Source organism: Phascolarctos cinereus, unplaced genomic scaffold, assembly GCF_003287225.1.
Source record: "Phascolarctos cinereus isolate Bilbo 61053 unplaced genomic scaffold, phaCin_HiC Scaffold_2;HRSCAF=192, whole genome shotgun sequence".
Classification (NCBI taxonomy): domain Eukaryota; kingdom Metazoa; phylum Chordata; class Mammalia; order Diprotodontia; family Phascolarctidae; genus Phascolarctos; species Phascolarctos cinereus.
The window spans coordinates 298,773,420-298,917,598 of NW_027555625.1; the positions used below are offsets into that span (position 1 = coordinate 298,773,420).

Here is a 144,179-nt window from a genome sequence, read left to right on the forward strand (position 1 = left end):
CACTTAAAATGCCAGAAGAGTTTGTATTTGATCCTTAACATAATAGGTAGCTCTGGCTTTCCCTGGTGTCTTTTACCCACCACCCTTCTCCACAATCAATACTTAATTCCAGCCCCTGTTAGCACATACAAGCAAGTTATTCAGCCGGTGTAAGTTCACACCTCCCAAAAGAGACATTTCATTCTCTTTCTAAACCTTTAAGTGCTCTGGCAATGTGAGCTGGTGCTAGTCTATCTCAAAGGAAATAGAGCAGTTGCCCCCAAAGAGTTTGAAGTTGGAATTAGAAGACTGGGTTTACAATTCTGGCTCTGACATTTATCACATTGGAAATTGAGCACATCATTTGCCTCCTCCAGACCTTCCTTGGGCAATAAACTTGTGCCACCTACCACACAGAGTGGTCATGGGGCTCAAATGAGGGAAGGAGGATTGTGGATGCCAGTGATGAACTTGGAGTCAGGAAGCTTTGGTTTGGAATCCTGACTCAGATACTACTGTGTGACTCTGGGCTAGTCATTGAACCTCTCTCAGTCTCAATTTACTCTCTGTAAATTGGGGATAACAATACCACTTATGTCACCAGATTGCTGTGTAAGAAATAAACTTTATGATGTATGTAAAATGACTTACAAAGATGAGTCATAACATATTTATATTTTATAATTTATAATCCATATAAATATGGATTATTGTTATTATTGTTTATTATTAACCCATAGAACGTAAGCTCCTTAAGGGCATCCTTAAAATAGTGCCTTGAACATAATAGTTGCTGAAGAATGTTTGTTGAAATATGTCCAACCAACATAAATTGGAAAGCTCTTTTAAAATGCCAGATATTGTTAAAGTCCTTGCCAGCTCTAAGATTCTATAATCCTAACAATTCTTGGTTATTTCAGTATAATGTATGATCTTTGAGGAAAAAGATGGTCTCAATTTTATTTCTGTATCCCCAGCACTTAGCTCAATACCTGAGATACAGTAGGTACTTTAAAAATGTTTGTTGATTGATTAGAATTACAGAATTTTTGAATTGCAAATGACCTCAGACAGCAATTATTCTGTTGGTAACATGGTGTCATGAAAAGAGCACTGGGCTTGGGAGTCAGGAGACTTGGGTTCAAATCTAGCTCTATGACCCTGGACAAGTAATTTCATCCCTCTGAGTTTCAGTTTCCTCATCTATTAACAGAAGGGATAATAATATTTGCATTCCCTGCATCACTGAAAGCAATTTGAAGCTTTAAACAGAAGTAAATAGAACTAGAGACATAGAGATATCAAGCTAATCAACAGGAAGTGGTTGTCAGGCTGGGTTGTCACAGAAGTCACCCCAAAGAGGGTTTACTGATATAGTTAATATATAAGCTTGCATCCTGGTTCCAGAATTTACTATCTGTATGACCTTTTTAAAAGTCACTTAATCCAGAAAAGGAAAATGATAAATGTTGGAGGGCATGTGGGAAAACTGGGACACAAATGCACTTTTGGTGGGGTTGTGAACTGATCCAAGCATTATGTAGAGTAATTTGGAACTTAGCCCAAAGGGCTATAAAATCATGCATACTCTTTGACCCAGCAATAGCACTAGTAGGTCTATATCCTAAAAAGATTTTTTTGAAACGGGGAGGCGGGGACAAGGGAAAAGACCTATTTGGACAAAAACATTTATAGCAACCCTTTTCCTGGTGGCAAAGAATTGGAAATTGAAGGGATAACCATCAATTGGGGAATGGCTGAACAAGTTGTGGTATAGTACCGTGATGGAATACTATTATGCTATAAGAAATGACAAGCAGGATGCTTTCAGAAAAATCTGGAAAGACTTACACAAACTGATACAAAGTGAAGTGAGCAGAACCAGAACACTGTATACAGTAACAGCAATATTGTACAGTGATGAACTGTGAATGACAGCTATTCTTAGTAATACAACAACCCAAGACAATTCCAAAGAACTCCAAAGAAAGAATTCGTGGAGTCTGAATGCAGGTTGAAGCATATTATTTTTCACTTTCTTTATTTTTTCTCATGGTTTTTTGGGGGAAAGTCTGTGGTATCTATTACAAGATGACTAATATGGAAATATGTTTTACATGATTTCACATGTATAACCTATATCAAATTGCTTACCATCTCAGGGAGAGGGGCAGGAATGGGGGAGTGAGAGAATTTGGAGCTCAGATTTTTTTAAAGAACAAATTAAAACTTGTTTTTACATGCAATCAGGAAAAAAATAAAACATTGTTAAAAAGTAAAAGTCACAACCTCTTTAGTCCTCAGTTTCTTTATTTGTAAAATGCAGATAATTTACACTTTACTACTTATCTCATGGGACTATTGTAAGAAAAGTACCTTGTAAACCTTAAAGTGCTGTGGACTCTACAGAGGCTATTACTCTTCTTTTTAGCAAAGAAACATCTAAGAAGGCGCTTGCAATTTAGCCTTTCTTTTCTGTAGAGATAGACAAGGGTTGTAGGGGTGTAGGGGTGTGTGTGTGTGTATCTGGGGTTCAGATCACAGCAAATGATTCATCTGGTCAAAGGGTCTCACTCAGTTCAGTGTACAATGGGATCTTCAGGTGAGCAAGGGTGTGGGGAAGTCAGTAGGGAGAACCACTAGGTGGTAAGGTGAATAGAACACTGGGCCTGGAGTCAGGAAGACCTGAGTTCTAACTGGGCCTCAGACACTTCTCAGATGTGAAACCCTGAGCTTGTCATCCTAAAGCAGGTCCTGCAAGCTTTTCCTCCCTCCCTCTCAGAGGCCATGGAGACCCCTCTCTGACACTCCCTCGGTGGCCTTGGGCAGGCCCTGGGCCTCAGTTAACCCACCGGTAAAATGAGGGGATTGAACTAAGAGGCTTCTGTGGTCTCTTCCAGGTCTAAATCTCATCATATCCTGGATGGTAGAACTGAAGGGGAAATGAAGAGTGAATGTCAGGGGTGATTCAAACCCTAGTTCCGGGGGAAACTGGAATAGTATAGATGGTATCATGGAATTTCAGACTTGAAAGAGACCTCTAATACAATCATACATGAGTAAAACACCCTTCTACATCTCCAAGTAATCATTCAATCTTTGAAAGACCTCTAACAAAGGGAAAACCCAGTGCCTCCAGAAGCATCCCTTTCCCAGTTTAGGTAGCTTCAATTGTTTGGAAATTTTGCTTTACAATTATCCTAAATCTGCCTCTCTACATACATGCACCCAGGAGAACTAGCATGCTCATTTCCCTCATGAGAAGCTAATAGGCACAATGAAACAGGAGCACCTTTGTGGTACAGTGGCTAGAGCCCTCCTCTGGGAGCGAGAAAGACCTGATTTCTAATCTGTCCTTACTTGCTTACTTACTAGCGCTTACTTGCTATGTAGCCCTAGGCAAGTCACTTAACCTCTTGTCTGCCTTAGTTTCCTCATCCACAAAATGGGTATAATAATACCACCTACCAACTAGGGTTGTTGTGAAGATCAAATTAGATAATATTTGTAAAGCACTTTACATAGTAAGCAAGCACTTAATACTTACTTAAAAAAAAATCCAACAACCAGCAAGTTTAAGGCTTAATCTCCCAGGCCACAGGAATTTGCTATCAACTCATTTATACATGGCACTTGGTACTGCTAACAGAAATAAAAAGATACTAAAAGATGGAGTTTCTTTTTGGATTGAGGATACAGCTTGGCCATTCAGCTTGGCAGCTTCTTACTAGTCACTTGCCAGTCCTTAGCAGTCCAGTCCATGGCTCCTGTTTGCAAAGCATCAGAACCCTGGATTCACAACACCCAGGAGACAAAGGCAAGGCAAGTATTATGCCTTTTTACAGGTGATGATTAAGGCTAGGTAAGAAATGAGGCAGACAATGCCCTCTTTTACCTAGTCAAAAAAAAAATCAGTCAGGGAGGAGAAGACCCTCAGGGTTTCTGGTCAAAACAGAAACAATTGCTATTTACATTCACTTGTTGCCTCAATCAAACTGAGACCTGTTAAAGAAGTTAGCTTAAAAAAGGCCAAGGTCTCCCACCACATCCAGGGCCGTTTCCAGTGTCATGCTCAGTATCTTCCCACAGCCCTCCCTCCTTTAAATCCAATTCACTCGAATGTCATGGTATCACCTCAATGGTGTCATGGTTCTCTTCAAGGTGGAAGGACAAAATGGGGCAGCTAGGTGGCGAAATGGATAGAGCACCAGCCCTGGATTCAGGAGGACCTGAATTCAAATTCAGTCTCAGACACATAACACTTACTAGCTGTGCGACCCTGGGCAAGTCACTTAATCTCAATTGCCTCACCAAAAAAACCCCAAAACTATGATCCCCAGAATGGACCTTAAAGCAGAATTTTAGGAAGGGCCTTAGGAATCCTCCAGGGGCAGCTGGGTGGTGCAGTGAATAGGGCACCGGCCCTGAAGTCAGGAGGACCTGAGTCCAAATCTGGCCTCAGACCAAACACTTGACACTTACTAGCTGTGTGACCCTGCCCAAGTCACTTAACCCCAATTACCTAAAAAAGCAAAAAAAAAAAAAAGGAATCCTCCAGTCCAACCCTCCTCCTTAGTTGGGGAAACTAAGGAGATACAGAAAGCTAGGGACCAAGCTAGGATTTGAATCCAGGCCTCCTGACTCGCTGTCCAGTGTTGTTCACCCTATACTACCACAGCCTCTCTGTTGCCTGATCCTTTAGCAGGCTGAGATCCCAAAATGGGGCTCTCAGACAAGTCTGTGGCTCCTTCAGTCTGACCACAGGAGTGTGGCAATAGCAGACAGTGCATCTGTGCATTTTTTTTTCCTGTCAGTTTGAAAAGTTTTCTCTGTGCACCTGGAGACATTATTAGTGTCTGCTCTGGTTCAGTCTGTGGTCAGGGAAAGTTTCCATCTCAGCCTGCTACAATACTAAGGGTTGGTGCTTTCTCACTATGATGAAAGTGAGAAGAGAAAAAAAAGTCTGGAGAGTGGTTAAGCTAACAAGAGACTACATTGACAGCATTATAGAGCAATAATCAGAAGAGGTGGTACCAGGAGGCATAGGAGACTATAAACACAGTACTGTTCTAGGTCTGAGGGGGAAAGGTGTTACTCAAAGGTGGGCTCAGGGAAGGCTACCCAGAAAGTCCTCTGAGTTCAGCTTTAAAGAATGAATAGAAATTCAACAAGTAGGGCTAGACCTCCTTTCTAAGGCTCATCCTACATTCAACAACATTCACTCATTTGTTAAGCATCTACTATGCGCAAAGCAAGGCCCTGGAAATCTAGGATATCTGGTTAAACAAAACAATTAGCTACTGCCTTTACAGATGAGAATAGAAGAGAAAAAGATAAGACTAGTTAAGACAAAAATCAATTGACTGGGAGGAAGAGGCTGCGGGTCCAGATCCTTTGTCATTCGGTGTGACTGACCATGGACAAATCACTTGACTTCTCTGGGCCTCAGTTTATTCTCCTGTAAAATGAAGGTGTTAAACTAAATGATCTCTTCCAGCTTCTGTGAATAGCCCCTACAGAATGCTGAGTATGAGCATGAAGTGCTGAGATAAGACAAGCTATCTGAGCCTTACTTTTCTGCTATTTCCCATGAAAAACATAAACAGATTAGAAGAAAGTTAAGCACTGTAACCAATTAATATATGCAGCTCTTCCTATAATCTCAGGTCCGTAGGGACCTAAGCACCCATTTATTTCAAATATATCCTTAACAAGGATCATCGACTCCTCTGTGACTCCCACAAATAAATGGTTATTCAACCTCTGCTGGGAGCCAGTGACAGCAAACACCCTACTTATTCCACTTTTAATCAGCTCTTGCTAGGGAGTAGAAATTTTTTCCCCTCCTTTTTGTTGTTGAATCGTTTTTCAGTAGTGTCTGATTTTTCATGACTCCATTTGGGGTTTTCTTGGCAAAGATACTGGACTAGTTTGCCATTTCCTTCTGCAGCTCATTTTACAGATGAAGAAACTGAGGCAAACAGGGCTAAAAGATTTGCCCAGGGTCACAAAGTAAGTGTATGAGGCCAGAATTGAACTTAGGAAGACGAGTCCTTTTTTTTTTTTAAATAATTTATTTTTAGTTTTCAACATTCACTTCACTTCACTTTTAAGTTTTAAATTTTCTCCCCCTCCCTCTCTCCTCCCCCCACCAAGACTGCGTGCAATCAGATACAGGTTCTACTTATACATTCATATTAAGCATATTTTCCCATTAGTCATGACGTAAAGAACAATTAGAACTAATGGGAGGAACCATGAGAATGAAGCAATAAAACAAAACAAAAAAAGAAAAGGAAAGCAAAACAGTCTGCTTCCATCTGCATTCAACTCCATAGTTCTTTCTCTGGATGTGGGCAGCATTTTCCATCATGAGTCTTTTGGAGTTGTCTTAGATCCTTGCATTGCTGAGAAGAGCCAAGTCTATCAAAGTCAGTCATCACAGTGTACAAGAAGTTGAGTCTTTTTGACACTTCATCCATTGTACCACCTAGCTGTCCTAGTTTTGCTCTTGTTTTTCCTCCTAACCTCGACTAAATTGAACTGATGTCCCCTCCTTTCGAGTGGGCGTCAGAGCGTCTCCCTCCTTTCCCTCATCCTGTTACTGATTCGGAGACTTTACACTCGTTTTGCAACACTCGCCACCCTCAGGTTGCCAACACCAAAAGTCCCAGGTCCCAGGACAGACTGTGCGACCCAGTGACTGAGACCTAGTCACGGTCCGAGGAAAATGGCCTCTTAAAGGGTTCCATCCAACAGGCGCTTCCGCCGTGACCTCTCTCCCAGCTGTGCGGGCAGCTTAACGTGCATAAACGATTCCCTTTTCCTCTTCCTCCGCACCCCGCCCCCCGCGAGGCCCCAGAAGTGCAGGCAGGACCCCGGTGTCTCTGCTACCATGCCCATAGCCTAGCCCCAGTCGCCGCTGTGTTCCTGCTCCCGCAGAAGACCCCAGGCTACAGTCCTAGAAGTGAAGCAACCCGCCCCGCAAGGTCTGACTGACGGCTACCCGGGGCTGGGGCTAGGACCGCGGGAGCTCTTAGAAGCTGGATTCATGTCCCAAAGCCTGGGGCTGCACCCGCCAAAGGAAGGTGGTTTCTTCCATCTTTGCCAGCTTTTTAAGTGACTGTGAAGGAAAGTCAGCCTCCCCCTAAGCCTCCCTCTCCCTCCACTTGCGCCCAGGCAGCCTTAACAGAACCCCTTTTATCCCTCCCTTCCTCTGTCCCCAGGCTCAGCGTAGTCAGGCTTTGCAGAAGGTCGCTGGCCGCAGCTCGGGTCATGAAGGGAGGCGCGAAGTGGACAGGCTGATCCGATGGGTACTGGTGAGAGGGCCGGGCAACTGGCTTCGAGGCGTGGGGACAGCCGATAAGGTAATAAATTTTAGAGCTGGAATACACTTCAGTGCCCAACTCCACGTTTTACAGATGAGGAAATTATAGCCTAGAGGGGTTAACGGGTTGACTCAGTCATCTGGGTAGCAGAGAAAAGATTTGAACTGGGGCCCGTTACTCCAAATCCACTGCTCTTTCCACTGCGCGGAGAACTCACTACCCTTGCGGTAGTGAGGGAAGCAAGCGGGCCGCAAGAACAGGAAGGCGCAGGGAGCACTTGGAACTTGCAAGAGGGTCGAAGCACCAGGACCCTCTTGGACAGTGGGCCACAGGCTTGGGGGTTCAAAGAAGCCGGTATCCGACCTACCGGTACCTGCGGGAGCTGAAGAGCCTAGTGTAGGAGTCCCTTCCCATAGGATTACAAAAGACTACCCGGACTCCGCCCACAGACAGGTAATCTTAAAATTGAGGGTAGGGGAGAAGCCTCCCCTGCTGCTTCCTTATAGATTAATGTATTGTTAATACTGGGAAGGCTTCAGTTCAATTCAGCAAGCATTAAGTGTATAACTCTGTGCATGAGCTGTTGGGTGAACTGAGGGCAATAGAAAATTCAAAGATATGGCTCCTGATTTCATGGCTGGTGACGGCACACACACAGTCACAAAACTAAAGAAACACTCTCGTAAAGTGGAAAGAGTGACGGATTTGGTGTCAGAGGTCCTGGGCTCAAATCCCAGCTCTGGTGCTTACATCTACGACCAAGGAAATCCATAACTTCCTTCAACCAAGTGTAAAGTAAGGGAGATAGCTAGATTAATTTATCCAACAATCATAAATTAAGCAGTTATATTTCAAGCACTGTGCTAGAAACTGAGACAAAATGAAAGCCCCTGCCCTCAAGAAGCTGACATTCTATGGGCCAAAACAACATGAACCCATGAGCATATATAAAATAATGGGGGAGGGAGGAAAGATGTTTTCCAAGCATGGGAGATGGTCTGTGCCTGATGCACTGAGGCTTGGAGATGGAATGTTGTGTAAGGAGAACAGAAAGGACGCCAGATTAGCTATAACTCGGTGTGCAGGGAAAAAAAACCAGGAACAAGATTGTAAAGGGTTTTAAAAGCCTAACAAAAGAGATTATGTTTGAGTCTAAAGACGAGGGAGCCGCTGCAGTTTCTTGAGCAGTGGAGTGACTCAGTCAGACCTGATTATCAATTCAGACTGACCGGAGAAAGCAAAAGACAGGAAGCAGGGAGGTAACTTGGTATTCAGTTGTGCCTGACTCTTCCTGACCCTATCTGGGGTTTTCTTGGCAGAGACATTGCAGTGGTTTGCCATTTACTTCTCCAGCTCATTTCGCCAGAGGAACTGAGGCAAAGGGGGTTAAGTGACTAGCCGAACTTCACACAGCTTGTAAGTGTCCAAGGCCAGACTTGAACTCCGGAAGATGAATCTTCCTGACTCCAGGGCCAGCGCTCTCTCTGCTGTGCCACTTGGCTGGTGAAGTAACCTTGGTGACAAGGTGATAAGGGCCTGAACTAGGGCAGGTGTATGTGGCTTCGGCCGTAGAAAGAAGAGGATGGAAATGAGAAATGTTCTAGAGGGAAAGCCAAGACTTGATGACTGGATGTCCTCCAACGTCCCTTCCAGCTCTAAATCTATGATCCTAGGATACACAGCATTACCTAATAAACGCATTTGAAAGGAGTAGATAAAGTGAGATACGGTGAGGGGCTGGGTGGGAGGAGGTGGTGATAGACCTAGGGAATTAAGGAAGCTTACTGGAGAACGGGACTTTGGGCTTGTGCACTAAAGGATGGCTGGGAATTCAGGTCTGATGCCTGACCTGAGTTCTTGAAGGCTATACCAGCAAAGCAAACACTGGCAGGTCCTACCAAGATGGAAAGGCCATTCTGCAGATCAAGAACACCTACAACAGTGTGTGAAGATTGTGATCTATAGATAGATTCCCATGTACAGACCAAATAAAGTCACAGGTCTTTTTAAATCTAGCCCAAGCTTCTTTGCATTGCACTCTCTGGGCCTTTGCAGAGACCCTACTTGAAAGTATAACTCAAATGACATCTCATTAATGAAGTCTTAGCCTGAAGGTAATGACCTGCACCCTTAGACCTCCCATAACCCTTAGTTTTGCACTCTCATACACTTACTCCAATATTCCAGAATTGGATTTGGAGCCAAAGGACCTGGGTTCAAATCCCATCCCTTCCACTCAACCTCTCTGGTCTGTCTTCTCATCTATAAAATGAGGAGGCTGGACTCCCATGACCTCCAAAGTCTCTGCTAACAATAGATGTGTTCTCACTAACATGAATATTCTCTCCCACAGCAACAGAAAACCCAGTCATCTGTGCTTACCCATACTGTGTGATTCCTGTCTTTTCCCTAAGCTTGCCAAAAGGGGGTCCACCCAACAAGATGGTAACAAATTCTCCGGTCAGTGCAAGCCATGAAACAACTGATCCACTTACTCTACAATGTTGAGTATCGTATTCCTGTCCCATCCCTCTGACTTCAGATCCCATGTGGGCAGGTAGTATTTTCGTCTTTGTATACCAAGCCAAGTGCAGCGCCATGCACATAGTAAGTTCTCAATGAATGTTCATTGTTGACTTTGAAACTAAGCTTAAATATCTCTCCCAGTCATTTGCACAGTGCCTTCCTCCTACGTGGTAAGGGTATACCAAATGCTTAATGAATGAATGGTAGGACCCGACAACTTGGCAACCTAGATTTCTAATTTAAAATGAGCATATGGGCTGAAAGGTCATAGTGATTGGAGAGGGGTTCATCTAGGGGTCAGGAAGACCTGGTTCAACTTCTGTCTCCAAGACATAGCAGCTCTGTGACTTCCAACAAGTTATTTAACCATTTGCTACCCCTAGGCAACTCTCTAAGACTTTGGGTACATTAGAGTTGCTGGACTGCATCAGTGGGAAAGTTAATACCCGTCAAGTGTGAAATCTACTCCTGGCATGCCAAGATGATCTGGACAGTAGGTTGCTGGAAAAAGGTGCTAACTGAACTATATTATTCTTCTTAAAGGCCTGCCCTTTCTATTTTAGTGTGGGTTGAATTGTTCAAACTGTTGTCATGTGCATTCATGCAAACACAGAATTTGGATGTTACAAACTGAATGATTCATATTGAAAATAAGTTTGATATGAACAAGTTAAGATTTCCCTCTGGGCAGGTCTGTACCACTTCTGTCACTTACCTCAAAGTTTTCCACAAAGTGCAATGTGGTGTAATAATAAAAATTCACATGTGCATAGCACTTTAAGGTTGGCAAAGCACTTTCCTCACAACCACCTTGTGAGACAGACAGTATAATTGTTATTTCCATTTTATAGAGGATGGAACTGAGGCTTAGACAGGTCCCTCCACCTGCACGTGATCTCATTCCATCTAGAAAAGTATCCCCTCTGTCATCCCCATTCTTCTCTTCAATCTCTTCTTGTTACTAGCTGTTTCCCTACTGCCTACAAACAAGCCTGTTTCCTCCATGTTCAAAAAACCCTCAACTGATCCATCCATTTCTACTAGCTATCATCCCATTTCTCCTCCCTTTTTATGGCTAAATTCCTGGAGGCCATCTTAAATAGATGTTTCCACTTCCATACAGCCTAGCTTCTGACATCATCATTCAAATGAAACTACTCTCTGCAAAGTTACCAGGGATCTCTCAATTGCAAGATCTAAAGGACACTTCTGCATCCATTAACATCCTCTTCTTGATACTCTCTCCTCTCTAGAATTTTATGACATTTCTCTTTTCTAATTCTCCTCCTGCCTACCTCACTTGTCCCCTGACTCCTCTGGTGGATCTTCACCCAGGTTGTGCCCATTAATAGTGAGGGTCTTACAGGGCTCTGCCGTGAGCCCTCTTCTCCCTCTATACTATTTCACTCGCTGATCTCATCAGTTGCCATGGATTCAAATAACATCTCTGTAGGTAATTCTCAAATCTACTTATCCAGCCCTAACCACTCTGCTGTCCTCCAGTCTCACATCTCCAAATGCCTACTGGACATCTCAAACTGGATGTCCTGAAGACATCTTAGCATAGCCAAAACTAAACTCATCTTTCTTCCCCAAACCTTCCCCTCTTCTTCTCTATTGCCATTGAAGGTACCATCATCCTCCAAGTCACTTAGCTGAGTAAGCAAGTTGTTATCCTTGACTCTTCACTCTTCCCCCCAACCCATATCAATTCTACTTGTGTAACATGTTGTATGTACCCTTTTTCATGTTGCTTCTCACATTAGAATATAGGCTCCTTTAAAACAGGAACCGTCTTTTGCCCTTCTTTGTATGACCAGGACTTAGGGTAGTTCCTGGTCCACAGAATACATTTAATAAATGCTTGATGACTGACAAGTGATACACCACAGTCATACCCTTCCTGACTCCCAAGTTAAGAGCAGTGGTCTGGGATCAGAGAACTTGGGCTCCCAGCTATACTACAAGCAGGGTCATTTAACTACCCTGGGCCAGAGCTTCCTCAGCTATAAAACAAGGGGGTTAGACTAGAAACTCTTTAAAGTCCCTTTTATTTCTAAATCCTTTGAACCTCCTCCATCTCTTACCTTTTTAGAGATAGAATGCTGAACTTCTGTCCTGAGTACCCCTTTGCCCATCACTGTACAACTGAAGTCCTTCTCTATTTCTCCTCTATCAAAAAAGTGATCTTGGGTTCTTTCAAGTGTTTCCTTACAAAGATGGCATTGCTTTGAGATCACATATTCTCCTAGTGTCAGTCTCCCTGCTAACATTACTGGGATTGTAGGAGGATTCAATGCCCTTAGAGACTCCATGGAATAGGATTAAACCCATTTGGGGGATTTTTCTTAAAGATGGATTTTTATTCTGAACTTTATTTGGTTCTCAAGAGTTGCTTTGTCATCTACCTCCCTTCCTTTGCTATCTGAAGCAACTAAGGGCTCGGATGAAGTAAAACAAGTTCCGGACAGCATGTTTTACTGCAGGTACATATAAATGTGCTTCATTAAAGTCCTCATTTTGGTACACAAGTGAACGCTTCTTGAAGGCCTTGTCACAGACTTGATCTTTTTATTGATTGCTGAATGAATGGTTCATGCCCAGCAGTTGTGGACATCAGATAAACCAGAGACAAAGGGGGAATGAGGGTTTTTAAAGAGCCTAAGTAAAAGTACAAGGGAAAGACACTAGTAACATCTCTACTAATACCTGCTTCAAACTGAATAATAATCATAGCGGCTAGCATTTTTATAGCGTCTACTATTGCCAGGCACCAGGCTAAGTGCTTTACAAATATTATTTGTCTCCTCACAACAACTCTGGGAGGTAGGTGCTATTATTACTGCAATCTGACAGTGGAGGAAACTAAGGCAAACAGATTTTAAGTGACTTGCCCAAGGCTATACAGCCACTTAAGTGTCTGAGGGCAAATTTTACTTAGGTCTTCCTGACTCTGTGCCCAACACTATCCACTTGCACCACCAAGAAGTGGCCCCAGAAGTTAAATTTACCTTCCCTCAGTGCCTTTTATTAGCAAGTCTCAAACGAAATGAATCTTATAGTCACTATAACTTTTAGACTATTCTTTGGCACACTGGTAGGTTGAACACTGGAGTCCCAGCTTAACTATTTAGGCCATTGCCTATGGACAAGAGTCCTAGCCCCATCAATTAAATTATGTGCCCATGGGCAAGTTATTTCACCCCTCCAAGCCTGTTTCTTCATCTATAAAATGAATTCTTACTTACACTACTTAATTCACACGGCTTCTATGAGGGCAGCGCCTTGCATATTCTAAAATATTAAGTAAACAACTGCTACTACAATACACTTTCCCCTGCAGTGTGGTATAATAAAAAGAGCACTGTCAGAAGACTCAGGTTCAGGCCCCAGACTCTCAGACTTCAGCAAACGCTATAAATCAGGGATTGATTTCTTCTTTTGTTGACTGTCTAGACTTAAACAGAGAACATGTTAGTAACGAAGAATAAACTTTAAAGTTCTGCTGCATATCCTGGCACACCCCCCCCGCCCCCAGAGCTGGTTGTTAAACATTTAAAAAGCACACCTCTGTTTAGAATCACAGGGTCTTGTACATAGTAAGTGCTCAATATGTGTTAAATTGAACAACTATACTCCTCTTTTAGAGCTCAAGCAGAATGAATCCACCTAATTCTCAGCTTAACTGTAACGAAGTCAAATGCAACTCCCTTCCTTCCAGGAATGTTTCCATGTTTCATAATTTCCTAAATGCACTCTTCCTTAGCCTTGGAAACGACAGCTATTTTCACTTCCATCAGGGCACAGAATAGAAAGGATACCTTTGGGGCCCCATATCTTAAGGTTTTTCTACCTCTGTAGCCAATTTTAAAAACAATTCTGAGTTAAATGAATACATTACATGAATACTTATAACTCTCGGAAAGAAGAACTTTTATCATTCAAGTCACTCCACTATCTGGCTCTGGCCCACCTGTCAAAGCTTAGCTCAAACTATTCCTCTTAAAGTGTATGCCTATCTCTGTGCCTCTGACCACGTCATCTTCCATGTGACGAAGGCCTCTCTGACCACCCCGACCAAGTCTAAGTCACCCCACTTCTTCCAAGGCCCAGCACAAGTGTCATATCACCTCTCCCATGAAATCTTACCTCAGCCCCACCACCATCCCTCTAAACTATAAGTGAGCTCTCCTCCCTCAAATTTCTGACAACACTTGGCAAAGCCCAAACATTTCTCTCTCCTTTCTATCATCATAAACTTGTCATTTCCCATTGGATATAAAGCATACTGAATGCAAGCCCTGTTTTAGAACCCCGAGTCTGAACACTGGGCTCCGCACAATTGACCTTTTAACAAATGTTCAAATGAATTTGTAAACTGGGATTCTGAGCCTTTTATGTGGATCTAAAAAGAGCTGTGACATATTTCCTTAATAGCATCGACATTTTTACCTGTACAAATACTGATAAGTCTGGCTAAATGTCATAAAAGTAGCAGTGAGCAGACAATTAACTGTGTGACCTTAGGCAAGCTGTTTAACCTCTCTGAGCCTTTTTGTTTCCTCAGCTGTAAAATGGGGATAAAAATAACACCTAATTTTAAGGACTATTTTGATGATCAAATGAGCACTTGGAAAACTTTAAAGTGCTATATAAATGCTAATATTATTATTATAAGATCAACCAACTAAATTCATTCAGTAGTCAAACTGCAAAATGCCCCAGACAAAAAAAGCTAATGAATAATTATAGATAATAAATTGACCCCAAAAAAGAGTCCAATATAAACATAATTACTAAGTTTTTGATGTGAAGTATTGCCACATGTAAGGAGGACACAGCATTAATTTTAAAATTTAGCTCTGCTGGGGTCCAAAGAGAGTAAGGAACTCTTATCAAGCCAAAGTTCCTTCCTATGTTCCTGTTGTGGATAACAATATGCTATTTGTATCACGCCCAACAATGCTAGAGGACCTTCTCAATGAGATGTTTGGCCTTTAAAAGAAAGTCTAGCAATACACACCAGAAAAATCACATGAGTAAGAATGCACATTGTCCAAGTTCCTTTGAATGGGGTAGCTCATTGACTTGGTCCACTGGTATACATATCCTGAATAATCACTGCAGACAGACAATGAGCTGGTGAAGAAGTGAAGAGTTAAGCAGGCTAGATCACATTTGGGAAATTAAACATTGCTTTCACAACGATCTCAAACTTCTTACTTCCATCTCTAAATAATATTCCCCCAATCAGGTACCACTACAATATCAGATAGAATCAAAATTACAAGACCCAAAAGACAAGTGGAAAGCTGCACTGTGGGTCTCAATCAAGCTGTAATATGTTACTACTACCTGTATGCAAAAGGGGGCATAAAAGATACTATCTACTACATACACACCCAGAAAAGAAGGTGGCAAAGCCATATAGTATGAGTAAGGGATAAGCTACGGAGAACCCTAGTGTTGCAGTTCTACTCACCAAATACTAAAAAAATTAGAGGAAGTCTTTCAGTGTCTTGAGATGTTTTTTTTTCTGTAGAGGATTAATGGAAAGATAAAATCACAAAGGATGGGAAGATATAGATGGACTGCAATATGCCTTGCAGGGAAGTGTTCACACCAATGAGTTCCCAGATCTATTAAAGTATTGAAACTTGAATTTAATTTAATTTTTAACAGTTACCTTCTATAACTATGTGGATTCCATCGAAAGGAAAATTTGTAAAGGAACAGTTTAAAATTTTCCCCATTTCCTGCTTTCCTCCATCCCTTTATGTCTTATCTGAAAGGTAGGCTTATGTATGAAGAGAAGGGCTCCTCATCTGTAGTTTTCCTCAGATGAAAAGACCAGCTGTGGCTTCAGAAAATGTGGTTATGACAATAGCTCACATTTATAAGACACTCTACATACTTTCATTGTTTTGAGCATCAAAACCCTATACAACAAATAGTAGGAACATTATTCTCTCTCTTTCACAGATAAGGAAACTGAAGCTTAAGGAGAAGTAATTTGTTTAGGGTTATAGAACTATAAAGTGACATGACTTAAAACTAGGTTTTCTGATGCTAAAAACCAATGCTCTTTTCATTAAACAAAGCTGTCTCTAATGGTGTCTCTTTTTTTTATCAGCACTAAGCCATGCAATTTTCAACAAATTAGATTGTTTCAGGTCTTCCATAATTAGGGACAGATAGAAACTGTGCTAAAAGTGAAACATTCATCTTCATGGATTTTAAAAGCTTGTAGGAACTTAAAATCATAAACACCTCTCCTCCCTCATTTTACAGAGGGGGAAACTGAGGTCCAAAGAGGAAACTAGACCAAAGGAGGAAGAACTGGAATTTGAACCCAAGTTTCTGAGTCAAGTCTCAGGCTTGTGTCTTTCTCCATGGCAGCTCCCTGATCTAGAATCCTAGATCATTAAAGGTAGAAGGGAGCTTGCTTAGGCATTAATCATCTAGGCCATCTTCCCCACAGGTAAGGGAAGCGAAAATGTAGAGGAGCAACATGGTGTAGTGGAAAGGACACTGGATTTAGAGTCAGAAGACACCTGAATCTGATCTACTTACCAGCCGTGTGATACAAGACAAATCTTAAACCTTCTTGAGCCTTGTTCAATTTCCTCATTTATAAAATGAAGATCATGGGACCATTAACACTTGTTTTAACTTGTGCTCTGTAAGCTTTAAACTGCTACAAAAATATCACCTCTGGAAAATTAGAGGTAAAGCCAGGACTAGAAGTTGGGTCTCTTTTACTCCCAGGTCAGTATTCTTTTTTCCCCATGATACTCATGTAGTAGCCTCTCTCTCTAATCCCTTCTTCCAAAACATTTGACATACATTTTCAAGTGTTCTTACGGAAAAGGTAAGTATGAATTCATGAAGAAGAGCAGTAATATTTACAAGTCAAAAAGAATTTTCAACAATGCTTATAAGACAAACTACATGATGATGGAAACAAAATCCAGGGAGTTAAACTGCTCTCCTTTTTTAATCAGTTTTACAGAATGATATAATACATTAATAATCACATTAGAGACAAGACAAGATTCCTGTAGGTATACAAGATTGTGCAAGCTCATTAATTTAGACTTATAGAAAGGCTTTACCAGTTTCAAAGAGGAGAGGCAGTACAAAGCTTTTCAATACAGGAGAAGCACACGATAGATACACAACACAGAAATAGTTCAGCAGAGATGAAGTCTGAAGCCACAGAGGCTCAGCCATACTGACTGTTGTTGGCTAGATACAAAACACCCTCTTTCTGAAGTCCAAATTCCTATTTGGCTGCTACCAGGAATGGCCTGCCACATCATTGGCCACACCACTGGTTTCCCACTTGGCCACACAACTTCTCTTTGATTTTATTTACATGCAGCTTTCTAAAGAGGAGCAAAGCTTTTCTTGACTGAGGACCCATTTCTGGTATTGTCTACATTCTATAATATATTCAGTTATCATTAGTCTGGTAAAGAGATCCCAAGCATTTTGGCATTCAATATTTTTCCCAAACAACACCTACTATTAATGACGGAGGGACGGAGGGAGGGAAGGAAGGAAGGAAGGAAGGAAGGAAGGAAGGAAGGAAGGAAGGAAGGAAGGAAGGAAGGAAGGAAGGAAGGAAGGAAGGAAGGAAGGAAAGGAGGGAGAAAAGAAAAAATATTCAGCTAAAAATTTTATGATGTTTTTGAAACTCTATTCTCTTAAAATTATGGCAGATAACATTCAGAATTCTTCAGAATAATCTTGCTTGAATAAAGAAACTAAAAATAAGGCAGACACAGACTTTCCCTCAAAAAAAGAAGGTGGGAGTAGAGAATAAACATTTAAACAACATTTTAAGAAAGTATACAGCATATCAAGAGGAACAGCTCTAACAATGGAACTCCTGGGCTCTGATAACCCTACAGCTCTCTGGCAGTTCTGAAAAGAGCATCAATACTGGAAAGTCATCCACTCAAGCTCAGGACAGGAGAACACAGAAAATACCAACAAAGACATCTCCCTGAGTCAACTCTTCAGGCTGACTGGTCAGTTCTCTGGGTCAATTCCCATAGGTTGACTGGCCAATACAAATATCCACAACTAAGAAGACATGTCAACCTTTAGCAAACGCAAGTAACCCAAGACCTCTTGGGGCACCCAGGGTGATTTATGAAGGACTCTAATCCCAAACCCAGCTTTCACATCATATTGGTTAGTTCTTCTGGTAAATTTGGTCTGCAACCAGAAACCACAATTCCTATGTATTTTTTTAAAAGAACACCTCAGGATCTACCTAGCCATCCTATTACACAGAAAGCTTATTTCTAATGAGAGCCACTACCATAATTGGTCAAGTAATCAGGTAAACAAATTTCCTACTCTTTCTCCTTCCACCTTTACCCATCTGGGGGAGAAACAACCATTTTTATACATTTAATTGACCTTTATTTAGCCAAAAAAAAAACCTAATGGCATTCTAAACAGGTTTATAGCTCCCAAAGTTCTGCTTCTGTAGCTAAAGACTCTCGTAGTAAAACAGTCTTTGCTGTTGTTATTGTTGTTGTTTAGGGGGAGGAGGGGCATTCTTCTAGCTTCTTGTTTGGGTTATTTTTTTTCTTTTTGGTTTAGACAGTTTTTGTTTGCGTTCCTGTTGTTCAACTACAGGAGGAAAAACAAAATGAAATCTTCCTATAGATATATACATGAAGAATATTTAAAAGTCACATCAGGAAATGACATCTATGAGTCTGATGATTCCTTAGAAAGCCTAATTTTTTTTATTATAACTATGAAACAATGTTTATATAAAGGGCTGTCAATAATCAGGGTATTTTTTTTTAAAGGAAAAAAATCAGATAACAGATTAACAGCTCTTGTTGAAATTCTGATGTAAACCAGAGGCATTTTACAGAGGGGCTGGGGGAAACTCAAAATCTTTAATCTTCTTCTACTCAATTCTCAGAATCAGCAAATAAACAGAAAATCAGTTTTCTTCTCTTTTCAACTGGGAAAAAATTAGGCCTATAAAAGGGGCCTAGAAATCATACTGACCAAACCCCTCATTTTACAGATGAAGAAACTAAAACCTAGAAAGAAATGACTTGCCTAAAGTCCCACAGCTGCTAAACAGATGCATCAGGATTCAAACACCAGTCTTCTAATTCAAATCCAATGCTCTCTCTATGTACATTTGCAAAACTCCAATGTGAACCAGTGTCCCAACTTAACATCCACTGTGAACTCATTCAGCATGAAAAACAAGAGGTTCTGTGCTCTTTCACACTAATGCTCCATTTTAAGTTATTGGGAGAAAGCTCAGTACAAATCTATTCCATTACTTTGAAAAAACAGAGCCAAACCCATACTACTTCTTTTCCCCTCTACTCAACACACACACAGACACACAAAGACACAGACACACACAGACACACACACACCCCCAAATAGTGTACTGACTCCCATGCTTAAATATCAATAAAACAACAAATCCTGACACTGAACACAACTGGTGCCATTGTTGATCCTGAAATAATTCTTGCCTTTAAAGTTTCTCAGAATGAATAAGCTAACTGTCTCTTGAATAAGCTCTACTATGTCAATTTGCCAAAAAGCCTCCACTGTCAGGACTAAGAGTACAGTCATCATCTCTATCACAAATGAAAAAAGAACATATAGCCACAGAAACCAAACTTCTATGGTGTTCCTTCTATGGGCTCAAGCATTTGCATGACTACAGGTAGGCAGCACTAAATAAGGCAAATTCTATTGCTACCAGCACTTTAACACTATACCTCCAGTCAAGGTTATAAAGAGATGAAACCCTTACCCCACCCTCCATCCCTTCTCCAAAACATTAACTCTATGTAAGTTCATTTCTGAATCTTATAATTTTCACATTGATGACACAAAATAGATTTTAAGAATGCCTGGGGGGAGGGAGCAGTTAGTGCATAAGGAAACAAATATCTCTTGTTAAATTATCAAAATCAAATCACATTACAATTGACTCCAAATTTTTAAATACCAATGGAAATAAGTTGACCAGTTGAATCTTAGAAATCTTATCATACAAATGTTTGGATTTTTGTTTGTTTTTTGGTAATGGAATACATAACAGACTTTGACCTATAATAACAAAGGCAACTGTGATAGGCACAGTCTAGGAAACAGTATACTGTACACAAGTTTGTATTTTGTTATTTTTTTAAAAACTTAAAGGAAGGATGAAAGTTTAGCAGTATTAGTTTAATGTGTTCACTCATTAAAAACAAACACCTAACTCTACGTCTACTTCTATATAACTTGATATCTTCAAGTTAATGAATGGAAAAGTGAGAATGGTGGAATAAAGAAATTGATCTTCCCACAGTATTTTATAAATGCTAAGCAGCACGTCCTACAGAAAGAGAACAGACTGTGTCTTTCTTTCCCTACGAGAGGCTGGCTGTTACATCCTTACCCAACTGACCAGCAATAAAAATACTTTGGGGAGCGCGGTGGTACTATTAGCATTAAGAAGCTGGTTCAGCTCTCCACTTTGTAAAAGAACTGATTATTATCGATATCGAGAAAGAACAGAGGTACAAAATAAAACCAGCCACTGATCACTTATGTACAAGACATGTGCTTAATGCTGTCAAGCACCTGCTCAGTCAACTTCTCAGGCACCAAGGATAATCTGCCAGTTTAGATATCTAAATGAAAAGAAAGCCATATTTTGTTAGAAGAGAGGAGAAAATAACAAAAATCTGCCCAAATACCCTGACATGGTGCCTATTTATGAATATATATGTATGTATGTGTGTATATATATATATATTATATATACATATATATAAAATATATATATATTTTTATAAGAACAGTGTGATTTGTTAAAATATTTTATGACTAGTAAAACCTGCACCACTAGAGCAGACAATACAAAGAACACTTAGTAAAAAAAACGCCATTCACTGAATCCCCTGGCGTATGCATTCAATGTGAATAATCAATCAAAACATATATTACAATTTAAGGTTCATAAGGAGCTCTGTCTGGGGTTTGTACAGTATACACAATATTTCAGAAGAAAAATATTACAATAAGGTATCTGATATTTACTATTCCTTTCTACAGTCAGTGCTTATCTCTAGACATAGTCCATCTCTTTTATGTGCAGCTCCCAAACCTCCATGGTAAAAGATCCAAAAATTTACACTTGCCATCAACTGTAGCACTGCACGCATCAAACTCTTGGAAAGTTCAATAAACTGCATTGTATTTTAATAAATATTTATGGTTTTTTGTTTTAAGCTCAGCTTAAGTTCTTTTGAGGAAACCATATCACAACAGGGTTATGGCACAACCTACTGTCAAGACACAGAAGTTCCTTGTTTACGAAAGAGTCTGAAGATGTCCATAGTACAACAAATATAAATATATATACTATATTTACATTTCCTTCTCAGCTTCTCAATTTAGGTATATAGATTTAGAGATAATGCCACTAATGTTTCAACTATTATAAACCTTCAGGTCCAGTGGGTGTTTTCTTACCAATATTAGATATCTTAAAAGAGGTGACCTGGTCCTTTTTTTTTTTTTAGAAAAAGAAAGAATGGCTATCCATGAATGATTACCTAGGAATTCTTCCAAGAGGTTTTTATATTCCAAAATACCTGAAAAATGTGGTCCCTTGTTGCAGCTCTAGCCTCTACTGAGAGTGGGAAGAATAAAATATGGAACCCAGAAACAGGAACAGGGGGGGGAAAAAAGAAAAGAAAACCTGCTAGTTAACTCATTAATCTGTTTAGTAAAGATCTGGTTGAAAATGCCTGAACTCTGTACAATATACAAGGACAATCTTCAGCCTGCTAAGCAGCTGGTGAATATTATTTAAGAGATTCTGCTCCCCTAAACAGTCTGCCTGTCCTAGCAGGCTTCAGAGTAGGTCACTTCCGGTCATCAATGGTTTTAATGAACTCAACTGCTGCTGTGAATTGCATCCACCAATACGATTCTTCTCCAGACAGACAGCTAGCATAAAAGCTACTGATGTACTGAACGGTAGACAGTAAACAGGGTGGGTTTGCCTGGAGGAAAAACAACAAATACAAATTAATCTAAAGATAACTCATATTTCTTCAGTACTTTAAGGATTACAACACGCTTTTTCCCAGAACCACTTTGTGAGGGAGGCTAAGTATCATTCCCAGCCAAGAACCCCTCCAGATGGTTGTTTTTCTTTCTACTCAGGCAGCCAGGTGGTAGAGTAGATAGAGTGCCAGGCCTGGAGCCAGGAAAACCCAAGTTCAAATCTGACCTCAGACATTTACTAGCTGTGTGACCTTGGGCAAGTCACTTAACTTCTGACTGACTCAGTTTCCTCATCTATAAAATGGAGATAAGAATAGCACCTACCTCCCAGGCTTGTTGTGAGGACCAAATGAGATAATACTTGTATAGTACATAGCACAACACTGGGCACATAGTAAGCACTACATAAAGTTAGCTATTATTTCAATTATTATATTATTTTTATTGTTGTTGTTAAACAGAATCCAAATGGATTTTTTTCTCTCGTCTTCCACATAGTTTAAAAAATCAACTTCAGAAGTACAAGACGAGGCTGCAGATGTGCCTGGAGGAAAGTTCATCTGGACAAGACAAGGAGGATGTAATACCCTGTCAGATGAGATCACTTTACTAAGTATTGCTGCTTGACTTTTTCAGCTGTTACACAGGAAGGTTAAAACTGAAGGGGTTCTGCTTCCTGTCCTCCTCAGAAACTGCCATGTTGTAAAGACAAAAGGTATGAAAACTTATTTTTTAAGACAATCTGGGGGTTTACTGGATTACAAGCTCCATGAGCTATATCAAACTGGTATGCCTGGCCAAAACTCCAAGAAAGCTAATGGGGCCTTAACCTCTATTAAAAAGAGTTACAGTGACTAGCACAGAACTAGGGAGGTGACATCTTGTTCTACTCTGCCCCAGTCAGGTCACACAGACCCTATTAAGGTCAGGGTTATTTTAGGAAGGACACTGGTAAATTACAGTTTCAGGAGGAAGGTAATCACAATAGTGAATGGTCTCATGATCACAACTTATGAGAATTGAAGGAAATTGTAATGTTGAATCTGGAGAAAAGAAAACTTAGAGAGAATATAACAGATGTTTTTAAGTAAATGAAAGGCTCTAATGTGAAAGAAGGAAAAGATTTTGTCTTTCAGACAATAAGTGGAAGCTGCAAAAAGGAAAATTTGCGTTTGATGATGTTTCTTAACTATTAATGCTAAGTGGAATGGGTCACCTCGAGAATACTTCCCCTCACTCAAAGCCCTCAAGCAAAAGCTGGATGATCACTTGGGACATCGTATAATGGGAAAATTTTTCAAGTATGCTTTGGAATGGATAACCTCTGAGGTCCCTTTTATCTAGGAAATTGGGGACTCTTCCTCTCCTCTCCAAAATTAGGTGGCTCCATCTTAGCTCACTGGCAGTTATGTACCCTGGGTACAATAAAAAAAGGACTCCTTCCCTAGGCCCAGCAGCAGCAAACTATACTCACTTCTCTGTGTTCAGACCAATGAATGAGTTATCCTCTAATTCTTCCCACTCATGTAGTTCAGATTCATAAAAGAAAAAAAGGGCCCTTTATCTCCCCTAATAAAATATGGATAGGATCAAGGTACCACAGCTGCGAAGCACTAAAACTAAGCTAAGCAAAAATCTGATAATAAACTATTGGGAAAGGAAGCTTTTCACTCTAGTCTAAACACATTTAGGTTGTTACTCATTTTTAAAAAGGAGTTAGTGAGAAAGTTCCTAAGCTGTACCTTAGACATTTATTTAAAAGCTGTTCTAAAATATCACTGAAACATTTGTTTACTACTATTAAATTCTACTGGTTTAATAGCACTTTTAACAAATAAGGTATAAAAAGCTCAGAGTTGTAAATTTAGAGGAAATTAACACTAAAAGGTCCAGGTGCAAAAAATGATGCAAAAATATAATTTTATTTCAAGATAAAATTTTCATCTTATCTACTTGCCTTAAAGATTAAAAAAAAAAAACCGCAGGGGCAGCTAGGTGATGCAGTTGATAGAGCACTGGCTCTAGAGTCAGGAGGACCTGAGTTCATATCCAGCCTCAGATACTTGATACTTACTAGCTGTGTGATCTGGGCAAGTCACTTAACCCTGACTGCCTCACCCAAAAAAAAAAATGCAGCACAGCAATTGATACAGCTTGGTCCTTTAAAGTATTCTTAAATTTTGGTCCATCTAGTATTAAGCAGGCAGAACAAAGTCTAAATCATGCAGTTCATACAACATTGCCGCAGCATGCATCAATGCCACCGCTGGCATACTTAAAAACCAAATGATTCTTTCTAAAAAGAAAAAAAGTACATAAACATTCTGAAATGTGAAAATGTAAACATCAAAGTGACAACAAATATTATGATTATCTATGCCCTAAAGTTTAAAGTAACAAATAATTACATTCCTAAAATTAACAGGTGAGAGATCTAATAAATTCAATAAAATGTGTGACAAGTAGCACAAAATAATATTTATGCATGTGAATTAACAAAGGCAACAATAAGAGAAATATATATTATCTGTTTACCTATAGGTCATGGATTCTGACACTGTTTTAGAAAGAATGTTTAGTCAGGAGTTGAGACTTCCCGTTCTTTTTTTCTGAAAGCTCTTACTTGTCATCTAACTTCTTTTAATAACAGACCTCAAGGACATAGTCCCAGTGAACAAAAGGCAAAATATCTTTGGAGTAAATTAGACCTTGAAACCTGTGAATGTGGGCTATTTTTTACTACCATCATATGGATCAAATGATAGTCCAATGAGATAACGCACATAGTGCTTTGTAAATATCAGATTTTATCTTCATTTGCATCCTTCATTTTACCTAGCTTCTGTTGCTTAATATACCCACTAGGCTATCACTGTATTTAACAGTGGTAATTGAGTGGCCTTTACAATAGAGAGATCACCAATGACACAAAAACTCAGGCTAATCACATAGTGAGAGTGCAAGAAAACAGACAGCTTAATGCTGCTGCACAGGTATTCTCAAGATACGTCTGTAGGGCATTAGGGGGCTCCTCAAAAGAGGCCTTACTGAAAGATGTGGACAAAAATCACACCACAAAGGAAGGCAAGGAGGGGCTCTGATTTGCATCAGTAAAGTAATCTCACCAATGATACCACAAATCTTTGGAAGTATGTAAGTAGTTGGCTCACCTTTATCAAAACAAACACCAGAACAGGAACAAAATCATCCGCTCCAGGGACTGAATCTTCATTGGCCAGACTCAGCAGGTTCATAATTGTGGAGCACATTCTCAGGATGCACTGCACTTTGTCCCTAGGGGTCTTATAAGCACTTATTGTGCGGATTTCAGATTGTGCAGATGGCCATGGTGCCTCCCGAAGATACACCTAAAGGGGAGAAGAGAGTCATATTCTGATATATCAGCCTAAATAGGACCCACCACCAGCAATAGACAACGGAAGACTATAGTGTACAAATATGCTACTTTCACATCAGTAACTTTTAATAAGTACAAGAACAGAAGAATAAAATTTTCATTGCCAGAATAAAACAGATCTACTTTGTCTATAAAGGAGCTTCTATGGAAATCAGCTTTTCGGTCACACCAGATGACAGAATCTCAGATTTGAAAGAAACCTCAAAGATGAGCTACAGCAGGGGTGGAGAACCTGTGGCCTCAGGACCACATGTGGCCTTCTAGGTCATCGGGTGGGGCCTTTTGACTGATCCAAGTTTTTATAAAACAAATCCTTTCTATTAAGGGGATTTGTTCTATGAAGTTTGGATTCAGTCAAAAGCTGCACTTGAGGACCTAGAGGGCCACATGCAGCCACAGGTTCCCCACCCCTGCCCTAGAGTTAAGTGCATCTAGTCCTTTTCTGAAGTAAGAATCATTTCTACAACATCCCCCATGGTAGTTAGCTAGCCTCTGCATGAAGATTTCTAATAACATGTAAATTCATTCTCTCCCATAACAGTCCATTCCATTCTAGGTAAGCTCTAATTTGGGGAAAGATTTCATTACCTTGAATTAAAATCTGCCTCTATGAAACTCCTCACAATTGTTCCTATTTATGCCCCATGGGATTGAGCAAAACAAATTAAATCCCCTTCCACATAATAAACCATAAATACAGCTACCATGTTCAGAAGTTTATCCTTTTCCAAGCTAATTTGTTGTTGTTACTGTTGAGTTGTTTTAGTCACGTCCAACTTTTTATGACCAATTTGGGATTTTCTTGGTGAAGATATTGGAGTAGTTTGCCATTTCCTTCTGCAATTCATTTTACAGATGAGGAAACACAGGCAAATAGGGTTAAGTGACTTGCCCAGGGTCATACAGCTAGCAGGTATCTGACTCCAGGCCCAGTGCTCTATGCACTATGGCACCACCTGGCTGCCCTCCAAGCTAAACAAATCTTTAAATACTTGCTGAGTCCTCTCCCTTCTCCAAGCTGAACTTGCGCAATTCCTATAACCAGTCCCCAGATAGCATGGTTTTCAGTCCCTTCATCATATTTGCTACACTCCTTCTCATATGTTTCAGTTTTCTCTTCCCTTCCAAAAATGCAGAGCCTAAAATAATACTCCAGTTTTGGTCTGACCAGGTGAGAGGACAAAAGTACAATTGCTTCCCTTTTTTTTAGCCAATTAATAAGTTCCTATTGTGTGCTAGGCACGTCATATGTGGTTTGGTTTTTTTTTTTTTGCTAGGCAATGGGGTTAAGTGACTTGCCCAGGGTCACACAGCTAGTGAGTACTGTGTGTCTGAGGCCACATTTAAACTCAGGTCCTCCTGACTCCAGAGCTGGTGCTCTACCCACTGCGCCACCTAGCTGCCCCTAGGCACTGTCATATGTACTGGGACTACAAACATAAATCAAAATATTCTTCACCTAAAGGAGCTAATATTTCGTTAAAAAATAAAAGAGGCATTCATTTGTATATGTATGTGTGTGTATGACATAATACAATTTTAGAGTAGAAACACTATCAACTGAGTGGGTCAGGAAAGGCCTCATGAAGGAGATGGTACCCAAGTAGAGTTTTGAAGGAAGCTGGATATTTCAACAAGTAGTGGTGAGAAGAGGGTGAATTCCAGGCCTGGAGGACAGCCTATACTACGGCACAAACAGGCAAAATGGACTAGGATGTGTAAGAAACAGGGAGAGGGCCAGAGTGTGAGGACTGTAGAGTGAGAGCACAAAAGAGAGTAATCTACGAGAAGCCTAGAAAGGTAAGTTGGCAGTCGGTTGTAAAGGATTTTAAATGCCAAGGAGAAGAAGAGCTTGCATTTGTTACTGTAGGTGAGAAGGAAGCTCTAGAGCTTACTGAGCAAGGGTCTTCCCTTGAAGACGTTCCCCAGAACACGTCTGTTTCCAAACACCAGACTCCTAAGAGCACAATCTAAGATCCCACTGCCTATTGTGGGTGCCACATCACACCTCTGTCTGATACTGAGCTAGAAGCCTATTTAAAACCATAGTTCTCCTTCACATGAACTGCTGACAGCTACTATCTTGCTCATTCTGTACATGTACAATTGATGTTTTTTAACTTCAAGTAGACTTTACAATCTGTCACATTTAATTTGATCTGATAAGATCTGGTCCATTTTTCCAGTCTTTCAAGATCTTGCTAATAAGTTCCCATTTTGTCATGCAATGAACTGTAGAATGCACTACACTTTTTAAAATGTTCACAGGGATACAATTCATTACTTCAAGATTCATGATTTTGTCAGTGAGAATAGTACCTCCAACAACACGGCTTATATCTCCTCCATGTCTTAGAAGATGGTTATAAGAGTTGCTATGGACAAAAAAAGAAGAAGAAATCCCCTGGTGGCCACATTCCGGTAGCTCTCCATACTTAATTAGATTGGTCTAAACCCTCATACAGCCAGTCCTTAAAGCCTTTCCAGCCAGTAAAGCCTGCTAATAGCTAACAATAAATGTGAGAGCCCAAGGTTACTCACAAGCCACAGAGAGGTATCTAAGGAAGATTTCAGTGGAGATGTATCCATAAATAATAAAAGAAAAATGGCTCTGAGCCTGGGGAACCGAGAGCTCCAAGAAACTAGCTTCCTTATGCCATCAGACTGGAACTTATCCCATTTTGAGGAAAGGATTCAAAATGTATTTAAACAAGTTACTGGCATAATTACTAAATCACAGATACGTAAGTGCTATCTCTCAAATAGGGGAGATCTAAGTTCTCAATCCAAGTTTTCCACTCAAATATCCTTATCATCTCTTTAACACTGTGTTATTCCAAGAGCCCTTCCAACTCTGAAATTCTATGTTCTAAGGTTCCTTCTAGCGCTAATATTCAATCTTTTATGTTCCAGGCAGGACATTTTATATTTATTATTCTAATATCCCATTTGGTTCTAATATTCTATGATTCTATAAAACTAGGACACATAAATATCTTGAATTATTTTCTATGTCTTCTTTTTATGATAAAGATAAATGACAATTTGTCAGGGAATTCACAAAAAAAAGAAAACAGCTTTTAGATTATGTCACTAATTTAATCTGCTCTCCTATAATAATAGCAACCCCAGAACTACCTTAGATATTTAAACACTTATAAGGTATCTTATCCCCATTTTGCAGATGAAGAAATGGACTAAAAGGTTAAGTGATGCACTTAAGTTAACTGGTCCCAAAGTCATTATGAAGAACTGTGTTTTTTGACTGCAACTTTTTCCACCAGACCACACTGTTTTTCTGTATCCAGATTTCTGTATTTGATGGTATCTGGTGCTCAGAACAACCACTCTTAGGTACAACAGAGTCTTGAAACCTAATGAGCAATTTAAAAAATTAAATAATAATAGTGCTACAGATCTTGGAATATTAATTATTTGAAAACTGGTAATCTAAAATTGCTAAATAACCTTTACTGACACCCAACTATTCTAGATAAGCTGAAGTTTGTTGTATTATATTACCTCAGGTATTTGAAGTGCTTTATGATTTGCTGTCACTACTTTGGACAATCTCTGGATATGCTCATGAAGAACCCTAAAAACAACAACAACAAAAAATTTCAATAGTTGTAATTCATTTCTTCAGGTTTATACACATCTTGTTTGTAGATATGGATTAGAATGATAATACGAATTGTTTTTAAATTTTATCTTTCAAAATATATTTAAAACTCAATATATAAGTCAAGTATACAAACTGCTTGGAGTATATTGAGACTCATTTACAGATGGACCAACATTATCATTATCATGACTATAACAATATCACTGTCAATAATATGATACAGAGTTAATGATAGTGACCCAAATATTCCAGAAAGCAATTTGAAATTATGCTAGAAAAGTGACTAAAATAGTCATACGCTTTGATCAAGTAACTCCATTTACTACTAGGCATATAACTATCTCTCATGATGTAAAAGACAGAAAGAAAGGTTCTATATACATAAAAATATTCACAGTGTCATCTTTTGTGATACCAAAAAACTGGAAACAAACAGGTTCCTATCGACTGGGGAATGAAATAAATTGAGGTATATATTTAAATACAAAGGAATATTAGTGGGCTATAAAAAATGACAAATATGAAGAATACAGAAAAACATGAGAAGACACGAACTGATGAACAGTGAAGTAAGCAGAACTAGAAAAACAATGAGTACAATGAAAACAACATAAAGAAAATTAAAACCTTCAAAGTAAATGGTTTGTAGAAATGATGAACAAGCTTGGCCCTAGAAAAAAGTTGAAAACTTGCACCTCTCTTTTACTCCAGAGGTGGCAGACTACAGATGTAGAATGTAGTTTATACTGTCAGTCATGGTTGATATGTTGATCAATTTTGCTGAACTATATTTTTTTCCTCTCTCTTTCAAATCTTTGTTACAAAAAATGGCTCACTAAGTAGGCAAGCGGAAAGAGGATATTCCCGAAACAATATATTCAAAAACAAAAGATATCAGTAAAAAGATAATTTTTTAAAGCCTTAAAGCATTCTAAAAATAAATAATGATGGCTTGTGTCACAATTATGCTTACAAGGTATTCTATACAAATTATATAATTTGATCTTCAGATCAACTCTCTGACACTGGTAATGCAAATATTTTTAGAAGCATTATAATATGCCTTTTTTCTCAAAAGAAATCTTTTGCTTTATAAGATAAATACTATACATGTTGGCTGGCCAGCCTGCTTTGAGTATCATTTAGATGGTACAATAATAATTACCCTCACTCTTTTAGCAAGTCAGAATATGCAAAGCATTTACCTCGTGAGGCAGATAAGGTAGGTATTATTACCCCCAATTTATAAATAAGGAAACTAAGGGTCAGAGAAGTGAAATGAATTGTTACACGACTAATAAAAAGTGGAACTGAGGCTCAAACTCACAGGTTCTGATCTAGTGCCATTCCACTGTTACCTCCACAACTCTCCACAAAGACATCTAGCCAATTTCTAGATAGCCCAGCAAACAGCACAGAACAATGTTATTACTCACTGGTCACGGAGAATGTCTCCATCTTGGTTAGGATAGAAGGCAAGCTTGAAAATTCGGTTCATCACACTTCGCTCAATTGCCATCTGAGCATCTTGGAGCTGTTCCTCACTAGCATTCTGCCAGATGACATCCTGAGCCATGGCACCATATAAAAACTGCAGGAAATCTTCTACCTGAGCTGTCTTATCATCAGCTGCTGTGAGCTTCTGAAAGTCTTCAATGCAAAACAACCCACAAGGTGGAAATCAGGGAGGAAGAAAAAAAAAGAGCTTACACTGGCTATAATCCCAGCTGCCAACTAAAAAAGATACCAAACTCTCTTGTGGTCCCAGGTCTCTCTGTTTTCCTGATTTTAAGAATAATTACAATGAAGGTGGTGAGAGCAGGACAAAAGGTGAGTATGTAAAACATTAAGGATGCTAGGGTACAAACTCTCTTGCTCAGAAATCTTCAGTAGCTCCTTATGCCTAAAAGGTGAACTACCAACTACTTGGCCTGACATTCAAGGTCCCTTAATTCTGGCTTTAAACTATCTGTCTAGCCTTCTCTGACTCTAGATTTTGGCCAAATTGGACTACTTGTTCTCTCCTATCTCCTCCTGTCCTCTCCTGCTTGCCTACATTTTACCCTCAACATTTCCCATGCTTGACACATAATCCCTCTTCCACTGCAATCTTACCCTTCCTTCAAAGACACAGTTCATGTGCCAAATCTATCATAAAAACTAATACATGCCCTACCTTCCAGTTAAAAATTATCATTTCCCCTCCAACTTTCCTAAAACACTTCGCATTACTCATCGTTACAACATTCAACCTTTTCTCACACTTATTTGTGTGCATCTATCTCCCCTATTAAGGCAGGAATGATGTTGCTAATAATAGTAATATCCTTGAGGGAAGGGAAGATGATGCTAATAATATTTAAATTTCTAATAGCACTTGTGTGCTTCAGATATCTTTACTGAATTGAAAGTCTGCATGATGCCCTAAGTCACAGAGCTAGAAGCATCAAGACTGGGATACGAACCCTAGGTCTCCTGTCTCTAATCACAGGTTCCATGGAACCTGTCAGCAGATAGAACCACAAATCTCAAACTCAAATCCAAAGTCATTTACCTTGAATGAATTCCCGAATCTTCTTCTCTTTGCTCTCCAGCAATAATCTCACACAAACTGTGGTAAAGTACCGGTTGGCTACCTCTTTGTCTCGCAAAACCCTCTGCAACAGCCTTTCCAGATGGGCCTGTGTAGTCTGTAGCCCCTGGCGACAACGAGTGAGGTAAGCGATATATGGGGCTCTTTTCCTAAAAGAAGAAATGCTTTGAAAAACACCAGAAATAGACTAGCACAACATATAAGGTTTTCTCTTCATGAAGAAGTTGTTTTCTAGGCATTTGTTCATAAACCAACAGGTCACAGTACAACCATTCTTCTCGAACAATACAGAGAGATCATCAAATCTGGAATGTGCCTTAAAGAGCCAAAGAGATGATGATAGTGGGGAGCAGAGACAATTTCTGCCTTTATATATCTGAAGGGCTTTCATAGAGGAAAACTTCCTATCAATTAGAACAGACCAAAAGCAAAACGAGCTCTACCAGAAGACAGTAAGTTTCTAATGATCAGAAATCTTCAAACAAGAGACTAAAGGGAAGATTCCTGCTTTGGCCAAGGTTGAACTAGATTATGATATCCAAGGTCTCTTCCAACCTGAGATTCTATGACTCTTTTAATTTACAGAATCAGAAATCAGTCACAAAACCTGAATTCAAGGCAGTTCTGTGACCAGCTAGTTGTGTGACCTTGAGCAAATGACTTCTCTTTGTCTCAGTTTCTCCATTTGTAAAATGACAGGGTTGGACTAGGTGATCCCTAGGATTCTAATATTCTGCCAGAGATAATAAAAACAAAGCCAGAGAGGTAAAGTGACTTGCCCAAAGTAACAGAGTAAGAAAGCAGAAGAGCTAGGAAGAAAATTCAGATATGACTCAGCTCAGTCCTCTTTCGGTAGGTTGTGTGGCGCTGAGTCTAGCTTTGTTGTCTTGCATAGCAGTGAAGAATATCACTAACAAACCCAATGCTTGGAGACTGACTCAGTAAACCCTTTCAGTAGCCCTCTCTCTACACTGTGGCTCAAGTCCTGCAAAAAGGAAATAGTGGAAAGTCAATCTATATGAGTCCAGAGTGATTACACAATGGTAATGTTAATATAGCTCTGGGTTACTCTGGCCAAAGGGGAGTAAATCTGCTCTACCCTCCTACTACCATAACCTCTTTTCCATAACAAAGCCCTCACACCATCTATCATTACTATTTGTGATAATAATTCACATTTCCATAGTGCATTCAGGCCAACAAAGCACTTCCTTAACAATCCATACCTATTTTAAAATGAAGAACCTGACTATCTATACATTTAGGAAGTACAATTCAAACTCAGCCCTCCAGTCTCCAAATTCAGTGATTTTACAACTAATACAACACAATCTTTGTTTTGAGCAGAAATAGATTCACACATGAACAGCAATTTTTTTTTAAATAAAGGGAGATTTACCTAAATGAGGCATCTATTCCAGCAATGTTGCTGTCTCTCAAGTATCACCTTAAAGGAACACATATGCCAGGCTAGATGCTGCCAAAAACAAGCACGTCTCTCCATAATGACCTCACTACAATACTAAAGAAAGCATGTTTACCAATTCTTTTCATATTAAAGCTAAATCCCACCACCTTGATTCTTTTCTAAAAGATTCGACAGAAAAAAAAAAGCAACAACACAGGGAGCTGAAAATTTAGTTTAAAAACTGAATGGGTTTTTAAAAAAAAACAAAAAAATGAATGGGTGGATAAAGTACCGGTAGTCCTCTGCAATAGATGCCAGCAGTTTCCGACAAGTTCTATTATCAAAACGTCCCACGCAGCGAATTGTTTCTTGAAGTTGAGCCATTAAATTCTTGTCTTGTAAATTAATTGCTTCAGCTATCTGAACTTTTAGGAAGCATACAATCTCGTTGTCTAACAATTTAAAAAAAAAAGCAATTTACACTAGTGTCATGTATTACCATAAGCCTGCATCAGACAAGAACATTATCACAGCCACTGACAATGGAATTCCAGTTTGATAAGGAATCTACTCTACCACAATGCACATAGTCTCCCAGACCACCCCTTCTCCATGCCTTAGTAGGCAACCATATTGAGTTGCAGTGGCCAAAAAAATTTTATTATTACAGTACAGCCCTCTATTAATAAACCTCTATGCACTTAGCTCGGGGTGGGGCTCTGAAAACACAGGGTTCATTGCCAGGCCCATATTCAAAGTTAGCGCTGGAAGTGGAATCAGGAAAACTTGAGTTCAAATCTAGCCTCAAACACTTACCAGGTGTGTGACCCTGGGCAAGGGATAACCTGCCTCAGTTTCCTCATCTGTAAAATGGAAATAATAATAATAGCACCTACATCCCAAGGCTATAGTGAGGCTAAAATGAAATAATATTTGTAAAGCGCTTTGCAGACCATAAAGCATTATATAAATGCCAGCAATTATTATAAAATGCTAGTTGTACTCTGTTGGCATAGCTTTAACAGAAGCTAAAGTCACTTTCAATCCATGATGAGTTATCAGAGTAGGGTTTTTAAGAGAAAACTGCCTCTCATGTTATGCATAATTGTATGATTAAAATCCTCCTCAGATGACTCATTATGACATAGTAGTAACACTGGGCTCTTGCAGGCTACAGTATTGAAGTACAAGCTTCAGCAGGTTCCACCAACCTAGAAGAAATTCAAGGACAGGTCAGATGATGGGGCTATATGCCTGTTATCTGAGGACCCAACTATCTGAATTAAGAATTAATAAGTGATCAGTTTTAGCTACTAGATGATGAAATTTTTCAATTAGTCGATGTACATTTATTATTTTTCAGTCACAAAAACTCACAAAAATCATCTACTAAGACATGAAGGACCGTGCCATCTTTTTCAGCAGAGTAGTAATACTAGTGAAATCAAAAATGCTTGGATTTTTTAAAGTAAACAATTCAGGAACATAGGAGTTAACTGGGTTTTTGTGGGTTAGACAGAGAACCTAATCGTTGTGTACAACACACTGTTCCTCAGAAGAAAAAAAACATACACTGTATTCCAAACCATCAATTTACAAATTCACTTTTGGAATAAAACTTATTCACAAGTTGGGAATTATATTTATGGTAGTATATTTATTTCCACCACCTTACTACAGAATGCTTTGTAAAGAAATATTAGGCCATCCTTCTCTGTGAACACGTCCTAGACATGTTCACTAGACTGGAAGCTCTTAGAGAATGGAAATCATATATTATTCCATCTTTGCATCTTTCAGCACTTAACACACTTAATAAATGTTGACATGAATTATCCATGCTTTAAACACAAAATAACTTTGATTATATTAGCAAGGGAACTCTCTCTCCATTTTAACACAGATAATAATCCTTCCACTTTTTTTGTGTTACTGTGGCCAAAAAAATTACCCTCCAATAATAATAACAACTGACATTTATATAATGCTTCTGTCCTAGGTACTTACTATACTAAGCACTTTACAATTATTATCATTTTTGATCCAACATCAGCCATGGGAAACAGGTGCTATTATTATCCCTATTTTATAAGTGAGGAAACTAAGGCAAACAGAAGTTAAATGCCTTGCCCAGGATCACACGACTAGTAAGCTGTAAGCCTCGTATCTGAGGCCAGATATGAACTCAAGTTTTTCTCAGTCCACGCCCAGCTCTCTATCCACTGCACCATCTAATTGCTCCAGTAACCCATTTTCTGGTGAACCTTCTGAACTTCATTACACTGTTCCTTGGCTAACACAGAGCCTATTATTGGAACAATAGTCGAAGCATGCAAACGCTTATGCTCTTTACCGATTAATCTTAAAGAACTAAAGGCCACTTCTGCACCAGCATGAGGCATCAGAATGGATTCTTAATGAAGGGAATTGTTCGTAAAGCATGTTGTTATAAGTATTAATAGAGAAAAAAAAACATGCCATTATCCACTGATCAAGTTGCACCTTACCTTCTGGATCTGTATGGTCTGGCAGACCATTCCTCGTCGAATGAGTGAGCACTGGGAAAGCAACAGAATCTGCTGAGCAAAGTGCAAGCCTCAGTTTCTTTTTGGCATCCCTAGAAGGATGTAAAAATACAGGAAACTGGTTTCGTAACTCAGGGACATAAGCCTTTTATTATAATTCATTGCACAAATAAAGAGCTGAGATGATACCTCTCATTTCAATTTAGAACTGGGCAGCTAGATTCAAAGAGCACATATTAATGTTCAATGTCAACATGAAAGGCCCACTCCAGTGGATAAACTGTGCTTGGATTTTTCCTATTGAACATTTTTATCAGTAACTTAAAGGCAAAGATGGCCTGATTAACCAATATAGAGATGAAGTGAAGCAAACACACTAGGTGATATAGAAAGGTTCCATAAAGAACCTGAGAAGCCAAAATTCTGGGCTGAAATTAATATAATTTAATAGGGACAAATATAAAGTGCTGTACATGGATACAAAAAAAGTCAGCTTTACAAGAACAAGATGAGGGAGGCATGGCTAAACAACAGTTGTTATGAGTAAGATCTAGGGGTTTTAGTGGACTGCAAGCTCAATATGTGATATGGCACATATTTTTTTGTGAAAGACACTTTTAAGAGAAAGAAAGATTAAGATAATGATAACAGCAATAATGAATCCTAACATATTCTGACCTCACCAGAGAGTATCTGAAGTACTGTACTCTATTCTTGGTAAAAAAGGTTTAAGAAGGGCATCGTTACACTGGAAAGTGTCCAGAGAAGGTCAACCAGGACAGTGAGGGGCCTTGACTCCATGTCATAAGAGGATAGACTGAAGGAACTGGGCATATTTAGCTTAGAAAAGAAAAGACTCAGGTGGGACATGATAGCTATATTCAGGTATCTGACAGCTATTTTCAAGCCTCTGAAGGGCTGGCTGTCATTTGGAAGAGGCATTAGACTTGTTCTGTTGGGCCCCAGAAGACAGAACTAGGAGCAAAGGGTAGTAATTGCAAAGAAGCAAATTTAGGCTAGATGTCAGGTAGAAGCTCCTGACAATTATTTGTCCAAAAGTGGAACGGCCTGCCTTGGGAAGTGATGGGATCCCAATCCCCTAGAGGTCTTCTAGCAGAGGCTGGATGATGATCTGTAGTATATGTTATAGTAAATATTTCTTCTGCATATGAATTGGACAAGATGACTGCTGTAGTCCCTCCTAATTCTCAAATTCTGTGATTCTGTAAAATAGATCATAACTATGAAAACATCCAACACACTTCTGACTAAAGAAACCCCGGTTGGGCGGCTAGGTGGCGCAGAGGATAGAGCCCCGGCCCTGGATTCAGGAGAACCTGAGTTCAAATCCGGCCTCAGACACATAACACACATAACACTTACTAGCTGTGTGACCCTGGGCAAGTCACTTAACCCCACTGCCTAGTCAAAATAAAATAAAGAAACCCCAGTTAGTGGGTATAATTGGGAGGAAATGAGACTCTGATGTGGTGAAAGGATAAATCAAATCTTTTTTTCCAGTACCGGTATAGCTAGCCATTTATTTTTCAAAGGCTTTTAATTCCAAAATCATGATCATTAATAGAGAAAAAAATACCACCTGTGTCCTCAAATCCTTCAGAGTTTCTAGAAATTTATTCCAGATTTCTTTTGACTGCATCATTGTTTTCCACGTTAATCATCAGAAGTGGGTAACAATAAGTAAACTGAGAACTCGTGGCAGGTCTTGGTCCCATCCAGGATAGATACGCAATTAAAAGAATACACTCGTCATTTTGTCATATCAGGCATATCCATGCCTGAATCTATAAAGCTGTAAAGGATGGATCTTCCTCTTACTTGAGTGCAGTAACAAAATGCTCTCATCAGCCAACTCTCGACATGAAGATGATACATCTTCACAAAGGCCAAAATCACTTCCCATGAGAAGAGCTGGTATTATCCCCAAGAACCTCATGTTTTACAATAAAAGATATTGTAAGATATACTAGACATACTAGAAAAAACACTGGAGCTGGAGTCAAAAGATTTGTATCCAAGCAAAAGTCATAGAATCATTCAGACTAACACTAGTTAGATAAGCTGGAAATCAAGAACTACAACTCTACCAGTGATATAGAGAACTATACCAAGGCTTATCATCCACCTTACCATTCCAGCCGAAGGTCCCTCCAGGCTTTACCATCTGCCCTGACATTACACCCTTTAGGGCACTGCTATCTGACTTGCTGAAATACCCTAAGGACCCCCGGGCCTTGTCATCTACTTCACTGCTAATCTGTTAGGACGTCTGGGTCTTACCATGAACCCTGCAGCTGAACTCTTATATAAGCTGTCTCCTACAATAAGAGTGTGGACTACTTCCTTAAAAGCAAGGACTGCCTCAAATTTTCTATTTTGCTTAATCAGTAAACATCTATTAAGCACTTACTGTGTGCTAAACATGATTTCTTCCCTCAGAACTTAACATGATGTTTGGAACACAACAGGCCCTAAATAAATCATCTCATCTAAGCAGCTGTGCAAGACACATTACTTTATCTCAATGAGATAATACAACAAAAACAACATTTACATAGCATTTACTATGTCCCAGGCACTGTGCTAATAAGTATTTTACAATTATTATTTCATCTGACTCTCATAACAAATCCTGGAAGGTAGGCTATTATTATCTCCATTTTACAAATGAGGAAACTGAGGCAAACAGAAATTAAGTGACTTCCCTAGGGTCATACAGCTAGTAAATATCTGAGGCTGGATTTGAACTCAGCTTTTTTGGACTCCAGGCCTAGAGATCTATGAGCTGCACCACCTAGCCACCTCATAACAATTCTTCCTCCAATGTTTTCCTCATCTTTAGCAAATGAATCAGCTAAAGATTTGATTTTGAATTTTGTTACATTCACTATTATCCTATTTTTATATTACAGTTATTGGTGTAAATAACCCATCCCTGTCACTAGAATGTATAAGTCAAGAGAGCTGCATTGTATGTCATAGAAACTTTGTTTCTCACAGCACCAAAGTAAATAGTAGCTGAGCAAACAGAAAACTGAAGTGATTGAAAGGCTGGCAGAAAGCCCAAATGCAGACCCCAAGGCCCCACATACCTATAAGAGAAAGGGGAGTCCTGTGGGGGGGCCGCCTGGCTGGCTGAGTCCGGGAGATCATCAGCGGAGATATTCTGCAGGGCTTCATCACGAGGAGAGTCATGTACACTTTCACCATCTCCCATAACTTCTAAACAAAACCCATTCCCCAAAAAGCACAACCCTATTAGTTTTAGAGGTGCTAAAGAGTCAAGTTTTCAAATGATATTGTGTTTTGAATTAATACATTTCTTTGAGAAAACCAACACGTAAATGGCACTTCTCTGTTACAGAAGAAAACTTCAAATATTAAAACTCATTTATTTTAGGATTGGCAACTATCATTAAGTCAGTTATACTTGAACTATCCACGAGGGCAGTCTAAGTCCTATCTAAATTGTGTGTTCTGAACATGGCAGGTGCTTAATGCATATTTGCTGAATTACTGTTTGAAAGATTACTAACACTAATGAAGTTTTGAAATTCTGCAGTAATAACTAATACTTCCCTAATATTTTGAAGTTATAAATTCTTTATATATGTTATATCTCTCATTTGATTATCACAACCACCCTGTAAGTAGGTAGAAAAATAGTATTACAAAATTACGGCGTTACTAAGTGACACAGTATAAGATGACCTTAATTAAGTCAATGCTCCAGAACCACAGAACTACTGCTGGCCTACGAGTGGCCTTATGGCTCATCAAATACAATCCGTTTAATTCAGAGATGAGGAAAGGGAGGCTTACACGCCTAAGATCACAAAGATAATTACTGTCAGAACTAAGACTAGAGACTGGACCTCTTGACTCTATTGCCCTCTTCACTACACCACACCCCTCTCTTAATGAGCATCAGGAGGAGAAATTTACAGACATCATGAAGACACATTCCGTTTCACTTTTCCTAAGATTCAGCTGACACACTTCTGTCTAAGTCAGGTAAACTGGTTTAATAGGATTTGTGTAGGACATGTAGCACAACCCTCCTTGTTGTGACACAAAGTCCATACCTAGTCAAGTGGGTTGGACTAAATGATCTCTAAGGTCCTATAAACTTCCAAAGCTATTATTCTACGAGATCTTAAAATCATCTCTAAAAAGATTTTAAAAATCAATTGCACACTTCCACAAGAGCCAACACTGAAGCCATTTGGACACATAAATAATCTGAGTTAAGGAAGGGGGTACTATCAATTCAATTTTCAATTAAAAACTAACACTTAATTCCTATTTTTAAAAATAAAGATGTAATTTCCCACTTTCTTCTCTAGAACAGTGGTTCCCTAATTTTACTATGGGTACCTTTTTTAACGTTAAAAAATTTCATGGCACTCCATTAAAATAGTTATGCTATTTATTAGTACACATTTATTGAGAAAATACATTGTGATAATAGACTACTACAGATGCAGTAACACTTTTAAATCATTTACATCTTATAATTTATAAAAGCATCTACACATATTTTGGATTGTGATCATATATTCAAAACATTCAGTCTACAGCAAGTCTGTTTATTATGCTTTATAACACTATTTTGTTAGAGCTAAATAAAAATAAATTAACAATGCTGATGTGCATATGGATTCCTGCAATACCTTCACAGCTCCTCAAACTACAGGCTGGGAACCATTGCTCTAAAACACCCAGACACTAACATTTCCTGTACTACTACATCAACGTATAAGTCGATCTGAAATTTTTATCATGCTTAGAATTACAATTATTGAATCTCATAGTTGAAAGGGATCTTCTAGAACAAAGAATAATAAAACAGAGAAGACAAAGAAGTCACCTTAAAACATACACAGTTCAAGTTGGAAATACCTCAGAAATCATTTACTCTAATCCCATCATTTCCCTCTAAGGAACTGTGGGATAATGAAGACACTCTGATAAGTTAAATGATTTGTCCACAATCAGAGAAGGTTAGTGGTAAAGCCACAACTTGAACCTCCATCTCCAAGATAGCACCCATTTCATAACTTCTAAAGTTCTTTTTTTGCTCTAACCTTCTATGACTGAGAAAAGTCTACTGGAAGAATGAAACCTACATGTGGATGACTAGCCCAGGGCTAGTTCTTACCTGCACCTTCATAGTTCCCCACAGCTCCTTCACCAGGACTAGTTCGTTTAATGGCATTCCTATATTTATCCAAGATATCTTCAGCAGCCTGGGCCTGTGCACTGAGTCTGGGGGCAGGATCATCTGAGAAACCAAGGGAGAACATGCACAAGAATTGGTTCATTTCCATATGCACTGCCTTTGAAGTTAGTACGATACCAGTAACAAGAAAATCCCAAGGGCGAATTAGGAGGCAAATCTTAAAAAGAGCACATATCTCAATGTTAAGAGGCACCATGCAGCTGCCTACTCATCCCCATTTCTAATAATCAGAGCCTTGCTCAAGCAGAAAATTGGGATGAGCAGCTCCACATCTCATCATCGCCAGCATTCTACACAATGAAAGTTCAGTGAAGACTAGAGGGTGAGATGCATTCCTAGGTAGTCACACCCAAATCAACTGGACTAGCAGGTGCATACTGAACAAGACTTTAAACAAATGCAATTCTATATGTAGACTCCATTTACTCAGAGACATCTCCAGGCTGAAGGGGGAAAAATGTAAACTGTTCAGACCTCAGAATTAAGTTCTTTTTAAGAAAAAGAAAATACTTCCTCCATCCTTTATTTCTAAATTACTCTTCCACACCACTTCTGAACAAAGCTGCCTCACATTCCAACAAACTGAGACCATGTGGCTGTTGGCGTACAGCATAATTGTACATTGAATGCTACTTGAGGTATTCTAAGATCAGCTGCAGATGTTTAAGGAATGCTGTAAGTGCACCTGGTATGAATCTTATCATCAAACTGTAATTCTACTTACTAAAAGGGCAGTCACTTATCCAACGAGATAAAATATTCTAAAATGGGCTCACAGCCAAAATGAAGGTAGGAGTCACTCATTAACTGATAATTAATTAAGAGATAAATACTGCAAGTCCCTGGGACACAATGGTCACAATGGTCAAAAATACAGTATCCTGGGAGATCTGGGAAATGCAGTTAACTTTGAAGATCAATTTACAAGTAGGATCCCATTTTAATAAATTCAAAGGGACATCAGAATCATTATATTACATTAAATATTTGAAGGATCTGCAATTTTAGTTGTGTGGGTACTTTCTACCACTGTAGACTGCAACCCTTCTATGTCTTAGTAAATGGTTTAATACACTGTAATAGCCAAAACAAAAAAATCTCCGGGAAACCAAACTTTAAACAAGTCTATCCACACCTAGCTAGGATTGTCCTCCAATCTATACTTGAAGGTTTTCCAGCTTGGTAAAACTTGACAGTTTGTACACTGCTAGCATAGTTTTTGAGAACTCAGAGTGGCTACTTATTAAAACACTGGAGGAGCTGCGTGAAGGACATTTAACTCAGAACAAAAAAAAAATTATAACAAGGCTACTGAGTTAGAAATTATTTAATTTTAATAAAGTAAACACATTTACTGGTACTGTAACTATAAAAAAGAAATGAGAAAGGGAAGGGAAAAGTAAAAAGTTTTGTCTATTTCACATAATCTAAGCTGGAAGGGACTTACAACTCAAACCCCAAAGGTCATCTAGTTCAGGGCTACTTAAACTTTTCCCATTCACTCCCCCTTCAGCACTTCTTAAACCCATATGAGTGGAGACTCACAGTTTAAGAAGCACCTAAACACAAATCCCCTCCAAAACATGCTTAACAAATGGCCCTCAAACCTCCCCATGAAGTCCTCCAGGAATGACAAAATCACTACCTACTGAAACATTCCATTTCATTTCATTTCTGGACAATTCTTGTGGTTAAGAAGCTGTTCTTAACATGGAAATGTAAGCCCTATTTTTTTTATAGCTTCTTAGGTTCTAGAAGCCTGTGCCAAAGGACAATTTCTTTCAGGTCCTACCACCAAGTTGCAAAGGCCAAGTGACAAACCATTCGTCTGTCAGAGAAAAACAAAGCCTGCAAGAAAACTGGAAAGAGGGGCAGCTAGGTGGAGCAGTGGATAGAATCCCAGCCCTGGAGTCAGGAGGACCTGAATTCAAATCCAGCCTCAGACATTTGACACTTACTAGCTGTGTGACCCTGGGAAAGTCACTTAACCCCACTGCCTAGCAAAAAAAAAAGAAAACTGGAAAGGCTTTAAGGACAGGCCCAGTGGTAAACTATTTTGTTATAAATTAGTTTGTTATTGGAGGACTAGCCTACCTAAACCTACAAAGAAGCTCAGGATTGGTCACCAGGTGATGAATATTTTGGCCAGAGTAACTCATTAAGATTGTCTACTAAAGCAAAGAGGGGCCACAATACACTGGGATGGAGGAAGTACCTATTATTCATAAAATCACAGACCTTTTGAAATACTGCAGTAAAATAAATTCGTAATAAAACTGGACAGTTTCCAAAATGTGTTGATGATTCTTTGATGACAAAATGTTTTGCTTTTGAAAAAAGAATACTTCTTGGCTTTTGGTTCACATGCTGATGAAGATTATAAAAACGAAGCACAAGTCAGCTCAAGGTGAAATACTTTGGGAGGAGCCAGTGTAAAAAATAGGATTTGGAATCAGAAGAAAACTGTTTAAACCCCATTTTACCTCTCACTAGCTGTGTGACCCTGGACAAGAGTCATCTAAATCTGGGGTTCGCTGAGGCAGCTGGTGGTGGAATGGATAGAGTGCTGGGCCTGGAGCCAGGAAGACCCGAGTTCAAATTAGGCCTTGAACACTTACTAGCTATGTGACCCCTGGGCAAGCCATTTCACCTGTTTGCCTCAGTTTCCTTAACTGTAAAATGGGAAGAACAATAACAGCACCTACCTCCCACAGTTGTTGCAAGGATCAAATAAGACAATATTTTGTTTAAAAAAAAAAGTGCTTAGTAAAATGCCTGGCACACAGTGGGTGCTACATAAATGTTTATTCCTTCCCTCCCTCTCCTCTTCTAGTATGCTTTTGTGAATCATAGGTTAGAGCTAAAAAGGACCTTAGGAATAATCTAATAAAATTTGCTTTATTTCATAGATGTGAAAATTAAGGCCCAGGGAAGAAAATGGCTTGTCCAAAGTCACAGAGCTACTAAGTGGCAAATACAGGACTCAAGTCCAATTCTTCTCACCCCAAGCTAATTACTATTTCCTCTACTCTATGCTTCCTGGTACTACTTTGTGAATTACCTGACTATAAGCTTTGATACCTAGTCTCACAAAGCTACTAACAGCAGCACTTCAGTTTCCTACTAACCCAGGCACCAAGAGCCAGAGAATATTCTTTATCCTTCCTGCTCAATTTAAACCTGAAATCAATAAAATTAAATACAAACTCCCAAAGACCATCAACACAATTTTAAAAATCACTTAACATTTTGTAACTATACATAATTACAAAGGTATTTAAATATAGGTACTGCGCACATATTTTATGACAAGGACAATATTAAATAAATTGTTGAATAGGACCATGACTTGGGAAAACAGGTTTTATAGGATTTCTCATTTAAGAGAATTTACCATATCCTGATCAACAAAGCAACTACTGATATGATCTATCTAATACAATATCTAAATAGTCATTAAAATGGCAATCATTAAAATAGGATTCTACTTGTACCCATGGTAGATTTTTTTTTCAATTTAAACTATCCATTTTTAATTTTAAAAAAAATCATCATTCTAACTTAGTACAATAAAAAAATTCAGAATGGAGTGAGAATAGATGTAAACTTACCCTAATTCTCTATAGCTACTGGAGTAAGTTAAAAACTTTCAAACTCCAGATTAGTTAATTATACAGGCACAGCCTGCCTCATAACATCACTAAAGAGTTCTTAGAAAACACAATGGGGAAAACCACTGGCCCGCGTTGGGGAGGGGGGTGAAGAGTAAATGTTAGTTCCATAGGAACAATCGACCTCATAAGTGGTTAGCTGCATGAACTGACAAGAAAGTGTCTCAATATCATGGTGGGGTTTGCATCCAGTGTATTAGTGACATCACTGCTAGGTGACAATGGCCAGGGCAACATTATGTGGGATACGCCTATATATGGACTCACTCATTGTTGGTACTTATCAAGTACTGCTGAAGAAAGGAAAATATTGACTCCTCAATAAGATAAATATACTAAACTTATAAACAGTGCAAATTAGGTGAAACATAAGCATATTTTACTAGTGTGTTATCTGCTACTTAGGCTGAAATTCCATTATAAAAATTCCAGTTTGACACAGCAATACTACACGAAGTATGAATAACTTAAAGGGCAAGCTATTGATAAAACAAATTTAGGGTTCTAAAATCTAAGGTAGTCAATCAAATATATGGGTTAAAGACGTGGTGTGGACCTTATTCTTGAGATCTGCTATGGGGTTTTCCCAAGACGGAATGTGTCTTTTCTGAGAGATAACAATTTGTGTAAATGCGCCTAGAGGTTCAGTTTTAGAAATTCTTAATAAATTAAAATTGATGACGATGACGATGATGATGGTGGTGGTGGTCTGCAGCAAGAGCATACTAATAATCCACTACAATCTTCTATTAGAAGCTACGGAGCTATGAAGGAAATATTCCCCATCATTTCACACACATATAAACACATACACACACACACACACACAAACATACTTTTCTACAGAGGTAACGTTTATGGCACCCAAGAAAAAGTGTTATGGAATATGTGCTCTGGGAATGAAGGAGCCAGGAAGTCCATGGGTCTACAAACCTGTAAGTGCTGAGAATCTGTCAGGCCCCAGATCATCTTTGTCTTTTTCTTGTTTTTCTTTCTTTCTAAATGGTATAGGAGCTGGAAATTAAATAAAGTCAGTAGTGTGACATATAATATACTGCACTGTACTCGGAAGACAGTAGTCAGTCATTTTGGAGATACTGGTGTGCCAACAGTTCTAAATGAAAGGAGGTTTTAAAAGCTGAAAACCTAAGAAATTATCTGTGTAAATCCTTTCCACAGACAAATGTTCTTAAAAAGAACTGAACTTGAGTTCTCAGAGTCTATTTGAAGATTCTCTTTTATAAGAAAGGATCAATTAAGAGGTAATCAGAAATTAAGTTGAATCCATTGCACTCTGAAACCTGCCAAAAAAAAACAAAACAAAAAACAAAAAAACACCACATTCAAAGCTCGGAACACCATTCTCTCCTCAGCAAGAGGCCCTAATTACGAATGAAAGGGGTCATCCATAGCTCCGGAGTCTCAGGTTACCAAGGGGAGACCTGTGAAAGTGGCACCTGTTTCTACTCCTGGTGCTTCTCCTTTTCAGGTATAAACACATGTGCAAACTTAAATATTAACGTCTCTACAATGCCAAGCTGTTCACAGGAAAAGCACATGGTCTCATACAACTGAATTTCAATACCAGCACACTAAGATATGAGGAACAAAACTCAACTTAGCAAGATGAACGTTTAAATTTACTTCAGGTGTTCAAATTAATGTTGCAAATTCTAAAGATCAAGCCCATAATGGGATAAAATTCTTTTTTATTCAGTTTTGAAAAGTGATATTCCTGTCCAAAGTATCTTCAAGTGAACTTCAGCAGTATTTCATATTTACACATCCCAAGTGTACATATTTTCTCCTGGGTTTATGAGAAATCAACATAGCATGGGTCACACAGCAGTAACCTTAACATCCTAAAGCTTTGTCTTAACATCCATCTAAGATGAGCCACTTAAAACACATTAAAAGTCAAGTCATAATCAAATTCCCACAAGACCTGGAATACTGACTTACTGACATCAATGGACTCTTATTTCTCTGATCCTAAAACACAGCATTCTAATAATTTTGTGAAATTACCTTTAGGCATAGCTGAAACAAAACGTTTTCTCCACCAAGGTTTGTTTCTGTCTGACTTCTCATCATCACTATCTTTTCGTTCTTCAGTCTGCAGAAAGATTTTTGCATTTTATTTGCAATCTAGATAGGTATAAAATGTTTTCAAAATATCTATGAAATATTTTAAAAATCTCTGGGATAACGGTTCACTAGAAAAATCACTGCAGACTCTACCTTACGTATAAAATTGCATTGACTACAAAGGTACAAAGTTTTATACGTATTTTGGGATTCCATGGGGAAAGGGAAGTGGATATGACGGGGAAAGCACCAGAGCAGGAGTAAGGAGATATGGGTTCTGGTCCCCTCTCTATCATTAACGCGTAGCATAATCTTGAGGGAGCTACTCTGCCTCCATTTAAACCTCAGATTCTTTATCTAAAAAGTTAGCTAAAATTAATTCCGCTGCATACCTCATAGAATGGGAAAGTGTTTTGAGAAAAATTTAAAATCATTTTTTCAAAAAAAGTTCAAAATACAAATTTAAAGTACTATCATTAATATGAGCTGAATTTTGTATCCATGGTGTGAGGATCAGATTTTGGAAAGGATCAAAGCCAAACAAGTCCCATGAATACTCTGTCCATAGAACCTCACACGGGATGTGAACTGAAGTGTGGAGGAGCTATAGTCTGCAGCAGCAGCACCAGGGGAGCTCATGCTAACAAAATCATGACTTTCCAAAAAGGCACAGACTTACTTGTGGACATCTTATCTCCTCTACTAGATTTTAAGCTTCCTGAGGAACAGAACAGTGTCTTACTTCATCTCTATATGTTAGCACTCAGCATATTATTTTATAAATATTTACTGAATTGAATTGTGCTATTACTACCACTTCAAAAAAACAAACTGCCTAGGGATCTCGGGTGACAGGGTATTTAGCATAATACGGAAAAGTTTCACTAGATCAATGGTTCTCAAAGCGTGATCCACCAACCCTTGGGTGTCTCCATAGTCAAAACTATTTTCATAATAACACTAAGATGTTACTGACTGATTAAAATACTCTTCACTTTTCCAACTTTGTACCTGTGTGAAGCCAGAGTTTCTTTATATACTTCAACCAAAACAAAATATTACAAGAAATTGAATGAAGAAGCAGATATAAAGATCTGGTTGTCTTCTATTGAGCCAGATATTAAGGGGATTTGCAAAAATATGTAAAACAATGCCATTCTTCTACTTTCTGTTTCAGAAGATAGTTATCTTTCACAAAAAGTTATTTGTTAATATGTAATGGGTTTATTATTTAAATGAATAAGTATTTTAAAATTTTATCAGTTTTAATTTCAAACACAGTAAATATCAATATATATAACCCACATAAGAAGTGGATTATAGACTCTACTACCTAGCTCTTTGGGGTCCTTAATAATTTTTAAGTCTAAAGGGGTCATTAGACCAAAAACTTTGAAACTACTACCCTAGGTCATCAAATTAGAGTTAATTACAGATATTCCCACCTCTTTGGACAATGGACTCCATGTTAGTTTGAGAGACCAACAGTACTAGCTGAGGTCATTCAAACCAACAGTTACCAAAATACTACTCTACTAAATCTGGGGCTCCTCACCTCTCCTCTCAAGGAATCTTTACTAGGAGATGAGGATGATGATGGAGGTGCAGCCACTAAAGGAGATCCAATGGCAGTTGAAGGAAGCAGTTCTCTCTCTTCATTCCCAGGACGCCGATTCCAACTAGGATCACTCATGGGTCTCCGGGCCGAAGATACAATATCAGAACTCCTGCTGCGGACTAATCGCTCAGGATAGGAATGTCTCTGTTTGAATGCTTCTGCATCCGTTGGAATCAACACATGAGAGCCAAATCCTGGTAGCCTGGCTTCATTCCCTCCCATGGCTCCTTCCAGGATTGGGGGATCTGGTGGTGGGTGTGATGGTCTAGCATAGTGAACTTTTGGTCTTACTACAGCAGAAGCCCCTTGGATAAAGAAAAATTTCCCAAGATACAAATAATATAACAAAGGCTTTCAATTACATGATGAATTTTTTCTTTGGTTACAAATAACCTTAAAAGTCAAGGAACCCAGCAAAATTATAATAATCAAAGTTATCCCCAAAGAAGATACATGACAAGGTAGCTCTTTCAACTTCTCTGCAGGAGTGAGGGACTAAAGAAGTGGAAAACTACATATAATTTTAAGGTTTTTTTCAATATGTTAGATTTACTAAATTAGTTTTTTGTCTCCTCTTTCTCTCCCTTTGGTATAGAAGATGACTCTTTAGGTCGAGGAGGACAATGGGGTAGGGATACATTAGGAAATATAAGTAATATAAAAACAAAAGACAGCAATAAAAAAACTTTAGGTCAAGGATCCATATTTATTTTCTTCTTTATAATCATTTCAATCCTGTATTAAAGTTCTCTTTGAATGCTTCACAGTAATGAGTAAAGTTCCCTGGGCTCTTCCAGCACAGCACAATCTCTCACAGGATCTATGTAGTAGGAAAGGCCTCAAATGCAGGCCTTATACTATACTATGTGTCTATCGTCTGAGGACCAAACTAGCTAAGTTCTGAAAGGCTCAGCACCAGAAAATTAGAAACCAAGTATTTAACTTCTTTATCAGCTGTTGCCAGACACCAATGAACAATGAGCTCTAAAGAGCTGAAGAAATAATTTCAATAACTTACCTTCATGTGACGCCAATGGGTCAAACATTGCAAGCAAAGACTCTGACTGAGAGGGAGGAGAAGTCAGCTGGTGGGCTCCTGAAACACAATATGAAACTGAGTCAAAAGTAAACACATTTTAGCACTTTCAGTTCCCCACTTGCTCAGACAAATATTTACTTTCTGAGTACACTTCAAAGATCCAATAAAAATTCATAAACAATCCATACTGGAGAAATACTCTCACCAGCACAGTCTTATAGGAAAATTCAAATACATCTATGCTTTGACACTTTACTTTGCAGGGAAATTCTACCAAGCTATGAATGTTCAAGAAAGATATTGGAGGGCCAGTTTCTAGTTAAAACTAGAGGAGTTCATCTCATGGGTTCCTAGGTAATAAATTATTTTACCCACTCCAACTGAAGAAAACATAAAAAATAGACAAATATACACACTCCTATGTATTCCTTCCCCTCTGCCTACTTCCACAATAACAACAGGAGAATGGCAGAAAGGTCCTAAGAACCTCACATAGTAACATAGTTTTAAGGCCACCCATCAACATATTAGTGTTATCAATGGTCTTCAAAAACTAGAGGAAGACAGGCCAGGTAGAATGTGGTCAAGTCCTATAGAGAGTCTGTCATCAGATTAGGCAGATTAAAGGCAAAAATAGCAAAGCTGAACATGTCATACCATAAAACAAAACGTGATGGCCAGAAACATAACACACACGACGACACAGGAAAAATTAATGACTTGGCCATATATAAGCATGAATAATGTGAAAGGGAAATATTGGAGGTAAAAAGGGAAAATCTGCAGACATATCAAATAAACCAGTTGCTGTAATTCAAATATTTTTATCTAAAACTGGTATCATCTTTCTACATGTCAGTATTTTCATAAATTACTGCTGTTCTGTTTTAAAATGTGAAAGGAAGAGTAAAATACTTTTTCATTTTCAGTGCTGAGAAGTAGCATAAATGATATTGAGATATATAACTGGAAAAGGAAATGTTTGAATCAATCTGATTCTATGAATTTATATTCTTTTTTTTTTTACTTTTTAGGCATTTGGGGTTAAGTGACTTGCCCAGGGTCACACAGCTAGTAAGTATCAAGTGTTTGGTCTGAGGCCACATATGAACTCAGGTCCTCCTGACTTCAGGGCCGGTGCTCTATCCACTGTGCCACCTAGCCGCCCCTTATGAATTTATATTCTTTATGAAACTGCAAAAAACCACTATCTACAATGTAACTTTAAGAGTCAGAATTGAAAGTATACAGCTCTTGAAAATAATCCAGCTGCCAAGCATGATGTGGCACCTCCTTGATCCTGGCCATTACAGAAGCTGGAGGTGGTGAATCACTTATGCTTGGGAATTCTGAGCTTCAGTGGGCTAAGCCACATGGGTGTCCATACTATGTTCAACACCAATATCAGGAGTCATTTAGATTTAGATTTGGAAGCAGCAGGAAGGAACTAGGCTGCCTAAGGAAGGGTAAACTGGCCCAGGTGGTAAAATAGAACAGGTCAAAGCTCCCATGCAGAGCAGCAAAGGGCCTGGGCCTATGAAAGACCATCCTGAGTGGCCACTCTGCATCTAGCCTAGTGAAAGAAAAAACACAATCTTAAAAAAGAAAAAATAAAATAGTTTGGCTACAAGGTATGTACTCTCATTTAAAAAAAAAGAAAGATAAATGTAAACAAAAATATTTTTAACAGCTCTTTTTGTGACAGCAAAGAACTAGAAACTAAGAGAGTGCCCATCTATAGGGGAATGGCCAAAGATGTAATGGGATACAAATATGATGGACACCTGTGCCATAAGATGAAAGGGACTATTTCATAGAAACCTGACAAGACTTGTAAAATAAACTGATGCTGAGTGAAATGAGCAGAACCAGAAGAATTTATACAATAACATAAAAACTGTAAAGACAAACAACTTTACAAGACTAAAAAACTCTTGTTCAATACAATAAACAAGGGGCAGCTAGGTGGTGCAGTGGATAGAGCTCTGGCCTTGGAATCAGGAGGACCTGAGTTCAAATCCAACCTCAGACATTTGACACTTACTAGCTGTGTGACCCTGGGCAAGTCACTTAACTCTGACTGCCTCACCCAAAAAAAGCCAAAAAAAAAATACAACAATCATAATTCCAGAGGACAAACACCCATTAGAGAGGATGGATTTATGCATATATGCATATATACATATATACACAAGTTTATATAAATATATATGTTTACATATGTACACACACATTTTTAACACGGCCAATGCAAGAATCTGTTTTGCTTGACTAAACATTTAATTAACATTAAATTTGTTAAAAGGACTTTTTTCTTTTTTTTTTAAAGGGTGGTTAAGAAGAAAAAAATAATCTTTATTAGGTGAAAAAAAATTTTAATGGTATTCTCACTAACATAATCAAAAATTTATCACTTGCTAGCACAATGCTTATAATCGAATTTTTGTATGGACAAAACTGACTAAAATGTTTTGAGGACAACTTCTTTGTTATAAAATGTACATATCAATACACTATTAATAGACATCACACATCACCACTGTCACGAATATAAAATTCTTGAGGTCTATAGATATATGGTTTTTAAATCAATTAGCCTCCTAACTGAAAAAAAAGTTGATAACTCTGAACTAAAAAAGACAAAAGAAAATGCCTCCAGAACACTAGGTAGATCCCCTGTGGAGTATTTGTGGGAAAATACAAATAAAAGTCAAACAGAATTAGAAATCAGAGAAAAGCTGTTGTGTTGGTCAAGATAAAAAAACCACACCAATGAAACTGTGTCTCTTTCACAGAATCAAGTATCTCTAGGTAACAAAGTCATGAAATGATGGTGAGAATAAAATGAAATAATGACATATTTGAGGTACCTGGGACAAGAGGTAAATTTATTTGCACACTTCACATACACTGGTCTTTCTTACCATGGACTACGTCATCCATATCTGGACTGGTGACTGAATCTTTGCCACCAAAGTCAGAACTACATTCAGATCTAAGGTCCTCAATCTTATTAGGAATATCCTCAGAGGTTGCACTGATGCCTTACAGAAGAAAAATACACACATGAAACACAAGAAAATTATTAGAAAAGCCTTTAAATATTAACAAATTCTTTATGTTCTGGCTAGATAAACTTATTGGTACGACTGCTTTTATATTCAGGCTTACGCATAGTGAAATTGATTTATACAACATACAGAATTAACCTGTAAAGGCAGAATATAATAGCAAGCTACTGGGTATTTAGAATAATACCATAATAATGAAAACAATAATAATTATAATAACATGATAGCTGATATTTGTATCTTTCTTAACCATTACAAAGCATTTTACATTGATTATCATTCACATTGTACCTTGTGTGTACCTAAATTATTTCATGTGATCACAATTCACAATACAAAGTAATTTCCTCACTGTAACCCCAATAAGTAAGTAGTGCAACTACCATCATCTCTATTTTATTGATGAAACTGAGACACAGAAAGATTAAATGGCCTGTCTAAGCTCACAGTCAGAAGTAGCAGAGCCTGAATCTGAACTTCAGTCTTCTGATTCCCAGACAAGTGATCCTTTTACTGTATTACACTGTCACTCACTGACCACCAAAGGACAAGGAAAACACAAATACCAAGTTCAAAATTAAATGGAAAACTCATTGATTAGACAGTGAAACCAGGCCACAACCTGTAAGACCCCTTTAAAATCAGTTTTAGTTTAAAAGGGGGAAATTTTCCTGATGCAACCCTTAAGTTAAAATGTCATGGTGACATCAACAGAAAACTTACTGAAATAAAAAACCCTTAAAATACTTCTTTCAGGAAATAAGATAGAAATACCTGAGACAACACTGAGGCCTGGAGTGCTGGGGCGGGAACTGACTTCCCGAACATCTGTATCATCAGATGTGCTGCCCAGTCCAGAACAGCTCTCTAGCTCTTGTAATCTCTCTTCTTGTTTGAGGTCTGGGGCCTCTGGATGGAAAACAGCATGTGTTCATATTAGCGCTTTAGTCAGTTCCTCCTGCCTTCAGTTTCTATAACCCATATACAAAAAAGCCCACCTGAGGATTAATAAAACCAGTGTAAATAGATTTCTATATCTAGGCCAGTTATTTCAATTGCTTAGACCACTGTGTTAATGAAGCCAAGGTTAAAGATTCCATTCTTCTACAGGTCAGTTAATTGTGCACAGATGAAAATTCTGTTTCAAGACAACAGACTATGTCCCCAATTCCAACTAGCCATATAAAAACCATATACTGATACATGTACATGGAAATTTGGACAAGGGTGTGTGGATAACAGGGAGCAAACATGTCATCACTAGTAAGCAATAATAAATCAAACTTCAATAGTATTGAAGGTCTACAAAGTGCTTTCTTCACAATCACTCTATAAGAGAGGCAGCGCAAATACTTTTATCTCCATTAGACAGATAACGAAACAGGCCCAGAGAAGTTAAGTGACTTGCCAATAGTCACATACAGTGTAAACTTTAGAGCCAAGATCTGAACTCAGGTCTTATGACCCCAAGTCCAGGGCTCTCTCCACTAAAACATATTGTCTTTAGAAAAACAACTCAGCATATGTCACTACAGACAATTAGTAGCATAACCTACTTATAAAAATGACACTGGTATATCTGAATTTCTGAAAAGTATTTCAAAATATTGACATTTCAAAAAAAAAGTCAGTTGTTCCTTAATTAAAGGAATCAGGCCAAACTTTGGGTGAATGCAGTTTTACTTAACGTTGTGATAACTGTCCTCTAATAAGAGACACAGGACATTCTGTAAGCATAAAAATGAAAATGTGACTCAATATGTAAACTAAAGTACTACATATGGATATACAATAATCCTGCATAAAAGAATTTCTGGAGGCCTATTGTTCAATTTCAAACTTTTTACAAAATGTAAGGGGTTAACTCTTCCACTGACACAAACCTAGGCAGGACTGCGCAACACCCTCCTACTCAGCACCAGAAAGGCACTGCTAATCCTGTGCTGCATTTATGATGCTAGATTGAGACAGAAAAGTAATTCTCTCATCTTGAGTGATCCTAGTAATAGTAATTGCTTTTTAAAAATTTAATCATTTAAAAAATTTAATCATATAATTTAATCATTTAAAAAAAACCTGCCCATGAATATTCAAAAGTTCCCAAAGAGTTCAAAATCACAGATTAAGAACTGGGGGTCCTTAAGAGATCATCTTGTCCAAACCCCACATTTATATTAAAGAAAATAGAGTCTAGAAGACAGGGAATTGTCCAAGATCATACAACTAATAAATTACAAATTTGGGACTTGAACTTCAAGGCCTTCTGACTCCAAGTCCAGGGTTATCTATGTCATATTAATGGAAAGAAAATGTCACAAATTAAAATAGTTTGCCACCGTCATGAGATTATCTAGTTGTCCTTCCCTTCTTGTTATTTTTCTTTATATTCAAGGCTATCCACAATCTGGTACCACCTGACCTATCTAGCCTAATCACATATCACTCCACACATAGGTCTGTGGAAGTGCACATGTGAGACATACGTACACATGCAAGATGTTCCTTCCAGGTAAACTAGACTAGTGTTTGCTTTCCCTCCTCTGTGCATTTGCTTATACTTTTCTCTATGCTTGGCATGACTTCACTTTCCCTCTTTACCTCTCATATTTCCAATCATACTTTAAAACTTGAATAAGAATACCACCTCTGCCATGAAGAATCTTCTCTACTAATAAAATGTTCTTCCCCCTGGGATCTCACATAACACTTTGTTTTGTACTTCTCCAATACACTTACTTATAATAATTCAATGCACATTAAGTGTCTAATATGTGCAAAATATTATATGCTAGATGGAGAGGATACAAAGGCAAAAATAAAACAATCCCTTCCCTCAAGGAACTTATGTTGTATTGGGAGGAAACAATTTGTACAAAGATAAATCAATACAAGTAAATACAATGCAGGATGGGAGAAAAGGACAATAATGACTGGAGAAATAAAGTAAGGCCTCCTGTAGAAGGGGGTGCTCAAGCTACATCTTGAAAGAAACAATGTAATATATATGATGGGGGATTTTATCCCACTACAAATAACCAGTGAGTTCCATAAAGAAACGGAACATATCTTAACTAAACTTTGAATCTACCCAATGCCAAGCAGAGTACACTGCACACAGCAGTTGATTGATAAATGTTTGTTAAATAAATGTAAATTCAACCCATGTATTTAAGTACCTTAAACTGATTGCTTCTGTGCAAAGTTAAAAAAAGGAAATGAGGACAGGATACTAACCTGAGTCACTTGGTAATACCTCTACACTCCAAGCTTCGCTGGTTGTTTCTGATATGGTAGAACCAGTGCAGGGGTCAAGAAGCACTGACCCTGAACCTGGCAGACACAGCAAACTGCCTAACATGTTCTCTGCTGCCGCACCTGTACAACCAGTGGGGAGCAAAGGGTTAACAAAGGTCTGGACGGAAAGAGCAGGGACAAAAGGAGAAAGACCCAACACGAGCCTTACAAAATTCTTGAGTCTATAAGCAAGGGACTAAAAGAAAAGGAAGAATGCTTTGAACCATAATCACCACCAAAAGCAAGGGCAACATGGCAACACTCAAATTCCATGGACTGGTTTCCTATTTTTCCATACTTTTCTCTCCATGAAGTCACTGTGGCCAGCTGCCAATATTACTGATTCAGCTATGATGCTCCGGCTTGCAACAACTCTCTCCTCCAACATACACTCCTCCACAGATAACAAAAGCACTGCAGAGACTCCAAAAGTTCAAACTAAGAGACTCAACCTCAAAGGAACACACTGGCCAAATAAGCTTTCTTCTGGCACCTTAGCGAACGATGGAGTACACAGAGCGATAAAATGTATTTGCAGTAGAATACACACCTCCTCTACAGCAGTCATTCAACTGCAAATATAGCTTATTGCTTCATATATTCCAATGCCAGGAATAATACTCCTTTGGCATCTAGAACAGAGTAATGCAAAGCTAATTAAGAAATCTATTTACACTATTTAAGAATACATGTAAAAAGACTCAACATTACTGCATGGCTCTATTAAAACATACAACTAAAAGAAGTTCCATGATTTTCAACTTAGTATAATGAAAGAATTGTTCTAACTTTGGTTCATTTGGGGAAAAAAACTACCATTTTTAATACATGGCATCGATACATTTAATACATCGGCATCAACCCAAAGATAAACAAATTATTTTCTAAGAATAGAAAGATCACCTTTTCAAGCTGAATAACACTTTCAGAGGTGAATAAATTCTTTCTGAGATCCTCCATGCTGCAAATTGCACTAGAATTTATACTCAGAAAGAGTTAATTCACATCTTAATGATCTGAAGTTTACTCTTGGGGAGGAATTTACTAAAAACAGACGCCAGTTCCTAAAAATAAGAGGTTAACTGTAAAGTAATTTAGGAAAGTGGTTATTCTCTTTCAGGATAAAGTGCAGGAAGGGAAAATATTGCCTATGTTTAAATAAATAAAAACTGTAGAATAAAATGATTCATTTCAACATTAGGTTTGCATACAAGAAAACAATACCACTTTACCCTAAAATGTCATACTTGTTAGAGCATAACAATGAGGGAACAACTACATAAATATCAATAGAGAGCTTACCATACACCCTTATCAGTTACCTGCAATCTCCTGTAATCGATCTTCATCAATGTTGGGATCAAAATCACTGCCCAAGACATCTGTACTCCAGGTCTCACTCACTGTTTCTGAAATATCCCGATCATCTGTTAGCCCCATCATATCGCGAATTTCAAATTTCCGTAGTTTATCATCAAGGTTATCCTGTGTTGTAGCTGTCAAAAACAATGAGAAGCCCGCTTTATTATAAAACAGGAATCCATTTGCCTATAGCCAACTTAAAAGAATCTTTCTCTGAGTTACAAGTTAGAAATGTTTTTTCATTTACTCTGAACATTTTTAATTCACGAAAAATCCATTCTTCTTAGTAAGGTGAGACTACAAATTTTACTTACTGATGAAACTGAGTGCTTGAAAAAGAAGAAAATAGCCAAAGGGGAAACTAAGTTTAATAGTTAACCACATAGAAATTTTTTTAAAAACTAAAACTGACATATATTTATTTATTAACTGCTATATACAAAGCAGTGAAAGTCTCTCTTTTCAGAGAGAATCAGAATTTGGCACACTGAAAATCAAAAATATAATTTGATTGAATAAGTAATTATCAAGTACCTATATTGTAAAAGGGCTGTTGGAGGATAGAAAACAAATATGTAACATGGCCCCTGGCCTCCAAAAGCTTAAGGCTGTTTTTCATACTGCTTTTTTATCAATTTCTTACCTTGTTCATGTTCCAAAAGCTGTAGAGCTTCAACTCCATTACTCCCAGAAGGCCCTGCTCCAAGTTCTGACACAGATTCTCCTTCCAAGTCCAGAGAAGATACCGAATTAGAACGATTTGAAGGACCTGCAGAAATTTTTTTTTCTGTTAGTGACTGTCTTTAAGCAAGACACACTGCTGAGCCACATGCAAATTTTCATGCTTTGATAAGTGATTAAAAACTGTTAAGATACTGCTCTGAGAATTAAATTGAAATACTGAATCTGAAATCTCAAAATTCTTCAGAGTAGCAGTCTTTTTTTCTGATTCATAGAATGACCAAAATTGCCACTTTGAGAATTAACCATTCAATTTTTTTCACTCATATTTCTGTTGTATGTTCCTGGATCAATGAGGTGTGTGAATGGTGCAGCACAAACCTATCACTCTTTAATCACTTATACACCAAATGACAGTACAAGCCTGACAAAAACAACTGTGAGCAGTTTGTCACCTAGAGTTATAATGATTTAGCTCTACTTTGGAAAAAAGTAAAAGCAAATTTGGAAGAAAAATGACATAAAATTTAAAACTATAAATGCTACTGAAACAAAATGCTGGTTTATTTGTTCATTCTAGTTAGACATGCATTATTTATGTACCTCTAAAGGAGCTATAGAGTCTAAAAGGCAAATACTTGGATGGCCATTAACAGGAAATACACAAAACTGCCAAAGACTGGCAACAAGAATATTGAGATTTTAATGAAGCAAACTTACTTCTCTTTTTTCCTCATTTCAACTTTTTAACAATCTGTTGCATATCAAATTTTAAGTATTTATCTTTATAACTAACTGTACTGTAGCACACTTACTAAAAGGCAAAGATGGCATAAGCATCCTTCTTAATAAAGCTCCTTTAAAGAAAACTACAAAATCTACTTGAATCACAATTCCTGGAATAAAGTAACCCTTCACCTTCAGATATTCCTTCCAGATTATCACTGCAGAGGGAAAAGCGCAAGGTTTTATCAGGTTTACCGTGGAGTTTGGTTTCATCAACAGGGACATCTCCTTGTCCTCCATCTGAAAGCTGCATGTTTAAGACCTAAGAGATAAAGTCATTCTGGTATTGAAATTATAACAAGTGAAAAGGAGATGGAATTTTAAACAAATAACAACCACCACCACCTCACACTTCTATAGCACTTTAAGGTTTACACTTTATTCTAATCAACCCTGAAAGGTAGATAGCACAGTAATTCTATCTATCTACATTAAGGATGAAGAAACTAAGCTCACAGAGATAAAGAAAGGTTCAAGAGTCACACAATAATAATAATAATAAATAATTAGCATCAGAGCCAGGATTCCTAGTATTACCAAGCTTTAAGCTGAAGGGACTACCTAATACAACCCCTTCTTATAACAGACCAGGACATTGAGGGGAAAAGTGACTTGCCTGTGGTCACATGGATAGTAGGTAGCAAAGGCAACATTCAAATACAAGTCTTCCAACTCACAATTCTGTATTTTTTCTATTACACTGCAGGTCACAGTCTTCTAACTTCAAGTTCAGCCCTTTTTCTACTACATAGTGATATCACTATTTTAAGGCTGTTTCCTTTTTTTTCCCCCCTTTTTTTTTGTCTAGGCAATGGGGTTAAGTGACTTGCCCAGGGTCACATAGCTAGGAAGTGTAAAGTGTCTGGTCTGAGGCCGGATTTGAACTCAGGTCCTCCTGAATCCAGGGCCGGTGCTCTATCCACTGCACCACCTAACTGCCCCTAAGGTTTTTTTCTTAATTAGAAAAATCAATTTTCAAAAATTTAAAAGTCTTTTAGTACTACATAATTTTAATAGTATTAGTATTTTAGTACTAATAAACTTACTTTTTATGACCACTTTCAGCTATTAGAATCTCTAAGGCAGGAAATGAAACCCTATCTTATAACTTCCCTAACAATCTTTCTTAGAAATGAACATCAACAGGAAGGCTGAGCTCCATGACACATTCCTGAAGTTCTATTTCTGGGAAGGCTGAGGCCTGACTCCAGGGATTCTGAGCTGCTGCAGCAAGGCTAAAGTCTACTGGGTGTCCTCACTAAATCCAGTACCAAAGTGTGAGACGCTAGAATCAAATGGCCACCAGGCTTGACCGCAGAGGGACGATCTGCCCCAGGTCAGAAAAATGAAGCATTTAATTAAAGCCTCTGTGATGATCAGTATTAGGCCCAGAAGTGGCCACTGCACTTCCAATCTAAGCAATCTAGAAAGTTGCTATTGTTCACTTGTTTCAGTTAAGTTTGACTCTTTATGACCCCATTTGGGGTTTTCTTGGCAAAGATAATGGAGTTGTTTGTTATTTCCTTCTCCAGATTATTTACTGATGAGGAATTGAGGAAAACAGGATTAAGTGACTTGTCCAGGGTCACACAGTCAAAAAGTATCTTAGGCCACATTTGAATTCAGGAAGAGGAATCTTCGTGACTATAGGCCCAGAACTCTATCCACTGACCCTCCAGCTACTGGAACTAGGGAGACCCAGTGTCAAGTTGGATGAATAAGTACAGATAGCTCTTGCTTTATGTAAACTCATATCACACAAATTCAATTTTACAAAAAGAATTCTGAAAGGCATGGGAAGATGTAACAGAAACATGTACGAAAAGAGTTTGGAAAAAAGCATGGATTTGACAAAGATAAAACATTCAAAGAAGTTAGTAAGAAGATTATAAAATCAGCATAAGAATTGGAGCTAGAAGTAAATGAGAATGTAGAAGAGTTGATTCAGTCTCATGAAGAACTGTCAAATGAACTCCTAGCTACAAAGATTACAGAAGAAGAAAGAGAAGTTTTGGAACCTGAGGTTTAAAAAAAAAGGCTCACAAAAAAATAGGTGGCAGAAATATTTCATCATTTGATTGAAATTTTTTTCTTGTATTAAAATGACAGATCCAAATACTTTAAGATTTTCAAAAGTTAAAAGACTAGTTAAGGATAATATTGCTTGCTATTGTCAGATATATGAGGGGAAAAAAAGAGAGAGCCACTGTCCAAATATCTCTCAATACCTTCATAAAAAAACTGCACAGCCAGTGGACAAAGGGTAGGCACAGTGGGTGGGGAAGAAGCAACATACACACACCTGTGTTAATTTTACTGTGCTATACTGTGCATACTTTATCATTAATTTTATCTTTCATTTCATTATCCTGTCTATTATCATGGTATGTCTGCATTTTAGTACACTTTGTGACTTGCATAAAGGTATTATGTTGTGTATGCCTTTGTTATATAGGCTAAATAAAGTGGGTGAGTAGAGGCAAATTTGCATTACATCAAAATCACTTTATATAGAGGTCTGCAGAATGGTCCACTTATGTTAAGAGAGATCTGTCTGTGAAATTAAACTGGCAACAGGAAAGATTATATTTGAGCAAATTATTTTTCTGTGATTCTCTTTTTAAAAAGAATAAATTGTTGAGATACCATAAAATTTTTCAAATTTTTCCTTGGAAACAGAAAACACTGTAAGTTAGTGTGAGTTGAGCTTGCACTTAGCTTTACAGAATCTGGCCACATATGAAGGTTCAATATTGCTGCTAACCCCAGCTCCTAATCTCTCAATGTTAATCAAGATGCATTTTACAATGTCTTATATTTGTAAAGCACTTTCAAAATACTTTTATTAGTTCTCACCACAATCCTCCTGACTCATCTTTGAATTAGATGTCCAATTTTTTAAAAGATTAAATGACCTATTCAAAGTCAACCAGCAAATTGGAGGCACAGCAGGAATTTGAACCTTAAGTATCTTATTTTCCAGGCAAATGTTGGAAATACATAGGAGAAAAAATAAGAAATTCCAATCCATAGAAAGGTCGTTTTAACATCTATATTTAAATAACCAATTGTTAATAGTTTAAGCACTAGTACATTATAATGTCAAATACAGTATAAACAATTACACTGTACAATTTCTTTTAAAAATCTACTTGAAAATATATTTATTCATTCTCTTTAAATTAAACAATAAATATTTTGCAATAAAAATTCACGTTGCTACAATACTTTAAGGTTTATGAAGAGCTTTCCTTACAACAACCCTACTGGGTGGCAATGTATAAATCACTGCCCTCATTTCAGAAATAGTGAAACTAGGGCTCAGAGAGAACCATGGAGTTGGGGAGATCTCCAACTTGCATATCCAAAAGGCTCTGCTTGGAAACTCACAGTAATAAAAAGCTCTACTGCTCTCAACGTGATCCTTCTACTTCTTCTGCTGTTATTCAGTCGTTTTTTAGTTGTGTCTAACTCCTCGTGACTTCATTTGGGTTCTTCTTGGCAGAGATACTGGAGTAGTTTGCCATTTCCTTCTCCAGCTCATTTTACAGATGAGGAAACTGAGGCAAATAAGGTTAAGCAGTTGTCTCGAGTCACACAGCTAGTAAGTGTCTGAGACCAGGTTTGAACTCAGGAAGACGAGTCTTCCTAACTACAGGCCCAACACTCTATCCATTGTACCATATCCATTCTACAAACTAGAGTCAAAATGTAAGGTCTGCCTCAATTTATGCTGTACTAGGTTCTAGAAGGTTATACCAGTGGACAACAAGTTCAGGCAGGCCCTATATCACGTTGTAAGTTTCATAAATGCCCAGAGACAGATCATATCTGCCTAAAGATAAACCCAGTCAGTTACAGAAAAGGTAATCCACAACTACAAAAAATCACAAATCATTTTTAAGAATAATAAATTCTTAATAAAAATTCATGAATAATATGTTTTATCTGCAAAAAAAGAATAATGCCTCTTGCCTATTTGTTCAAGTGCTCACAGAAGCTTGAAAAGGACACTTGACATTCAGAGTGATTTCAAAAGATGCAGATGGTATAATGGAAAGAACCTTGGTCCTGAATCAGAGAAACTTGCCCCAGGCCACAAAGCCAGTAAGTCACAGTTATGACTCAAACTCAGACTTGGGCCTTCACATTGCTAACATCAGTACTTCTACTTGCTATATTTACAAAGCATCCTGAATTGTCAAAACCATCAAAGAAAGATCCTTATAATAAATAACTTCATGAAGAAAGTTCCTCCTAAGGAAAACAGATGTGGAAAGAAAGAATATAAAACAATTACATAGCACAGTGAAAAGAATAACGAATTTGGGGTCAGAAAACTTGTTTCAATTTCTACCTTTAACACTAAGTGACCATGGGCAAGTCATTTTACCTAAGAACTTCAGTTTCTTCAGTTAAAAAGTGATAATAATCCATGTACTTCTCAGGCTATTTCACAGGACGACTGAAATAAAAGCATTTTTAAACCTGAAAGCACTACAGAAGTGGGAATTTTTATTACTATAAAACTGAGGACTATACCTAACATTCGGCAAAATAGCCATACCTCATTTTCTGACATCATGCCTGGAGTAAGCTGGGGGCCTGTCCCCAAAGAAATGACCAACACTTCTTCTGGCTGCACTTCCTGAATCGTCTCTTGGATAATCCATCATGGTCTGGGTGCTGATCAATTAGCATATTGGTACGACTTCTGCTCCGAGTTGCTAATAAAAAATTTCAGATACAACTTTTGAGGAAATTTTTTAAATGACCCATAAATGGCTCACAGATAAGGGAAAACTTAAAAATAACATAAAAGACTCACAAATAAAAAGTCAAAATAAACTTAACATAGAATGCTTGCACATGCACAAAAAAGAGTGGACAAAATACAGATTGCACTTATGGATGACATAAAAGTAGGACTATCCTGCTAATCTACCATAACATTACTGACTCCTTTTTCAAGAGTTCAAGTAGAAATTTCTAATTATGCAAAATGGAATTCAAAATTAAACATCCCAGTACAAAAGACAGAAATACTACGTTAAGTAGCATACCTAAAATATGAAATATGATCTTACCCCCCCATCTCTCACAAAGCACTCAGTCAAATATTACTACATAGTACAATTATTTCTACAATATGTCTTAGCCTCCTCTGAGAGCACAAGCTGCATGACAGCAAGGCCCAAAATAATACCAGGAAATGTTATAGTATTATGGAAAGAGTTTTGGACTTGAATTCAGAGAACATAGATTAAGATGCCAAGTCTGCTACTTTCCACCTGAGTAATCTGTATACAGTCATTTTCCCTCTTTGGGCATTAGATTCTGTTATCTGTAAAGCAAAGGAGGTGGACTAGATGATCTCTAAGTTACACTGCAGTTCCAAACTATCCCTATGTCTTATTTAAATTCTGTATTCTCCTTACACCAAGCACAGAATTCTGAACACAGCAGGTGATCAATAAACGTCTGTTAACCTTAAATGAGTAGATTTGTTTCACAGTCAATGTGCATATGGGTGGTAATAAAAACACCCTCTCATCAGGTCTTATTTCCTAGAATATGAACATTATCTTCCTGTAGAAACTGATGAATAAATAATTCCCACAGAGCACTGTATGCTAGGCTGGGAGAGACAGAAAGATTAGATGCAGTCTTGAAGCTCAGACTTTAGGAGAAGGATAAGACCAAACATAAATAATGATAATACACAATAGTCCATGGTAACTGACTAACAGAGTGCTGTTGAGGATATGAAGGGGCAGATCGTTAACTAGGCTCTATTATACAAATGAGCTAAACTTTAGGTTAAACAGTATTGTAGAGAAAGAGCATTAGAACTGGAGTCAGAACAAGGTTCATGGCCTAGCACCATCCCCTCTTATGACTGTGGCCATGAGCTAGTAACTTTATTTCTTTAAAATACAGTATTCTTATCAGTAAAATGGAAATAATAATACATGCACCACTCCCAAGAACTACTGTGAGAAGATCATATTGTAAATTATAAATAAGGCATTATAGAAACAGAAACTATTCGAATTATTTTTTCAAATTCAAATTTAACAAGAATTTGTTAAGTGACTACTGGGTGCCAGCCATATTTAGAGCCACCAAAGACTTGGAAGACAAAAACAAACACAGTCCTTGCCCTCGGCAAGGAGTGAATATTCTGCTGGTGGGAAATAGTATGTACACAGATAAGTAAACGAAAAACGTAAGGAAAATCAATACAAGCAGCATCCTAACAACTGAGGGAATTGGGAAAGCCTCTTGTAGGAGGTAGTACATAAGCTGAATCTTGAAGGAAGTTAAGGATTTCAGAGGTCAAGGTGAGGGAGTAGAATATGGAAGGAGGAGATGAACCAGGAACTAGGTCAGTTTTGTGGGAAAGGATTAGAAATTAGGCTTCCACAGCAGAACAAGGGAATTCTGAGCAGGACTTCCAAGGTCTTGTGGATAGTCCTTCAACCAATCAGAAAGTGCTCCAGACATTCTGCAAAACAACTAGTTCTAGGGGCAGCTGGGTGGCACAGTGGATAGACCACCGGCCCTGGAGTCAGGAGGATCTGAGTTCAAATTTGGCCTCAGACCAAACACTTGACACTTACTAGCTGTGTGACCCTAGGCAAGTCATTTAACCCCAACCGCCTTACAAATAAAACAAACAACTAGTTCCTTAAAAAGGGCCCTGGAGACCAAAGGTTGCAACCCTCTTGCTTAATAATCTTCTTGAATATGAAGTGACACACCCTGAGGGTGGAGATAGCTGCCATTTTTGAACATGGGACATAAGAACTGGGAGGGATTAACATGACAAGGAGGAACATGAGATAGGCGGTTCAGGAAGAGCATAACTCAGATAAACTGGTCCAATCCTAGCTCTGATGGGAGGAGCAAACTCATACTAACAGTATAAAAGCTTGACTCTCCCACCAGGGGGTGCACCCAGTTCACTCTGGAGTTTCTTCACTGAGCAGACTCCACTTGGCACTGCAACTGGGAAAGCAACAGGCTGCCACAGCTTGCCTGGCTAACTTCTCAACCCTGCTGAGGAGGTTCAAGGGGGGTCTATTTCTAACAGTCTGACTGAAATATCTCATGTGTAAGAAGAAGAAATGTGCAAAATCACCCTGAAAAGAAAGGCTAGAGCCACATGGTAAGGGAGTTTAAACATCAAACAGATGAATTTGTATTTTGTCCTAGAGCAAACAGGGAAGCACAAAAGCTTCTTGAGCACACCAAAGACATAATTAGACCTATGCTTCAGTAATACATTTTAGCAGCTGTGAAGAGGACGATGTGAAGAGGACGATGTGAAGAGGGAAAGACACTTGAGGCCAGAAGTTATTACAACAGTCCATATAAAAGTTGATGAAGCCTGAAACAAGATAGTGGCTGTGTGAATGGTGGGAAGGGACAGAGAGAAGGGATGTAGTAAACAAAATCAAAAGGACTTGGCTACTGATAGGACATGGGGGTGAAAGGGCATGAAGAGTTATGCCTGACTCCAAGGCTGTAAACTTGTATAACAATGGTGGTGCTTAAATAAAGTCAAAAGGAGAAGTGAGTTTAGGGTAAGGTAAAATGCTGCTCTGGATATGTTGACTTTTTAGATGCCAACAGACAACTAGGTGGAGATGTCCAGCAAGCACAAAGTGATAGAGGGCTAGACTTCAAAAGAAGCCTGAGTATATAGATTTAAAAGTAATTTATACAAAAATGATAGCTGAATTCATGGGAGTTAGAGACCAAGGAGGAAGAATTTAAAAAGAGAAGAGAGGAGTTGGGAGAGAGTCCTCCTCTGTCCCTCTCTCTTCATAAATTCTCTCGAAGGGCTAATCAAATAGCCTAATGTACAAAAATATAACCAGGAAATTTTTCTTATGTTTGAATTTAAAGACTGTGCCTTCTTGTCAAATTCAAGACTTTAAGAAAGATCTGGCTACTATTCCCTTTCCTTTTCCCTCCTATAAGCCAAAAACTGACTATCAGCCTATCAAGTAGGCTCCCAGAAGTCAAAGCACTATCTATTCTTCTCCTAGAGTTGAAGAATCCAATGGTTCTTTGGAAAATTACTAATCAATATTATAATGTAATCACAGAATTTTAAGGGTTAAAAGGGCCCTCAGAGGTCATCTAGTCCAACCTTTACTCTACCACCTCATTAACAAATATGGTCACCTACCCTCTGCCTATATTTGGTGATGTGAAATTCACTGACCTCAAAAGAAGTTTTAGAGGATATCAGATGCCAAACTTATGAACTCTGCTCTTCACAAGACAATTCAACCTTCTTTCAGTGAACCATAACATTAAACATAAGTATTAACTGTAAACAAACAAAAACTCCTCTTTTAATGACAATTATATACTACACTGTAACAAAGACAACTGGAAAAACAAAGGTTTTCCAATATCCCTTTGATCAAAAGTTACCTTACTTCCAGGATAAGATGTAAGGGAACAGAAATAAAAACAAACTAACTTATCACATTGCCACCTTTCAGAATTAAATATTGACAAAATTAAATATGATCTTTTTTATCACATGGAAAAGGGACTCCACTGGCTCATCTCCACTCTAAAAAGATGAACTAGTAGCAAAATGCAAGCTGCAGAGAGATAGGTGTTGGCTCCATTTAAAGAACATCTTCCTAACAAAGAAAGCTATTCAAAATCTGAGTGGGCTATCTCTGGAAAGAGTGGATTTATTTTCAAGCAAAATCCGAGATGACCTCTTATTAGGAATGTTGTAGAAGAGATTTACGATTAAGTACAGGTTGAAGTAGATGACCTCCAAGGTCCTTTCTAGCACTGAAACTCTGTGAAATGCTTTAAGTGTAAAGCTTGACTGAGGGGATAAAAAAAAAACACTTTCTATTTCAAAATTCAGAGTACTTAATTAATGAAGCAAACCCTAATTGTATTTCAATTTACAAGAAAGCATAACATATAGCCTATGTCAACATTCAGCGTACAAGAATATTTTTTTAATATAAATTTATTTATTTTTAGTTTTCAACATTCACTCCCACAAGTTTTTGAATTCCAAATTTTCACCCCATCTCCCCCTCCCCCCACCCTAAGATGGCATGCATTCTGAATATCCCTTCCCCTAGTCTGTCCTCTCTTCTATCTCTCTCCCCTTCCCCTTCTATTTTCCTGTAGGGCAGGATAGACTTCTGTACCCCATTTCCTCTATTTCTTATTTCCCAGTAGCATGTGAAAACATTTTTTTCTAAACATATGTTTTTAAAACTTTAGGTTTCAAATTTTCTCTCTTTCTCCCTCCTCATCCACCCTCACTGAAAAGGCAAGCAACTCAATATAGGTTGTAGTGTACAAGAATATTGTAAAAATTGACTTGATTATCTAACTAAACCCTGTTTCTCTTACATGTATTGTGTCACAATTGATAAATATCATGAGACAGTATCTTATTATTTTGTAGGTAAAAGATAAATCTTGATATATTTACAAATAAAAACTTGCACTATAAAAGGAGGCAAATTCTCCTTTGGTTACTTATTTCACAAAGGTACAAAATAAATACAATGACATAGAAAAAAGAATTCAAATTAAATACATTCCTTAGATGACATGTGCGAATTTTAAGGGACAAATGCCACGAGGACCTTAAAATATCTAAATCTCAAATAGTCATTTACACAAAACAAGTAACACATGCACATGAAGCATAATTTGTGAAATAATTTTTTAAAATAGAACAAAGAGAGCCTATTACCCACCAAATGGGGTTACTAGAGTAATGTGAGCTGTGAGATTGGTGGCTGAGGGATCCCATGCAGTGATGGCTGCTAACTGTTGTCCTGGGGTTCGACAGCATTAAACAGAAAGAAAATCAACCCTTTGAACAACAGAAACATTTTTAGAAATGTGAAATAAAATGCAATGATCTGGTATCAATTTCATAAAAGAATTATGGGGAAACATTTAAAAATTATTTTCCATTAGTTTTAACCCTAAAATAGTTTCAGAGTATAACAAGAGAAAGCTGTTACACTGAAATAAGCTATGGACATGATTAACTCCAAATTAATAAACATCATTCCTTTCTTCCTTTTTAAAGAATAGACGCCCTTGATATTCTAATCTCACATAAAGTACAAATGCAATATAACAATGTAATGGAAAAAGCAGGTGATCCAGTTAGATAATAAAGGTTCTGTTTCTTAGCTATACTATATGCATTACATTAGGCAAATCACAGACTCATTTTCATTTGTAAAATATAACACATGCACTGCACAAATGATTAAACACTATACATATAAGCAATCATTACTATTATTCTGCTTCAATAATTTTCTAATGCATCCTTGAGACTTGCATGCTGATGTCAACACAAGCTCCAGCAAGGCCAAACAACATGGAAGGAGTCAAAAAAGGGGATCAATAACAGATTTGTATCTACCATCTTGAGGCCTATTACCAGAAGACTGGCCGTCAGAAGATGACTTTTTTCCCCCACAACCATAGTGACTCAAGAAAACAGTCTACTAAAACCTACTGAGGTTAGGATCTACATCAGTAGAAGGAAAACTCACAGCAATGAAATCAGAGTTCTCTGAAGTATTAGTATTCCTAATATTATTTAATTTTAAAGATAACATGATGATACTAGTTACTAATAGGAATTAAAACACTAATATTCCTAAGATTCAACACAGCAAAGCCCTGAATTGGCCAGAATTAGATTAAAAGTAAGTACAAAATACTAAGACATTATTCAGTAAATGAGCTGCTTTAGAACAAACTGTTATTTGACTTTTGGCCTCAGAAAATCAGATTTCATCAGTATGGACTTTCCCTCTACCAACACAGATAACAGCTGTCCACTCCATGGTGGACAAGGTGATAAGACCAAAAGTAAGCAAACAAAACATTTATCATCTAGAGGCCAACTTTCTAAAATTCAGAGAGGAGGTCCTTCATCCTTAGCTAGGTTAGCCTTGGACTGCAGATACATAAAGCCCAAAGGTGAACCATACTTAAAGACGTTCCAGCTTATCTGTATCAGCCAAACCTTATGGCAAACTACTCCTTTCTAACTCCAGAATCAGAGTTTTTTTCACTACACCACAGCCACGGCAAAGACAACAGCTAAAGAAGAAATACTAAATAAAAACACTGTCATACCTTACCATCTACTATTTTATTTGCAGGTATAGTCCCACCTAACAAAAGGGGGACAGGAAACATACTGTCACTCAGGTGACTTAAGGACAATGAGGTACAAATGCTTAACTTCTATACTGGATAACTACAAAATTATATAATGGGATTTCACATCACCACAATAGGGTTTTGTTATAATTAATAAGTACCATTGGTCAGGGAATGCCTAAATGAGTTAGTTACAAGCTACCCACTAGACCAGGGGTGGGGAACCAGTGGCCTCGAGGCCACATGTGGCCACCTAGGTCCTTGGATATGACCTTTTGACTGAGTCCAAGTTTCACAGAACAAATCCTTTTATTAAAGAGATTTGTTCTGTGAAGTTTGGAATCAGTCAAAGGGCCACACTTGAGGACCTAAAGGGCCACATGTGGCCTCAAGGCCACAGATTCCCTAACCCTGCATTCGATGATAATTATTTTCTATATACAATGCCACAAACACCAAGCATAGTGACTTCCAACAAAGAAGATGCTCAATAAATGTTTGTGTAACTGACTTGAAGTTAGAACAGAGCTGGGCTAGATGCAGTTCCTCACTAACCTATACTCACCTAAGGGTAAGCGATTTTTTTTATTAGCTGGAGTAGCTGCAGGAGACAACTGAGGAGTATTATACGAAGTCATTTCCAAGCTGTTACTTTTTCCTGGCTTGGCCTGGGGTAGGTTTGCCAACAAGTTTTCAAGAGCCATTCGATCTTCTCTCAGTTGGTCACCCAACATGACATTTTTCATAAAACCAACCTGCAAAGAAAATAAGTCCTTAGTCAGTGTTCTAATACCTAGTCTCTTTTTCTCACACACACACACAATCTAACACCATTCCCACTAAGACCACTGTGCAATAAAATCATTAATACATTATAACCAAACCATACTACAAAGTCTCAAAATCCTGCTATAACATCCTTCTGCTGAGAACCTGAGATGAAAAATAATAGCTAATGACACTTCCTTGACAATCCAAAAAAATTATCTTCAAAACTCATTTAGGGGGCGGCTTGGCGGCGCAGTGGATAGAGCACCGACTCTGGTATCAGGAGGACCTGAGTTCAAATCTTGACTCTTCTTAGCTGTGTAACACTGGGCAAGTCACTTAACTACAATGGCCTCACGAAAACAAAACAAAATAAAACAAAAACACATTAAGGCTCACTTGTAGCAAGCTGTCTCTGGTCTGGAATAGCCCCTTTCTGATATCTAACATCTAACCCCTTCTACCCATCTTCTGTCACAACTTCCATACTAAATGCTTGCTTTCTTGATTTAATTCACTACCCAATCCTTTGTCTTTCCTCGCCTGTGAAATCAGAGGTGGGAAATTGACCAGACACACATGAGTGATAACCTCCCCCTGTCTTATAAGACTTACAGTGGTCCTGGTCTGAAAACCATGCACCTGACATGACCTGCTCCACACACCTTCTCAACCAATACAAACACACACTGATCTTTGGCAAATGAAAAACAGGCGTATCTGACCTCTCCTCTCTGAAGATGAAGATGCATACATCCTTCAACCTTCATCTGTATTTCTCCACGTCTCTAGAATTTCCTTTTCAAACTTGGGCCTTCCCTTGTGTGAGTTAAAGCACACCATAATTGAGTCCTATTATATTATGCATTACTGACCTCTCTGACTTTTTTGTGACAGAAAGTTCTAAAACTGCTAGGACATTGATCTTAAATTATCTTTTCATGGAATCAATAAAGGACATTGACTAGATGATTCCTAAAATTACCTATGTCCATTACTTTTTTAAAAAATGAATTATTTTTTGGACAGGACTTATAATCTCATTGGTATGGGAAAACCCTAGGACAAAAACTCCCTTTACTAATGAAGAAAGGCACCCACTCTGCAATTCACAGTTTCATAGAGTTGCCTAAGACACCAAGAAAGTTAACTGACTTGTCCAGGGTAATGTAGTCAATAAGTATCAGAAGTATAACTTGAACCCCACGTCTTCCTAACTCTAAAGTCTACTCTCTATTCATTATATAGCACTTCTGCTAGTATGAACTAGTATTAATATTCATAAGAATAGTTAACTATCTGGACACCTCCCACCTCCACTCAAAAATCTTCAATAGCCCCCTATTGCTTCTAGGATAAAATACCAACTCCTCACTATGACATTTAAAACCCTCCATAACCTGGCTCCTGCCTACCTTCCCAATCTTATTTATCATTACTTCCTTTCATATGGTCTCTATTCCATTCAAACTGGTCTCCTCACTGTTCCATAGACATAACATTCCATCCTGTGCTTTTGCACATATCTAGAGTATGGACTTCTTTTCCTCACCTCTGTCCCATAAACTCTCTCACTTTGTTCAAAGCACAGCTCTAATGCCATCTTCTACTTTGGGCTTTCTCTGATGCCTTCTACCCCTGACCCCTTCCTACCCAGTTTTCAGTAGGCTCTCTATCTTGAAATTATTTTGTACTTATTTGTGTGTTTACTTAATGGTATATGTGTTGATCTCTCCCCCAAAAGAAGGTAATATTCTTGAGGGAATGATTATCTTTACTATCTTTGACTCACCAGTTTCTAGCACAGAGGAGACATTAAATAAACACTAGATGAATTAAGCTAAATTTCATAAGGTTTGTAATTATATTATAAAGAATTTCAAAAACATGATACCACAAGAAGTCCCAACAAAGAACAAAGCTATTACCAGAGTGATGAGCTGGCTGTAGGTCATATACACCACAGTTCTACTCAACCCTTCTAGAAGGTTGACTGAAGACATTGGGGGAGTCTCTACTGCCCGGCCACCAATTACAACATCAAGGAAAGCAGCTACACAACTCTGTTGACAGAAGAAAAGAGCTCAGTTAAAATACTGACACTACAATTATAAAACAATACTGAGAGTAATGTCACAAAATGTGCTTCTTCAAACGGTTTATAAAAAAACTAAAAAATGTCATATGTCAACATATGAAATACATGTAAGTTATGCTATTATTTGTGCTTAACTTTCCTATATACAATAAAATGGTAATTTCTTTTTTATAAATCAGGTTCTTTTATATAAAAGAAAAGGAAAGTTTTATAAAAACCACTTTTATGATTCCATTATCTTCCTTAAACTGCATAAATTTAATTCTTTTTACATAGCAGAGCAAGAAACTTTTTAAAGTGATCTTTTCCATTAACGATCTTTTCTATCAGTAGTATTAACATCCAAATATAACCTAGATCAGATACAAATAAGAGAATCATTTACTACAAAAATAACTTATAAAATCAAAGGATTAAATGTCAAATGAGACTTCTCAGATTCCTAAAAACAATAACATCCACATTTATTCTTACTTTGTCAAATTTACCAAGGCTGCTCTTTGCTCGAGGATCTCCCTCCTCAGAGCCAGTCATTGCTAGCTGCTGTAAAAGGCGGCCAACCTGCAATCAGAAATGATATTAGGGATATATGTTCTAAAACAAAAGATTATCCACTAATGGATCTAGACTGGCAAATCACCAGCTGTGTGACCTTAGACAAGCCACTAATCATACCTTCCCCATAGCTTTCTCATGTATAAAATAAGGAATTGGATTAAATTATCTCTAAGGCGCCTTTCAACTCTAAATCTTATGACCTATGACCTTGTAACAAATAAAAGAGATAAAGAAATACAAACCTATAAGAAGGAAAATTAAGAAAATGGAATCAGAAAAGCCTATACACTGACTGTGAATTGAAGTCAACCTGACAGGTCTTTGGTGGAATCCCCAGAGATCTGTGTGTGGCCCTGTGCTTTCCAACATTTTTATCTAAGAATAAAATAAAGAGACAGGTGCTCATAAAGTATGAAGATGACAAATGAAGATAAGAGGAATGTTAACACACTAGATGATAATGCCTTGATTAAAAAGAAAATGATGATGAACTGGAGCATCATGTCTGAATCAATTAAAAGTAAATTCAATTAAAGCCTTACACTTGAGTTCAAAAATATCAATTTCAAAGAAAATATCTTAGAACTAAAATGGTGGATTAGAGGAAACCCAGCTGAACTCTCCCAACATTCCCCTCCAAACAACTTTAAAATAATGCTTCAAATCAAATTTTGAGAGTACAGCCAACAAAAGGTCAGAGTGACTTTTTTTGGCCTAAGAAGTCTGCAGGAAGTTCACAGGAAAAATTTGTAACACTGGGGGTAGAAGTTCATCCAGAGCTTGCACCACGTGGCAGAAACAGCAGCACCTTCAGGAATTCTCAACCCAGTTAGTAAGAGGCTTGGACAACTGACACAAAGATATTATAGGGCACCCTTTCCTGGTACCAGATACACAGCTGACACTGACTGACAATTCTATTGCCCATATGCAGTTCTGGGTTGTGGTTCCAGGGTGGAGAGGAGCACTAGTGGGTTGATCACAAAGAGCAGGGACCCTGGTCCCAATTCTAAGGCAAAGAGAAGTCAAAAGTGCTGGTGCTTGTGGCTACAAGGGACAAAGGGCTCTTCCTAGACAAAGACTAGAATGCAGACCAGGAGATCAGTGACCATACCTCTCCCAAGATCAAACCACTCTGAAATCAACCAAAACTTGCAAACCTCTAGAATTAGCTCTGAAAACAGCAGCAGGAAAAAGACTGAAGCTTGGGACAGGGTCTCACCGTCTCCAGGTGAGCGGAGCCCAACGTTAACATAAAGTTCCAAGTCAAGAAATAGCCTAGAAAAATGAGCAAACAACAAAAAAAGAATCTGACCATTAAAAAGCTACTAAGGGGGCAGGGAAGACCAAGACATAACCTCAGAAGACAACAATGGGAAAATAACTATTAAAAAAGCTTCAAAGAAAAATGCTAATTGGACACAAGCTCAATAATAATTCCAGGAAGAGTTAAAGAAAGATGACTAGTGAGGAAAAATTGGGAAAAGAAACCAAAGTGATGCAAGAAAATTATGAAAAGAGAATTAACAGCTTGGTAAAGAGGCACAAAAATCCAATGAAGAACTCCTTAAAAAGCAGAATAAGCCAAATGGAAAAAAGAGGTACAAAAGCTCAATGAAGAAAATAATTCTTTAAAAATTAGAATGGGGCAACTGGAAGCTAATGACTCCATGAGACATCAAGAAACAATAAAACTAAGTCAAAAGAATGAAAAAATAGAAGAAAATATGAAACGTCTCATTGGAAAAACAAATGACCAAGAAAATTAAAGAATTATTAGACTATCTGAAAGTCATGATCAAAGAAAGAGCCTAGATATCACATTTAAAAAAATTATAATGGAAAATTGCCCCAATATCTTAGATCCAGAGAGTAAAATAGAAATTAAAAGAATCTTCTAATCACCTCCTGAAAAAGATCCCAAAATTAAAACTCCCAGGAATATTAGAGCCAAATTCCAAAGCAAAGATGAAAAAGAAAATACTCCAAGCAGTCAGAAAAAAAAAACACAATTCAAATATTATAGAGCCACAGTCAGGATTATACAAGATTTAGTGGTTTCCAAGTTAAAAGAGCAGGGGCAGCTAGGTGGCACAGTAGATAATGCTCAGACCCTGGAGTCAGGAGGATGTGAGTTCAAATCTGGTCTCAGACTCTTGAAACTTACTAGCTGTGTGACCCTGGGCAGGTCACTTAATCCCGAATGCCTCACAAAAAAAAAAAGTTAAAGGAGCAGAGGACTTGGAATACAATATTCCAGAAGACAAAGAAGCTAAGATTACAACCAAGAATCACCTCCAAGCAAAATTGAGTATAATACTGCAGGAGGAAAAAATGGCTATTTAATTTAAAGAAGACTTTCAGGAAAGGATTCTGGAAAGAGTAGGTCAGAAAATTTCAAGCTCTCAAAATTTTCCTCCACAAAAGAGATAAAATAGCACCTCTAGGAGAACTTAGATCCCTGAAAATAAGTAAGAGTAGGGGGAGAAGAGGGGTCCTCTTGGGACAATTAGAGAAGATCTGAAGAAAAATCCCGGGAAGAAATTAACACCTCCAGGATAGGATCCAAACAACAAGGAGCAAGCCCTGGAGTTAGCTAGTTTGGGAGGCTGTCTCAGGGCCAGCTACAGGAACCTTTACCCCTGGGACAGTGAGGGGAGTTGGGTGCCTGACCTGGGGAAAATCCCCAGATCAGAACTGAGGGAACCTCTGCTGATGGGCCATGCCAGACCCAGCTGTGCTATAGAGACACAGTAGGGGCGAGAAGGAACCAGCACGTGCCTGGTAAGTGCAGATGCAGTGGGGCAGGGACCTCATTGGCTGTAGGCACTTATAGGAGGCTGAAGTTCTTGGTTTGAGTTCAAGGTCAGAAGGGAGAACTGAAGAGGATTAGAGGCCAGAGGCACCATCCCCTATGCCCCAGCACTGTAAGTGATTATAAAAGCTAAATTATTAAAGAAAAAATACATAGACAAAGGAGAAAGAATCCAACCACAGAGAGTTACTTTGGGGATAGAAAAGATCTGAGTTCGTCTTCAGAGGATACTGAAGCAAAGAAACCCTCTTCTACCCCAAAGAGTAATGTCAAATGGTCACCTGCCCAAAAAGAATTTACTGAAGAACTTAAAAAAGACTAAAAATCAAACAAGAGAGATTGAGGAAAAACTAAAAAGAAAAATAATAATACAAGAAAAACAAAAAGATTATGAAGAAAGTCAACTAATTAGAAAAGGAGATCCAGAATCTTAAGTAAGAAAATAACTCCTTGAAAATCAGAATTGGGCAAGGGGAAGCCAGTGTAAGTTGTAAGAGATGATGAAATGAAAAATCACAATAATGAAAAAATTAAAAAGAATGTGAAACATCTTATAAGAAAAACAACAGATCTAGAAAACAGATCAAAAAGAGAAAACATAAGAATAATTGGACTACCTGAAAGTTCTGATCAAAAAAAGAATCTTGATACAATAATACAAGAAATAATGAAAGAAAATTGTCCTGAAGCATTAGAACAAGAGGGGAAAGTAGAAATAGAAAAAATCCACTGATCACCACTTGTAAGAGATCTAATGAGGAAAACTCACAGGATTATTATAGTCAATTTTGAAAATCCCCAGATCAAGAACAAAATATTACAAGCAACAAGAAAAAAACAATTTACATACAGTGGTACCACAATTAGAATCACACAAGACCTAGCAGTGGCAACAGTAAAAGACTGGAGGTCTTGGAACGCTATATATCAAAGAGCAAAAGTACCAGGCTTCCAGCCAAAAATATCATACCCAGCAAAGCTAAGCATAATTCTAAATGAAAAAAAAAATGGATGTTTGAGCTACTGTCAGCCTTTCAGGTCTTTGTTTTTTTGTGTTTGTTTGTTTTTTTGCTAGGCAATGGGGTTAAGTGACTTGTCCAGGGCTGCAGAGCTATGGTCAAGTGTCTGAGGACACATTTAAACTCAGGTCCTTCTGACTCCAAGCTGGAGCTCTATCCACTGCACCACCTAGCTGCCCCTTTCAGGTTTTTGTTAAAAAAACAAACAAACCCTGAACTCAATAGAAGATTTAACATACAAGAGCCAAGAGAAATATAAGGTACATACCAATGACCAACTATAAAGGATTAAATAAGGATAGAATGTTTACCTTTTATGTATGAAAAATGTAAAACCTATGTCTAAGGTTGTTACTAGTATTGAGGTAACTTTTAAGGAAGAGTAGAGTAGACCTGAATATGATATGACTTCAGAAAGTAAAACCATTCAAGTACAGCTAAAAGAGTAGTTATTTTTTACAAATGAGGCACAAGAGAAGAACCAATACAGAGGAATTAGATGCGGGAGAAGGGCTGTTAGTTCTGGAAACCTATTCTCATTGGGAATGAGTTTAAGAGGGGAAAACACATATACATTTAGATGAGTATAAGGGGCAGCTAGGAGGCGCAGTGGATAGAGCACCAGCCCTGAATTCAGGAGGACCTGAGTTCAAATCTGGCATCAGACCAAACACTTGACATTTGTGTGACCCTGGGCAAGTCACTTAATCCCAACTGCCTAAAAAAAAAAAGCTGCTATAAATAGATGAGTATAAAAATCTTCTAAATTTACAAAGAAATAAAACTCTAAGGGGATAGGAAGGGGGCGAGATAAAGGAGAGATCTTTAGAGGGGATGATGTGGGAATAGGCTAAAAGAGGGATCTAGAAAGGAATTTAGATTTAGGGGAATGAGAGAATAACGGAGGCATTGTTGGAGTGGGAGTAACTGGTCAAGTCATAGAGGGTAAGGTAGCAGGTAGAAGTAAAGTAGAGGAGTTAAGAGAAACAGGAAAAAAGAGATATGCACAAACACAAAGGTAAGGACTAGAATCTCTTAAGTAAAGTATGTGTTTATATATGTATGTATATATAAGTGTGTGTATATACATCTATATATACATACACATATATAAATATAGCCAATGCTCAATTATAGCCTTGGGGTAGTGAGTAGGGGGGAGGGAGGGGAAAAAAAGAACAAAGTAAAAAGTATACAGCAGAGAACAAAAGAAAACCTACAAGGAAACAAAGAAAAGATGGACAGCTTTCAACACAATGCACAGTATTTAATATACAGGCATTCTTGAGATGAAAAGTTATTGCTATATATTTTGAATCCTCTCCTATGTTCTGCTGGTCACATGATTTTTTTTTGTTTTTTCTTATTTTATATTTAAGTTTATAATGTTTCTTTATCTTCTTTTATTATGCATTAAGTTTTAGTATTTATCTAAAATAAAAATTTTTTAAAAAGAAAGAGAGGACTTTCAAGCATTCCTGGTGAAAAAAACAGAGCTAAATAGAAAATCAGACATTCAAACACAAGACTCAAGAGAAGCAGAAAAAAAATGAGTGAGAACTGATAAGGGACTTAATAAGGTAAAATTGTTTACATTCCTATATGGGAAGACAGTACATGTAACTCCTAAGAACTTTATCATTATTAGGGCACTTAAAATAAGTTTACACAGACAGATGGCATGGATGTGAGTTGATTATTTGGAATGATCTCCTAAATAAAATGAAAGGGTGAGAAAGAGGGATGCACTGGAAGAAAGGAGAAGCAAGAAGTGGAATAGGGAAAATTTGCTCACATAAAAGTAGCACATAAGGAAGAGCTTTTACAGTGGTACAGGAAAAGGGAGAGGGGGCAGGCAAGACTTGAACCTCACTCTCATTGGAATTAGTTAAAAAAGGGAAGCATATACATACTCAGTTGTGTATAGAAATCTAACTTACCCAATATAGAACTAGGAAGGAAAGGAAATAAGAGAAAGGGGGAAGGGGAAGAATGATAAAAGGGAGGACAGATTAGGAGAGGCAGGGGTTAACAAAACAGACTTTTGAGGAGAGACAAGAAAAAAACAGAGAGTAAAGAAATAGAAGAAAATGAGATGGAGGGAAATTCAGTTAGTAATTGTAACTGTGAATGTGAATGGGATGAGCTCACCCACAAAATGGAAGCAAATAGCAGAATAGATTAAAAACCAAAATCTAACAATATCTTGTTTACAAGAGGTACACTTCAAAAAGACAGACACAAAGACCTGGCTACTCAGATCAATACAATGATCCAAGACAATTCCAAATGACTTACATGCACCTTTGGAAAGAGAACTAATAATCTCTGAATGCAAACTGAAATATAATTTTCTCACTTCCCTTATTTTTCTCGCTCTTTTAAAAATATGGCTAATATGGAAATGTTGTGTATAATTTCACATATATAATCGATATCATATTGCTCACCTCAGAGCGTGGGAGAAGGGTGAAGGGGAGGAAGAGATTTTGGAACTCAAAATTTAAAAACAAAAGTACGTTAAAAATAAATAGTAAGTTTAAGAAATTTTTTAGGGGCAGCTAGGTGGCACAGTGGATAGAGCACTGGCCCTGAAGTAAGGAGGACCTGAGTTCAAATCTGGCCTCAGACCAAACACTTGACACTTACTAGCTGTGTGACCCTGGGCGAGTCACTTAACCCCAATTGCCCCCCCAAAAAAGAGTTAAAAAATTTTTTTAAATATCAATTTTACAAGATAAGAAAGGCATGATGAGATGGCAGTTTACCTAAAAAAAAAAGTATACTGGAAACTTGGTGAATCGATGGCATGATACACCAACAAAAAAAATTTAATATATCCTTAGGATACATTAATAGAGGTACAGCTGCCCTGGCTCTTCCCTTACACACAAATCTCTGGTCAGATCACATACAGAATACTTTGCCCAGGTCTGAGTGTCACAGTGTAAGAACAATGATAAAGTAGAGCGTCTCCACAAAGTAGGAGATAGTCTATTATAATAATGATCTAAGTCACAGAATTTTAGAGTTAGAAGATCCTACAGGAGAACAAAGAATGTGAGATCTGGACAGTATCTCATCACACAGGATACAATAACACAGGATCAAAAATTTAGAGCTAGAAAGGACCTCAGAAGTCATCTACTCCAATCCTGTCACTTTACAGATGAGCAAAATGAGGTCCAGAGAAGTTAATGACTTGCCCAAAGTCAAAGAGGTAATATTTACTAAGTGTCAGAGCCAGTATCTGAAGCCAGATCAAACCTATAGTGATGGCAGTTAACCACACTGATGAAATCACTGCTTTTCTTAACTATAATAAATAATCGACTGGGATAAAATTTAAGGAAAAGAGATGACAGAGATAATATTCTGATGACTCAGAATATTGCCAAATAAATTGTACTGATTTCCTATATCACAATATGGAAAAAACAACCAGACTTGAAGTTAGAAGGCCTGTGCTCTAATTCAGGACTCTTCCACTTATGTGACAACCTCAGACACTTAACAGGTGTGGTCACTTAATTTCTCTTGAACTCTGTTTCTTCATCTGTCAAATGAGGATAATAATACCCCTATTTCAAAGGGTTGCTGTGAGAGTCAAATGAATAATTTATGTGCAGAGCTTTGCAAACCTTAAAACACCATATATAAAAGCTACCTATTATTTTAATGGTTACAGTATAGACCTGAAGTCAAAAAGACCAGTTTTCAAATCCAGCCAGAGACACTTAGTATTTGTGTAATCCTGGACAAGTCACTTAGCCTGTATGCCTCAGTTTCCTTATCTGTAAAATAAGGATAATAATAGCACCTACCTCCCAGGGTTGTTGTGAGAATAAAACAAGAAAATATCTGTAAAGCACTTTGAAGACCTTAAAACACCACATAAATGCTAGCCAGCTACTTACCATATAGGGTTAGGGTGGAGAGTAAATGATAATATATGTAAAGCACTATAGAAATATCAATAGTTGTCATTATAATTTTTTCATAATTCTTAGAAATAATGTCAAAAATCAATCCATGTAAGACTGCATGTCTTATTAAAATTACCAAAAAATACATACCTGCATCAAATTAAATCTTGCCACCTCATTTATGGGAGCATCAGAAATTATTCCATACTGTTCTGGGTTGACAATTGCAGGGCAAATGAAGCAGGCTAAGAGGAGATCAGTACACATTGCCCTCACTTCCCCTATATCAAGCCGATCTACACAGGAAAGTGTTTTATACATTTGTGATACAATCCACCGCAAACTATGGGGAAAGCAGTATGTATTCTGTTTGAGATAGCCAATAAATTTGTTCACCAAAGCCACCAGTTTGGATTCATTCAAGTCCACCATCTCTTGGACCTTTTGTCTGAACCTATCTGAACCTCTCTCTCCAAAAAGCTTTTCCTGCTGGGATGGAGAGAACCTCTCAATCAACTTATTTGGATCTGTTTCCAGATGGTCTTCATCTTCAACCAACAACTGCATGATTGGCTCATGTAATGTTGCTGTGAGGAAGAGTTTGGCAGAAAAGAGCCCTTCAGAAAATAGCTTGAATAAAATGCTGAATGCACAAGTTCCTCTCCTCAAAAGACGCCTAGGGTTGTCACTTTCTTTGAGTTCAAATTCAATCAGATATCGCAAAACCTGAAGAAGGTAGCTCTCATCTTCTTGCATGATACAGTTGCCATAGAGAGAGGTAAAAACTGTATGAATAACACTCTGAGTATTATCCTGGTTCAGTTTTTCTCCAGCAACCAAAGAGGAGGCAATGAGTCGAGGGTTTTCTCTTAACCTATTTAAGAATTCTCCATAATAAGTCTCTTGAAATCCCAGCTGCTTATATCCATCAACAAACTGTGTATCTTCCAAGATCTTGGCATGTTGGCAACATTCAGCAGGAGAAGCTTCAGCACTAAAAGACACACATAAAATACACAACAAATCCCATTGAAATAGGTGAATAATACTTTCATTTATCAAGGAATATCATCTCAAGTTGTTAAACCATTTAAGCCTTTGAGCAATTGAAACAGTAAGATCATACACAGTGACATCATACACCCAATGGTGGTGGGGTGGAACTTGCATGTTATCAAGTTTGATTTAAAAAGAAAGAATATGGAGCACTGGCAGCTACTGTGTACAACTGTTCTCTCTGATATTAGCTGAATTTAAACCAATCATTAGTCAACCAACAAGCAGTTTATCAGCTGCCTAAAATACCACTGAACATTAACTATCACTTATGAAAAGTAAGATTATTCATTCTGTTATGTGTACTTAAGAACTGAAAGACAGAACTGAAAGAGACAATTCAAACTAGATCCATACAAACTTTTATTACTGGTTTTTTATTGTTATTTCTTTTAATTCTGAACTGGTTGAACACCAAAAAAGGAACATTCCTACATACAAAGTGTAGAACACATAAACTTGCCAACAAGCAAAAATCCCACACAGCAAGTACTGAAGGAGAGGTAAGCATCTCAAAATGTACAAAAAGGGATATTTTTTAATCTGACAGTATAAATGCCAATATCTGAAAATTCCACTCTCCATAGTCTGTGAGCAATTTTAGTATATGATGTGTTACAGCAATGGCTCAAGTCTCTACGGGAAAGTAAAACAAAAGTGCACAAGTTCTAAGCTGTTGTGGAACAACCAGTTCTGCTCGAACCCTCTTGATACTGACCAAATATCAGTGACATATCTGGAACATATTCATTCGGTATGCCATGTAATTTAGAAGCATAAGAAAATTACTGTGTGTCATAAATGTAAAGAGCTCAAATATTTATACCTTGTTATGATAAGCCTGTCCAAATTAATCCTCTGCTGCTTGGCAATCCATGCTGTGCGGTACAACTTTTCAGCAGTCTTAAGCACATCTGCATTTAGCCTCTGGATCAGCTGTTTCTCCGAATTCACATAGAGTCGTTCCTGCTTAAGGTGATGAGCCAAAGTGTGAATATCCAGCTTCACCATCTTCAAATGTGAAAGAAGTACACAGGTGAACGCTAAAGAGAAAACAGACATTTTTTTAAAATGTTACGGTGCCGTTTACAAACTTTTAGCCAGGTCATATTTCTTAAAATATGTATAATATAGAGAGGTAGCCTAATGGAGCAGAAAGAACACTGAATTAGAAATCAAAAGACCGCAGCACAAGTTCCACCTCCACTACTTAATGACCTAGTGTATGTCACTTAACTTCTCTGTTTATCAGACTTAGGCGATGAATTGGCTGGTTATGCTGAACTTCTTGTTCTCTTTTTTATTCTGTTACAAGGCATGGCTCTCACTGGTTAGGGGATAGAGGAGGGATATATTCAGAAATAAAAGTGATACAAAAGCAAAAAGATCATTCAAATACTCTAAGATATAAAAGCTTTATAACAACAATACATGACAAATTTGCTTAACTTCTCTTCTGTGTTAAAAGAAAGAGTTTCATGAAGGAAATGTTTTTTAAAAACCTGTGAACTGCAGCTAGAGGCAGCTAGGTGACTCAGTGGATAGAGTGCCGGGCCTGGAGTCAGGAAGACTCATCTTCCTGAGTTCAAAGCTCGGACACTGGCCTCAGACACTTCGTAGCTGTGTGATCCTGTGAAAGTCACCTGACCCTGTTTGTCTCAGTTTCCTCCTCTGCAAAATTTGGTGGAGAAGGAAATGGTAAACCACTCTAGTATCTTTGCCAAGAAAACCCCAAATGGAGGGGCAGCTAGGTGGCGCAGTGGATAGAGCACTGAAGTTAGAAGGACTTGAGTTCAATTCCGGCCTCAGACCAAACACTTGACACTGACTAGCTGTGTGACCCTGGGCAAGTCACTTAACCCCAAGTGCCTAAAAAAAAAACAATAAACAAACAAGAAAACCCCAAATGGAGTTACAAATAGTCAGACATGACTGAAACAACTGAACAACAAAAATAGCAACAACATGAGTTGCACAGAAAAGAAAGGGGGCAGCTAGGTAGTGCAATGGATAGAACTCCAGCCTTGGAGTCAGGAGAACCTGAGTTCAAATCTGACCTCAGACACTTCACATTACTAGCTGTGTGACCCTGGGCAAGTCACTTAACCCCAACTGCCTCACAAGAAAAAAAAAGAGAAAAAGAAAAGAAAAGAAAGAAGACCAAAAGGAAAAAGCAAATAGAACAACTTTGAAAGTTACATGACTTTTTATATACTTTTTAAAAATTAAGTCTATATAATAGATATTTGCAGCTTCATGTACAATCCTTTCTCTGTTCTACTATATATACAGAAAAATGCTCATTGTTGGTGCTTAAGTTCTGAATTTTGTTACAAATTCCCCCCCCCAAAAAAAAAGCTTTTAAAAAGGGTAAAAAATTAAATTAAACCTGTGAACTAAGCTCTATATCTTAATAGAGCAAATCACAGAATCTCAGAGTTGGAAAGTTTTGTTAGATCCAAAGACAAATGAATCACAGGACTTGAAACCAGAAAGGTCTTTTGAGATCATCTAACATAACTCACTTTACAGTGAGCAAATAGAGGCCCAATGATTATGTAACTTGCCCCAGGGCACAGATTAAATACACAGCAGAACCAATATTTAAATCTGAATCTTCTAACTACAGCTCCAATGATCTCTTTCTACTAGGCCATAATCAGGGTTTACTATGGCTGTGCCTGAATAGAGCTACAAGTTTTACCACATGAATGAACTGACCAATCTAATTTGTTTTGGCTGCTGTCTAGTGGAGGCAGCTAGTGGTACAATGGATAAAGCAATGGGTCTGGAGTCAATATGACTCTAGTTCAAATTTGGTCTCAGATACCAGTGTGATTCTGGGCAAGTCACTTAACCTCAGTCTGCCACTATAAAAGGGAGATAATAATAGCATCTCCCTCCCAGGGTTGTGAGGATCAAGTGAGCTAATATTTATAAAACATTTTAGCATAGTATGGCACACATTAGGTGCTTAATAAATACTTGTTGCTTTCCTTCTTTCCCTATGGAGCACTGATTTGGGAGTCAGAAAACCAGATTCAAGGCATATAATACCTAGACATCACAAATCACCACAGGACTATGGGTAATTCACATGACCTCTTAGTAATCCCAGCTTCTTTGTTTATAAAACAGGGATATTTGCTTATATATTCACCTCTCCCTTCTTCATGCCTCAAAACCATTCCACAACTTCATAGATCACTTTCTCTTTTAGTCCGTATCATACACACCCTTCTCCCTGCCAAGACAAATACTTTCATTTCCTTCTGGAATTTGTCCAGTCAGTCGTTGATTCACTTTCTAATTTTCAATCTCTGCCTATATACTGGCTTGTTCTACAGTGACCACAAATATATTCAAGTCTTTCCTATACTTAAAAAAAAAATTCCCTTGACCCTGCCATCCCCACAAGATATTGTCTTGGAATACTTCTCAACTCCTACCAGGAGTAATCTATACTCACTATTTCTACTTCCTCACTACCTATTCACTACTCGATCCTTGCAACCCATCTTCCAACCTCTACTTCCAACCACTACTGAAAATTCTTGATTAAAAATCACCACTTATTTTTTCCCTGCTCAATCTGTTAGTCTTTTCTCAGTCTTTGTATTAACTGACTTTTCTGTAGCATCTGGAATAAATAACCAGTGACAACTCTTGGATATGTTCTCAGCCTCAAGTTTCCTAAAGACAAGCTTTGATTTTTTAATGGGTCTACTGTTTTCCAGTAGTTAATTTTGTTTTGTTTTTTTAATCAACACAATTTATTTTAACATAGCAGATGCTTCCCTAACCCCTGACCAAGTACATTCCCAAAACGCTATGCAAAACTGACTGAAAGAATAATTGTGAATAACTGAAGTTTACTTATTGTTGCTGGAAAATAAGGAGATAGGTATTAACTTTATTCATTCCATATTAACATTGTCTGCTGTATTTAACTTGAGCTTTATTGCCTTTTACTGCTGGTTGTACTTATTCCATTGCAATCCTGTGTATTGTTCTTTTGGCTTTGCTTTCTTCACTCTGCATCATTTTCCCAAATTTTCAAAACTTCCTCTTCATATTCATCATTCTTTGTGACCTAATGACTTTTCAATTTGTTCATATAACATAATGTTCAGCCACTGCCCCATCATTGGGCACATATTTCAGTTCTAGCTTTCTGATATTACAAATAGATTATGAATATTTTCTCTACGTTAAGGGTCTAAACCCAATAATAAGACCTTCTTTCTTCTTACACCTTCCTCCCTTGACTTTACCTGATCCTATGAATCCCCACCAAGGTACCCAAAATGAGAGAAATAACAGTCCTGCAGTCCAGATCAGATCACAACTGAAACTCAGCTCTGGGAGACATATTTTAGAAAGGACATCAATAACCTTAGAGACATTCTAAAGGAAAGTAACCAAGTTGGTAAAAGGAGCACATGATAACTGTTTTCAAATATGTAAAGGGCCATCACATTTAAAAGCTTTAAACAACCACAAAACAACTAAAAATGAATAATGCAAAATTCCACAGAAACTTGGCTCCAAAGAAGTGATATGAGAAGACACCTCCTTTCTCTCTCCAAGCCTTTGCAGAGTGAGAAGATCTACGAATGAGAAACACTGTATATACACTGTCATATTTTTTTTCATCACACTGATGTGTTGCTGATTTTTTGTTCTTCTTCCTCTTTTCCTTTTTGCTTTAAAAAAAAAATCTTTGTTATAAGGGATAGTTCTCAGAGAAAGAAGACAGCAGGTAATTTTGGTAATATAAAAACAAAAAATTCAATAAAAATTTGTCTTCAAAAAAAAGGAAGAAAAGGGGTTAGTAGAACCAAAAGAATACTGTATACAGTAACCACAGTATTGTTTTAAGAACAACTTTGAGCAACCAAGGCATTCTAACTATTGTACGTACTCAAATGAAGGCAGGAAGATGCTGTTTACAACCAGGAAAAGAACCGCCCCCCCACACACACACACATCTGTGTCTAATGGTAGCCATCTCAAAGTTGGGGTGGGGGAGAAAGTTATACAATAACTTTGTAGCATATTTGGAAGAAATAGCAAGTTGTACATAATGGATCTGCAATTTTAGGTGCAAACCTGTTTTTCTATTCCACTTTGCTTTGGAAATGCTTGTTTTATTTCTTAGGTTCAGAATAAAATACATAAATTTTAAAAAGAAAAGGGGTTGGGAATTTGTTCTGTTTGTCCTCAGAGCTAAAAAATAGGAATAACAGATAGAAGCTGCAGAGGCAGATTGAGGATTGTTGTAAAACTTGATTCAGAACAGAACTCCCTAATCCATCCTCTGAACAGTTGCCAAAATAATATTCTTAAAGCACAGATATGACCACACCATTCCCCTGCTCAATACACTAGAGTGGCTCCCTATTCTCTTTAACATAAAAAGCAAATTCCTCTGTCTGGCATTTAAAGCCCTTCATTGATTGGTTCCATCCTACCTTATTATACATTACCCTCTTCCACACACCCTACAAATCATTCAAACTGGTCTTTTACAGTTCTTCACACATGACATTACATCTCCTTTCTCTGTGACACTGCACTGGCTGTCCCCCCTCCATGTCTTGAATAAATTCACTCTGTATCTTATCCTTTTTAAATCCAGAAGTTTCCTTGTAAGCTCAGCTCAAACACTACATGAGGCCTACCCGAATTCCCTCCCGTATTAGTTAATAAGTGCAAAGTTACTTTTTATTTGTTTTATATATATTTTGTATACCCAGAGAGGCAGCATAATATAGTATAAAAACTCAGAGCCTGGCAGTTTTCAGATGAAGAAATCAAAGCTATCTATAGTCATATGAAAAAGTGCTCTAAATCACTTTTGATTGGAGAAATGCAAATTAAAACAATTCTGAGGTAGTACTTCACACCTATCAGATTGGCTAATATGATAAATAAGGAAAATGATAAATGTTGTGAAAATTGGAACAATAATGCACTGTCGGTGGAGCTGTGATCTGATCTAACTGTTATGGACAGCAATTTGGAACTATGCCCAAGGGCAAGCAAACTGTGCATACCTTTTGATCTAGCAACACCACTACTAGGTCTGTATCCTAAATAGATCATAAAAAAAGGAAAAGGACTATATGTGCAAAAAATATTTATAGAAGCCCTTTTCATGGTGACAAAATATCGGAAACTGAAGGGATGACCATCAATGGGGAGTAACTGAACAAGTTGTGGTATATGAAGGTAATGGAATACTATTGTACAATAAGAAATGATGAGCAGGCAGATTTCAGAAAAACCTAGAAAGACTTATACAAAGTGAAATGAGCAGAACCAGGAAAACATCGTACACAGTATCAGCAACACTGTGTGATGATCCACTATGAATGACTTAGCTCTTCTCAGCAACACAGTGATCCAAGACAATTACAAAGGACTCATGACGGAAAATGCTACCAACATCCAGATAAAGAACTAATGGATTCTGAATGCAAATTGAAGCATATTTTTTTTTACTTACATTATTTTTTTTGAGGTTTTTTCCTTTTGATCTGTTTCTTCTTTCACAACTGTGACTAGCATGGAAATGCTTTACATGATTGCACATATATAATCTAAATCAAATTGTTTGAGGAAGAGGGAAGAGGAGGAAAAAGGGAGAAAAATCTGGAACTCAAAATCTTGTAAAAATATTGCTAAAAATTGTCTTTGCATATAATTAGGGGAAGAAATACTATTTTAAAAAGTCAGAGCCTGGGTTCAAATCTCACTCCAGACAAAAACATAATGACGATGCAAACACACATCAGGCAAGTCACTACACTTCTCAATACTACAAGTAAAACTTATATTATAAATTGCATAGAAGGTGCCGAATTGCATTGATAGAGTTTCCTCAGCAAAAAATTGGTCAGTCCACAGGTCCAGTCAGTCCCTATACCCTATATTTTGTATATACTCACCTGCATACATGTTGTTTTCCCCAACAGAACACAAGCTCTTGGAGGACAAGGACTACTACACTTTTGTCTATCTCTAGCACCTAGGACAGTGCCTAGCATACAGGAGATGTATAATAAATACCTGCTGACTGAGAGAAATGCTCTTATTAATTGTATCTACAACGGGTGGCACAGCAGATAGAGCTCCGGCCTTGGAGTCAGGAGGACCTGGGTTCAAATCCAGCCTCAGACACATGACACTTACTAGCTGTGTGACCCTGGGCAAGTCACTTAACCTTGATTGCCTCACAAAAAAAAAAGGTAAAAAAAATTATATCTATATAAAAGTAGAATACACGCCTCAGGAGGTAGTAAGTTCCTTTTGACTACTGGCCTTTATTATTTGTCCTCCATTTCGAAGAGGATCAATGACATCATGGAATGATGCCCTGACTTGAATGTGAACTGGATTTAAGTGAGGCTGAGTTGCATTCACTCTCTCTTCCAGAGTCATCGAAGTCCAGTAGCAAGACAAAAGTGAGGATGACTGGTGATGGCCTCAAGATGTAGTGGATGACCTTGGCGTCTTTGATGTCTGACCAAGCTCTAAGGACTCCACAGTCTCTGCTTCAGCTGTCATTGGAACAAATTGTTTTTATTCTCCCATTCCACTGGGGGGATGTCTTCACATTATTTGGGTAGACTCCCCACTAACTCACTGGCAGATTTGTAGCATATAGGTTACCCTCAATCTGGTTTAGCCAACTGCTGAGATGGTTTTACCAGACACTATGCATGCTACAGCTTTTTGGAGCCACAGGTGACAGTTGGGTAAAGGTGGACACCAAAGGTGGATGAGCGGCAGCTAGGTGGTGCAGTAGATAGAGCACGGGGCTTGGAGTAAGGAGGACCTGAGTTCAAATCTGCCTTCAGATTTGACACTTATTAGCTATGTGACCCTGGTCAAGTCACTTAACCCCAACTGCTTCACAAAAAAATAAAAAAGAAAGAAAGAAAAAGGAAGGGAAAAAAAAGGTAGATGAGCTGCCCTGAAAAGGGCTCAGCAAGCCATCACACCAGAGGCACTAAGTTCCCCCTGAACACCCTATACTGGCCTTAAAGCCAATTCTAGATGACGGCTTGCTGGGTATATCGAAGAATGGATTCTTGTTTGGGTACGGGTTGGACTGGGTTCTCAGATCCCTTCAAATTGTGAGATTCTGCAATTCTATGACTCTTCTAATTACATAGCCAGTCCTAATTTCTTTCCTGAAATTCAGTCCTACAAGTCCAAATGCCTACTAGTCTCTTCCACATCAGTGTCCTCCAAGCACCTCAAACAATATGTTCAATCAATCAGCACTTATTATTAAATACCTACTATGTACCAGGCAATATGCTAATGACAGTCTCTGCCTTTATGACCTCATTCTATTTGGAAGATAAAATATGTATATGGATGAGTAAATATGAGATATATGCTTGCTAAATAAATATAGAATGATGTCATAGGGAGTTGGTAGGAATAACTAGAGTAACCAGGAAAGGTTTCTTGAAAGAAGTAGCTCTTGAACTGAGCCTTGGAGGGAACTAGGGGTTTTAAGAAGCAGAGATGAAAAGAACATCCCCAGCATGAGGACAGCTGTACAAAGGGACTAAGGTAGAAGAAAGAATATCATGTACAGGGAATAGTAAGTATGACAGTACAGCAGGAACATTAAAATAAGTAAAAGAGAGCAAATGTGTAATGAGTCCAGAAAGTCAGACTGGAACCAGACTGAGAAGGGTTTTAAATGCCAAAGAGAGCTGTCTCTAATTTACCCCAGAAGCAATAGGGAGCCATTAAAGCTTGAGCAGTGCAGTAACACGTGCTTTAATCTCAAATTGGCAATTATTGATGGATTTTAAGAGCAAAGAAGATGGAAGCAGAGAAATTAACTATAAGTCCAAAACTGAATTCCTCCTCCCATAAACCTGCCCTTCCCACAAACTTCCCTATTTCTCTTCATGGCACTGTTATCCTCCTATGCACCCGGATTCCATCCATTAGAATCAGCTTAAATTCCTCTCTATCCCACCTCTCCCCCTCTCTTTCTCTTACTCTCTGCCTCTCCCCACATTTAACCATTTGCCAAATTCCAATTATTCTACCTCTGCTTGCATTCGGCTGCATATGTCCCCGTCTTTCCACTCACACTGCCAGCCTAGTCACAACTCATCAGGACAATTCAATAAACTCATTTACTTGTCTTCCTGACTCTAACATCTCCCCAATCCAATCTACCCTTCACACAGCTGCCAAAACTATCTTCCTAATTTGGATCCCTAACCATATTACGTTCCCCAAAACTTTCCTTCAGTGGATCTCTAATTGCTTACAGGATAAAACACAAAGTCCTTATCTTAGAATTTTAAGGCACAACTGTCCAACCAAAATGGACAATGAACTATTCCCTGAATTTGACTTTCCATTGCCCACTTCCATGAATCAATGCAGATCACCCCTTATAATTCAAATGCACTCAATTCTGCTTCATAAAATCTTTCAAGGTTCACCTCAAGTGTTACCTCTTCCACGAATCCTTGTCCTAATTTCCGCAAGCTAAAATGGTTCTCTCCCATTTCAAACTTTCCTAAATCATTTTGCCCGTATCTCTTCCTTTTGTCTTCACACTAATCGGAAGTTTATCATCCTTACCTGTGTACACATTATAGGGATAGGCGTGGGACCTGTGATTTCATTAATTAAAGAGATCTCCCTGACCATAAAATTCCCTCTACCAAAATAGATCAATATGTTCTCTGCAACTTAATACTGTATATACCACTATCCTCTAGAACAGAAAATAAACTTGCAGAGAGGCTTTGTCATTTTTTGTCAACAATACGTACCACTGGGGCAGCTAGGAGGCACAGTGGATAGAGCTCCAGGTTCTGAGTTCAAATCCGGCCTCAGATACTTGGCACTGACTAGCTATGTGATCCTGGGCATGTCACTTAACCCCAACTGCCTCACCAAAAAGAAAAAAAAAACCTATCACAGTGCTGTAAATACAATATGGATGTAATAAACATTTGTTGAACTGAATAACTAGCATCAAGGAACTACATTTAGAGCTGTGGCTCTGAAACCTTCTAGTCATATAAGCCTATAGTTTAAAAACTTTCCTGAGCCTCAGTTTCTCCATCTGTAAAATGGGAGTGATAAAATTCATACTACCTAACTTACAGAAGTGTTAAAAGTGCTTTGTAAACTACCAATCACTTAAAGTAGGAGTTATTATCTCTTCCAAAGCCCTTGACAGATCAGAAGGCAAATTTAATTAAAATTAAAAGATAAAAAGCAAATAATTTACCTCTTTGCTAACATCAACATCGGCAAGAAACTTAAGTGCCTACTGTTTATAGATCACTGTGTTAAGTCCTGGAAGCAATACCAAATTTCCAGGATCTGAGTGTGAAGATACCTTGGAAACCAACTAGTACAAATTAGCATCAGCACTGGAATGCCTTCTTTATCATCCTCAGCAGTTTAAATATGGCACATTATTTCCAAGGAATTTCTGATCTAGTAAGAGATAGGTCTTAAAAATAGAAATTAAAGTCATCCAATCTCAATTTGTTAGCAGCATTAACAGACTAATACAAATACACCCAAGTATAAACATGAGCTTGCTTCTGACATTTTAATGAAGTATGCAACAGGCAAATGAGATGCTTTTCACCTGATGGGGCTAAGGCAAATATTTTATATTTGTTCCATCCAAAACTAGCATCCAAACTAATAAAGAGTTTGCTTCAGAGAGATAACAATATAAAAATTCAAAGAAATGACCTCAGACATTGTAGTTTAATGTTTCCTAACAATAATCAAGTTAGAAATGTAATTCTCACCCATCTCATCCATTTGCCCTGTTAACCCATCTGGTAAAAGATCATAGTCTAAATCAAAGAATGCTTTCTTTCAGTTCCACATAACTTGTCAGAAATTAAACACAGAAATTTTTGTCTAATATAAAACTACCTCAAATCTTCTACAGTCACACAGCCTTCCCCAGAAATGCTGATTAATTAAAGCAATACATAATTTGTTTTGCGTATGAACACATACAAGGTGCCCCAAAAATGTTAATGTTTATACATACATACATACACTTACATATGTATCTATTCATCTTAGAAAACTCAAATTAGGCAAGTGGGAGATCATGAAATCTTCATTTGACAAAACCTAGGAAGATACAACTAAAACATCAGACGAAAAGCCTCAAGATTCCAAAGAATATGACACACCAGACCAGTGGGATATATATAAAATCCTGCATTTGAGTTTTAAAAAATAAATTTCACATATAAAAGATGAAGATATGTCTAGGAAGTAGTCTGAGTGGGGAAAAAAAAACATCAAAAAAGACCTCCATTCTCAAAGAACAAAGTACATGCCAACTATGATAATTATAATAGTTTACATTTAATCAGTGCTTTAAGTTTTGCAAAGCATTTTACATACATCACCTCTTTTATGTGTCACAACTATCAGATAGGTGTGATTATCACTATTTTACTGATGGGGAAGTTTAAGTTCAGAGGGGTTAAGTAACTTGCCCAAGATCACCCAACTAATAAGTGTCTGAAGCAAGATTGGAACCCAGGACTTCCTGACTCCCAAGTCAAGCACTCCATCCACTATTCCAAGCTGCCTCTCAGTGAATGAGCATAAAGGATGAAGATTCCTGATAAAAAAAAAAAATCAGAGAAAAGGACTAAAAAAAAAAACTGATGCTTTATTTGTTGAAATTAATTAACATTGGGGCAGCTAGGTGGCACAGTGGATCGAGCACCAGCCCTGAAGTCAGGAGGACCTGGGTTCAAATCCAGCCTCAGACCAAACACTTGACACTTACTAGCTGTGTGACCCTGGGCAAGTCACTTAACCCCAATTGCCTAAAAAAAAAATAATAAATTAAAATTAAAAAAAAGAAAGAAATTAACATTTAAATAGTTAATAAACAGCTTTTTATTAATGTTCAGTTTTAAATTTCTAATAAAAAAATTAATTTTTAAAATATCAGTAAGTTCTAGTTATTTGCAAGTTCACTATGAGTCAACAGAGACATGGTAGCCAAAAGAGATACTGTTATCTTAGGTTTCATAACTATAAGACTCAGAGTAAGAGAAGTTAGTTATCTCTCTAAGTTTCAGTTTCCTTAACTGTAAAATGAGACGGTTTAGAGTAGATAGTCCAAGGTCCCTTCTGGGTCTGACATATGATTCTATAATCCCAATGTACTCTCTGCCCTGTATCTGAAATACAGTGGAGTTCTGAACGCCATGCTTTAGTATCGGCATAAACACCTGTAAAGCTTCAAGAGAAGGGTGTCCAGGATTAGGAAGAGCCTCAAGATCATGCCATCCTAGGATTTGTTTAAGCGACTAGGAAAGTTTAGCCTAGAGAAGACTTAAGGATGATATTTACAGTTGTCTTCAAGTTTCTGAAGGGTTGTCATTTAGAAGAAAGATTAGACTTGGTTTGTCTCCAGACAGAACTAAGGTTCATATGGGTGGTAGAGGGTACAAGGAAGCAAATTTTACCTTAGAATAAGGAAAAACAGTCAGGGTAGTCCAAACAGAGTGGGCTTAAAGAGGGTTACTGAATTCCCTATCAAGCTGATGCTAAGATGACCACGTGTTTGTGATGTTGTAAGACAGTACCCATGATTTCAGTAGGTGTTTGACTATATATGAAGTCCCTTCCAACTCTAAGAGGCTATGATTCTATCTCCTACAAAAGATTTTTGTAGGAGCTGAATTTCTAAGATATCTTACCACTCTTAAGATACATGATAATAAGACTACAGATTAATTTAAAACTAGAAAGAGACTTACAGGTCATCTCAGTGGTGTCAAAATCAAAAGGAAATGGATCCCTACAGCTACACATTGGCTTAGAAAACCACAAATTAGCATCATGTCAAATTATTTTTATTTGTTTTGTTAAATATTTCCTAATCATATCTCTGGCAGGCCTAGGTTGCCAGTTTGACACCTCTGATATAGGCCAATCCCTTCAGGTCCTTTGACTACAAATACACCAATATTTTCATTGTACTGCAATGCCTCTCATTGGTGACACAGCTCACCAATTAAGACTATGTCATTAAAGTGAAAATACCTACATTTTCCACACTGCTTAGATGAGAAAAGAGCATTTACTTCCATGTACACAAGACAAAAAGTGGGAATCTGCAACTTTCAGAGTTTTAAAGGCTTCCATCAATTAAATGAATTAGCCCATAGTTAAGTCCAACTAAATTTAATTCCTAAATGAGATAGAATATGCCCATAAAATAGTTTCCTCCTATTCATCAAATTTTTATAATAATGTTGAGTATTTATCAGATTAGTCTAAATATGAAAATAAACTAAACAATAAAAGATGAATCCTTCAAAACTTTCTTAGGAAGACTATCACTTCTAGCTTGAAGAAGCTAGGATAAATTTTTTTTCTTCTTTAAAAACAGTAGGCAAACAAAATATCTAAGTACTGGTTAGGAAAAAAAATTGCTGTCAAGAAATGACTGAACTTCAATCATATTTTCATTAAGATTCAGTACTTATAAACCCAAAAGTTATTTTGGAAGCTCCTACTTTCCTAAGTGGGGGGAGGGAGGAAAGAACCCTCTCATTTCTATAGCACTTTAAGATTTATTAAATTTTTTCTTCATAATCAGCCTTACTAACCTCACAAAATTTTACTTAAAAAAATGAAACTCAGAGGTAAATTAATTTGCAAAGTATTCTCTGTGAATTTTGCAGAAGACATAAATATTCAAACTATACTCCAAAATATTTTTTCCTTAGTATATCTTGGAAATAAGACCTCTATCCAATTTATAAGACTAATAGCTATTCTTCAAATAAGGATAAGGAATTAGATAAACGGTCTATGGTTAAGGAATCAGAAAAAAAGGACTAAAAAAAAGTATTGATGCTTTATTTATTGAAATTAACTAACATTTAAATAGTTGCTAAACAATGCTGTTCCCAAGGGAAGAAATTCAAATTATGTCCACATGAAAAAATATTCCAAATTACTAAAACTAGAGAAATGGAAAATTAAAGCAATTCTGAGGTTCCACTTCACATCGATCCTAAGATTAGCTAAAGTACATGAACCAATGGGTATGCCATCACCTGAGAAAGGCCTAAAACCTGTATTGGCCAATCAGGAGAAAGACATTTTTGGCCCACTCTGAGTTTAATCTATCATAATGCCTTATACGCTCTAGCATAACAGACATGCTTTACTTTGCTCTCTGAGTGAACCCAAAATGCCCCTTCCTGTGTCAGCAACTACAACGCCAGATGAAGCTGATCAGAAGAATTCTTTTGTTTATGACTACCAAGGACAAAGTACCTTGTACCAGACACTATCTTGAATAATGGGACTTTTCTTATCTTGGTATTTTATGGACACATGCTATGCTATGTTATTATTTATACACACACACACACACACACACACACACATATACACACATACACACATATGTGTGTTTTTATGTATGTATATGTATGTGTGTATGTATGTGTGTGCGTATATATATCGCCATGTTAATGATAAACACAGACACCCTGGATCCATAATTTATATAATAGACTATACAATAGATTATAATTTATATAATCTATAATGTCAATCTATAATTGACACCTTGACATTCTCTTATCTTATTATATTTACATCCTATCCTATTAAGAAATTTCTTTCTCATATTATGGTTAAATACATATGGAGACTATAATTTTGGGTTAATACCAAGGGTCTCCTTCAGCTTGTTTACCTCTGAGTTCAGATTTTCTGACTCCATCATGCATGATTCTCTGGCTTAATGAGAATAAATAAGTACATTATAACCTATGTAAGCCTAGTTTTGTTTGTTCCTTGTTCAAACGTTTGGTAAGGTGAACTCCATTCTGTTTGTTCTCGAACAAACCTTTGGTAAGGGGGAACCCCATTCTGTTTATTCTTTGGACAAACCTTCAGTTAAGAGGGACTCTCATTCTATTTGTTCTTAGGACAAATCTTCGGTTAAAGGGGAAACTGATTCTGCTTGTTTCTTTGGACCAAATCTTTGGTAAATGGCTGACATTTACAACGATAGGTAACAACAACAAACAACGGCAAATGTTAGAGGAGGGAAATGGCACATTGATGTTAGTAGAGCTGTGGAGTCCAACCTTTTTGGAAAACAATTTGGAATCATGTACAAAAAGTTACTGAGCAGTGCTTTGACCAGCTATACCACTGCTAGGCCTATACCCCGAAGAGTGCACAGAAAGAGGAAAAACTCTTATGTACAAAAATATATATACATACATACATGTATACACATACATATGTATAAATGTACACACACACACATTTACAGAGAGAGAGAGAGAGAGAAGCTCTTTTTGTGGTAGCAAGGAACTACAAACTAAGAGAGTGCCCTTCAACCACAGAATGGCTTTTAACAAAAGGTTGTATATCAATGTATTGGACTTACTATTGTGCTACAAGAAATGAGAAAAAAGACACTTTTAAAGATATAGAAAGACTTGTATGAACTGATGCATTCTCAAGTAAGCAGAACTAGAAAAACAATTTACATTAGAATTGTCAATATTATAAAATCAATTTTGAAAGATTTAAGAACTCTGGTTAGCTAGTTATAATTGTAGTAATAGCTAGCATTTACACAGCACCTACCACATGCCAAACACTGTGCTAAGTACTTTATACATATTATCTCATTTAATCCTCATAACAACCTGGGGAGAGAGGTATTATTATCCCTCTTTTACAATAAATGATCAGCCATGACTACAGGGGACTGATAAAGAAGAATACTGCCACCTTAAAGACAGAGAGATAACAGACTAATAAGCAGAATGAGAAACATATTTTTTTAACATGGATAATGCAGAAATATGCTTTGTTTAACTGTGCTTATGGGATACCAAGGTTCTGTATTTCTTTCTTTGCATTGGGTGGAGGGAGGTGGGAGGGGGGAAATAAATATTTGATAATTGTAAAAAATAAAATAATTTTTGGTAATTTTTTTTCTCTTAAGCTTGAAAAAGTTTATTGCTAACATTAAACTAATATTACACTACTCTAGGTAGTAATGATTCTACCAGGAAGAAATTCCCAGTACACAGCAAAAATCATCTAGATGGTAGAGTATATCAATGGTACAGTGACGAGATAAGTGAATTTGGATACAAGGTTTGGGTTCCATGGCTAGCTATCCACTTGCTAGTTTCATCAACGTGGGCGAGTCGCTTCATTTATGTGAACCTTAGTTTCCTCATCTGTTATAACCCTTGATTGCTCTTACCTCACATGATTGTTGTGCAGAAAGCCTTTTGTAAACTATAAAGTGGTAAATAAGTGAGTTATTACTATCACTCACAGAAAAGACAGCCAACACTATATAATTATTAGATTAAAATCCAACACCATTGCAAAAAAAAAATAGAATCAATTAAATGCACTCAAAATATTTGAATCCAAAGATGTTCACTACATAGAAGTTATATTATTATCATCATAATGCCCTAAAATGATTCAACTACTTTGTGACATTACAAAAACATATTTAAAAAAAGGATTTAAAAACACAACATAAAGGACAGAGAGTTGAGAGTTGCATAGTACTCCTCTCACCAGACCACGTATGTAGTATTGTTTCAATTCAGAGCATCATATTTTAGGTAAGCCACTGATAAGCTGGAGAGTATCCAAAGGTGGGCAACTACAATGGTGAAAAGTCTCAAGATCATGCTATATAAAGATCATGTATTAGGTGAAGTACTTGGACATATTTAGCCAGGAGGACATGACAGCTGCCTTCAACTATTTGAAAATCACATAGAAGAGGAATTGGACAACTTCTAGTGATTCCAGAAGTCAGAACTAGAAACAAATGTAAGGAACGGTTTCCTAATAAGCAGATTTATTGAGAAGTAAAATGTGATGCCTCAAGTTGCTGGACCACCCTCACTAAAAGAATTCAAAGTTTGGATTAGTACTTGCAATTGTCGTTAAAGAGGGTTCCTGTATGGCCTCCAATATCTCTTCCATGTCAGAGATTTTATGCTCTATGATTAGACAATATTTGGTCAGACCATATGATTTAAACATAAAAGACACCTCAGAGATCATCAAATCCAAGTCCCTCATTTTACAAATAGCAAAATGGTAAACTTACACCAGTACGATCTAATGGGAGGAAAAAAAACCCACCAAACTAGGTGTTAGGAGTACTGGCTTCTAGTCCTGGCTCTGTTATTAACTTACTGTGTATCTTTGGGAAAAATCATAATCTTTCTAGGCCTCAGTTTCCTCTTTTGTGAAATGAACTTAATAACATCAGCCCTGCCTAAATCATGCAATAAACTGGAATAGTACAAGTTAAAAATCTAAGTGTATTTATGGGATAATATTTTGAGAAAATTAAGTGCTATCTAAATGCAAGGTATTATTTTGTGGCTAGTTTTTGCCTACAGGGTGGCAAGGGCTATACCTACACATTGCCAATTTAAGATTACTCACCGTAATGAAGTTTGCATTCCCTGAGTAAATGCCAACTGTGACCTATAAGTGTGTTCAGTGACAGAAGGGTAACAGCCTAGACTTAAACAGGTAGTGCAGCAGATAGAGTACGGAGCCTGGAGTCAGGAAAACTTAAGTTCAACTCTGGCCTCAGACACTAGCTGCGTGACCCTGGGCAAGTCACTTAATCCTGTTTGTCTCAGTTTCCTCATCTGTAAAATGAGCTGGAGAAGGAAATGGTGAACCACTCCAGTATCTTTGCCAAGAAAACCTCAAATGGGGTCATGAAGAGTTGGACACAAATAAAATGACTGAACAACGAAAAAAATACATGTAGTAAAAAGAATGCTAGATTTGGAGTAATTAGTTTAAAAACCAGCCTTGCTACCTGTGAAATCACAGGAAATCAATTAACCTCTCGTGGCCTCAGTCTTCTCATCCTTAGAGTGAGAGGGCTGGACTAGATGACCTCTGAGGTCATTTTCAACCCTTCTTCTATGCAGTTCAGAAAGGGGAAATAACTTTCCAGTTAGAGTATTTGGGAAGGTAATATTTCATGCTGTTCCTCCAAAGAGAGAACAATGATGAAATCTCCTGTGAATAATTTTAAAGTGCAAAACAGAAAAATATGTTTTACTCCTTCAAAGAGTCAGAGGGGAAAAAAAAACACTAAGAACTTTAGAGTCCTAAATAGAAAACCTTAACCCCTTTCATTACATTCACAGTGGGTGTGTTGGCACTGTGCAGGATTAAGGCCAAGCAAGCATTTGTCATAATGAACAACTTAGGCTAATGAACAGGCATCCTACCTTTGCTTTATTAGTAAAACTTCCTTTAAACTCAAATAAGAAAAGCCTTAAAGGACACTACCTAAAGGAAAAATATGTCCAAATCATAATGTCAATGCTCTTCCTGGTGTTTCCTAACATGGCTTGGAAATACAAGTGTTCATTGGACATCATGCAACTTCCTAAATAACAATGAATCCTAATAAATATTTCTGTAAAACATAGGGTTAGACAGCCAGGTCACATGACCAACAAGATGAAGGACTCAATATTTTCTCTGATCCTTTCAACCTCTCAAACCTTTCTCTTCAAAGTAGAAGTTATGCACAAAGATAATGTAACTTCAGTTGTTTCCATGGTCTAGGACAACTGGAAAATCAAAGGAGATTAAAAAAAAAATGAACCGATGCCTACCCTGAACACACACACAGCACCCCTCCCTCATTGCATCACACTACTAGCAGCAAAACTGCACTAGCCAACTCAAAGACCCAACACACAGACTTGCAACAAAACCCAACCCTACAACCTTTTTCCCAGTGCCATGGAGATCCCAGCACCAGGCTGCCACAGACAGCACTCCAGGCTGAATAAGTTTGCTGGCCCCATAACAGTATTGCATTAGTAACAGCATTCTGTTTTACAAAAGGTTTCTGCAGGAAAGTAGAGGAACAGGAAAAGGGGCAAGACAAATCTAGACTTGAAATAGATCTCAACCCCACATCCCATAACATCCTCCTCCTAGAGCCATGGAGACCCAAACTACAGAAATCAGTACCAGAGTACTAGTGTGGCAGCTCTCTGACCTGCTGGCATTGTGTCAGAGAACTAAGGAACAGAGGAAACAGGACATCATGGTTGCTCCATCAGGGTGCTGTGCAGGGCTCCATTAAACATGAAGTAAAGAGCTCAACATCCAGATAAGGACAATCCTGCCCACACAGACAAAAGTCATTTGAGGCAGGGAACTAGGCTGGTGAATTGTGAATTGACTGCCCATCATGGAAGGAGGCTGAGAAACCTTGAGATCTAGCCTCCAGCAAAACCATTAGCAGAAAGGATGGAGTCAGAAAGTGAGCAAAAGGAGAAAATAAAGAGGAAAAGACTGAAATTATCAAAAATCACAGGAAGAAAAATCAAAAACATAAGCAAACAAAGAACATAAGCAAATAACCAACAGGGAAAACATTAAAAGCAGAAGGAAATATGGCCTCGAGATCTAGTAAATAAGTTGGGGCATTTACACTCGACGAGACAGAAGACTCTGTAGAATGTGAGAACATGAAACCACAAACATGCTGTTCCTGAGTGTTTTAAAAGAGAAATGAAAATTATGATACTAGAATTTATGGCCAGCATAGCAAAAATAATTTGCAAAATAAAAAAACTTGAGTTTGCAATGGCAAAGGCTCACCAAAAAAACAAAACAGAAAAATAGACTGCAAATGCAAACACACAGAGGTGACAGCCAATATAAAAGAAGGGAAAAAAGTAACATGTTTAAAAGCTATGCTCATTATCGAAGCAAAACATACTGATCTCAAAGACAGGATATGTAAAGACAACTTAAGATTCACAAGTCTCCCAGAAAAATATGACAAGTCAACAACCTTAACACTTATAATGAAGAAAATAAGAGAACTGTACAGAACCTCTAAACACAAAAAATAAACTACCAATTGGAAGAATTCATAAGTTGACTTTGGGGAGGAAAAAAAAGATTACAAAACTCCAATACGGTGGTGGTTAAATTTAAATTTTTAATTCAGAAATAAGTTGTGTAGTCAGGAGAAATACTTTCAAATACAAAGGAATGGAAATTTGAACACAAAACCATTCAGCACCTACCAGAAGATGCAGAAGAGAACAGAATAATGTGTTCCAATGAGCAATAGAGCTCAGGATGAAGCTCAGGGTGACCTACCCCGCAAATATGTACTTAACTGTATGTGGAAAAAAAGATGGGTGTTCAGTAATAAAGAGACATTTGAGTGGATAGAGCTCCAGCCTTGGAGTCAAGAGGACCTGAGTTCAAATTTGTCCTCAGACACATAACACTCACTAGCTGTATGACTGGGCAAGTCACTTAACCCCAATTGCCACACCACCAAAAAAAAAAAAAGGAGAGAGAGAGAGAGACAGACATTTGAAACATTCTTATAAAGAAAACTAATTTGAAGAAATTATTTGTTTCTTTAACACCACAGACAACAGAAATACAGCAGAGGTGAACAAATGCAGCGGCCAAGGACAACAATAGCAACAGCTAAGAGAACACTAAGAGACTTCTTTCCAAATGTACACAAGGAGACAGAGGTGAAGGTGAAAGTGAGATGGAAAACAGTGAAGAGACAGGCTTGGGACATCACGGATAGAATCTGACAACACCTTAAATACAGATGAATTAACGTTTATTTTTTTTTCATAGGGGGCTACCTGCCAAAATGGGAGGGTGAATGAAAGGTAGGAAAGAGAGAAGGTAGAGAGAGGGGAGAGTGGGATATACCCAGGTCAAATCAAAGCCAACAATGAAGGGAAGGGGAGCCAACCATTGTGGTCTAAAGAAGAGAAGAGCCTTCAGGAGGATGGGTGAGGATGATAGGGAAAGGACTGAAAAGAATAGAGGTGGAAGAAGTAGGTCTTCCTTTGGTATCAGGAGGGGATTCCACTGATGAATACTTTTATAGGTGAAGAAAGATGTTCAGCAAAAAGAAACGGATAGATTAGGTACACAATACACAGTAGCAAATGACTACAGTAATCCAGTGATTGAGAAACCCAAAGATCTAAGCTTTGGGGACACAATTCACTATATAACAAAAACTGCTAGGAAAACTGGAAAGCAGTTTGGCAGAAACTAGGTATAGACCAACATCTCACACCATACGCTAAGATAAGGCCAAAATGGTTACATAATTTAGACATAAAGGGGTGATATCATAAGCAAATTAGCAAAGCATGGAATAGTTTACCTGTCAGATCTATGGACAAACGAAGAATTTATGATCAAACAAGAGAGAGAGAGAGCAGGATGTAAAATGAACAATTTTTATTACATTAAATTTAAAAGGTTTTGCACTAACAAAACCAATGCAACCAAGATTCGGAAGAAAGCAGAAAAATGTGGGGGAGGGGGAAGAGTTTCAATAAGTGTCTCTAGTATAGGCCTCATTTCTCAAACATATAGACAACTGAGTCAAATTTATAAGAAAACAGATCATTCCTCTATTTATAAATGGTCAAAGGTTAGGAACAGACAATTTTCAGGAGAAATCAAAGCTATCTATAGTCATATGAAAAATTGTTCTAAATCACTACTGAATAGAGAAGTGTAAATTAAAACAACTCTGAGATACCACATCATCTATCAGATTGGCTAATATGACAGAAAAGGAAAATGACAAATGTTGGAGGGTATATGGAAAATTGGGACACTAACGCACTGTTGTTCACTGATCTAACCATTCTGGAGAGCAACTTGGAACTACGCACAAAAGACTGTAAAACTGCATATTCTTTGACCCAGCAATACCACTAATAGATCTGTAACCCAAAGAGATTTAAAAAAAAAAGGGAAAAGATCTATATGAACAAAAATATTTAGAGTAGCTCTTTTTGTGGTGACAAAAATTAGAAATTTAGAGGATGTCCATCAATTGGGGCTGAACAAGTTGTGGTATATGATTGTGATGGAATATTATTGTGCTATACGAAATGACAAGCAGGATGCTTTCAAAAAAACCTTGAAAGATTTACCTGAACTGATGCAAAGCAAAGTGAGCAAAAGCAGGAGGACACTATAAACAATAACAACAATACTGTATGATGATCAACTGTGAAAGACTTAACTATTCTCAGTAACACAGTGATCTAAGACAATCTGGAAAGACTCATGATGAAAAATGCTATTCAGAGAAAGAATTGATGGAATCTGAATGCAGATGGAAATTTTTTTTTGCTTCATTTTTCTTGGAGGTTTCTTTGGTTTTTTTTCCATAACATGACTAATATGAAAATGTTTTGCTTGACTGCACATGTATAACCTACATCAAATTGCTTGCCTTCTCAGTGAGGGGGGAGGGAGAGAATTTGGAACTCAAAATTTTTTTTTAAATACTAAAAATTTATACATGTAATTGGAAAAAAAAACTTTAAGTACAACAATATTCAGAGAGAGAGAGAGAGAGAGAGAGAGAGAGATGGGGACCTTGTGGTAGATGTGGTCTGGGAGATTTGATGCTTAAAAAAACTACTCAACCTACCACAGGAGGGAGGGGGCTGGAACTCATGAGGGAAAATGGCACCTGGGGGAATGGGAGAACAGGAACCCAGGGAGGTAATTTTGAGGCAAATGGGAAAAAAGAGGGTAACCTAGGAGTAGGTATAGGTCAGTGATGGGCTGCATAATTAGGGATATGGTTTCATTGTCACCCACAGGAATTGGAAGTGAGGCATAATGGAAAAGGGGAATCTGCAAGGCAAGCTCTATAAGGTAGTGAAAGAAACTTCTTAAAGGAAAGAGTCCAGAATAAATACTTCAGAAGTTTTGATTCTATGAGGAATACAGAGAAAAGAATGAGATGAGACAATTACAGTGGTCATGAGCCACAGAAGGAGAGTCTAAAAGAGCAGACAGAAAGAGAAGATGGATAATGAAGAGAAATAATTATTTTTGGAAAGGGGCACACAGAAAAAAAATTTAAACTAATGAATAAGACTGTGAAGGGGAAGAGAGGAAGGGGAAAATCTACTTGACTAACTAAAAGGGGAAAAAAAAGAGGGGGAGAAGAATTAAATAACCAGATAAAAGCAGGAAAGAAAAAAGGAACTAACAACCAAAACCTCAAAAAACAAGAGGTAACAAATGGGAGGCAAAATAGGGGAAGGGAAAGAGAGACAAGGAGAAGAGGGCCACCTTAAAAAAAGAAAAAGCCAAAGTAACTTAAGTAACATAGTATTGTGTGTACAGCAGAAGAAGGGGGAAAATCATACTTGGAAAAAAAACAAATTAGGGGGCAGCTAGGTGCAGTTGATAGAGCATCAGCCATGGAGTCAGGAGGACCTGAGTTCAAATCCAGCCTCAGACATTTGACACTCACTAGCTGCGTGACTCTGGGCAAGTCACTTAACCCCAACTGCCTTGCCAAAGGAAAAAAGTTAGAGACAAATAGAGGAAAATGTAAGTCCAATTCTCATAACTTCAAATGTGAATGGATTAAACAATCTAATAAAGTGAAAAACTGACAGATTAGATAAGAAAGCAAAATCCTATAATCTGTTACTTACAAAGAACACATTTAAAAATAAATAAAACTGAGAGGATGGAAAAAAATTAACTATGCATCAAGCGAATCCAAAAAAGCCAGAGTTGCTATCGTGCTGACAAAGCAAAAACAAACATTTAAAAATAAAAAAGGATAAATGAAGGAAACTACTTTGTGCTGAAAGGAACCACAGACAATAAATCAATCAGTAATAAACTCAAATGCTCCAAATGCTAGCATCCAAATTCACAAAGGAAATATTAACTGAGCCACAAGACACAGACAGTAATACCACAGTGACAAGAGACTTCAATCTCTCTCTCTCTCTCTCTCTCTCTCTCTCTCTCTCTCTCTCTCTCTCTCTCTCTCTCTCTCAGTTTTGGATAAGTCTAACAGAAAGGTAAATAAAAAGGGAAATATGTAACTGAATAAACTGCTTGAGAAACTAGAGTTGAAAGACTTATCTTGTTTTCTAAATGGACAGCAAAAGAAACCCAATGTTCGATAAAGTGGAAAACATAAATTACCCAGTTAAAAAAAACCTCCTTATTTAACAAAAGCTATTGAGAAAACTAGAAAACAATCTAGAAGAAATTAGGCTTAGACCAATATCTTACACCATATTCCACAATATATTCTAAATAGATACATAACCTTAGTAATAATATTTTTTTTAAATAGAAGTAGATTATATACTTCTCATAGCTATGGGTAGGAAATATAAATTCACTGTGGGGCCAGCAAAACTCCTAAGATAGGCCCAACCAGATTAAAATGTAATTGGGAAATATTCAACAAAATAAATACAGCATAGATAATGTTCATTTGTAGCTTTCTAAGTCAATAAGCTACCATCCTTTTTATTTGAGTTTGACACCACTGTTCTAAACTAAACAAAGATAGAGGTAACTGCAAAAGATAAAATATATTACTTTGATTATACTGAATTGAAAAGCTTCTGCACAGACAAACTTAATCTACCTAGGATAAAAAAGGAAGTAGTCAAATGGGAAAAAATTTTGTATTAAATTTCTATGATAAGGGTTTGGTATCCAACATATATAACTACATGTAACTATAAAACTATACACACACACACACACACACACACACACACACACACACATATATGATAGCTACTCTTCAATAGATCAAGTGGTCAAAAGATAAGAACAGTTCTCAAAAGAAAAACTGCAACATATGCACTACCACACAAAAGAATACTCCAAATCACTAATAACAGAGAAATGCAAATCAAAACAACCCTGAAGTTCCACCACACAACCTGCAAGCTGGCAAAGATGACAAAAAATGGCAATACTCAATGTTGGAAGGATTGTGGACTGATAGGCAAACAAATACATTGTTGATGGAGCTCAGAAATGGTACAACCGTTTAGGAAAGCATTTTGGAATTATGCAAATAAAATTACTAAAATGTCAATACCCTTCATACCAGAGATTCCATTACTAAGCTCATACTTCAAGGAAGTCATCAATAAGAAGAAAGTCTCCTTATACATTAAAATATTTATAACAGCATTTTTTTTGTGATAGCAAAGAATTGGAAACAAAGTAGATGCCCATCAACTGGGAAAGAGTTAAACAGATCATGGTATATGAATGTAATGGAATATTACTGTCCTGTAAGAAATGATATATGTAACAAATACAGAAGCATGGAAATATCTAGAAAATCTGATGCAGAGTGAAGTAAGCTGAGAAAAGAAAATATTATATACAGTAACTACAATCAATGCTTAATTTTCATAAATACAACTATACACCAAAAAAGTTAAATGTGAATGTAACAAAATTACAAAAAATCAAGCATAACTCGAATGTAAGAAATAAAAAATGGTATCTTCAACACACCCCTTTGTGGAAGTGGAAGATCTAAAATTGTTACAAACTGCACTTGGTTTCAAACTTTTTCAATGTGTCAATTAGTTATGCTGACTTTCTTTCCTTCTTAAAAAATACTGTTCTGTTTCTTATATAGAATAGCTCTTTCTTTGGGAGAGAGAGTGGCAAGGGGAAGGCTACTGGGTTTAACTACGATAATGTAAGAAACAGAAAACATCAATAAATATTTATTTTTTTAAAAAAGGAAAAGAAACTGGCTATTTATATAAACATAAAAGCTTTATTTAAGAAGCTATTACAACTCATTCAAACACACTAAGGAAATCATAATTTTAGTAAAAGAGTTCAAAATACAGTCTCAGCCTATTAATCATAGAGAATTAACCTTGATGTCTAAGAATTCTTCTGAGAAGCATATAAAATATAGATCTGAATCAGTAATATTCCCTCCCAATATAAGAAACATATCAGAACTTCCACAACTAAGCTATTTTAGCTATTTTTCAGAGTTGAACTTATAAAACAAATTCAACTTCAAATGCAAGTCTGGGTAGCTCAGAATTGGAACTATTGAAAAGACAAGGGGCATGCCGCTAGGTAGCACAGTAGAAAGAGCCCCAGCCCTGAAGTCAGGAGGACCTGAGTTCAAATCTGACCTCAGACCAAACACTTAACACTTACTAGCTGTGTGACCTGGGCAAGTCACTTAACCTCAACTGCCTTAAAAAAAAAAAAGACAATTAGATTTAGAGTCAAAGAACCCAAGTTTTAATCTCAACCTGCTACTTATATCTATCTCACTTGAACAAATAATTTCTCTAAGGTCTCCTCAGTTTCCTCATCTGTAAAATGAAGGTGTTAGATTAGTCTCTAAAGTCCCTTCTAGTTTTAATCCAATGAGAAATATGCAATGAAGAAATGGAACCATTCCATTTTAGAAAAAAGTTTCCCAATAAAACAAATTTTTTCAAGAATGTCTCTATGGAAAAAAAAATCTAAGTTTATAGCCCAAATTTAAACTTAAAATCCCAATGCAAATGCTAGCTCCCCATGAAGCCTTCTCTGATATCCTACATCCTCTTATCTTCCCTTCCCCTCCATGAAGACCATTTCATGTGTCTTCCACACAATGCTTTTCTTATACCTCTCTAATGTACTTGTGGTTTTTTGTTATAGATACTATATTCATTTGTGTATACATCTCATACCCTGACCATACTTCAAGATCCATGAGAACAGTCACTGTTTCTACGCCTCCCCTAAACTTTGCCTCTTCTACTCATAGCCTGGTGCAGTGCTTGCTCTACATTCAACAGATAACTAAAGTTTGCTGAATTGAATCAATCCATGTTTCCACAAGCAAGTTAATTCCAAAATCAACCAACTAAATTAGTTTTAATTAAAATTTTAAAATAAAGTCTTTCTGAAATGATAAGGGAGAAGAGAATTTCCCTTAAATCCCTTAAAGTTTAAAAGAAAACTGCCCACTTGGGGGAGGGGGGGAGGTCCTAAGACTGCCTCACCTAAGGAGAAGTCCTTGAGAAAATAGTCCACTAAAAAGTTCTACTCACCTTCATGACTACGAAAACTAAGGGTTCTGGAGAAGAAGAAAAAAAACACTAAAAGGGCATTCTTTTACAAATAGGTCAAAACTTGTCAAACAAAGTTAATTTAAACCTAACAATGTTATATTTTTAAGAACAACTTCAATCCGCCTCAACTTCCCCATCAGGCAAGGGGTCAGACTAAATTAAGTATAAAGTTACTTCCAATTATAAAATCCTACACGTCTAAATTGAGAGTTAGCTTTGACCAAATAAAAAATGTCACCTGTGTAAAAAAATTCAAAGTTTTGTAGATGCTGGTATCTTTCAGTTCGAGGCAAAGAACTGACAAAGTTTCTTCAAAAATTTCCATGCATGGTTTACCCATCCAGGGTAAATAGGCAGACTTTTGGCTATAATGCTACAGTGCACCCTTTCCCAAGCATATCTTTACCTAACATTTCTACTAAGCTCACAAATCTTGCTGTAATGTTCAGAAAACAAATAAACTGAATTTTTTGTCCCCTACTGGATTAGTAAATAAAAGTTGCTTAAGGTTTATAAAAACAGTTCCAAAGATAAAATGTTGCAAATTATTTAAAGTTAAATTATAATTCTTAAATGTTAGTACCAATGCCCTTCTATGGTTTCATTTATTCAGGTGGAGATACTGGATGAACTTCTCTGGTACCTTTCAGCTCTAAACCTATGATCTCAATAAAAGGATACAATGGAAAGAAGACATTGTTTTTGTCTTCCTAAAGGTAACAAAGCTTCTTTGTATGGTGAAAAAAAGAGTACTGGATTCAGAATCAAAAGACATCAGGGTTTGACCTCTGGCTCTAACATTAGTTGTGTGACCTTGAGAGCAAGTAACTTAACCTCTTGAGCCTCCATGTCATCTATAAAATTAGATGGTTGTTCCCAGATCAAGTATGAATACCTATGATTCTATTTCCTTTTGGCAAACAGAAAATAATTTAGAGTTTATGATTTTATATGTGATTTTATTCCATATCTGAGGGTTTTTCTTAAGATGACTACATTGGTAATCAGCACATCGATGACAAAACAAAACAAAAAGGACTTAAGTGAGAGTCAATAAGACTCCAATACAAACACCAGATATGACACCTGCTTGCACTGTGATTTTGGACAGGCAGCTTTCCACCTCTGGGACTCATCTTTTTTTTTTAAATGAAAGAGTAAGCTCTGGTCCAGCTAAACTATGATTCTAGTAGGCAAGATGTTTTAGGACAGGTATAATACATGTTTAAGTTAAATAAAACATGGTACAGTAGAAAGAATGCTTGATCTGAAGACTGAGACGTGGGTTCATGTCCTTACCTGTTCAACACTGGGTAAGGTTACTTAACCTCTTCCAGCCTCAATTCCTCATCTAGAAAGTGAAGAGGTCGGATTAGATGAACTCTGAAATTCCTTCCATCTCTAAGTCTATGATACTATGATCTCAGTTCAGACATGATAGGATTTAGAGCTGAAAGTGATCCTTGAGATCACTGAGTTAATGGGTTTTTACCTCAAAGTCCAAGGACCCCCAGCAGGTCCATAAATAGATTTAAAAAAGAAAGTACCTGTCCGTGAACTTGGATGGAAAAAAATTACATCTTAATTTTAACTAATAGTTAACTAAAATTTTAGCATTTCCTTCAATTATGAACATAGGCAATAAAACATACTATGAGAAGAGCTCCACAATTTTCACCAGATTGCCAAAGTGGTTAACGACACAAGGTTAAAAACCTCTAATGCAATTCAAAACCCCATCATTTCACAAATAAAGAAATGGAGGCCAAGACAGGCAAAAGGGCCTACCCAAAATAACACAGCAAGTAAGTATCACGCTCAGGCATACATTTCAGGTTCCTTGACTCCAAATCCAATGCTCTTCCCACTATACCTCTTCATCTACCCCTTCATTTCCAAGTCTTTAACTGAATCATAGGGGCAGGTGGGCACAATGGATAAAGCTCCGGTCTTGGAGTCAGTAGGACCTGAGTTCAAATCTAGCCTCAGACACTTGACACTAGCTGTGTGACCCTGGGTAAGTCATTTAACCCCAACTGCCTCACTAAAAAAAAACAAAATAAATAAATGAATAACTGAATCATACCATAACTGGGAGATAACAACCATCTAAACCCACAACACAATAAGCCTCTCATCTAATGGTTACACATAAGATTAGCTTCCCCAAACCAAATTTCCATTAAAAGCACCAGGTGTCAATAAATATGTAAAATAAATAAAAAGATTCAAATTTCAACCTGTTAAAATATTTATGAAGAAAGAACAGTGATATATTTTGCTTACATAAATAAAACATTAGGTCTTAGAAAACCATTTGATTCTATTCACTTCAACAAACATTTATTAAGCAATTATATAAAGGGTACTGTCTGTGAAGTAGGTAGTTCAACTATTATAATCCCCATTATGTAAACTACAGATAAGATGTAGTCTCTACTCAGAGAACTCACTCAATATTCAACTGTCTGAAACACATACAGTAAAATTCTATTCTATCACCCATTTCCCTTTTCTTCATGAAGAATTAGGTTCACTCTTTTTCCATCATTATTATTAATGGGGGGGGGAAGAATTATCACCCAAGGTGTTAACAATCATTCTACTAAGAGTTGCAACAGTAAAGTCATCCAGCTATTGAGAAAATAATAAGATGTTATTTGCTGGTGAGAAGGTTGATCCCAACATGAAACTGAAAAACAATAAAACTTTAGAGAGGCTAAAAGGGAATTTTAAGAGTGACTCACCAAACCTATTTACCTTCAAGTTTGCCTCCTTACTGAAGGGAAGGCTAACAGCAAGACAGATCACACACCTTTTGTTCTCAATAAAGAATAAGCATTCTGTCTTTGAGAGTGGTAGTATGTCTATAAATCAGAACATTTAAATTAAGACTAACATACTAAAATTTTTCTGCCACCAACTCCCAAGAGGGCTTTACAAGCCTCCCATATCTCAGAACCAGAGGGGGCTTCAGCATAAAATCTAAATGCCACAAAGCCATTTTATTATCCTCCTCAAATTATTACCCTGGCTTACCACTGTAACCTAGCATATTAAATGTTATGTTTTATGCTAGCCTTCAAAATTGTAACTTGGCTTCAACCTAAGTCTTCTCCTTCCTCTAATTAGCAAACTACTGTGGCTGTTGACCCCTTCCTTTTAGTCATTTTATGATTCGTATAGACAGACTGCCATCTACCTTTGTAGAGAAAGATTTTGACAGTGAAATAATAGATCCCATATACACTATATCTTAAGCCAAGTATCTCGAAAGAGTTTCTAGTCAGAACTCTTCTTCCCAGAAGCCTTCCAAAATTTCCCTAGGCCATTCCAAACATAAAGTTACTTACTAAGCTCTTTCTTGATGTAGACGACAATATGTCAGGTATAACAGAATGAATAGTTCTGACTATGATCCTCAGAACAACTGAAAGAACACAAGTCTTGCTATTCTAACAACTTACAGAACTTCAAGTTTCCAAATCATTTTACATACATTTGAATCTACAACACTGGTAAGGTAGGCACTACAAGCATTATTATCACCATTATACTAAGGTTCAGAGAAGTTAAATAACTTTAACATGCTCATGGTCCCACATCAAATAAGTGTCACAGGCCAAATAGGAACCCAGAATTTCCTAACTACAAGTGCTAAGAGTTTGTCTCCAGTTTCTACTAGAGTGGAAAGGAAATTATGAATTCAAAGGCATCAGTTCATGTCAGCACTGACCTGGAAACAGGATACCTGGGTTCAAGTCCTGGCTTCTGATACTGTGTGACATCAGCCAAATTGCTTTCCCTCTCTGGGTTTCATTTTCTTCCTCTATAAAATGAGGCCACTGGACTAGATAATCACTAGGGTCTCTTTCAGCACTAACAATCTATGAAACTTGTGAAAAGTTCAGCCACAACAATGGCTGTACTACATGAGATAGAAGCTGCACCTTCCCTGACCTAACCTCAGAAATCAAAGATTCTTTTTATTCCCACAGATTCTAACATATCCCTGTAATATAAAACACTAAGACCTCAAATGGGGTCACGAAGAGCTGGACAGGATTGAAACAAACTCCTCTGCCTTTCATTAAAGGCCTTCCAGAGCCTAGTTCCAATGTGTCTTATTAACCTTATTTCAGAATATTCCTCTTCATGCACTCTTTCCAACCAAAATGTACTACATACCTCCTTTTCCATCCAGCCCTCTCCTGCCTCTATACATTCATGCACCATGCCCAGAAACCACTCTCTTTACATCCAGGCCTACTGAAACTCTACTTTGCCTCCAAAGCCAACTTGGGTTCGACCTCCTTAACACAAAGCTTTCACTGATTCCTCCTCCCCACTCCAAAATTTTCCTAGAGCAGTCTATCTATATCTCTTCTTTACCTCTTTCACACACTCTCTTACAGCATGCTCATGCACCTAGGTTGTATCCCTCTGCCAAATTTCACCCTTGTAAACCCACTGCACAAAGTAGGCAGGCAGTCAATATTAACATTTATATAGCGCCTACTATATGCCAGGCACTGTGCTAACTAAACGCTTTACAAATATTATCTCAGTCGATCCTCACGACTGCCCTGGGAGGTCGGTGCTACTTAGGAGAGGGAGGAGAGGAGGACCACAACATGAAAACCAACTATATGCCAACAAGACGTGTATGGAGGATAAATCGGAGATGATCAGAGGGGAAGACCCTAGAATTAATGAGGGTCTACAAGGGCTTCCTGTAGGGGTCGATGTCTATTTCTCAAATGAATTACCAGTTAGGGGCGTAAACTTCAAGACCCCCGCCCGCCCCCCACCTCCTGCTGGCTCCACCTGCTCGGTCTTGTTTATTTTCCCCAAAGCCCTTTCCTCCCTCCTCCCTCGGCCTTCCCTTCCTCCATCCCTCCCCCCTCCCTCCCTCCCAACTCTTCCTCGGCCTCGCCACGCAAGCCGACCTCCTCGCTCCGCCGGGCTGGCTCTCCCACCTGGCCGCAGGGGCCCCGGTTCCTCTTTCCGCCCCCTCCCCCCTCGCCCTTCCCCTCCCCCGTCCTAGTGCGTCCCCACCCCCACCCCCGCAGCCGCAGAGGGCAGGGCCTGGCCTCGCGGGGCCTGGCACCGGGGCCCAGGATCCGCATTCCGGGCTCCGGACCGGCCGTGAGGCGCCGGTTGTGGGCCTAGGCCCAGGCGACCGGGACCGGGCCTGGGGAAGGGCGGAGGGAGCCGAAGGGCGAGAGAGCCGTGAAGACTCACACTCACCGGCAGCGACCAGGGCGGGCGGGCAGGGACAGTCTTCGAGCAGGGGCTGGGGCTGGGGCTGAGACGTCGCCTGTCGCTGCTCCTCGTCCGGCCGCCGCCGCCACTGCCACCGCTCCCTGCTGCCTTCGCTGCGTCCAGGGGCTGCCTCCCCTCACTCAGACGGGCCACCAGCCTCCGCACCGATGCGCATGCGCACAGCGGGACGGCCCGCGTGGCCAGCCGGGACTTGTAGTTTCCGGACTGTCTTTTTCTCGGGGTTTCCTGCCTAGTGATACCTAGATCACAGCTATACGACCTTGGGCGTTTCACTTTCTCTCTCTGTGTCTCAGTTACTCCATCTGTAAAACAAAATTTTCTTTTTGGTTCGAACCTGTGTTTTCATTGGTTTAGGGATCTTCTGGTAAAGAAATTTTCTCTACCAATGCAGATGGGCAAACGGTAAGTCAAAAATCACCTATATGGCAGGCACTGTGCTCAGCACTGGGCTGTATCTCATAGTGTCAGTTACCTGGCGTACTCAGAGTTTAAGCGACTTGCCCAGCATCAGACAGCAAATAGGTGTAAGAGACTGGACTTGAACCCAGGCCTTTCTGACTCTGACTAATGCCAACTCTCTTCACAACTCCCCTCTGCCTCTCCAGCATAATAATCCTTCCATATGCCCTGTGTAACGCCTCCACTCCCAAGAATCATTGAATCCTAGCTCTGTAACCTTGAGCAGGCCATAAGATCATAAATTTAGATTTGGAACATAACCTTATAAATCATCCAGGCCAGCACCCTTATTTTACAGATGAGGAAACTGAGGCCTAGAGAAGAGAAGCAACTTCTTTTATTAACACCAGTAGGAATTTGAACCCAGTGCCTGTGATCCTATATCAGTGAACAACACAGATGTGTCCGGAAAAAGTCAAAAATTTGTGTGTAACAGGTTTTTCCCCTTGCTTTCTCATTGAAACTCAGTGTTTTGTTTGTACCAGGGGTTTTTCCTTCTTGCTTTCTCCCCCAAAAGGTGGGGGGTAAGAATGCATATCTTTATGAAAATACAGTAGAATTAATTTTTAAATAAAAAAGTAAGTTAATGTTTAAGTGATCTCATCTCATACTACTCCCATTCATTTACTACAGGTTCCTGCCTTTTCCCATCTCAGAATGTTTTCTCCCACCATCTTCCTATAGTTGAAATAAATACAGCAAGGGATGTTGTGAGACTCAAATGAGGTAATAGATGAAAGCTCTTTTCAAACCTTAAAGCACTATTTAAAGGCCAGTTACTATTATTATTTGCCAAATTCAACAGGCCTCCAATTTGTTGATGACTTCATTTCCTTTCAAGAAAATAGATAGATAGATAGATAGACAGACAGACAGATACATAGACACACTTTAAGTATAATCTGAATTATTAACACTTTATGAAGTCTAGACAATCAATAAAATAATAAATCAATCCCTGATTTTTATTGACAAATTTCTGAGGTAAAAATGCACACATGAAATTTTAATAATGGGTTCTTGGAAGCCAGTTAGAGCTTGCTCCAGTTAACCTCTGTTGTACAACCACCATAGCTTTAATTTTCTTATCTACTTTTCAGCTCTTGAAGCCCTTCCCTTCTTAAAAACCCAGATCAGATGCTATCTTTTCCTTGAAATCTTCTCAGAAGCTCTGAGTCTCAGAGTTGGAAGGGACCTCATGGGTTATCACATCCAACCCAAACCTGAACATATATCCTTCACAACAACGTCAAGAAGTAGTGATTCAGTATCCACATGAACCCCACCCCACCCCCAAACAGATTGTAGAGCCCCAGATTGTCAATACACTTCCTTAAAGGTAACAACTAGAACTGACCTCAATATTGTGGATTCTGACCAAGACAGAAGGAAGCAGAACTGCATTTTTAAAATGTATCTTAGGATCTTAGAGGCTTTAGGGGATATAGTTTCTGCCCAACAGGGCAGTGGAGCTGTCACAATTTATTCATCCTGAGCTTGCAATCCATTAAAAATCCCACATCTTTTTCACAGGAACTTTCATCTAGTCATGCCTCACCCAAGCCCTATAAATGAAGTAGTTTTTTTTGAAGCCAAGTATATGATTTCACAGTTATCTATATCAAATTTAATATTTTTACACTTAGCACTTCATGCTATAGCCTGTCAAGATCTCTTTGAATCCCAACTCTATCATCCAACACGGTAGCTAGTCTGTTCAGCTTAGCCCACCCAAATCTGCAAATTTGACAAGCAAGATTCCTATACCCTCAACCAAGATCTCTGATGAAAAGAAAAAATTAAATACCACAGTACCAAAAACAGGTTGCTAGGTATCTTTACTAAATATTTACCTCCTACAATGATATTGACTCACAAATGACTATTTTGGGAGGCCCAATCACTCAACAAGCTCTGAATCCACCTAACTGTTCTATTATCTGGCTGGTGTGTCCACCTTATGCAGGGAAGGGAAGGGGAATAAGCATTTATATAGTGCCTACTATGAGCCAGGCTCTGTGCTAAGCATTTTTTTCTTTACAATTATTATATCATTTGATCCTAACAACAGCCCTACAAGATAGGTGGTGTTGTTCTTCCCATTTTACAGTTGATAAAACTAAGGCAAATGGATTAAGTGACTTATCCAGGGTCACATCCACTATGCCACCAGATGCCTATCTGTACACCGGGAGAGCATGATATACTTTGTCAAATATACCACTGACATCCAGGTATATTACATCTAAAGCATTTTCCTCTTGGGGAGGATAGGGGGGAGGAAAAGGGAGAAAAATTTTCACCTCAAAAGCATATGGAAAAAATTAAATTAAATTAAATTAGTAAGTAAAGCATTTTCCTGCCAGTCTAGTCAAAACCCTGTCAAAAAAGGAAATATGATAGCCTGGCATAACTCATTCCTGTTGGAGCCTTGCTGACCCTTAGTTATCTCTGTTTTCCTTTATAATGTTCCCAATCCATCCCTTTGATGGTTATTATGGAATTTTATGGGAATTAAAATTTGTTGACCATACCAATCTCCCTTTTTTGGAAAATCTGGACAAAGTTTATTCTTCTCCAGTCTTGTGACTTCTTTCCAGTTCTCCAGGATCTTTCAAAGCCTACCATTGGCCCCTTAGCAATTCTAGCACCTGATGAATTCAGTTCATTGAATGCAATTAAGCATCCTCTTATCATCTCCTCATTCTTCTAGGGTTTTAATTCTCTATTAAACATTTTTGTTCTGTCCTTTCTAGTGCAAAGACATTCCCATTAGCAGTGAAAATAGAAGCAAAATGAGAATTGAGTAAGTCTACCATTTCTCTACACTCTTATTATTATCCCATCTGATTTGAACATAGGCTTTATTCCTTCTTTGATCTTTTTGTCCCCTACACTCAGAGCACCTGTGATTTCATCCTGATGTGAGAAGTCTCCTACATAGATTCCAACCCATTCAGGACATAGTAAATGAGTCCTAGACATTTGCTTGAAGCAAATAAATGTTAAAAGACTTATCCTGAATCTGAGAATTCGTTATTCCTCTTACAGAAGAGATAGAATTTATTGTGAGTTCCTAACATCAATTTTTTTTTAGGCAATTGGGGTGAAGTGACTGGCCCAGGGTCACACAGCTAGTAAATGTCAGGTGTTTGGTCTGAGGCTGGTTTTAACTCAGATCCTCTGACTCCAGAGCCAGTGCTCTATCCACTGCGCCACCTAGCTGCCCCCCTAACATCATTTTAAAATATAAAAACAAACCCTTTTGTTGTCCTTAACATTCATAAACAGCTGCTAAAGTTCATGTTGAATGTATGTGCTCCTGGCACTGTTTTCCCAAGATCTTACTAATATTTCATAATCATCCTCCACTGCTGACCTTTACTTCTAGCTTTTGTGTGACTTCAAAAATCTTGAGTTGGTAGATCCATTCCTTATAGGCCTACATTGGTCTTTCAAACAAGTTCCTTTTTTTTCCCCCACAATCAGAATTTTTTTAGTTTAAGTCTTAGTATTTACTTGTTTGTGTATTTCCCCTATCACTCCATCAGAATATAAGCTCCTTGAGAACAGGGACTTTTTCTGTCTTTGTGTCCCTAGAACTCAGCACAGTAAATATTTAGTAAAGATACCTAGCAACCTGTTTTTGGTACTGTGGTATTTAATTTTTTTTTCATCAGAGATCTTGGTTGAGGGTATAGGAATCTTGCTTGTCAAATTTGCAGATTTGGGTGGGCTAAGCTGAACAGGCTAGCTACCATGTTGGATGATAGAGTTGGGATTCAAAGATGAATTGAATTGTATCTTCAAAATTTCTTTCTTGAGCACTTCCCATTCTTCTTTGGCTGACTCTCCAGGTAGAATTTTAGGCCATGGAATCCTATCTAGTCTTTCTCTAGTCTCTTCAAAATCTTCTCTGCCAAAATTTATCATGCATATCAGACTATACTCATCAATCCTCTCCTTCAAAAAATCCACAATGGCACAGTGGATAGAGCACCAGCCCTGAAGTCAGGAGGACCTGAGTTCAAATCTGGCCTCAGACCAAATACTTGACACTTACTAGCTGTGTGACCCTGGGCAAGTCACTTAACCCCAATTGCCTAAAAAAAAAAATCTACAATGAAGATGTATTATCTGCCCCTGAAAAACTTCTTCCTTGTTGGTCTGAATAAAGTTCAAAATAGTAATTCCTCTTCTTTCTTTGTCCCTCTTTTAAAGAATAAAATTCTCATTAAAGGAAATCAAGCTTTTCTGCTTTTAGCACATATCTAGGTAGTTGAAATCCCTCATCACTACCCTCTCATACTTTCATGTCAGATTTCTGAGCTATATTCTGAGCTATCCTTCTGTCCAGGTGGTCTATAATATATTTCTATAACATGACTTCTTTTTCTTCTTCCTTTGATCCCCAGTCAAATACATTCCAGCAAGTTTCCCTCTTCAGGTTCCTGAAATTCTTAGTATGTATATGTAGCAATGTTTGGGTTTCTGGGTTTTTTTGTCTTGATTTTTTTTTTAACCAGATATAGCAATCCCATGGGTGAGGGTGTGAGTGTGTGTTACAAGGTGAAAGTAACATTTCTAAGGTGCCACAGAGGACAAATATGCCAAACCCCACCTTCAACCTGGTACTTGACTAATTCTTTCATATCGAGTTCATAGGCTATCAGTACTTTCTGATATTTCTTTTAAAATTACTATAATAACAATAAGAAGGGTTGCTGGACCCTGGGAGCTTGAGCACTGCACCCTCTTTGACTCCACTAAGGGGATCCTCTATTCTGGACCCATGTGCTCTAACCAGGTTCAAACCTGAGCAAGCCTGGCCTCTAATGAGAAGGGTAGGCTTTTTTTTTAAACTCTTAAAATTTAATAATAGCTTAAAAGGCCATACTACACATACTAGAAATAGCAGAAGGAAAAGTAAAATTATAATATCTGCTTATAATTATTTGTATTTAAGATAAGTATTTACAATTTGTACACAGATAAATTATGGTAAAGTTATTTTTAAATTCTTGCATTGGTTGATCTGTATAATATTAAGACATAGTAAATCATAGTAAAATATTTAAAATTATTCTTTAAATTATAAAAAATTATTGTGACAGTTGATGTGCCTGGTCCTTCTAGCATTAAAAGCCTTGTGACTTCCCCAAAGGATAAATAGAAAATTACTTAGTGTAAAGTATAGATCAGGTATAGAATTGTTACTTATTTCCTATATACCAGCATTTCTCAAACTTTTTGGTATCAGGACGTTTTCTTAAAATTTATTGCAGACCTTTCAAAAATCTTTTGTTTATGTGGGTTTATGTGGGTAAATATCTATTGATATTTACCATATTAGAAATTAAAACTGAGAAGAGGAAGGGAAAAAGCATTTCCGTAGTGTTTACTATGTGCCTAGGCACTATGCTAAATGCTTTACAGATATTACCTTATTTGATCCTCACAAAAAAATATGCCAGGTAAGAACTGTTAATTATCCTCATCTTAGGAAACTGAGGCAAATAAAGGTTAAGTGACTTGCCAAGGATCACCCAGCTAGCAAGTATCTGAGGCCAGATTTGAACTTAGATCTTCCCTCCAGGTAAAGCAGCTCATGACCCACTTCACCACTTAGATGCTAATAAATTTTTAAAACATTTATCAAGGGGCAGCTAGGTGGTACAGTGGATAAAGCTCTGGCCTTGGAGTCAATAGGAGCTGAGATAAAATCTGGCCTCAGACACTTGACACTAGCTGTGTGACCTTGGGCAAGTCACTTAACCCTGATTGCCTCACCATAAAATAGTAATAATATTATAATTTATTAATTCATTTAAAATTACAATAGATTCATTACATGCTAACATAAATAACAATTCTATGAAAAATAGCTGTATTTTATGAGTGTCATTTTACTTGTTTTTGCAAATTTCTTTCATGTCTGGCTTAATAAAAGATAGGTATATTCTCATATCTGCTTCTTTATTTAATCTGTTGCAATATGTTGGTTTGATCAAAGTATATAAAGAAAATCTAGCCTCAAATAGATATGTAGGGGAAAAGGAAGGAATAATAGGCAAATACTATTTTCATTTTGCAAGGAAAATGTTTTGTACATTGAGGAACCCCATGAAAGGGTCTTGGAGAAGCCCAGGGGTCAACAGACTACTCTTTAAGAACCTCTACTCTACACAAAGGAAATGTCTAATCCCCCAAGTATGCTGTGGAAGCAAAACTTAAACAAGCAGCTGCGACATAACTGCTGTTATACTCTCCCAAGAGATAAATATATCAAACATCAAGACATGCTATTGTTTGCCAGACTGATGAATAGGCATTTTACATTTTGCCCTGGCTCTGCACCATCCAAACAATTTCCTCCAGATCCCAGTCTTCTGGCAAGATGAGTCAGAAGTCTAGCTCCTCCCCCTTGTCAGTGGATATCTCCTCCAATGCATAATAATAACTGTAATAGCTACTATTTACATGGCATTAAAGTTTGCAAAGCACTTTATAAATATTATCTCATTTGATCCTTGCGCAACAACTCAGGAACTGTTATTACATTTTACAGGTGAAGAAACTGAAACAGACTTGACCAGAATCACAGAGTTAATGTGTTCAATGCTGGATTTGAACACAAATATTCCTGACTTCAAGTCCAGAGCTCTATCCATTGTACTACCTAGGTGCCTGTTTTATTTATAGTATAAATACTCCCTATTTCCTGTTGGTTCTAACCAAGAGATCTAGCATCTCTGAACTTGTGGAACTCACAAGGATGCCGACAAAGATGGACATAGATATAGATGTATATTTATATATAGACATCTTCTTCAGTAACACGTATTATGCTGTTAAGTAACCCATGCTCAGGAAAGGAAACAAAGCAGAAAAGGCAGCCTGGGAACCCAAGGTGTTCCCAAGGTGTTCCAAGGTGAACCAAGACAAGACTTACCTAGTCAATTAGGTGGCACGTGGAAGCGGTCCCTATGCTGCTAGGGAAGGACAGTCCCACAATCCACTGATCACAAGAAGCTCAGAAAAAGTCTAAGAAAAAGCTGAGCCAGAAGTTCTCTTTTCTTTTTAAATTGAGGGGCAGTCTTTCAGTCTCTGTCACAGGGCTAGTGGACCAATAAGGGATTGGTTTTTGGTTTTTGGTTTTTGGTTTTTGGAGGAGTGTTTTTGTTGGTTGGTTGTTTTATTTTTTCCATCCTAAAGCAAAGAGCTCTTCAGCATTTATTGTTTATTTTTCTAGCTGTGGCCAGGACACAGATTCATGATTCCATGGGAAGTGCCCTAAGTCAGGACACTTATTACTAGAAGTGACCAGAGCTCAAAGCCTATTTCCATTAGCTCTGCAGCCTCCCATCCTAGTTTATTAAATACTCTTTTTCCATAAGCTTTCTCTTTCTCTTTCAATTTCAAACCCTGTTCTATTAAGCTTCGACAAGCATTGGTGTTACTGTGCTTATAATTTATTAATAGTAATAAATAATACGAAGATATAAATTAATGTTTCAACAATGTATTTATTCGCTTTGAGAAAGGTAAACAACCAGAGTCACTTGTACTTGTAAGGTCAACTGCTAACTTTTTTTTTTGTCTAGGCAATGACTTGCCCAGGGTCACTCACGACAGCTAGTAAGTGTTATGTGTCTGAGGCAAGATTTGAACTCAGGTCCTCCTGAACCCAGGGCCCTTGCCCTATCTACTGGGCCACCTAGCTGCCCCAACTGCTAACTTTTGTTGGGTTTTTTTCCCCCAAGGCAACTGGGGTTAAGTGACTTGCCACATAAGTATCTGCCTCTCTGTTTGAACTCAGGTCCTCCTGACTCCAGGGCCGGTGTTCTATCCACTGTTCATACTAGCTGTCCCAGCTGTTGACTTTTAGAAAACACAGGAACTACAGTCCAACAATTTAGTTCTCTCAAGATGACAGTTAAAATCTCTCAGGAATTCTTCTCAAAGTATCTTCTCCACAGAATGAGTTAAACTCAGTCCTCTCAAAATGTCTTTTCAGATTTTCTCGAAGATAGCAGTTAACTTTCACTCCCCAAGAGTCTATTCCCTCTGTGTTGTATATAAAGGAACAGTAACCAAATTTTGTATGAGAAGGGCTATTTAAGATAGGGTTACATTTGTATTTGTAGCTTCTAAAAAATGTACTGCACTACAACACGGCCCCTTCTATCACTTTTGTTATTTTTGATAATGTATATCCTTTTAGGGCCATGTAACAGTCTTCAGTCTTGTCCCATCAAGCTTCAGTGATATCTGTGAGCTCCAGTATACCTCTCTTCATTCAGATCTCTAGTTCACTGTCTTTATTACCCTTCCTTGACACATCTGTGCATAGATATATGAAGCTATGTTTTTGTTTGTTTTGTTGTTGTTTATTGCTCATTTTCTTCTAGGACATTGCTGCCTGCAAAATGTGCTAATCTTCCCTACTGATTTTATTTTTTCTACCTTGTTGCTGCCATCTCTTACTGTATGCATCTTAGTAGATCTATGCAGTTTAGGGCCTTTTAACCTCTTTTGCATCAAGGACCCCTTCGGAAGTCTGATGAAGCCTACGGATCCCTTATCAGAGTAATGTTTTTTAAATAAGTGAAAGAAATTTCAGTAGGAAGTTAGTGAAAATTAAGATGTAATTTTTTCTCCCATTCAGCTTTCATGGACTCCTTAAAATCTATCCATAAACTTCTTAGAGTTAAGAACCCATGATGTAGGGAGTTTTTTCCTTCCTCTTCCATTTTCACAATAAAAGTTTCTTTTTCTGATAAGATTTTTATTGGCTCTCATTAGGTACATTCCGTCCTTGACCAAGAGCCCTGAACTTTTGAATGGAAATTATCTTTTTTCTCATTTTTTTGGCCTATATTTTGAATTTGCACCTATTCTAATTCTTCTGTTTATCACAGTTCAGAGGATCATACAATGTTACAACTGAAAAAGTCTTTAGAGATCATCTATTCCTAATTTCCTCATTTGCAGATAAAATAATGTTTTTGGAAGTGTCTCCCAATCACACCCCATGACAACCAACACCATCAGGCTTAAAGGTCCTTGAGATCAGGGTCTGTTTGTATTGCTTTAGTCCTTTGGTCCAACATATTGCCTTGAATATAGTAGGTCTTCAATAAGTGTTTGTTTAATTTAATCTAATCTAATATAGGGATCTTGGTTTCAAGAGAAATCTTTTCTTCCTTGCTAAGGAGTATATTTATCTTTTACATACAGAATGCAAAGTAAAGAGCAAGAATGTTAAGTGGGACAATCTTAAACACTTAAAATACTTAAAAGTTTGTGTTATATAACTTTCACTCGCCCACAACCACATTTTTTCATGAATACACACATTTTCTTAATGAGTCTTATAAACCATTCTAGTATTAAGTGCCTACTATGTGCCAGGCACTGTGCTAAACTCAGGGGCTACAAACAAAGATAGTCCTTACCCCCAAGGAGCTTGTAATCTAACGGGGAAAAACAACCCACAAAAGGAATCTGGAAGGTGAAGGAGGGAGGGGAACCAGATGCATCTAGTTTGGGGAAATTGAAACCAGGCAGGGCTGCAAATGCAAAGTGGTCTGAAAGTCTAATTTCTGCCCTCAATGAAAGAAAGCTTTGGGAGGAATTGAGTACTCCACTCTTTTGTTGTTGTTCAGTCCTTTGTGTGACTCTCAGTGACCCAGCTGATCAGGGGTTTTCTAGACAAAGATACTGGAGTGGTTAGCCATTTCCTTCTCCAGCTCATCTTACAGATGGAAAAACTGAGGCAAACAGGATTCAGGGACTTGCCCACAGTCACACAGCTAGTAAGTGTCTAGATTTGAACTCAGGCAGATGAGTCTTTCTGACTGAAGGCCTGGCACTGTATCCAATACACTACCTATCCTGTCCTCCACTAAAAGGAGAGAAGAGGTTGAGGGAGGTGTATCAAGGCTTGAATTTGTAGCATGGTGAGGAGATTAGAAGAGATGAGCTGGGAAGGGCATCTTTTTCCTTGGAAACAGCTTGAATGGTTTGGAGTCTTTCAATTCCAACATTAATCCAGCTCCAAGATTTCCTATTTTTATATGAATTTCTATATATTAATTTTAAATATACCTAAACAACCTTTTCATTAAAAGAAATCAGCTGTGTTAAGAGGTCACAATAACACGATGATGACAGATAGGAGTGTGTGGGATGCCACTCAAAATTAAAAACATGCTTAGAGGTTTTTCAAGGAGAAACAGAAAATTAATTTATTATTTCAAATCTCGAGATTTGGGTCTCCCTCCACCAGAATGCTCTGATGAGAGGAGACAGAGCACAGGAGCTAAGAATCAGATTAAATAGCCCTAATGGGCACGTCCCCCCTCCCACCAACTGGCCAATGTTTTGGCTCACAATCTATGGAAACAAAAAAACAAAACAAAGAGATCTGTATTTAGCCCCTTAGTTTGCTGAAGTAATACCAAAGAAGCAATTAAAGATGTGCAGTCAAGCTAGACACTGTACTGTATAGTCAGGTCACCATGACCAAAATATAGCAACAGGTGTATCAACAAAATACAGAGGGGGTTTCAAGGGTTTAACAATGGCATGAGGGGGGCACCTGGGGCTGGATTCCCGTAAATCAGGTGATTTCTAGTAAACCGAAACTTAGGCCTGTTAGGCTGCTATGCCTGCCTTGAGTCTAATACAATTTCTATTTATTCTTCTAAGAAGTTTTCACTCAGCCTTATCCCAAACCTTAATTACACTAGGAGTCTTCACTGGGACATCCCATTCAGGAGACAGGGACCTGGACCTGGGATTTCATTTGTATAGAGAACTCCCAGATAAGGAAATATGCCAATATAGGTTGGCACTTTTTTCTTATAGTCTTATAGGTTGGCACTTTTTCTTATAGTCTTAGAAAGTTGTCTAGAGCAGAGGTATCAAACACTCTGCCAACAGATACATATGGCTAGTGACACTCCTGAGTGTGGTGAAAACCAGATTAAAATACAATTGGGACATATTTAACAAAACAAAAAAAACAATCAAACATAGATAATGTTAATATGTAGTTTTCTATGTCAACACACTGCCCACAGTTAGCCTTATATACAGTTTAGTGGCTCTTCATTTCTCTCTGAATTTGATACCACTAGCCTAGATCACTGAAAGATTAGATAAACTTGCTTAGAGTGATATAGTCAGTGTGTGTTAGAGGTAGGACTTGAATTCAAGTCTTCCTGAATTAATTAATTGTCAATTAATTAATTCCTTGCCTTTCAGAAAATCACAGAGTTGGAAGGGACTTAGTTTAATTTCCCATCCAATACAGAAATTTCCTCTATAACATCCAGGAATGTGCTGACACCAGCTTAAAACAGCTCTCCAGAGCCAATTTAAGAGATTTTTCACTGTAAGCATAGACACCTCAGAAATTGGCAAACTCTACAAATCAGGGTTGATTTATTATTTTGTTGATTGTCTAGACTAAAGAGAGGGATAGAGAGAATGTTAATAGTGTAGCTTAAACTTAAAGTGTATCACATGTACATTTTGGGGTGGGGCAAGCCAGTTGTTAAACATTTGCCAGTACAGCCCTGATAACTTCCCTAACATGTGGCTATCTGAACTCTATTTTAGTGTTTTTGGTCACAAGGAGCTCATTTCTTTCCTAGACAAACCATTCCACTTTTGGGTTGCTTTAATTACGAGAAAATTTTCCTTTATGTTGAACCAAAATCTTTCTCATTGTAACTTCCATTCAGTGGTTCTAGTTCTGCCCGTTCTGGCTGCTCAGAATATATGCACTCTTTCTCTCATATGAAATCTTTTAAATAAATATTCAAAGATAATTAAACATGTTGTTCCTATGTAATCTATTCTATATGTTAAAATTAACTTGTTTCTTCAATCCATTCTCATTTAACATAATTTTACAGAACTTTCACCATGCAAGTCATTCTCTCATTTTAACTTTTCAAAGTAATTTCAGTTATGATTTTTAATTCTCATAACTTTATGAGATGGGCTCAGATTCCTTAAGAACCTAGCCACTAGCTCACAAATGTTCAGATTCCTTAAGAGTATGGCCAATATGGTGGGTCTTTAATAAACCTTGTCTCTGGCTGAAAGAAGACTTGGGTTGGATTCATTCAGGCAGTACCCACGTATCATGATTTCAGGGTCACAGCACCCCTAAGCCCCTAAAGCTCGTCAATGTCTGACTCTGTGGCTCCATTTAGTGTTTTCTTGGCAGGGATACAGGAGTGATTTGCCATTTCCTTCTCCAGATTATTTTACAGTTGAAGAAACTGAGGCCAACAGGGTTATGTGACTTGCCCAGGGTCATATGGTCTGAGAGTTGGTACCATGACATGCAAGTGAATTGGATTTAAGTGAGGAAGGGCTGTGTAAGATCACCATCCCAACTTTCTCCTCCAGAGCCATCTGGATCCAGTGGCAAGATATAGATCAGCCCCTTAAAGCTGGGATAAAGAAATCTCTTTAAAAGCATATCAATTTAGGAGCAGCTAGGTGGCATAGTGGATAGAGCACCAGCCCTGGAGTCAGGAAGACCTGAGTTCAAATATGATCTCAGACACATAACACTTACTAGCTGTGTGACCCTGGGCAAGTCACTTAACCCCAATTGCCTCACCAAAAGACAAACCAACCAAAAAAAAGCGTATTACCTTATTGGGACATTAATGTACTGTTGGTAGAGTTGTGAACTGATCCAACCAATCTGGAGAGCAATCTGGAACTATGCCCAAAGGACTATAAAACTGTGTCTGCTCCTTGACCCAGCAATACCCCTACTAGGTCTGTATCCCAAAGAGATCAAAGAAAAGGGGAAAGGACCTATTTATACAAAAATATTTATAGAAGCTCTTTTTGTAGTGGCAAAGAATTGAAAAACACAGAGATGCCTATAAATTAGGGAATGGCTGAACAAGCTGTGGCATGTGATTGTGATGGAATGCTATTGTGGTATAAGAAATGAGTAGGATTGTTTCAGAAAAACCTGGGAAGATTTATATGAAATCATGCAAAATGAAATGAGCAGATCCAGAATACTGTACACAGGAATAACAATATTGTGAGGATGAGCAACTGTGAAAGACTTAGCTACTCTGATCAAGACAATGATCCAAGACAATTCCAAAGGACTCCTGATGAAAAATGCTATTCACCTCCAGAGAGAGAACTGATGAACTCTAAATACAGATTGAAGCATAGTTTTTTAAAATTTTCTTTATTTTTATTGTTTTATTTTGTTTGTGCTTTCTTCTGCAACATGGCTAATATGGAAATGTGTTTTACATGGACTCACACGTATAATCGAAATCAAATTGTTTGCTTGCCTTCTCAAGGAGGGGGAGGGGCTAGAGGGAGAAAATTTGGAACTCAAAATTTTATAAAATGATTGTTGAATTTTTTGCAAATAATTGTGAAATATTTAATGAATGAAATAAAATTATTTTTAAAAATAAAAAAATAATTCTATGAGATAGATAATGAATGAATTGCTATTATTAATATTTTCATTTGATGAAAAAGGAAACAAAAGCTAAATAAAATTAAATGATCTTCCAGGGTAAGTAGCAGAGTTAGGACTGAAATGTTGAGAGCATAGCTTTGGAACTAAATGACACCTTGGAGGTCATCCCAATCCTACCCTCATTCTAGGGGACTTCAACATACATGTTAATGTTCCTTCAAATACCCTAACTTCCCAGTTCCTCAATCTACTCAGCTCCCATGATCTCCTCTTCCATCCCATTTCAGCTACACATAGAGATGATCTTATCCTTGATCTTGCCATCATCCATAAAAGTTCTGTTTCCATAGTCAAGAACTCTGAATTTCCTTTATGTGATCATAATCTTTTATCTTTCCATCTCTCACTATGCCTCAGTCCTCTTAAAGTTCTCGTAAACCTTTGTCCTCACATGACCTATAATCCCTCCATCCCTCATGACTCTTTTTTTAAAAGTTTTATTTTTTAATGAACAGAAATCTGCTTTCTTTCCCACGTACCCCCCCACCCCATTTTAGAAAGACAATCAAAATCATCATAACAAATACACATAATCAAACAAAACAAATTCCTTCACTGACCAAGTTAAAAAATATATATACCTCATTCTGTATTCTGAATTCATCCCCTCTTTGTGAGGAGGTAGATAACACACTTCATCCTCAGTCTTCTAGAATCCTGTTTGATCATTATGTATATCATAGTTCTTAACAGCTTTCAAAATTGTTTGTTTTACAGTGTTGTTATAGAAATTGTTTTCCTGCTTCTGCTCATTTCATTCTTCATCAACTTATAAAAGTCTCCATATTATAATATTGTTGTTTTAGTATAAATTGCTATTTTAGTTTCTGCTTGTTTTGTACTTTGCATCAGCTTATTCAAGTCTTTTTATGTCTCTTTCAAATAATCTATTTCTGGGGCAGCTAGATAGTGCAGTGGATAGAACGCTAGCCCTGGAGTCAGGAAGGCATGAGTTCAAATCTGGCCTTAGACACTTGACACTTACTAGCTATATGACCTTGGTCAAGTCACTTAATCCCATTGCCTAGCCAAAAAAAATAATAAAACCGAAACTATTTCCTTGTTTCTAATAGACCAATAGTATTTCATCACATTCATATAGCACAGTTTGTTCAGCCACTCCACAATTGATGGGAAGCCCCTTAGTTTTTTTTTATTTTTCCTTTTTTGCCACCACAAAAAAAGATGCTATATTTTTGTACATATAGGACCTTTTCCTCTTTTTTTGATCTCTTCTGGGTATAGAACTCAATACCATCATAGGTCATCACCTCTGCTCTGGCTACACTCTCTTTCCTTCCCAATCTTGACCCTTCAGTGAACTCTGATACTTACCCTGGAAGATCATTTAATTTTATTTAGCATTATTGCAATAGTGGAGTTAGAATAAATCAATCACTACTACTCTACTTAAAGTAACTAAACAAGATGTTACATCCTAATATTCCTGATCTAGTGAAAATATATGATGAGAAAATGTTGTTGTTGTTGTTGTTGTTGTTCAGTAGTATCCGACTCTTCATGATCCCATTTGAGGTTTTCTTGGCAAAGATCCTAGAGTGGTTTGCTATTTCTTTCTCCAACTCATTTTATAGATGAGGAAACTGACAGAAAGGGGGTTAAATGACTTGCCCAGGGTCATACAGTTAGTACATGTCTAGATTTGAACTCACATCTTTCTGACTTCAAGCCAGGGAGGCATTCTCTCCACTGGATCACCTAACTGCCCAAATGTGAAAATACTTGTTGAATCAATCACCCAAAAGCATTAAAGTACTTAATTAATAGACATAAATTAATAAAAAAAAATAACTTAATAAACAAAGTACTTAATTAGTTAGAAAGGAGTGAAAACTCTTGGATGAAATGAAATAACTTTATGTAAGGAAGGCTACTGAGATTGATTGAGGAGACTCAGTTATGTGTTTCAGGCTTATGCAAAACAGCAAGCGTGCTCAGAACCTGGACTTTTGATTACTGGACCAATCCAGTAGTGGGAACAGTTGTAGCTAAGCCCCTGAGAGGAAATCATTTGAGGGAAGGAGAAGAGTCCTTGTCTCCTCCACTCACCCTTGACCAGAAAATGTCCTTGTGAACTTTGAAGTGTGTGAAGATTTTAGTCTTCCCATCGGTATCCTAGAAATATCCCTGGAACAGTTGATAACAGTGTCAGCATCAAGAACCCAGGACAAACCAGGTACCATACAGAAAGGAAGCTTCCTCTGTACTCTACAATGAGTCCAAAATAAAAGTAGCCCATGTCTAAGGGAAACTTCAAGAGGACCTCAAAAGGGGAAAAAAAGACTCCTAGCAACCAGAAGCTATGAATTATCCCTTTGCAACATGTGCTGTTTAAGCTTGAGCCCTCTTTGCCTTAGACTCTGTATGTACTTATAGGAGATGATCCCATGGTTGGTGGGGTAAGGGGATATTTGTAACAATTATTCTTACTATAATATTTTAGTAAATACCTGTTTCTAAAAGCTAATTAAGTCTGGCTGGCTAACTGATATCAACTGATAAACAATGGGAGGAACACAGTAGTTGGGACTCATGAGCAGCAACATCAGAGAATCGCTCTCATCCTCTCAGGGGAAAAGTAGTCAGCTACACTCTTGAGATCTAATCTGCTATTTCAAGTTTGAGTTTGGAGGGTGAGCCTAGAGCTTGTGCTAAACTATCCTTTTCTCTTGAATCCCTGGTGCGCTTATCCTATTGCCAGTTACAATTTATCAAATCCCAATCCTGGATCATTCTATCTGGCTCTATTCCTACTCATACACTGCTCAATGGAACTGGAAGAAATGTCAGGACTGTATTGAATACACTCTACATTTATGCTAGCTAATCTCATCTGGGCCTTCCCTACTGAAAAGGGATCTTCTTTCTTCTCCCTAATGGATTCCCATTCACCACAGAAGCTATTCCAAACATTTTCTTCTCCCTTCAAACCATTTCCTGCTCCTATCATCTCTGCTAAAGACTTTATCTCTGTGTTACAAAGAAGCAATCATCAAAACTATTTGGTACTGGCAAAGAAATAGAGTAGTGGATCAGTGGACTAGATTAGGTACATAAGACACAGTAGTCAATGACCATGGTAATCTACTTTTTGATAAACCCAAAGACTCCAGCTTCTGGGATAAGAACTCACTATTTGACAAAAACTGCTGGGAAAACTGGAAAATAGTATGGCAGAAACTAGGCATAGACCAACATCTTACACTGCATACCAAGATAAAGTGAAAATGGGTACATGATTTAGACATAAAGGATGATACTATAAACAAATTAGAAGCGCAAAGAATAATTTACCTATCAGATCTATGGAGAACAGAAGAATTTGAAACAAATTCTCCAAACAAGAAATAGAGGACATCATGAAATGCAAAATGGATAATTTTGATTACATTAAATTAAAAAGGTTTTACACAAACAAAGCCAATGCAACCAAGATGAGAAGGGAAGTAAAAAGTTGGGAAACAATTTTTACAGCCAGTGTCTCTGATAAAAACCTCATTTCCAACAGAGGAAAGAAGTGGGTGGACATGAGAGATGTTGCAAAGGTGAAACCAACAGGCGTTGGCAGCAGATTAGATATGGGAGATGAGCAAATAGTGAGGAATCTAAAACAACTCCTAGGTTTCAAGCATGACGAACTGCATAGATGGTGTTGCCTTCTACAGTAATAGGAAAAGTGGGGGAATGAGGCAGGGTTCAGGAGGAAAGAAAACAAGTTCCATTTTGGATATATTGAATTTAAGATGTCTGCAGGACTATGACATATTCATATCTCCTCAGCCCTTAAGAAACTTTCACATTGAAACAAGGATGTCCATTCTCGCCACTGTTATTTAATATTGCGCTAGAAATGTTAGCTGTAGCAATTAGAGAAGAAAAAGAAATTGAAGGAATTAGAATAATTCCTAGAAAAAGAAACAAAGCTATCACTCTTTGCAGATGATAGTCTGAAATATCAAGGGAATTAGTGAAAAGAAATGCAAGGGAATGTGGCCTAGCTGTACTAGATCTCAAATCGTATCATAAAGCAGCAATCATCAAAACTACTTGGTACTGGCTAAGAAAGAGAGTGGTGGATCAATGGAATAAGTTAGGCATGGAAGACACAGTCAATGACTCTACTAATCTACTATGATAAATCCAAAGACTCCAGCTTCTGGGATAAGAACTCACGATTTGACAAAAACTCCTGGGAAAACACGAAAAGAGTATGGCAGAAACTAGGCATAGATCAAAATCTCACACCATATGCCAAAATAAAGTCAGAATGGGTCCATGATTTAGGTATAAAGCCTGATACTGTAAACAAACTGGGAGAGCAAGGAATAGTTTACCTATCAGATTTATGGAGAATAGAAGAATTCGTGACCAAACAGGAGACAGAGAACATTACAAAATGCAAAATGGATAACTTTGATTACATTAAATTGAAAAGTTTTTGCACAAACAAAACCAGTGCAACCAAGGTTAAGAGAGAAGCAGAAACCTGGGGAAGAATTTTTACAACCAATGTCTCTGATAAAGGCTTCATTTCTAAAATATATAGAGAACTGAGTCAAATTTATAAGAATATAAATCATCCTCCAATTGATAAATGGTTAAAGGATCTGAACAGGCAGTTTTCAGAAGAAGCTACCTATAGTCATATGAAAAAATATTCTAAATCACTATTGATTAGAGAAATGCAAATTAAAACAACTCTGAGGTACCATATCACACCTATCAGATTAGCTAATGTGATAAAACAGGAAAATGATAAATGTTGGAGAAGATATGGGAAAATTGGAACATTAATGCATTATTGGTGGAGTTGTGAACTGATCCAACCATTTTGGGGGGCAGTTTGGAACTATGCCCAAAGGGCTATAAAGATGTGCATACCCTTTGGCCCAGCAATACCACTTCTAGGTCTGTATCCCAAGGAGATCATAAAAATGGGAAAAGGTATCACATGTACAAAAATATTCATAGCAGCTCTTTTTGTGGTGGCAAAAAAAAATGGAAATTGAAGGGATGCCCATCAATTGGGGAATGGCTGAACAAGTTTTGGTATATGAATGTAATAGAATGCTATTGTTCCATAAGAAATGAAGAGCAGGTGGACTTCAAAAAACCTGGAAAGACTTACATGAACTGATGCTGAGTGAAATGAGCAGAACCAGGAGAACATTGTACACAATAACAGTCACATTGTGCAATGACTGACTTTATTAGACCCTTCACAACAATGCAAGAATCTAAGACAACTCCAAAAGACTCACGATGTAAACTGCTGTCCACATCCAGAGAAAGAACTACAGAGTTCTGAATGCAGATGGAAGCATGCTCTCCCTTTCCTTTGCTGTTTTGTTTTATTGCTTCATTCTTGCGGTTCCTCCCATTAGTTCTAATTGTTCTTTACATCACGACTAATGGGAAAATACGTTTAATATGAATGTATAAGTAGAGCCTATATTAGATTTCATGCCATCTCTAGGAGAAGTGGGAGGGGGAGAAAATTTAAAACTCAAAATCTTATGTAAGTGAATGTTGAAAACTAAAAATAAATTAATTATAAAAAAGAAAAAGAAATCCTCACATTCCCTGTTAGCTATCATCCTGTACCTCTCTTAATCTTTTTCCAAAAATGCTTTAACAAGCTATCTACAATTGTTTCATAAACTTCCCCTCCTCTCTTTTTAAAAACTTTTCGTTATGACTTTTCGCCCTATCATTCAATAGAAACAGCGCCACCTAGCCGCCTCATATTTATCTAGTACTATTTCTCTGTCGTTTGTTCTGTGTCGTTTTCACCATTAGAATGAAGCTGTAAAGGGTAGGGATTGTTCCTGCTTTTTCTCTGTTTCCTTAGTGATTATTATAATGTTTAACTTGTTCCACTCTCCAAATTTTACCTTAAAGCCCAAAGAAGTAAAGTGACTTTCCTAAGGCACAGAGATATTAAGTGGAAGAGCCAAAATTCTGGGGCATACATGTATCAACATTGTTATCAACATTGTCATCATCATCGTCATCATTATCAGCATCACTATATTCCACATAATAAAATCATGTATAAAGAGGCATCACATTATTAGAGAAAAGACAATAGATAAGGAATCAGAAGACCTGGATTCAAATTCTTGTTTTTCCACTTATTTCCTATGTGACTTCCAACACAACAGTTTACTTTTCTAACACTTTCCTTGTCTGTCAGATGAGTAGATTGGACAGAATTATCTCTATGCTCAACTTTCAGCTCTAAAGCATATGCTCCTATATATTCGTTCCATAAAACTAATTTTGGGGTCCAGATTAGTGATTTTATTGGTATGGAAACTCACCTCACTGATACAGATTGCTAATTCATGTTTTATAGTCCTGGAAAGTTACTCAGGCTTAGATTTGAATGGAGGTTTACCTTTTTGTGTGGGGTGCAAGGAGGCAATCAGGGTTAAGTGACTTAACTCAGGGTCAAACAACTAATAAGTGACTAAGGCTGAATTTGAACTCAGGTCCTCCCAACTCTAGGGTCCACACTCTACCCACTTCACCAGCTAGCTGCCTCGACGTTTTCCTGACAGGAAGGCCAGTTCTTTATTAACTGCACTATGCTGCCTCTCCTGGTTTCCCATCTTCTTATACCAGGGGTGGAACCTGCCCACCTGGAGGCTGCATGTGGCCCTCTAGGTCCTCAAGTGTGGCGCTTTCACTGAATCCAAACTTCCCAAAACAAGGAAGTTAGATTCCGTCAAAAGGCTGCACTTGAGGACCCAGAGGGCCACATGTGGCCTCAAAGTTGCAGGTTCCCCACTCCTGTCTTATACCTTTCTCTCCGCTAGTTACTTTTCAGTCTAGTCACATTAGCTTCCTTGCTGTTCCTTAAACAAGACTATCCCTTGGTTATATATAGGCATTTTCTCTGGCTGTCCCCACACTTGGAACCGTCTTTATCTACTCCTCCTAGCTTCCCAGGTTTCCTTCAGGTCTCAGGTAAAATTCTTTCTCTGCTGGAAACCTTTCCCATTCCCTCTTAGTGCTAATGCCATCCCCCTGAGATTTCCTCCAATTTACCCCTCTCCATATTAATTATATGTTTCTTAATCTTATACCAAAAAATAGTTATGATTAGAAGTCTGCTTGCTGAAGACAAGTTTCAATTAAAGTACAGCTTTGTTCTAAGAAATGCACGTTCAGAAATATTTTTGGTATTTATTCTGCCCTTGACTTTCCCCTATTGGCCAGCTCTGAAAATTAATTCAATGTGGGAATTTACCAAATGAAAAAGATAGGTCTAAAGTTATTGAATTAATCTGAGATATTAAAAAATTCTAAATATTGACAAAAATGGAAAGAGGAAGAAATTTCCACATAGCAAAAAAAAATGTGGCTAGAGGGTCTAGAGTTCTTTTATTTTACACCACTGTTTCATGCCCTGCTGGTTCCCACCTGACATCAGTTTCCTAATTCAATTCCTAATTCTAGCCTCCTTCAAGACTTAAATCAAAAGTCACCTCCCTCATAAAAACTCATTCTGATCTCCTCAATGCTCTCTCCAAAAGCCTGTTAGTGTTCCCTCTCACCAAATTAATTTATGCATATTTTATACACTTTGTATTTACTTCTCTGTGTTCCTGTTGTATACCCCCAGTAGAATTTTAGCTCCTTGAAGGCAGGGATTCTTTCACCTTTCACATTTCACCTTTGTCTTTGTAGTCCCACAACCTGACATGATGCCTGGCATGTGGCAGGCACTTAATGAATACTTATTAAATTGAGTTAAGTTGAATCCCGTATCATCTTCAAAAGTAAAGGTCAGAATTAATTTAAATCTACTAACTATCTTGTTCTGGTCCAGTACCAGTACCTTTTTCGGTCAAATTGAAATGACTAAATGGAATTTTGACATGTATTCTATTTTTTAGGCTTTAATATTATTCATCAGGTCACATTGATATCATTTCTTTTTTAAATTAAATTAAATTTTTTTGTTCCATTTTAAGTTCCAAACTCTCCCCGTCCCTATCTCCCTACCCTGCACTAGAGAAGACTACCATTTAACACAGATATGTGTGTGTGTGTGTGTGTGTGTGTGTGTGTGTGTGTGTGTGTGTGTGTGTGTGTAAAAACATGCTATGCATACTTCTATTTATCACTTCTTTCTCTGGAGTGGGATAGCACGTTCCTTCATAGGTCCTTTGTAGTTGATTTGAGCGTTCATAATACTCAGAACAACTTAGTCATTCATAGTCATTCTTTGAACAATATTGCTGTTACTATATACAATCTTTTCTTGGTTCTGCTCATTTCATTCTTCATTATTTCACGCAAGTCTTTCCATGTTTTTCCAGAATCAACCTTCTCGTCATTTCTTACAGTACAGTAGTATTCTGTCACAATCATATACCACAACTTGTTCAGCCATTCCCCAATCGATGGGCATCCCTTCATTTTTCAGCTCTTTGCCACTGACTTGGATTCTAAATCCTCAACCTTACTCCTTTTCACAACTTTTGGTACTGTTGACCCTCTCCTCCTAGAAGCCCTCTGATCCCTTGACTTCTGGGATACTGTTCTCTCCTGCCCCTCCTTCTACTTGTCTGATTGTTCCATTACTAACTCTCCATCCATTTCCTGTTCTCTAAAGCATAAGTATCCCTTTGGGCCCTTTTCTCTTTTCCTTTCATCAGTGTTGGAGAAGCTGGAAAAGATTTCTTTCTGCACCAAGATGTGCAGAAAACCCCATCCGAAATTCATGCAGCATGGATGGTGAGCTTGCAGTATGACTTTGTAGGACTCCAGGTTGAGTGGCTGATCTGGGTAACATGAGAGATCTCCTAGAGGATCCCAGGTATCTTCAGGTACCAAAGTTCACTCGCAGATTAGCTGGGGATCAACACCTGCATCTACCAGAGTCAGAATCAGGTCACCACTCATTTCATAGGGTGAGGGAATAGATTTTCCCCTGTGACTGTGATATTGGAGGTAAGAATGAATGAGCTTTCATTACTTCTGAGAAGAGTAAAGTGACAAAGGAGTTTGGTGTACAGATCTACCTAGTAGCATTAGAGAACCAGTCACATTGGAATCTCAGCATTTTACTTTATTCTCTTTCTAGTTCATATTACAAATGTTTTATCATGTATAACTATAATTTAAATATATTTCCTTCTAGGTCATGTGGGGGAAGAGATAAGAATCTAATGGTGAGTAAAACAAGAACTATACCATGCTTTATACTTATATACCCAGCACCTAGCACATCACCTGGTATAGAGGGAGTACCTAATAAATACTTGTTGATTGATTAATAATTAACATACATTTGGAGATTTTCTCATAGTATAGTCTAGATGGTCAAGTAACAATCCCAAATAGTGATGAATTTATAAAATACTATTTGCAAGCTATTTGTCCTAGATGAACTGAGGCTAAAGTAAAGGAAGAGATGCTTGATCACTTCCTAAACTAACTGCATCCATAAAATCCACCTCTACCCAGGGAAAGGGGCAGCTAGGTGTCATAGTGGATAGAATGCTAGGCCTGGAGTCAAGAATACCTGAGTTCAAATCCGGCCTCAGACACTTACTAGATGAGTCACCCTGGACAAGTCACTTAACCCTGTTTGCCTCAGTTTCTTCATCTGTAAAATGAGCTGGAGAAGGAAATGACAAACCACTCCAATATCTTTGCTGAGAAAACCCCAAATGGGGTCATAAAGAGTTGAACACAACTGAAAAATTACTGAACAACAACCCACCATTCAAATGAAAGACGAGGTTGAGGGAATGGTATCAAGGTTTGAATTAGCAAACATGCTGATGAGATTAGAAGAGACGAATTTATCTGGGAGGGGCATTTTGTTCAGTAGAGTTGAAATCAGTCAGGGCAACAGAAGCAAAGTGGAATGAGCTAAGTCCAATTTCTACTGTAACTGGTGTTCCTCCTTCTACTCTCTACAATCCTCCTTTAGCACAGCTGCCGAAATAATTTAAGGTTTACTAGTCTGATCATTTCACTCCTCTGCTCAGTAGTTTTCTATTATTAGCTCCAGGGCAAAATGTAAACTTCTGGCAAAAGCCTAGCATTCAAGACTTTCTACAACCTGATTCTAGCCCAGCCTTCCAGTTCTATTTTCTATTACTCCGCTTTACATAGCCTACCTTTCAGAAGAATTGGACTCTTCATTATTCCCTCATCTTGGCACACCACCTCCCACCTTTGTGAATTCTTTGAAGTTGGATCCCATGAACGAGCTCATTTCCCCTTATAAGACTTTCAAAGTCCTTATCTTCAAGTTTCAGCACTTCTTCTATAAAGCCTTCTCTAATACACCCTTCTATACCCTATTCAAATGTTTCTGAGGCACCATTGGATCTCATATCTGTTCCAACATTTCATCTTTTAGTCTGCCTGTCAGTTAACAAGCATTTATTAAGCATCTACTGTCTACCAGACATTGTACTAAGTATTGGGGATAAAAAGAAAAGCAAAAACAAACAACAACAAAACCTCAGAATAAACAAATATAAACAGAATAAACAAAAAATGCTTGCTCTTAAGGAGCTCACGGTCTAATGGAGGAGACAGTATGCAAACAACAATGTACCAACAAGATATACATGTAGGATAAACTGGAGATAATCCACAGAAGGCAGGCACTAAGGAGATCAGCAAAGTCATCTTGTAGAAGGGAGGATTTTAGCTGGGACCTGAAGGAAGCAAAGGAAGCCCGGAAAGGGAGATGAGGAGGAAGAGAATTCCAGGCGTAGGGGACAGATAGGGAAAATTCCAGGAGACCAGAGAGAATGTCTTGTGTAAGTATCATATTCCCCCATAAGAATATGTGTTCCTTGGGGGGAGAGCACAGACTGTTTCATTTCAGCTTTTGTACCCCTAATACAGAAGTAGGGAACCTACGGCCTTGAGGCTACATGTGGCCTTCTAGGTCCACAGGTGTGGCCTTTTGACTGAGTCCAAGTTTTATCGAGCAAATCGTTGTATTAAGGAGATTTATTCTGTGAAGTTTGGAGTCAGTCAAAGGGCTGCACTGGAGGACCTAGAGGGCTACATGTGGCCTTGAGGCTGCAGGTTCCCCACCCCTGCCCTAGGTCTTACCATACTACCAAGCATAAAGTGGATGTTTAATAAATATTTGTTGATAGGGGCAGCTAGGTGGTGCAGTGGATAGAGCTCCGGCCTCAGAATCAGGAGGACCTGAGTTCAAATTTGGCCTCAGACACATGACACTAGCTATGCGACCCTGGAGCAAGTCACTTAACCCTGATTGCCTAAACAAAATAAATAAATAAATATTTGTTGAATTCAATCGATGGTCAATAAATATTTGACACATTGCCTTAGACTTCACTTAGACATTAATTGAACCCAAGAGCAATCGTAAGTTTTTAAATGGCTTGTTTTAATTTACCATTTCTTAAGATGTATTTTGAATTTCATAAAATGATTAAGATTCAACATAGGAGCAGACTTCAGGCAGACCCCTCATTTTACAGATGAAGAAAGTGAAGTCTGGGTAAGAGAAAGGACTTGCCCAAATTCCCTTCTAGTCCCAAAGTCTAACTATAGAGTGAAGCAGGCTCACAGTGGTGATTATCCGGCTTTCTTTTACACTGGTTAGAACCACTGGAACATTGTGTACAACTCTGGCATTCCAATTCTGGGGGAATGTTTATAAGTTAGAACATATCTTGAGTAAGATGACCAGAATGTTAAGGACCCTGGTAACTATGCTAAAATGAGGATTAGTTGAAGAAACTGGGATATTTAGCTTGGAGATTATTTAGCAGGGACTTTCTTCAACCATGCATTTGGTTGACATGTAAAAGAGGAATTACACTAGTTCTGCTTGGCCCTAGTGGGTAGACCAATGGGTAGAAGGTTATAGGGAGATATATTTAGTCTCCTCATAATGGAAAGAGATGGAATTTCATCAATGTTAGTGCTCTCTCTACTAATACAATTCATAACCCTTCTATACCTTAGTACATAAATTTATGAGTTGGCCAAAAAAAAATAAACCATCTGGTATCTGACTTTCTGGTGATGAAACTTCTCAAATATAGTTATACTACATGTCTTTGGCCAACAATTTGCTACTTGGTCTGCCCTCAAAGCCTTTTTTTAGTTTTATAGATTGTGACATAGTTTGTGATCCAGTGATAAGTCTTGGAGACCTTAAGGTCACCTTTTATGCTACAATGAAGAATTGAAAGAGAAGCAGTGCAGGCACTAACAATGAAAGCTGCCCCGAAGTGGAACTGGTAGTGGAGGCAAGCCAGTAAGTTCACTATTATTGTAGATATTCAATTAGAAATTGAAAGATACCTTGCTAGAGACATTGTAGAGGGAGTTATTATTATGTAGAGAGAGGTTGACCTAGTTGACCAGTGAGGTAGATTCCCTTCTAACTTTGGAATTCAATTATTTTATCATTTCAAGGGATTTTTAACCTTCTATATTCAATTTAACAAATATTTATTAAGAATTATGTGCCAGGGGCAGCTAAGTGGCACAGTGGATAGAGCATTGGCTTTGGAGTCAGGAGGACCTGAGTTCAAATCTGGCCTCACACCAGACACTTAATACTTACTAGCTGTATGACCCTGGGCAAGTCACTTAACCCAAATTATGTCACCAAAAAAAAATATGTGCCACCTTTTTTTTATGCCTATAGTAATATGTTTTGCATGACTGAACATGTATAACCTGTATCAAATTACTTACCATCTCAGGGAAATGAGGGAGAGAGGAAGAAAATTTGGAACTCAAAATTTAAAAAAAATAAATGTTAAAAATTGTCTTTAGATGTAATTGGGGGGAAAAAATTACGTGCCACATGTATAACTTATATCAAATTGTTAGCCTTCTCAATGAAGGGGGAGGAGAGAGAAGAAAGAAGAGAATTTGAAACTCAAAATTTAAAAAAAAATGAATGCTAAAAATTGTTTTTACGTGTAATTGGAAAAAAATAAAATAGTTTTAAAAAAGAATTATGTACCAAATATTTAATGAAATAAATAAAAATATATTTAAAATAAAAAAAAAAAGAATTGTGTGCCAGAACTTTTGCTCAGGTTTGGGAATAATGAAGATTAAAAAACCTGAGTTCTTACATTCAAGTAGTTTATATATTATGGGGGTGCAGGGAGAGGAAGTATGATATATATTTAAACAAAGATGATATAGAATAGAATGTGATAAGGCCAAAGAAAAGCCAGGTTGTGAGCTATGAAAATTTTGAAATGGAAAAGGTCACTTAATTCTAACTTCTTCCTTTACAAAAAATCACATACAGGCTTTATATGAAGACAAAAGGGTAGTGATGCTAGAGTAATAGATGGATTTAACATAATATCTCCAAACATTTTCCAGTCTCATAGAAAAAGGGAGAGAAGGAGAAGTGAACAAAGCATTTTTTGTGTGTGTGAGGCAATTGGGGTTAAGTGACTTGCCCGGGGTCACACAGCTAGTAAAGTGTTATGTGTCTGAGGCTGCATTTGAACTCAGGTCCTCCTGAATCCAGGGCCGGTGCTCTATCCACTGCACTACCTAGCTGCCCCCAACAAAGTGTTTATTAAGAGTCTATTATATAGAATAAAGGTTAAGCCCTTTACAAATAGCTCATTTATTTTCATAATAACTTTGTAAGGTAAATTCTATTATTATCCTTATTTTGCAGTTGAGGAAACTAAGGCAGACATCAGTTACATGACTTGCCCATGGTCACGTAGCTACTAAGTGTCTGAGGCTAGATTTTTAGTCAGAACTTACTCCAGTGCCTTCTTTCTATCTATTGCACCACCTAGTTGCCTCAGATGTGTAATGGATAGAATTAGAGTCAGGAGAACTTGGGTTTGAATTCCAGCCCTGTCCCTTATTATGGATATGACATTGGGCAAGTCATTTCTTACAAAATTTAAGCATTGGAAGGGACTATAGGGGTCATCTAGTTTCATTTATACCTCAGCAGGAATTTTCTACAAGATTTTTATCTGGCTTCTGTTTAAAAAAACCAACAACAAAAAAACAAAAAAGCAGAGATGGGAGACTTATTACCAGGGATAGGTAGCCTATTTCACTTTTGGACAGCTCTCATTGTTGAGAAGTTTTTCTTTATATTGAGCTGAAATCTATCTTTCTACAATTTCTCCTCATTGTTCCTACTGTCCTCTGGGGTCAAGCAGTTTAAGTCTTCTCCCACCTGATAGCCCTTCACCATCTTCTCTTCCCTAGGCTAAATGTCACTAGTCCCTTCAATTAATTGTCAGATGACCTAGATTCCAGTTTCCTCCCCATCCTGGTCTCCTTCCTCTGGTGTATAACAATATCCCCTCTAAAATAAGGTGTCCGGAACTGAGACTCAGTGTCTTCATTTTTAACACAGACGTAATAGTACTTGTACTACCTCCCTCAGTGAGGTGCCCCAGGAAAGCAATTAATAAATTTGCAAGCACTATTGAGATGGGAGTTGTTATTATTGCTGTTAAGGAAGGTCTGTTATATGGATACTTAATACCATCCTCTGAAAACAGGAAGGGTTCATGGAAGCAAAACCAGGGAGTCCTGACCCTGGAGGTATTATACTGGAACCTTAACTGCCTAGAAGTCAAAGTTCTTTCCTCGGCAGTATAGTATCTCTTCCAGCCTATGTAAACCTTCTACTAGTAGTTTCCACATTCAGGTCCCACAGTCTCACCCTCCAAACAAGTGAACTCTACAAATGGCTATGGGAATGTCTCTTTTTCTGCTTCTCTTCAGGTGTGGGAAAGTTGATGGTATTGTGAATAGAAAGCTAGCCCTGGAATCTGAAAGACCTAAGTTCAAATGCAGCCTCAAACACTTACTAGCTATGTAACCCTGGGTAAGTCACTTAACCTCAGTTTCCTCAGCTGTATTATGAGGATAATAGTAATTACCTCACAGGGTTTTTGTGAGGATCAAATGAGATATCTGTTTAAAAAAAAATAAGAAACACTTAGCACAGTTCTAGGGTGTAGGAGGAGCTAGATTATTTTCTCCCTCTCAAATGGATCTGTTTTTGGCTAAACATCACTGTGGTTCATTTGAGTCCATAGCCAAGTCTTTTCTCTCTTCTCAGATGTCTAGAAGTTGTTTCTCTAGTTTAAGACAATTCTTCCCGCTGTCTTTTGGAATTGAAGAACAGCAACAGTATTTAACTGTTCTCTCTTTCTTTTTGTCTTTCTTACTCCATTTTCCTCTGCTGAAGCTGGGATGGGCTCTGTTTATAACCCCGAGCTACATCTTCAGAGCTCTTCAAAAGGGAGAGGAGAGGGGTAGATATGGTCTTTCTTGAAGGCTGGAGCCAGGAGTCCAGAGGACTTAGAGGGAGAGGGACAACTCCTCTATCTACATATATTACCTCATTTGATTTCAGCAGTGTTATGAAGTAGGTCTTAGGGCTTGGAACTAGAAGGGACCATAAAAAAATCATCTAGTCCAATTTCATCTCTTTCCTTCCCTCCACCCCCTGCCATTTTTTTTTGGTTCAGATCTGTGATTACATCTGCTTAGTGAGCTCCCCATTAAGGAACCTCACTGTATACCAATGAAATCAGCTACTGCTCCTGTAATTTATAGTTTTAGAAAGTTTCTAGGAGCTCTGAGAGGTTATATGAACTGCTCAGGGTCACTCAGCCATAGTGCCACAGGTAGGCTTTGAATCTAGGTCACCATGACTTTGAGTCTGGTCTCAACTCCATACTGCTTCTCACTCCATCTACTTATCACATTTAACAAATGAAAAAACTGAGACCCTCTTGAGCAGTAGTCACATAAATGGCAGAGCTGGGTCAAACTCAGTCCTTTGATTCCAAATCCAAGATTTGCCCCCCCCCACCCTTGCTGTACCTCCGAGAGCAGAGGCGGGAGGCAAGACGTGGAAGGTACAGAGATGCAAATTTTGTCCTCTTTAGAAGGAAAAACTTTTTGAACATCACAGCTGGTAGGCAGAGCAGATATTAATTTATTTAGTAGATAAGGAAACTGAGGCTTAAAAAGGATAAGTTATTTGCCCA

General features: G+C 37.8%; 1 protein-coding gene across 1 annotated transcript; it reads right to left on the bottom strand.

The window, feature by feature from the left end:
- Positions 1-21,059: 21,059 nt before the first annotated feature.
- Positions 21,060-114,222, bottom strand: GAPVD1 (GTPase activating protein and VPS9 domains 1). Its single transcript, XM_078150125.1, is given in 27 exon segments — positions 21,060-21,898; positions 25,073-25,270; positions 28,843-28,915; positions 30,382-30,595; positions 31,500-31,687; positions 33,239-33,398; positions 35,454-35,563; positions 38,585-38,714; positions 40,654-40,776; positions 45,339-45,419; positions 46,434-46,521; positions 48,049-48,416; positions 49,130-49,207; positions 52,075-52,194; positions 52,996-53,130; positions 55,456-55,596; positions 56,838-57,011; positions 57,521-57,646; positions 58,477-58,606; positions 62,912-63,009; positions 63,012-63,071; positions 70,112-70,301; positions 72,243-72,377; positions 72,887-72,973; positions 80,881-81,724; positions 82,613-82,829; positions 114,078-114,222. Coding segments are annotated over 26 exon segments (4,377 nt in total). The 5' UTR covers positions 82,798-82,829; positions 114,078-114,222; the 3' UTR covers positions 21,060-21,757.
- Positions 114,223-144,179: the final 29,957 nt, after the last annotated feature.